Source organism: Gavia stellata, chromosome 4 (genome assembly GCF_030936135.1).
Source record: "Gavia stellata isolate bGavSte3 chromosome 4, bGavSte3.hap2, whole genome shotgun sequence".
NCBI classification, from domain to species: domain Eukaryota; kingdom Metazoa; phylum Chordata; class Aves; order Gaviiformes; family Gaviidae; genus Gavia; species Gavia stellata.
Window position 1 is genome coordinate 36217984 of NC_082597.1, and position 144179 is coordinate 36362162.

Below are 144179 nucleotides of genomic sequence, written 5' to 3' on the forward strand. Positions count from 1 at the left end.
CTATTATTGCTGAGATCTGTCACAAGTAATTTTAGAATCGCTTATTGATCTTTCATTATTAAGATTTAGAAAAGCACTCATTTGCTAATCTGGGCACTTCTGACTTCATTCACAATGAAACATTACCATAACACAACCAAAATGAAATACTCAGACAGACACCAATAAATTACCCTAAATATTACCCCATTATAGAGAGAACTTTTCCCCATCAGAACTTTTGGTGTTGTCTTTTTTTTTTTTTTTTTTTTTTGGGGGGGGAGGACTCTTTTTTTTTTTTTAATTACTTTTTTATTACTCCTTTCATTCAGGATATTGACAGGTATGTATGACAAATAACTAAACAAACACAGTTATTTAAGATGCGAAATTAATTGTATAGTCATATATGCATAACAAAACATGAGCTTTGGTTTATAAACAACAAATCAGTTTCATTGTGCTTGCTCAAAACAAACAACTATAATTTTTCCATCTTTCTCTCTAAAAATTCTCACTGAGAAATAAATGGAAATTGAATTCATTATATATACAAGCAATTTGATCCCCTTTGAAAATCATGCCTTATTTTATTTGGTAATTCTAAGTGATCAGTATCACTACAAGAAGACTGGTAGCTAGGGTTTTTTAATGAATATTCCTTGTTTTACTCTATTTTTGTACCTATGGTTAGCTAAGTATTTGATGAAGGCTGTAAGAAACAGAGAGTATAGTTTTCATATGTGGGAGAAAAAACTCAATAAACACCAATATTTCCTATCAAAGCAGAAAAAAGCTGAGCATCAAATATTTCTACCTGTGCCAAGTCTGAATAAACTTGGCACAGAGATGTTGCATGCAGGAGAAAAATATCTTCTGCATGAATATCACAGATCAGCTGCCAGCTATAGGCAGGTCTATGGTAGCTGCATTGCTGGCCTGGGTTCATTAGCCATAGCTTTGGACTTCTCAATGCATAAAACACTTTCTCCTGCTGAGCTTTATGCAGGTTCAAGCCATCTGTAAGTAGATTCTTTATACCTTACACAAAATATGAGTGCAGCAAAATTGTGTCATTTTTTCGCCTCTATTGGATATTAAATCCATACTACAGAATCTGTTCAAAGCACGCTTTTCAAGTAATAGTCCATATGGAGTACATAAAGTAGTAACCTGCAGTTAAAGGATAGTGAACTGACGAACAAAGTTTTAAGACTTTACGTTTAGGGGCATACATTGATGGGCAAGCAGAATCAGGATGAAATTTCTCTTACTACATCTAAAGTAAAATCGGGAAAGACAACACAATCCATGTCTTCTCTGTCCTTGTCATTGGTCAGTGTTGGAGACTGTAGGAGAAAGTCCATTAGTCTGATAATTCATAAGTTCTCATGCATAACTTAATGGCTTTTTGTTTTTTATTTTCTTCAGCTTAACTAATAATGTGCTTATCTAGTGCAGAACTATCAGCTAAAATTGGAAGCCTGTGATAAGTCATTGTACTATAGAGCACAAACAGGGTGGATATAATGAACTATTGAGCAGTCAAAAATCAGCTAAAGGCAGTATGATAAATCTGTTTTGAGTCCACTGATCAATTTTTCCCTGAAAAAGGATGGCAATATGCAAACAAGGGAAGAGTTAGGATGGAAGTAATTTCACTTAACTTTAGATTTTTATCCTGCAGATGTTTATACCTGTACTAACACCCTGGGTTGTCTTTGTAGTCAATAGAGCCAAATGGGCAGTCCCAGAACACAATTCCACTGACTCATTTTAGACCTTTTTGATGAACTTAACTGTGTCCTTCAGATGCCTACTTCTAACCAGTGAGAATACGGGTAGCCTAGATGCTTAGCTCCGATGTAGCTGCTACATTGCAAAAGTCCCATTTGGTCATATGAATTTCACATAAAGTAATGGAAATTCAAAATGTGCCTGGCAGAGGCTCACCCCCGCAACTGAACCCTTTAATGTGCAGTGTTTGGGACCTTGCTGACCTTTCCTATGACCTTCCTGCACCACAGAACACTACAAGCCCTTTGGAAGGGACTGCTGTATCTCACTGCATCTGTCATCACAACTGATCTCTGAAAGATAAAGGATAGGAACAGTGGCTTGCAATCATAGATGACAGGTCATTTTACCAATTCTTCTGCCCTCAGCCAAGGTAAGGTATAGTTTCTACCAGACATATCAAAATATAATTTTACATGAAAGTTGTTATATGGTTTTATGAATCATTACTGAGCAAAAAATAACCATACTAGGAAACCTGACTCTCTGATGTTCAGCTACCTCAGATTTGTGAATAGGTAGGCTCTTGAGAATAAAAATCCTGACAAAGCTGTATTCAAAGGCTTTGGCCATTCTAACTGCAGTTACTGTAAAATGTTCCTACAATCCATTTTATGGCCATGCTGATTTTATATAAAACCTATATCCATTGTTCCAGTGATTTGTATGGGACAGAAATATCTGTACATCTTTCTGGTTAATGTGCAGGCTAATGGGAGCTACAGGGTAATAGTCTGCCCTTAATTCACTGACTTCTTTCAAAGATCCAGCTCTCCGTGCAGCCTATTAATCTACTAATAAGTCAAACCATTTCTGAAGTATACAGGCACCACTTCCAGACTTGCTAAAATTTGTTTGCATCTTCCTGGTTTTCTTCAATGTCAAAGTGCTATCCACAGCATCAAGCTATTCTATTTTAAGAAGTACTTTGAGGAAGGATGCCCTTATCAGGAAAGGTTTTTGGATTTAATAGGAAAAAAAGATACATAATATACAGCAGACATAACTTAAAACTTAATGAAAAATAATTCTATTGACATTAAAAAATATGTAAAGGGGTTTTTTCATATCTGATACCACAACTCTATAGCATACTTTCACAATAGAAAATTGAAAAGACTTAAAGGACTGGTTCTGACAGTATCTGTATCCATGGCTAATGCAAACTACCTGAGTACATCCTATACAGAATAATCAGGAGGGTCACAGACAGCTACAGGTTCTCTGCAGAGATCTTTTGTATTGCATTTCTTCTGCTCCTTTTTGAGCTGTTTAATTGTCTGGTTTTCAATTGCTAGGCCTCTGTGTCAGGGTCTGCAACTACTTTGTAAAGCATTAATATGCTTTACAAATAGGATAGGAAAAGTGGCCTTTTCAGCCAGTGGAGATGTGCACAGCTTATAGATTATATCTGAAAAATGTACTTTCAGAGAGAAAAAGGGCTTTCATAAATAGTTTTTGTTTGTTCAAAGAAGAATTAAAGTACACAAGACACAGTATGGCATCATGAAGAGTTGGCTAGTTGGGATACTAAAAACAATATACCTGGGCTCACAGATCCTAATTTCTAGCCAAAGAAGGATAACTAGCATTATCTTTGCATAAACTGAAATGTGCCTGCAACATCATGCCCTTTCTTTAATTACTCAGTATATGACATTTGTGGGCAAAGACTGTTTATGATGTACCTAGTGTATACAATTTTTAGAACTAAATATGTCTCAAAAGCTAATTTTTTTTTTAATACTTTGGTTATGCACAAGAAGTTTCAAGGACTTTGCTACCAACTAGCTGTTGTAATCCTTGTCACAGTATGTAAGGTTCTTACATAGCTTGTTTGTTCTATATTAGAGCAGCTAATAGCTGAGATTTAAGTCCTTCTGCTTTTGTCCTCGTCTTCATCTGTTCAGGAACACTGGCTGGCTGCCACTGCTCTGCAGCTGTCTAGGATCTGTCTCTATAGCTGTCCTGGGTCAGTAGCCATCCTATGTAACGTTAGTCCAACCATAACTTGGATTATGTCCTTTGCTATTGCTTTCCATTTTTATTCGATGGTTGGATTCAAACCTGTTCTCTGGTATATTAGCTTCTGATCTTCAGATTACCCCAATGCTCTGAAACAAAACTGGTTGTTGGTGCTATGAGAAGTAAAAATCTTTATGCTAAGGGACAAATGACTTCCCTTCCCCTGATATATACAATCACTACAAAGGAAATGAAAAATTATGTTTACAGGGAAGTATTTTATTCACATGGAACAGGTAAGTAAGGGACTCAGACATCAAATTCAGAGCAACCTTATGCATCAACAAATGCAGTCTCCCTTTATTACAGGCTACCAACTCAAATAATCCTGTTAATATCATAAATGTATGGAATAAGCCCGAGAGATTCAAGAACTGACATCATTACATTGATACACGTTTTGAGGATAAAGGCACACAAAGATTACCCAAGATTGCTTTTACTTGGCCAAATATGTGTTACCAGTTTAGAGTATAAAGGTGTGATGTGCTCAAGTCACACACAGCAAATGACAAGAGATTTGACAATTTCATGGAGTCATAATTTATCTTTGGGAGAAACTCAAGAATGTTCTTTTTACTATTTTTTGTCAGAAACTTGCTTACAGTAGAATATTTTTCCAGTTTCTGGGAGCTGCATCCTTTAGAGAATTGTAAGACACAGAAATAGTACATTTTACAAGATGCCATACTTTTTCTCTGTGTTCAGCTGGAGACTAAAGAACAACCCAGCTCATTCTGAAACATATGCAAAGCAGTTTGTCATCTGACAAGGCACTGAGTAGGCTCCACGGATTGCATTGATTCTGTTGTCTGGAACAGGAGTTTACACATACAGCTTACACTTGAGCACTTCCATATAGATGCCTAAGGTGTCTTAATTTCCACTGAAGTCTTACCCTAGACCACAATAAACTGCTGCACAACTTAAGCCATTTGATAAGAAGTGGATATTTCAATACAAGATATCACACTTGTGTATCCAGAGATACTACTGGCAATGAGACAATGACTGACAATAAAATGGAAACATGAAGAAAGAAATTTTTATTACTGATTTTGTGGAATAACTGAAACAGAATAGTGTGATCCCAGGGCACCAGCAGAAGCTCCAGCAGGCCTAATTGTTACAGAATAAGAGAGTCACCAAAAAGAAGTAACAGCACATATGCAAACACCTGCAAACATTTAACTGTCATGCCATGAATCTGTTGGGGAAAACAGGATTTGGATTAGCAGTCTGAGGCCTTCCCCAAAAGGACAGTTGAATTTTGCTTCCTCGTATTTCCCTGTAGAACCACACACATAAGTATCACATAGTTTCATCTTCAAAAGTTTCCTAGTGTTGATTTGTGTGTTGGAAAAAGGACCTGTTGGGTATGTAGCCCCCCCAAACTTAAACATATCGCTAGCTACATCTGAAATCTTTTATAATTCCTTTATCTTGCAAAACTACGTTTTTGACCTAATCAGTAAAGAAAGTAAATACATGATATACTGAGGATTTTTACAGTTTTGAAGCATGCAAAGCACTAGTAATAAAAACACACTTCTATTTCTTAGGTTTTACCCACTTTGGGAAAATGTGACTTTCCCAGAGGAGAGCTGCAAAGGAAACCATGATTTTAACAAGAAAACACAAAGGCAAGAAGTAAAAGCTCTTCATGTATGATTTTGATCACATAGTCCAGTGTTTTCAACACAATAAATAACAAATGAAAATACTGAAGATTAATTGCACATTCAATATGCTCACGATATTCAAGATGTTCGTGTTATTCTGTAGGCCAAATTACAGTCAACTCAGGAATTGGTTTTTCACATTACCCTGAGTGAAGAATGTGATCCCATCAGAGTATGCTCATAGATGCTTAATGTTTCTGCAAACCAATTTACTCTTAAGGGCCTTATTCAGACTATTATAGCTGCAGGATGACTCAGGTTTAGTCCCTTAGGCATCCCAGGTCTCATACAATCAGTGGGTTAAGTGCCTCCATAAGGAAATTCAGAAAGCTTAAGGAGGAAGCCTTTCCCTTTCCACTGGCGGTACAGCAAGTATCTTTGGAAATGCTCAGTCATGATGTTTGTCTGAACAGTTATCTAACTCATGTACCTGCATAGAACAGACACCTTCATCCCCTGAACAGAACATTGAATTCACTTTTGAGCACAACCAGGTAATGAAGGATGCCTCCTTTTATGCACAATCAGGGAACTTGACCAGAAAGAGATGGATGCTAAGACCTCCCTCTGTTTATACCTCCTATAGGAGTACCTAAATCTCAGAGTTATGTAGCCTGAGACTGAGCTGAACTATTTATTCTCCACTTTTCCTGTTGAATCTGGATCACAGTGTAGAAAAAAATGGATCTAGACTGGCCCAGAGTCTATCACTAGGATTATACTGGCACAATGGAAAGACGAATCAGGCCTCAAAATAGCATATGGTCATTTTAAACTTCGAATGTATGTAAGCTTTGAAAATATGGTCTTTTATTATTTTACAGTCATAGAATGAGACATGAAAGGAAAAACATGCTCAGCAATCACTACTTAGAGGCAGAATTTACAGAGGCACACAATTAATTCATGTGCAGTGGCAGAGTAAAACGAATATTAAAACAATACATAAAAAAATAAAAACATGTACCTCAGTTACTTTTTAAGAACTACAGAGAGGACTGTTCAAAGGACACACATTTAAACAACCAGCAACATGGACACATCTAAAGTCTGTTAATGGTTTTTGTGAATACAATATGATGCTTTCCTGGTTAGGACTTTCTTTAATAGTGGTAACTAATACTCTAAAAAATATTTGATGCGTATTTCTTGGTTTATGCTCTGTGTAAATGCACAGAATGATTTTTATAACTCCTGTGGTACAGACAGATTTTTTTAAGGCACCTTTCAAAGCAAATTGAGCAGCAGAAGTCTTTTTTTTTTTTCTTTTTTCTTTTTTGTTCAACTCCACAGGAATTCACATTACACTGACATCAGCTGCTTCCTGTGGTCCACCTGAGTGGGTTAATGAAATAAAGACAGATGTCAGTGGAGCAACTCGAGCACTTCTTTGGTGGAAAGATGCCCCTGACAGACTTCTTTTCTGTGCCCACTCTCACAAAAATGTCTCCTGACGCTATCTCCCTACTACCAACAGTCCTACAACACCTCAGAACCCAGCAGGAAGAATTATGAGATGGTATCAGTTTCCTTGCATGTTCATGCAAGATTTCACACTTTCCATAGGCAGGAGTTTGAGAATTATAGGAGTGATTTGAAGAGAAAGATGTTTTATAAGACTGTTTCAATATACAGCTGCTAAGAATACCACATTCTTTTACTTACAGACATGGGCCTTTCTCTCTCTTCCTTGTGCTCACGTTAGGGAAAACAGAATGGTTCAGTTATTTTAAGACTAGTAGAAATCACACAAAAAAAGAAATCACGTGCCCCACAGAGGACCACGGTCAGTATGGCAGGAATATTACGTAATGGTTGCACTGGCAGTATAGACACAGCAGTATGCAGGATGAGAAGGGGGTGTAACTGGTTTTCTATTCTGGCAACTGTAATTTAATAGGGGATCATGGTGTCCCTGGGATTTTGGTCAGCTGTCTTTCAGCAGTATGATCCTTCTTCACTTTACTGCAATAGTGATTTCTATAACTGAATATGTCAAAGTGCATTTCCAACAACACCTTGAATACTACTTTAGAGCTGACAGGCATGAACTACTACAGTATTTTCAGCCGTATTAGATGCAGCACTGATCTGGGAGTTGAGTTCATCAGTGACCTACCTGAGTTGTTACCTCCCCTCTAGAAGAGAGGTTTATTATCTCTCCCAGGTTTCCAGATTGCTTTTCTATTATCTATTTATCTTCTACACTTCTACTGACTACCTGCTTTAGCTGATAACTGCCAGCTGCCTCAAATTCTCTGTGATGCCTGATAGAGATCTTTTGCAGTTGAGCCTATTGCTGTAGTTACAATGTGCTGTCTTCTGTGTTCCTGGGAGCTGTAAAAGAAAAGAATTTTACTGGGTCTGGAGTAGACACAGTTGATGCTTACAGAGAAAACTGATCTCAATAGAAAGACATGCTTTGGCTGTATTTTATCATTACAATTCTAAAGTCTAGTCATATTTATATGAACTTTATCACAGAAATTGAAGTATACATATCTCTTTCACTAACAGAACTAGGATTAAAGTTTTGTGCTAGCTATAGAGCTATCTTTGTGTATGAATGAAGGTGGAGTGAGACACAGGCTAATAATGATTAGTTGTTGATACAAAGCTTACAGAAGGTGGCCTAGGTGATTTACCAGTATAATTCTAATGATAATAGCCTGTGTATTTGCTGGAGATGAGGAGCATGCACACCACACCAGCCTGCATATGAACATCAGAGAAGTTTTTGTTATGTAGTTATGGAACAGAAATCAGTCCAGGAAAAAAAAACATAATCAGAATGTAATCTTACGTAGGCCAGAATGACCCACAATCATAAGCACGCACCCTTTAGATGCAGACTGTGCGACTAGAAGACATAACCTGTGGTGTAGCAGAGGACTCTAAGCTTAGAAGAAGACCTGTAAAATTTTGGTTTCAAATGAAACTGCGTGACAAGTGGCATGTGGGGGAATGGACTATTCCATTAGGAGACTTACCCAAACAACTAGTGGATAGGCAGAAAATAAGATCAGGTATTCAACATTTGCAGCATTTTCTTTTTCTCTGGTGAAAAAAAATACTTAAAAACTTTTTCCCTTAATATCACTAAAAAGACCTCAAGCTGTTATCAACCGGAACAGGAGAGTGTATAACATGCAGCCTCCCAGAAATGTATCTCACTATTGAATGGACACAGAATGAATAACGAGATGTGTGGCTTCTTTTCACACACATGCTAGATAGATGAGTTTGTTTAATTTCTTCTTTACAATTAGATCATTGAAAAATACAGAATGCCACCCTCCCATACACAGGCACATAAACACATGCACACGCAGCTCTGAACCTTTGCTAGCTTCTTGAAATTCACAGGTAAATTATTAATCACTATCACTAATACATTTTTAATTCTTACCCTTAGAGGGTGGATATGAACATTTTTACTTTGAATAGTGGGCTTTCTACACTGAAGGTGCTCAAAGACTGGAAGGATGTAGAATGACAACAGGTTTTTTTTAATCTGCAACAGGGAACTGAATCACTTCAGAGCCTTCATTCTGCAGCACTCGCAGAGGAGTGCATTTGCTTTCAAAACCTGATGCCACTGCAATTGAGGGCCACATAAAAAATAAAATCATACATCAACTTTTAGTTGGAGGGCTCGTGGTAATTTTTGTGACTTTAAGCAGGATGTAGACACTAAGCTGTATCTAAACTTGTGCAGGCTGTAGGCCAGAATCACACACTGTTATAACTGCAGCTAGCTTATGTTCAGTCTCTGCCTCAGACTAGAAAACGCAAATGCAATGAAGCACACAGCAACAGTAAGTCAGTTAAGATGCGTACACCTTTCCTAGAGAGGGTGTTCTGAAAAGAGGTATAGAAAGAAACTGCATGAGGTATGTATAGAAAATGTATGTCTATGTAATGGTTAACATATGTTAATATAATCTACTACAGTATTTTATATATATGTTGTACACATCTATAAATAAAAAATCTATATATCTAACTATACTCTAGTTAAGGCACATCAGTGGAGGCAAAAGAACTATGCAATTAAAAACAGGAACCATTTATATCTTCGTGTATTTATTTTTCATCTCCCTTTGAAAATGACTTTCCTAACGTTCTATAAAACAGTATGTGAACTTTAATATTTCACTGTAAAAGACAATGTAGCCATGCTCTGCATTTTACAGGAATTGTCTGAGGTCCTATACGGCCTATGATTTTCTTCAGGGCATACGAAGTGTTTGAATATGGAAGAAAGCTTAACACCGCTGTTATGCCAAGTATACAACTTTGATTTCAGCACTAGCAGCTTCTCTATGAAAGATCTTACATCAGATTTCATCCTAATCTACACATTTTTAATCTTGCAATTGGGGGTCTGGTTAGAAGTGACAGTGGGTTTGACCATGGGCATCTGTACCCATGCCTTCTTTGCTTGTATGCCCAAGAGTCACTGCTTAGTGTTTGCTCTTCCCTCTGCTTGGTTTAGTGGGCCCCTCTTGCGTGCTTGTTGGTCTTCCAAAGCCTGTAGTGCAAGCTGCTTCCAGGACAGACCCTGTGACTGTGGGGACACTGGGCACAGGCTCCCTTCACACATTTGCACAAGAGATGACTGACACCGCTACCTAAATTAATGCAACTGTGACTTCCACAAGCTGCCCTGGCAGTCACCATGCATGTTTGCTCCTAAAAATGACCCTGGACTCAGGTACGTAACTCAAGTATTACTTAGCTTATGTGATGTCACAAAAATTACTCCAAATTGTTCAGTCTGTTTCAGGAATAAAAGCATTTGCTGTCTCTACCAGCGAACTACTTACTGCTCCTTACGACTACAGTGCCAGGATCTGCCCAGAGACTGTAGCGACCTGGCGGCTTTACAAACGCGTGACAAAGTATCCTCTCCTGCATCTGAAGAACTTGCAGAGGAAGCAGATGATACACAAATTACAACAATAATATCCTAGACAAAGAAGGAACAATAAAATGTTACATTTCTGGGTCTGTGCCTTCTGGTTTAATGACTATAGTTTAAAACACAGAATAATTCCTAACACTTCTCACATAAAAGCAGACAGATTCGTAAGCAATGGAGCCAAAGAAATGTGTTTTCTATGAATTTGTCCTTCAAGATGGCAGTCCTCTGTGGACGGATTCTTTGATGTGTAATAGGTATTGCCACTCATGCTGCAGCTTTTTTTGGGGGTGCCATGTTACTTCCCATATTATTTTTCAAACTTTTTTGTTCACTGTGGCTGATGCCAGTTAAGGGATTCAAATGTTATTAATGGAAAATAAACAGACAACCCTATCAAGTCCTTCCCTCTTTCACTAGGAGCTCAGCAAACTGGAATATCCCCAACTACAATCCAAGTTCTCTCTCTTCCTATCCCTACACAGGCAGCCTAAGTTCCTAACATGTCTGTAAAGATCCTATTCATAAAGCTCTCACTAAACAAAGTACATGCAATAAAGTTTTAAAAAAAAATCACGATAACCACATTCACTTTTGTACATATTTTGCAGCATAATGTCAACAACCGTAATTACTCCAGCCTCCTCACACTACTTCAAATGTTGCACATAACGTGCAACCTTTACCCATGAGAATAGGCATTATGGTAAAAGCTTTAATTATGCAATTATATGATTATGTTCTGCCTCTTTCCCTACAGGATTTTAGCTTTAAGGACAGAATTTTTTGAGACTTTAGTGGCCACTTTCATAAACACGCTCATGATACATACAAAACAGTTCTTGTAACTTTTTTTTTTTTTTAAGGGAGAGAAAAAGGGGGCAAAGGAAGAGGCGACCAAGATTTGAATCAAAAACTCACTGCTGACTGGCCAAATTTCAGTTCCTGCTTCAGAAGACGAAGTTCCCGTGTTTAGCACAAAAAGATCTCTGTAAGTTTGTTTTTTTTTTTCCTAACACGAGCAAACTGATGAGTCTTTTTGTAACCTTTCCGTGGAACAGCGAGCGCAAACAGCCTTATAATATGAAATACTTGGCATCCTCCATCCCGAAGAGGAGGAGAACGGGGTGGGGCCGGGGGTGGACGCGTTTTGTGCTGCCAGGGTGGGGTGAAGAGCGCGACGTGAGACTGGTGGGGCTCTCCGTGCCCTTTTGTTCCCCGGGGAGTGCACGGTGCCCCGGCCGCACCTCCGAGCGAGGGGGACTCCGCGCTCGGCGGCTCCGGGACCCGCGGCGGCCCCAGGCGGGCAGGTGGGCGGGGAGGCCGCAGGCAGGGAGGGCTCACGCCTCGCCCCAGCGGGCGCAGGGGGCGGCAGCTGCCGCTGCCGCCGCCGCCTGCCTGCGTGCCCGGCCCGGCCCGGCCTGGCCCGGCTCGGCTCGGCTCGGCTCGGCCAGGCGCAGCCCGGCGCGCCGCGTCCCACCTCCCGCGCTGGCTCCGTCTCCCCAGGCCGGGCGCCGCGCCCCCGCCGGCCCCGCGCAGCCGGGTTGGGCAGCCCGGGAGGCGTCTCCTCCGCAGCCCCCGCCCCCCCGCGCCGGTGCTGAAGCGCCTCGGCCGCTCCCCGGCAGCACCCCCGGGACAGCGACGCCCCGTCGGCCCCGCAGCAGCACCCGGGCCTCCCTCCCTGCCGCCCGGCCCGGGCTCTCCCGCCGCTGCTCTGCTGCCGAGGACACCTCATGGGAAATAAATAAATTAATTACCCCACGCACCCCCGCGGCAGGGAGAGGAGCCGGCGGCGGCCGCGGGATTAGATCCAGCCCGAGCTAGAGACCAGGTAACGTAACCTAGCCGCCAGGAGGGAGGAGGAGGAGCAGCGAGGCCGCTGAGGTCGCCCCCGCCGGGGAGGGCTCCGGGGGACGGAGAAGGGGCTGCCGCAGCCGGGGTGCGCCGGCGTGGCCCCCGGCTGCCTGCGTGAGGGCGGCTGCGCCCGCACTGTGCGCGCCGCACTGTCAGTCACACACACACACGAGCCGCCGCCCACGCAGGGATGGATGGATGGACGGACGGCGCTGCCCCCCGGTACCAAAGCAGCGACTGCAGGGAGACGCCGCACGCCCCGCCGTGCCCCGCCGGCCCCGCAGCGAGCGGCGTCCCGCTGCCATGCGGGCGTCCGGCTCTGACAGCGGGGAGGGGAGGCGGGCGGCGGGGCCGGGCCGAGGCCGCAGCTTCGGGTGGGCGCGGCGCGATCCCGCCCCCGCGCCGCTGCGCACATCCCCGCGGGGCGGTGAGCCGGGGCGCCGAGGCCGCCCCCCGCCTCCTCCCCGGGCGCTGCAGCACCGCCCGCCCCGAGCGGAGCCGCGGTCCGGGGCGCCCCCGCCCCGGGGGCAGCTCCGCTGGGAAATGTGGGCGGGGAGCCGCGGCGGGGACGGCAGCGAAGCAAAACCCGTGCTGCCGCGCTTGTCGTCATCAGAAACGGGCCTGCCAGAAGCGCTGATGTCATAGCTCTGTGGTCGGGATGACCCTAGGGGAGGTGGGTCTGGATGGACGATCTGCTGCACCATGCCAGCTGCAGCACTAGTTAGCCTGCTCCGGGCTGCTCTGAGCCTGACAATGCCGGCATTATATCTCCCGGCATTGCTGGCTTTAGTTAGTGGTTGTGTACTGAGCTGCTGTTGTAACTGGTACCAGAGCGGGGAAAATACTCCTTCTCCATCGTTCTCTTTAGCTGACCTCTTCTAGCACACAGTGGACTCAAGGTCCTTGAAGGGGGTGGTCTGAAGAGTCTCCCTGGCAAGGCGCAATCATTCCGAGAGAAAAGGGGAGACCCCTGTGCCCTGGGTTTGCGGTTGGTGAAGTGGCCCTACAAGACACTGAAGCAGGGAAACAATCTTAGAAGAGACCGAGAAGTTTCCCTGTTCACATTTCAGAGACCAGAATGTCCCCTGGGAGGGGACGTTAACTTCTCAGTACTTGCAGGCTCACAGAAATGACATGGGTTCTCCACTGCTTTTCCAGTCAGGTGGATAGGAAAACAAAACAAAAAAGAATGACATTTAGAGATGGCTGTTTTCTCAGATGACAGCCTGAGGTTTCAGTGAAGAAGGAGTCTTACTGAAATTATTATTGAAAGCTGCTTTGGGAGAAAGAAAGAAACTGAAGGAAGCTGCTGCCTCATAGAGGTGTCCATTCTTGTTTCATTGGTCTCTATAATAATCACTCGTGTTTCCATAGTGACATCATCTGTGGCTCTCAAGTTACTTATCAAATAGTAATGAAATAGGTGCTTGCAGCTTCCATTGCAGGAATGGGGCCATAAACTTAACAGCACACCAATCGAGCCAACAAAACATTGCCTCAGCTCTGTCTAGATGAATCATGACACAAAAGTTAGTCTTCAAGACAGAGGGATGTAGACTGATATTTAAAGGAAGCAGAAAACTGACAAATAGTTCAATAAAAGTGGTGAATGATTTTATGTACAAGTATTAAAACTGGGAATAATGTATAAGTGATCCACTTCTTATTTTTAAAGACAGCTCTCTCCTCGCCTTCCATTATTGTCTGCTAAGTTTGAATATCATGCTTGAGAATGAGTGCTGAATATCTACTCCTTCCACACAGTGGAATAAATTCAGAGAAGAAATTGTACTCCAGGTGTTTCTATTATTTGTGCAATTTATTATAGAACTGTAACCCCATGTATCTGTAACCACCCAGCTACCTTAGTTTGCAACATAGTGTTTACAATGTAAGTGGCTTCAGAGCAAAACAGCTCATCATTTTGAATAGGCAAAGAGTGGTGGCTGGAGGTTATGGATTTTCTTTTATGGCAGCAGTAAGTGATTTTGGTTAATGAAGCCAGCCTTCTTATATTTATATGACGGAGATCTGGAATAGCCTAAATATCAACTGTGGTCTTCACGGAAGGTCTTCATGGATGGCAGAAAACTAAATTCACATGTTTTATGGATAGGAAAACTCTTGGATTATGTAGTGATACAACTGATCTGAACAGGTATTTCACATGTAAAGTGATGAAGGAACAGTAGATACAAACTTTTTGGGGAGGCTTTGAAATATTACAAAGGGAAATATCAAAGCAACAGAGTAGTTAAACATTGTGGCTCTGCAACTGCAATGAAGAGAGGTGGAATTCTGTTTCAGCAATTTTCAGTGCACCATTAATAGTATATAAAAAAAAGTCTCTTCCAGCTCTTTAACCTAATTCCATCTGTCACTTCTCTGGCGTATATGCTGGATTTAAGCTCCCTCAGCTCTTGCTATGGCAAAATCCTCATTCTAGAATCTGAGTTTTATGGAGGCAGGAGATCTTGTGGGCAGCCTTAAAGGAGATGCTATTATTTATGGACAGGCAAGTTAAAGGAGAGAAAAGAGCGCTTCTTGAATCACAAGCTAATGCTTTTTAAAATGTTTTTATTCATTACTCTTCTTTCTATATAAATAAATATGTATATTTATACATATATATAAAAATATATTTCTCATATCCATTGTTTTTCTTCATTTTAGAAAAAATACCCTCTTTATTATCCTTTGTATCTTAAGTAAATTATGTTGTTCTGTTTTTACAATGAGCAGGTAGTTGTGCTTCCAGTAACTCTGGTTATTGTTGGGGCCCTTTCAGTTCAAGAGAAGAGACTACTGCTCACCTGCTTTTTTTTCCTGTTGCAACATGACAGGATGCTTGTGAAGGGTTGAATTTTTCTTGAGTAGATGTTTGCTTTAGCAAAGATGGTGTCTGAATATAATTCTCAATTAATTGTATCCCTTACACTATTTGCCAGAGTTAAAGCCATCCATTTTCTTATGAAAGGATCAAGAAAAGGACAAGAGGAAACGGCCTCAAGTTGCACCAGGAGAGGTTTAGATTGGATATGAGGAAGAATTTCTTCACTGAAAGGGTTGTCAGGCATTGGAGCGGACTGCCCGGGGAGGTGGTTGAGTCACCATCCCTGGAGGTATTGAAAAGATGTGTGGATGAGGCGCTTAGGGACATGGTTTAGTGGTGGACTGGGCAGTGTTAGGTTAATGGTTGGACTTGATGATCTTAAAGATCTTTTCCAACCTAAACGATTCTATGACTCTATGAAAAGAAGAATGTTCTTCGGCTATGCTAATAATCTGTGCTGTTAAATTAATTTTACATTTCAAGGTTGGTATGATTATGAAAATATAATTTGCTTTTGATTTTTATTAAAAAAGGGTTAGGTCATAGCCGTTAATCATTGATAGAGAATATTACCAATGTTTCTGTGTCTCTTCATGTAATATATATGGTCTAATGTTTGCACAGCACCAAGGAGGAGGTTAGACAGGAAAATAGGACCTCATAGACCAACTGTTTTATGTGTCAAATGAAAGTGAGAAACAGGCTGCGTCCCACATATGCATCTCAGACCAAACCTGCATTCCTTGACTTGCATGTATTTGTGAACTGTTGTGCCAATTTTCATAATGTTATTGTGAATCTTGGAACATTTGAAGAAAAGTTTGCAGTATTCAGACAAAAGTAATTGGGATATATGAGTAAGAAGATAATATTTCATGACTTGAATAGAGGATGTTGGACAAACTGACTGGGAAACTCTATTTGTCTATCACATATTTCTGATAGTTCTTATAGCTCTTGGTCTTACAGTCAGGCAATCAAAATAATGTTAGGCTTTTATTGAAGCGCAGATATCTAGCTAACCAGGTCATGGTGGCTGGCAAACTAGAAAGAGTCTCAGTTTGGACTTTTTCCTTGCAATCTCAAAATTTTTAATCCATAATACTTGTGTCTGGGGGGGTGTGATTCATCATCTTTTGTTGATTATATTTTTAATTTTAGTTTATGCAGTGTCTTTAAGTAGTTCCTTTATTTGTTATCTTCAAGGTCAAGCCCCCAGTTACATACTAGTATTTTTTTATTTTTTGGGACATGGTGCGTTCCTGTCTCATGGCACTTGCAGTATGTAATCAGAGGTGTGCATTAAGAGCATTTGCTGATAAAAATTGAAGATGCATTTCCAAAAGGATATTAAAATAACTAGGGCAATTAAAAAAGTTCCCAAAAATGAAAGAGGAAAATTAATGGAATAAATGGCGCCTTAGCATGATATACTCTTTTCCTTTGCGGTTGTAAGACTTAAAATCTTAAGAAATAGAATTATTGTTAATTCACAAAATCAGGAAGCACTAGAGAACAAACTTAAGCCTGATTTTTTTTTTTTTTAATTTAGCTGTTGAAGAATTTTCTTTTACCTTGGTGTCATGATTATTGAATGTGAAGTATTGAATGTATTTCAGTTCACGCAACAAAAAAGCAGTGCTCTCAGTAATAGTGTAAATCGTATAGAATTGGCTAATAACTTTAGACTGTAGGAAACTTGTACTTTTAAGCCAGCTGTTGACAAACTGCAGAAAGCCTAAACATTGCAGAAGTTGGAATATTTCAGAGCAGGTGGATCTGACATTCTTTTCATATGGTTACTATGAAAGATGATGACAGCATCCGATTTTAATGGCCAAAGCATAAAACTCTACCGATAGGAGTTACCCACATGTGCAGGATTGTTTAAGCAGTGTTTGCTTTCTTCCAGCCTGAACATTTGTACCCCCCAAAAGAACACTTTCCAGTTGTTTTGACAGCAAGCTTGGTAGTTATTTAATTTTTATCTCTCTTCAAGGTTTTCCAATGGTGGACTCAGCTGTAAGTGATGATCAAGGTGCTGCAGGAGCATTCAGAAAGTATGTTGCACAGAAGACAGCTCAGAACACCGCCTGTATTTCCTGGCTTTTCTTATCTTTCTATTTTTTAAAAAGTTCTGGTCCTTTAGAATAGCTCATCTTCCCACACCTGCTAGCAGACTCCTGCTGCAGCTTCAGCATGACCGTTGTGTAGTGTCCTCCCATCATATGGCCTCAGTGATAGCAAACTGTTGGCAGCACTCCCAGGTTTGGCACTTAGGGATAGCACATATGACAAAGAGTTGTAATGGTGTTCAAAATGTGTTTGGCATCAAAGAACTTTAGCCATTTGCTGTCACTACAGTGGAGGTAATGACAGTGCAATGATTGTCTTTTGCATGTGTTCTGTGCAATAGAAATTAGTGAAATCAGTCACAAAATAGCACTACATCATCCCAAAAGATAGAAATTATTTTTTTTCATAGAAATAGATTAAGATTTTAGCATTCATGCTTGCCACTCATCACTTAGACACTCTTGCAGTCTATGGTACGAGCAAAAAGAAGACAAAAAAGATGAAACCTCGATTTGCCTCTTGTATTAGTGTCAAACTCACAGTCTCAACTTCAGACCTGCACTTCTCAGTGCTTGTTTTCTGAATTCAAGAAATACTGAAAACAAATATGTATTTTACAGTACTAAAAACATGTGAAGAAACAAACCAAAAAGAACTTACCATTTTTGTGCTGACAAAAATGGCAAAAGCATACATGCAAAATGCATATTTGATTTTTTAAAATAAAATCAATTCACACTGTAATGTCTTTGATTAGTATTGCAGCTGGAGAAATGTGCTCACTTTCAGCATATGCTTTTGAAATCAATTGTATTAGAGTGTGTACTTTAACATTACAAATGAAGTGCTTTGTGGCATTTTTTTCAAATGTCCGGGATAATGATGTAAATATTTGGCGGTGAAGGTTAGAATTTTTGAAGTGACAGAAGACTATGTTCAAACTATCAGCTATAACAACTGGGCTTCTGAGGGTCATAGCTGCTTTTCTCTGCTGACCTTATTGAGAGATGGAAATTGGAAACCTTAAAATTTAGGATATCTCAACAGTTTGCCATGCCATTAAAATGCCATAGGAGTTGTGATTACTAAATTGGGCTCCTATAGTTTGCATTCTTAATACGGCCCTCAGGGCAGGTTCAAAAAAAAGAAAGAAAAAAGAACAACTTCATGATGCAAATAAGCTCCCCATGGGAATGCAGGTGTCTGATTTCTTAACAATTGGAATTTTACGTGTTAAATTCCTTGACAATTCTGCCTTTGCTGAGTACACTCTCCACTGAACAAATCTTTTCTAGAAGTTAACTGCTTCTGCATGCTATGCCAGGGATGGATTTGGGTCTGAAACTGGCTACTGGACTCTGTGTCATCAGCAATGCCTTCTGCTGATGTTAGAAATGGAAATTGGTGAGCTATAAACTGCAAACTGGAACTGAAGACTCATTTCAGAGGCAGAAAAAATGTGCCTAGGACAGAGACTCAAGCTGGCTGAGCAAGGGGGTTGCATCTGGGAGCAGATGGAAAGAACAGAATAGACTGTGGAGGGAAACTGGTGATGGAAGCTGAAGAAGGCAATGGGCCTATCATCCTATTACCAAGCCCTTTTTAAGATGTACGTCTTTATAATAATTTGTACATAGTGTTAAACTAAAGCCTTCCTTTCTGCCCCAGGGAATTTATAAGATCGCTGCTCGTTGTATCACGCAGGGGTCCTAACTCGCTGTCTTCCATTAGGCAGGCTCTTTCTCTTCTTCTCACCAACACTATAAAAGGTGAATCAGGGGACTCAATAGCCCATAATTAGAAGCCACAACAACAGATTTTAGCAAGGAATGAAAAAAGCTTCTTTATTCTGAGACATCTGGGTTGTATATTTAAGGAAAATAGGTAGCAAAGAATATGCCATAATGGCCTGTATTTACAAAGCATGAAGTATGCTTTGTATTTGTGAAGAATAAGAAAAGAGGAGATCCTGTTTTCTTGTTCTTGTGCAGATATAATTATGTTGGCTAGAGGCATAAGGTAGTTTTTGTTCTCATGTTTTTCTGATGTAGTTATCCAAAAAGAGATGTTTTGATGTAGTTATGCTGCGTATGACAGTGCTTTATTTCAATTAGGTAATTTCCTCATTCATACATAACAACACTAGAGCATTATGAGCACTGTGCATGGCCTGTTTCAGTTTTAGCTGTATTAGAATAGCGAAAAGAGGTTTATAGGCAAAGCTAATGAATATAAGAGCCAAAATCACATGAGGTGGAGAAATCCAGGAAGGGCATTTAAAACTGAGACTTAAAAGCACTGGGGTGTTTTCTCTCAGTCAAAGAATATGTCAGTCTTGCTTGACTGGCATTTCCTCTGTTTCTGTGACTCCAGGTCCAAACTTGACCTCCCTTCCTCTCATGCAGTTCTACTGGGTTAAAAGGGGTTACTCGTGGTTTACACCCAGTAATGGTTGAAGAGACTCTTTTGACTGCTTCTCAAGACTCTGTTAGTCTTTTGGATCACTTGCTTTGACTTGCCCGATTAGTTTAAATGGAAATTATGTGTCATAATGATTACCAAAATGATTTGTCTGTTTCCAAACAAATACTTTCATGTATTCATCTTCTCTGTCCTTCTCTTCCCATCTTTCTTTCTGTGAGAGCATTTTTCTTCTCCCCGTTTATTAGAATAAAAAAACTCAAGGGAAAGTATCAAGTTACTATTCTGCTCTGCTCATCCTACTGTTATACTGGGTTTTCCGCACTAAAACTGGAAACTGTCAGAGACATGCTCACTTGTAGGACAGCTTTTATATGGCACAGATGGTGCTCCTCCATAGTAACCAGTATTTATGTTTTATTATGCTATTTTTATCTTTAGAGTTACAAATGTTTACATTCTTTACCCTTCTGGTTTTTAATTCTGCCTTTCAGGTGTTATGATTAGGGTAAAGAAAAAATGTACCCTTAGAAGAATGACAAACGTAGAAGGTGAACACAGAGCAGAAGGGAAAGAGACATTAACCTGAGGAAATATTATGATTTTGAGGAATTTCACAGAGGCAAATATCTTTAAGCTAGCAGAAGTGGAATAATGTGTCATATTTTCAGTCAGAGTGGGTTTTAGTTGTCTTCAGATTTTTTAATTTCTTTTTTATTTTTGAGAAAGGAGTAGCTAGAATCTTGACCTTTGCTTTTATTATTTCTGTGTGCTAATTGTAGGCCATAGCAAGGTTTATGTTGTTGATGAATGATGATGAATGTTGATGAATTGTTGGTGTTGTCTCATCACCAAATGGGTGTGTACTCTTGGCAGTCCTGTTGTGTATACCAGTATATCCGTCAAACAAGATATTAATAAAGAAGTTAATATGAAATAGGTTATGAGAAAAAATTAACAAACAATTGAGCAATACAGTTCTCAAACATTAATATTGCAGCCTTGAAAATAAAAGGCACGTGTTGAATTTTATAGTCATTGTTTAGCCCGGTGGTTGAGAATATCTTGAATTACAGAAGTACTTTTCAAATAATTTAAGACACATTCAAAGCCATTACACTTAACACTGTAAAATTAAATAAAGGCTAGAACCATCATCTTGAGTAATGATGGCCTGTCACCTCAGTGGAAGACAACTTGGACTCTGCAGTATGGATTTGTTCAGATGCTTTAGCCGTGGGTGGGCAAAAAGGGGATTGTTCCTGACTTACATCTTGTACAGCACCATGAAGCCCCATGGCAGAGTGCAGTCTGCTAACGCATCCCACTGTGCGTCTTTGTTAAGTTGATCTGCATACGCACAGGTGATTCCCTCTCATGTGTACCATGAAAAAGGAGCTCTGACATGTGAAATGCGAATATGTCATGTGTACATGGCTGTGTCCAGTAGTACCCAAATGCATATGGTAGTCTTGATCCAGATGATGGTTTCCAGCTCAGAATTATTTTTGTGATTAAAGAATTAATAGTGGCTTCCACCGTTACGCTTAATACTAAAGCTGATTGTTTTATGCAACCTGGAAAATACAGTCATATTGTGATCATAATGTAACAGGATACAAAAGTCTGTCCTTTCCATGATTAAAATAGATTCTGCTCCTGAATGTGATAGCATAGAAAGGTGTTGATGAAACAAGATGTTCTTACTTAACTAGGTAATCTGCTTGCACTTCTGGATATACTTTAGCATTGCTGAAATATTACATACCTAAAATGATGACGTAAATCGTATTGTTCTCAAGGCAAATGTATTTTAGCTATGAGGCCATGATGATTTTTTTGTCTTACATCTATTTCCTGAAAAATTAACAAAGTTCTTGTAGTTGCCATGTCCAAGGTTACTTTTAAATTATTATACTTAAATTGCTAGTCTAACAGAATAGGATTCTTACAGAATATTGAATGATATGTTTTATTGAGGATCCAGAATGTTTTTAACCTTAATAAGGTAGTTGCAATTTTTTTTCTTCTTTTTTTTTTTTTTTTTATTTTCCCCATTTACCAGTTTTATCCCAGCTGTATAAATATAACAGTTTTTGTATACGGCACAGTAGTCTTGTGAAACCTAAATTAGCCACCTAAATTAGGATCTTTAATTTCAGTGTTACTGTTACTGGATCCTGGGTAAGTAGGTTGTCATCTCTCAATAACTGAAGCTTAAATCCTACTTTTAAATCAATCCTCTCTTCTAACTAACACTCGTACAGCATGAAATCAGAAGTTATAACTGTATGCTGAACAGCCTATTTTATAAGTACTTTGAACAGCAGTTACAGCTGTTTTATAAGCAGAGAATCTTGCATTCTGGTGTAGTCTTAAGGAAGCATTTACTTGGTTCTTATTATGGCAACTGAATATACATAAGTAAGGAGACAGTTTTCTAATAGAAATAATTGTATGTATATATACAAATACACAAGGTAATACAAAAATAGGAAGAAATATGCAACATGTTGCATACTAGGAGATGAAATTGGGAAATGAAGAAAGCACTGGAAGAAGTAGTGCAGGTATATTGGTTTGATGTTTCAGGAATTTCTAGTGTTGCAGTATGGTATTTACAGCCTATATTGATCTGCCATGAGTACCATATATATGTGTGGGTGTATTTTCCGTATGATCCTTTTGGCTCCTTTGGAACACTTCTGTGATCAGGTGCATAGAAGGAGTAGTGGATACTGACAGATAAAAAAAGAAGAGTGTTTCGTACAAGAAGAACAGTGTGAAAGAAAGCATGGGTCTGAAGATGGGGAGCCTGCAGGTTGGCAGTACAGGAGTGTGAGGAGTTGTAGAATCTGGACCCAGTAAGAAAAAGGGATTGAATGCTTGGAGAAGGCATATCACTGCCATTGCTTTGACTTAGCACATGAACTGTCAGAACTGAATGGATGATTCTTTAGTCAGCATTTAGTAGTAAATTTAGCCCCCTAAAGAATAAAGGACCTCTGTAATCAAGGAAGCTTTTACTCATCCAACTAAAGCAGAGCAGGCTATGTTTTCCAGTGCCAAGTGGCTAAGGTTGTTTGCTTCATAGCTATTGCTGCTCCAAAGGGGAGTTTGAACTGTTTGGTCAATCCCTGCTGCGTTCATTAACTTTGTGTGTTTGTTTCTGTTACCCCATTGAGAAGAGAATGGTTTGTATCGGTGTTCCTAAAAGATTGGACCTGAATTCTTTAACCAAACCCCACTGAGCATGAAACTTTTGTATTTGGTTGAACTCATGCTCTCGGGGTCATTTTCATCTGCTCCTCTGACCTTGCCAGAGGGAATCCCTGTTTATTTCTTCATTTGGTAGAACTGCTTATCTGGGCCCTGCTGAGGATAGAAATGGGCTGCCTACTTTCTGCTGCAAATGAGAACCAGGAGACACTATCACTTGTCCTAAAGAGAGAAGAGCCTATGTAAGACCTGCCTAATGGATGAGGGAAAGGCTGTGGATGTTGTCTACTTGGACTTTAGTAAAGCCTTTGACACTGTTCCCCACAGTATTCTCCTGGAGAAGCTGCCGAATCGTGGCTTAGACAGGTGCACTCTTCGCTGGGTAAAAAACTGACTGGATGGCCGAGCCCAGAGAGTTGTGGTGAATGGGGTGAAGTCCAGCTGGCGGCCGGTCACAAGCGGAGTCCCCCAGGGCTCAGTTTTGTGGCTGGTCTTGTTTAATATATTTATCAATGATCTGGATGAGGGGATTGAGTGCTCCCTCAGCAAGTTTGCAGACGACACCAAGTTGGGCAGGAGTGTTGGTCTGCTCGAGGGTAGGAAGGCTCTGCAGAGGGATCTGGACAGGCTGGATCGATGGGCCCAGGCCAATTGGATGAGGTTCAACAAGGCCAAGTGCCGGGTCCTGCACTTGGGTCACAACAACCCCATGCAACGCTACAGGCTTGGGGACGAGTGGCTGGAAAGCTCCCCCGCAGAAAAGGACCTGGGGGTGTTGGTTGACAGCCGGCTGAAGATGAGCCAGCAGTGTGCCCAGGTGGTCAAGAAGGCCAACGGCATCCTGGCCTGTATCAGAAATAGTGTGGCCAGCAGGAGTAGGGAGGTGATCGTGCCCCTGTACTCGGTGCTGGTGAGGCCGCACCTCGAATACTGTGTTCAGTTTTGGGCCCCTCACTACAAGAAGGACATTGAGGTGCTGGAGCGTGTCCAGAGAAGGGTGACGAAGCTGGTGAGGGGTCTGGAGCACGAGTCTTCTGAGGAGCAGCTGAGGGAACTGGGGTTGTTCAGTCTGGAGAAGAGGAGGCTGAGGGGAGACCTCATCGCTCTCTACAATTACCTGAAAGGGGGTTGCAGAGAGGTGGGTGTTGGTCTCTTCTCCCAGGTGACAAATGACAGGACAAGAGGAAATGGCCTCAAGTTGCGCCAGGAGAGGTTCAGGCTGGATATTAGGAAAAATTTCTTTACTGAGAGAGTAGTGAGACACTGGAATAAGCTGCCCAGGGAGGTGGTGGAGTCACCATCACTGGAGGGTGTTCAAGGAACGTGTGGATAAGGCATTGTGGGACATGGTTTAATGGGCATGGTGGTGTTAGTTGATGGTTGGACTTGATGATCTTCCAGGTCTTTTCCAACCTTAGTGATTCTGTCATTCTGTGAAGACGTTTTTTGATTTCTTCCCCTCCCCCCCGAGGATTGGTAGTTTATTGTCTTGGAGGGTGTTGCAGTGATTCTTTAAGCAGGAGTAGGAAGGCTGGTGACAGCAGTGAGGAGATGCAAGGTCTTAAAGGTAGAGAAGGAAGGAAAGGTACATGATATAAACTGTCAGGCTGACATGATATAAGCTGTCAGGCTGCCGGGCTTTAATTCTCAGGCAGTCTAGCAATTCACTGACTCATTTTCTGCCCTCCTTTTTAGGAAAGCCATAGTAGCTTGAGCTACCTAAAAAACCCTCTGTGCCTCAAAGTGGGGGGAGCGCACAGTACTGTTGGAGCACTGACTTTAATTTCAATCCTAAAATGCAGCAGTATAAGGATTAGAGCAGATTGAGCAGTTCTGTTGTGGACCATGGGCTGACTTTTGAGAAGCTGTTTGTGTTACTGCTAAGGTTACCATCTGTAAAAAAAACACACACATGCACAAAGTAGGTGCTGTAGAGCTACAATGAACCGGTACATTGATCTGAATCTTTTACCTGTGGTAGCTGAGTGTTGTATTTATCTCAAATAGACATACTCAAGGTGGCTTGAAAGAAGCTAATTAGTTCAGAGAGCAAAAAAGAAAAGTGAGCTGTAAGGGAAAGGTGCTGCTGTTGCGGTATTCAGGCCAGCTGGGAGTTGCATAAAATTTACCTGCCTCCTGAGGAGCCTCAGTTGGCAGGATTTGTGTGGATTTCTGCCCATAAAAATAAACCTGCTTTACCCTCGTAGGAACTAGTGCCAAGAGTTGATCCCTCAGGGGTGAAAGCTTTCGCCAGTGCAGCTGCCCCTCTATGCAACGTAGAAAGGCATTATACCACACCCTTTAAACACTATGGGTTATATCTCCTTCTTGTCTTTAAACAAAATTACTTCATCAGTTGCTGAATATTTTTATCACTACACTTATATGTTAAAGTAATATATTCCCAAGTACAACTGTCATGTTTCCACTATAATGTACACCTACATTTATTGCTTACTTGTTTTAAACGCCTCCCTTAATCATGGTTCAAATTTGGCTGAAAAGCTGAGGGTACCTCCAACAAATATAACACATATTTAGCAATTTATGTATCTGTATGTAAATCATAAGCTTTCAAGTTGGAGACCATCTTGTGTTGTCTTACAGGCTGGAAAAATATCTTTTGCTTAACATGCAACTACAAATATCTGCTAAGTTAAAGTTAAGAGTTACAGGCTTTCACAAGGCGGGTACTATTAAAAATCAGGATGCCCGTAAAGGCAGTAGTACCGGTCCATTCAAGCTCATTTTCCTTTTTGTTTATATTTTGCAATATCCTCACAGCATCCTCTCCCCTCTGAAGAACACCCTTTATTTTCTAATACTCAGTAAGTCTCATGTACGCACTCAGTTTCACTGAATTAAGCTCACATACATTATCTGATCTGACTAGAAAAACATATTTTTCTACTCTATAAAAATACACTTGCCCACAAATAATTAATGAAAGACAAAGGAAGAGATTTGGTATAAGAATCTAAAGTGATCTGAATAAAACAGAAAAATTGCAAATATATTTTAATGATTTGAACGTATTTTGTTTTCATGAGCTACTCCAGTGTTTTAAAAAAGTAAGGAAGTCAGTGGCCCAGTTTATACTTCTTTATTTAAGGCATTAGGTGATACTCAAATAATCACGGCTTAACTCTGCCTAGATGGATTAGCCTTAAAAATTATTTTGAAGGTATTACGTTGTTTCATTTTGTGTACAATTATCTATATATTCACATACATACCTTTAAATACAAGACATTGAGGATGACTGAAAGGAAATCAAAGCACCAGGGGAAACATGAAGTATCAGTCTTGTGGTGAACAAGCCTTAAGTCAGTTATGGAGTAGTTTTTCTTTACCTTGGACTTTGTATGCTGGTAAGTTTTTGAGTTACTTGAGCTGTTAGAGCAAGGGGGGTGAAACTGCCAGCCTTTGAGGTTGGGGAATTAGGGAGGAAGGGGAGGGAGAGCAATGAGTGTTCCCGTGGAGCAGGCTGAAGCAGCGGTCGCCATTGGGGAGGGCTGGCAGACTAAGGCACTGGCGGGGGAGCACGTGTTTTCGCTGCAGTGCCATTGCAACGAGCGCTAAATTACAGGTGGTGAGTGATACTCTCTTCGGTCTGTGTGTTTGCAGCTTGTGCACAGGCACACGCAGCCTTCTGCGTGCTGCAGTTTTTAATCCACCAATGTGTCTGGCTCATTGTGAAAGGTAGTGTGCAAGAGGGGAGAGTTATTACCGTTTTGGAAACAGATGAGAAAATCTCTGTGTTTCTCATTACCGAGGTACAGCAACTTTGTCTGGTCCTGCTGTTGTGCATTCATGGTTCCTTATGGTCTTCTCCATTCCCTCCTTACTATCCTTTGATGCTAACCTCTGCAAAAGAGTGCTTAGAGGAGAATCAGGCAAGAACCAGCCCAAAAGACTGTGTGTTCACACAATGTTAGGCAATGTGATGTGCAACATACCTTTCAGATTTGTATTTTATTCTTACCTAACACACTCAAACTTGTGCACTGTCACACCCTATGGCATATCTTATTACTCAAGCTCATGCGTATCTGCAGTTATCTAAGCCAACAAAACTTCAGGCCTGAATGATAACACTTTTTAAAGAATTCACAGAATATTTTTAAATTAATAATGTCTTTTTTCTGCAAATGGAATTCTCAAGCTTATTCAAAAAGTCTTGGCAGAGTTACTGGTTTTCTGGTGACTTGTAAGCAGTCCCTGATGCATATTCAGTATCTGCATCATGAGAGACAGCCCTAGCTATTTTGTTGCCTTGAGTAAAATATATTCTGCTGTCTCTACTCCAACATTTGCAAGAAATAATCTTTAATTCCAGCCATTTGTATAGAATTTTAGAATGCAACATATTCAGCTATTATGAAATACAATCTCACAAAATTCCAGAAAAATATGAGACAAAGTATTTATACATTATTAAAATGAATGTCGTATTAGCAATTTAATCAGTGCAGTCACAAATTGGCTTTAAAAATGCTGCCTCTCCAATTCTGCAACTCTGGGCAACTGTCCAGTCTTTACTTAAGGTAAGCTGCCCTCTACATTGTTCTGTAAGGCATTGAACACTGTTTCAAGTTTTATTTGGATGGTTTATGCAGTGACTTAGTTGAGTAAATTGTGAATTAGAATTGCACATATGAAATTTGTTACTGCTTTTTGTCTAATAAGACAGTTAGAGATTTGCTTTTGCTATATAAGACTTGACTTAAGGGTTTACTTTCAAAAAAGGATAGTATTAGTTGGCTATGGTATGCACATAAAGCATGAGATATAGATAGTTTTATCTGCTTCTTCCATAAATTTTCTTCTATACAGCCATGATAGCCACAAAAATGTTCATAATCCAACATTTCTGAGTTGCACATTTTACAAACACAGCAACAAAATATGAGTATTGCAGCACATGCTTTTCAGAAACTCATTACTCAGCCAAACTGCATGTATTTTTCACAGCAATACAGAAAAGATTGCAAAATTTCAGATTTCAACACTATGCTGTTAAGCTGTGGATCAATTTCAAAGAAGATGGAAAGAACAGGACATTTTTAGAATCCAGAATGTGTATTTTTCACTTTCTTATTTTGTAAGAGTTAAATAAATAAAGAGACAAGGAACCCCTCCTCCTACCTACCCCAAAACACTTAAGATTTAAAAATGTTGAACTGGAAGAAGGAACTAGGTCATTATTTCCAGTCCCCTGGAAATACCAAGAAACTGTATTATGAGCATATAGGGGTGGGTCCATCCAAATGTAGAGTTCAGTAGCGTAGATATCTATAATTGAGCAAGTTATCTAGACTCACTTTATATAATGGAGAGATATAGTCACTTGTAGGCCACGTATAATTTCATTATAGCTTAGATGTCTGAAACAGGTGAGTGAGAGATGACCCAGAAGTTCATTTCTGCCCATTGACTATAAGTGGAACCTAGGTATCCAGATTACATGCAGATGTCAGCACTGTCAATGTCTAAATATGGCTATGATGAATCCCTCCCTTAAATCAGAAAAAGTCACAAATTGTATGTAAGCCAATATCTTGCAGAGCTTTATTACAAGCCTAAACCTCCCCTAAAATGTGAAAAGCTAAAAGTATATACTAGTAGGAGAAACAGGAGAAATGGAGATTGTCACCTAATATTTGAGGTCTTTCACCGACACCACTTCCAGTGTTTCACCACCCTCATCATAAAGGATTTCTTCCTTATATCTAGTCTGAATCAACCCTCTTAGTTTTAAACCAGTACCCCTTGTCCTATCACAACAGGCCCTGCTAAAAAGTTTGTCCCCATCTTTCCTCTAAGCCCCCTTTAAGTACTGAAAGGCCTCAATTTGGTCTCCCTGGAGCCTTTTCTTCTCCAGGCTGAACAACCCCAACTCTCTCAGCCTTTCCTCACAGGAGAGGTGTTCCACCTCTCTGGTCATTTTTGTGGCCCTCCTCTGGACCCACTCCAACAGGTCCATGTCTTTCCTGTGCTGGGGGCCCCAGAGCTGGATGCAGTACTCCAGGTGGGGTCTCACCAGAGCAGAGTAGAGGGGCAGAATCACCTCCCTCGACCTGCTGGCCACGCTTCTTTTGATGCAGCCCAGGATACAGTTGGCCTTCTGGGCTGCGAGGCTCACATCCAGTTATTCATCCACCACTACCCCCAAGTCCTTCTCTGCAGGGCTGCTCTCAATCCCTTCATCCCCCATCCTGTATTGATACCAGGGGTTGCCCCGACCCAGCTGCAGGACCTTGCATTTGGCCTTGTTGAACCTCATGAGGTTCACATGGGCCCAATTCTTGAGCTTGTCCATGTCCCTCTGGATGGCATCCCATCCCTCAGGTGTGTCAACCATACCACTCAGCTTGGTGTCATCTGCAAACTTGCTGAGGGTGCACTCGATCCCACTGTCCACATCATTGATGAAGATATTAAATAGTACTGGTCCCAATACGGACCCCTGAGGGACACCACTTGTCTCTGATCTCCATCTGGACATTGAGCTGTTGACCACTACCTTATGGATGCGACCATCCAGCCAATTCCTCATCCATCAAATCCATATCTCTCCAGTTTAGAGAGAAGGATGTTGTGTCAAAGGCCTTACAGAAGTCCAGATAGATGACATCTGTAGCTCTTCCCTTGTCCGCTGATGTAGTGCCTCCATCATAGGTTGGTCAGGCGGGACTTGCCCTTGGTGAAGCCATGCTGGCTGCCTCGAATCACCTTCCTATCCTCCATGTGCCTTAGCATAGCTTCTAGGAAGATCTGTTCCATGATCTTCCCAGGCACAGATGTGAGGCTGACAGGTCACTAGTTCCCAGGGTCCACCTTTCTACCCTTTTTAAAAATGGGTGCAATGTTTCCTTTTTTCCAGTCACTGGGGAATTCACCTGATTTCCGTGACTTTCCAAATATCATTAAGAGTGGCTGGCAACTACATCACCCAATTTCCTCAGGACTCTGGGATGCACCTCATCAGGTCCCATAGACTTAGGTATGTTCAGGTTCCTCAGGTGGTCACAAACCTGATCTCTAACAGTGGGAGGGACTTTGCTCCCTCAGTCTCTGTCTTGCAGTCCATCCACTCAAGAGGTGTGGGAAGAGAGTTTGCCAGTGAAGACTGAGGCAAAAAAGTTGTCAAGTACCTCAGCCTTCTCCTCGTCTGCTGTTACCAGATTGCCATTCATGTTCATCAGAGAGCGTATGCTTTCATTGACCTTCCTTTTCTGGCTGACGTACCTGTAGAAGCCCTTATTATTCTTTGCATCCCTGGCCAAAGTCAGCTCCAGCCATGCCTTGGCCTTCCTGACCCCATCCCTACACAACGGGCCAGCATCCCTATACTCTTCCCAGAATACCTGTCCCTGCTTCCACTACCTGTGTGTTTCCTTCTTGCCGTTTAGTTTGACCACCAGATCTCAACTCAGCCATGCCGGTCTCTTGCCTTCCTTTCTTGATTTCTTACATGTGGGGATCGAGAGCTCTTGTGCTCTATGGAAAGTGTCCTTAAAAATCTGCCAGCTCTGTTCTGCTCCCTTGTCCCTGAGGGCAGTTTCCCAGGGGGTCCTATTGACTAATTCCTTGAACAGCTGGAAGTTTGCTTTCCTAAAATTCAGGCTCCTGACTTTACTCTTCACCTGACCCATATCCCTCAGGACTGCGAACTCCACCAGTGCATGATCACTGCAGCCCAGGCTGCTTCCATTCTTGACGTCACCAATTAGCTCACTTGCTTTGGTGACCAACAGGTCCAGTATTCCATCCCCTCTGGTAGGGCTGTCTATTACCTGGCTTAAGAAGTTACCCTCAATGCATTCCAGGAGTCTCCTGGATTGCCTACAGCTTGCCATGCTATTTTTCCAGCAGATGTTGGGGTGGTTGAAGTCCCCCAGCAGGATGAGAGCCTGCGAGTGCAATGCCTCCGTAGCTGGAGTAAGAAGGCTTTGCCATTAGGCTCCCCTTAATCGGGTGGCCTGTGGTAGACACCAACCACAAGGTTCCCTTTGTTGCCTTGGTCTCTCATGATGGTGAGAGACCATCAATTTTAACAGTTTAAGCTCATGATCCTGGAAGAAAACCTCAGCCTCTTTCTGGTGTTTGGCTCTTTTCCAGGAAGGAATGGTTAAATTTAACAAGTATGTGCCTACCTGTGAGCGGGCAGCAAGGTGCGGTAAAGCAACTACATCTAGGCACCTATCTCAGAGGGGCTCTCGAGTAGCTGGATCATATTAGATTTAAAAACCCACTGCCATTATTATTCACGAAATACACTGCCAGATTAGTCTTGTATGGTGAGCTGAGTAATAGCCCTCTTGCTATCTATACGTTTTTATAGACAACGGCCCAGACAGTATTAACTTTTATTTTTGTCAAGTTCAAGGTGACAGTGAACTGCAGGCCAACTGCCTGCCACTGGCGTGCCCTGTGCCAATTAGCTCTGTCACTCACAAGCACACTTCAGCATTAGCTCTGACCTTCTACCTCATGCTCAGTTCCCTGAATTTAGAAGATCAGCCTCAGTCTAGGCACAGATTTAAGCCCTTCTGTTTCCTCTCTGAAATGGATGGACAGCTATGGTCCGCCACCGCGATGCCAAGCTGGTGCTGTGCTGTGCTCGCTCGTGTTGACCTGCTGTCAGTGTCCCTAGGGGACAGCTGCGGGCTCACCTTCTAGGGACGTGGCAGTGGTACCTGCTGTTCATCCCTCTTTCTGCGGCTGCTTTTCACAGATGCAAAAATCTTCAGGCCAGAGGTGGTTTTCTCTTCCCCTGCCGGGGGCGGGACAGGGATCCCATGGAAGGAAGGGCCTGCTACCGAAGGGCACAGTGGGGGGGAGTGGCTCTGCTGACACAAGCGAGAAGCTGTACCCGGGACTAAACACAAGTTGTCAAAATCTAACAGAGGGTGTCCAGCACGAACAATGCCTCCCTTCCTATTTCTCTCCAATAATAGGAAATGTAACATTGTTGTCACCGCAGGGTCTCCGTCAGAGTTCAGCAACACATGGTTACTTCCTTTTTGTCCTTGTCTTATGTGCTTGTGTCAGCAAATGCTCTCCCTTCCTGCCGTCGTCCTCAGTGCTGAGAGGAACACCCCTTGCAAACAGTCCTCCCCACAGTTTGGCATTAGAGGCTTACCTGTCACTGCCACCTATTATCTCCAATATAGTTCATCCTTCCTGAAGGAACCATTTCAGATTCAAATTAAAGTTTTCGATAGTACAGAGATCAATTAAATGATAATATTTTCTCATGATTAGGCTGGTCTTTTCCTTTAAGCAACTCCTACATTGGGTGGGCTTCCAGTAGTGCTAGAACTCATCTCACTTTTCATGCGAGATTGCCACAGGTCTTAGAAATGCAGATTGTCATTAGCATCATCATCAGATAAATTAAGAAATTCATTGAGAGAAGTGCTTCTTTCCCTGTGAATATTCAAAATGGTCAGCAGTGAAAGTAATAGCAGTTTTGTCATAAAATTTGTCCCAGAGATTGCTGAATATTCCCAAACAAAGCACTTCTAAGAGCTTTGAGGCTTTAATATCAGTTGCACAGTGAATATCTAGGACAAGAAGAAGTTTCAATTTTTTTAACCTGAGTCATCAGAATGTTTTTCCGTTTCATTTGGCCATGCAGTTTCATCCCTTCCAGCGTTTATTGGGTCAAGGCAAGTATGGTATGTGAGACTGGTGAAAAATAGCAATTGTAATGACACATAGACCATTTTGTTTGCTTCTCCAGCAAAATAGTTAACATCATTTTTGCAATCAAAAAGGAAGGGCTTTTGATGTGAACTTGTAAAAGCATTTTGCTCAGAATTCTTGAGTGAAGTTATAAACTGGCCTAAGGTACAACTTGCCTTTTATGTATGCATTTATTTTATCATCAGTATTGCAGATGATTTGATTTTTTTCCTATACAAAAATGGTAAGTTTTTGTAAAATTTAAGAAATAATGGAAAACATTTTTTTGAGCTCTGAAGCAAATTCTGTATTATCTCCAGAAAAATACAGCTTTTTAAATAATGTAGTGGCTAGCATTGCTTATTAATACAAGGAAGTTTCTAATTACTCTGTAAAGCCTAATGCAGTGTTTTACTGTGCCTCTAAATGGAGCAGTCTAAAAAAGTCTAAGTTAATTGCATATTTACTGTTAATTGCTGGACAATTTTTTTCAAATGAGAAAAAAATCAGACTTTTGCAACATGTTAACTGCATTGAGTGCCTGAAATTTTGCTTTTAAGCTTCTGCTGATGATCTTTAGAGCATTTTTATTACATTTTTAATTTGTTGAACAAAATCATATTAATGCTGATCTTAACTTACTATATGTTTTAAAAGGCAGGTTCACACCCAGCATATCAGTACATGCTGAATTCCTGTAGCATTAGGCACAAACTATGTTCGGGTGTCCCCAGGTATTAGCACTCATTTTAAAGGCTATAGCATCTAAATACACTTTGAATGTACACAGAGGATGATAAGGAAAAATCCTGCATGTCAGACAAAGAAACTGTGAAAGAAACCCTAAACAGATGATGTAATGTTCATAGTCCTAGGATGCCCTTCTGTGGGATTGTGTTCTGAATGTTGAGCTTCACCATAACCTCTTGCACCTCAGTAATTTGAGATGTTTGTTGGTTTGGCAATTGGCCGCACAAAATAAACCGTCCAAACATCATGTGTGTTAATCAGCCAATCAGGTCTCCAAAGAGTCTTTAAATGTTCGAACTGAACAAAGGCTCTGTATCTATCAAGTTCAGATTATTGTCTTGGACAGCGGCTCTCTGCCAGGTAATGTTCTGGTTTTCTATGTCTTTCTAGCTTTACTTAGTGGCAATAGGTAGTTTCAGGTTACTGAGGTAATCCGTGCAAAACTAATTGACTAATTAAAAGCAAGACAAGTCAATGCACCAGTGCACGTTTCACAATGATGTTTGCTATTGCCTTTTTAATGATTATCTAGCATATACTGACGAAAGAGTGTGAAGCACTTTCAAGAAGACATATTCTTACACTCTGTCTGCTCCTAAAAAGTTATAACAAGGATTAATGACTGAATGGTGAGACTTTTCAGGCTTTATAGATTTGATTGACATTTTTTGTTCATATATTTTGTCAACATTTCTGAGAAAATAAGGAGTTCAAAGATGAGTCTTCTAAAGAGAAACTTTAAAGAAAGGGAAGCGTCAGTGCAGCTCAGGTCAGATTTCAGAACTGATGGACGTGAGATGTAAATCAGAGTTAGAGTGAAGGGGGTGCTGGGAGTGGTTCTGTGGCTATGTGACTTGGATTGAATTAGAGGAATGATAGGACAGTGATAAAGAGTGCAAGCAAAGCGTTTGGCAGAAACACAGCTTTGAAGAAGCTCAAGAGGCTCACAGCTAATATGTAAAAAGATGAATGACGGCGGGAGAAGATTTGAAGACAAGTTGGGCATAGCTGAGGCAACAGGCAAGGTAGATGATTGCTGTGGCAGCATGTGTGGGAATGTAGACTAGAGCCTGGGCTGACAGGGACAATTAATCCCATATGTTCTGAAGTAACACCTAATTTATAAATGCAGTATCAATTTTACTTACAAGACAAGTCTTCATGATAAACAGCTTATTTTCATAGGATTTGGGAGGGTAGCAATAACATAATCCCCCTGCATGAAACCGAGCAACGGAATGGAGGCTATTCAGCCTCGCTGAGCACTGACAGTTGGTTCTTCTGCAGTGCCAGAGATTTTTATAATAAGGAATGAGGAGTTGCTTTAAAGCGAGCAATGTGGGTGTATATTTCACTGACACGAGTAACTCTTCTTCAGTCTTTTGCAACCTCAGAACTCAGCGTCCTATGCCTAGTTTTAGCTGTAGGCACTTAAAAATTGCTAGATTCCTTTGACTGAAGCAAGTGCAAAAGTAATTTTCAATTCTGTTTTTCATATATAACCCCTCTAAAACCTCCAACCAACCTAAACAGTTTTGCCAATAATTAATGCACTAGCAGTTTTACAATGGCTGATTATACATAATTTTGGAGAAAAGTTTACTGAGTTTATTTGATGGAGATAACCTGGTGATTTTTGGTGCTGTTTTTGTCATCCCTGTTATCAAAGTAAAGCCTCAAGGTCTAAATCCTTGCTTACTGAGCTCAAAACGTGAGTGCAAAGCTGTCTTTGATTTCACTAGAGCAGGCTGTTGGCTTAGAGGCCAGAATTTTGGCTGTCATCTTCACAACTCTTCTGACGTCAGAAGCCCTGTAAGGGCTTACCACATAGTAAGGCTGTGGACTTAAATGGGTCAAACTGCAAAACAAGATATGACAAAACTGGCCAATGGTGACAGTTTTCACACTTACTTCCGATGGGTATTTTTATACCTTTCTTTAGATTTTTTTTCACTTGTATTTGCTCATTATATGATTCTCAGTAAATCTACACGGAATGTTTTTCATAAATTATTTACAAAAAAAGAAAATATTGAGGAGATAAAAAAATAAGTAATATTTTGTTTTTCACCAGTGACTGGGACCCCAGTATATATTCGCATAGTCCCATCCTTGTGTAGAACTGATGTACTGTAACTTTCCAACAGTATAAACAGTCACTTCCCCTTAGTAAAAATAGGAGATAACAGAAAGGTTTTCCTACAGAGTAATGGCAGAGAGGTCCCCAAATCCTTACATAAAGGAGTCATGTTTGAACAAGTGATTTTCGTGATGCATGCAACCTTAATGAAGTTTCAATATGAGAAAAATTCCTTTTGCTTTAACTTACCTCCTAAAAAACTGTTTTTCAGATTGTCACACAAAATAGATTTACCCGTGCAACTCCCTATCCCCTTAAACAGTTAGAAGATGAAGAGAAATTGAGGGGAAAAAAAAAAAACAAATCAGCCTGTCTCTTCTCCCCAAGGTCACAGAGAAAGGAAGCACTGTGCTTGACCCACATAACAGAAGAAAGCAGGAGAGTGAAAAATGTGTGTGCAGTGTACAACCCCAGGCAACGCTACAGGCTTGGGGATGAGTGGCTGGAAAGTTCCCCTGCAGAAAAGGACCTGGGGGTGTTGATCGACACCCGGCTGAATATGAGCCAGCAGTGTGCCCAGGTGGCCAAGAAGGCCAACGGCATCCTGGCTTGCATCAGAAATGGTGTGGCCAGCAGGAGCAGGGAGGTGATCATGCCTCTGTACTCGGCTCTGGTGAGGCCGCACCTCGAATACTGTGTTCAGTTTTGGGCCCCTCACTACAAGAAGGACATTGAGGTGCTGGAGCGTGTCCAGAGAAGGGCGACGAAGCTGGTGAGGGGTCTGGAACACAAGTCTTATGAGGAGCGGCTGAGCGAGCTGGGGTTGTTTAGCCTGGAGAAGAGGAGGCTGAGGGGAGACCTCATCGCTCTCTACAACTACCTGAAAGGGGGTTGCAGAGAGGTGGGTGTTGGTCTCTTCTCCCAAGTGAATAGTGACAGGACTAGAGGAAATGGCCTCAAGTTGCGACAGGGGAGGTTCAGGCTAGACATTAGGAAAAAGTTCTTCACTGAGAGAGTGGTGAAACACTGGAATAGGCTGCCCAGGGAGGTGGTAGAGTCACCCTCCCTGGAGGTATTCAAGGAGCGTGTGGATGTGGCATTGTGGGATGTAGCTTGATGGACATGGTGCTGTGTGGTGTTGGGTGGGTTGTGGCTTGTTATTGTTGTTGTGTGGCGTGGGTTTTGTGGTTGTGTTGTGGTTTTTTGGTTTTTTTTTTTTTTTTTTTTGTGGGTTTTTTGATGTTGTGTGTTGTGGGTTTCCCCCCCCCCCCCCCCCCCCCCCCGCCCCCAGGTTGGACTCGATGATCTTACAGGTCTTTTCCAACCGTACTGATTCTGTGACTGATTCTGTGATTCTGTGATTCTGTAGTTACAGACATTATAAAACAATCACTGCATGATGTTTGAATATTGTTTTACGGTGTTTCCACTGAGATAGTCCATTAGCATGTCATGATAATGAATCATGATTATACTTCACTGAGAGCTCTTGTCATGACTGCATACTTTTCTAATTTTTTTTTTCTTCCTGTGGATTGCACATGGAAACAAGGGAGAGGAATTACTTGAAGAACATGACCAGAATAGAAGCAGCAAAATTATAATGGTACTTAGAAGTGGACAAACTTTTCAATACAGTTTTATTTCATTTTGTCAATATTATTTTATTCAAGTTAGAAGAGCAGCTTTAAATATAGTCTCATGGGGAACGTGAAAGAACGCCTTTAAAAAATGTCCCTGGGCAGTGCATATGTGTTGGCAAAAGTGGGGTTTTTTTAATTCTTTTTTTACACTTCTGTAGACATAGCTTGTCTACAGCAACTAATTGAGAAAGAATATTTTCAGCCAAAGAGAGAGATTGAAACAAGACAAGTGCTTCTTTACTGGTAAAGCAGTCAACATCTATACAGCATCTCAATTCAGCTGGCAATGTTTCTCCCAGATCTAACTCCTACACGCTCAGATGGTAAGTCTTTAGAGCAGGGGAAAGTGCCATCTGGTGATTCAAAACAATACAAAACTGATGGAATCAACTTCTTGTAGATGACAAATGGAACTGATCATCAACCTCAAATAAAATTGCCATATGTGATGTTTGGTCCTGAAGATCCTGAAAACTGACAAAACACTCAACTATCTCCATCATCAGATTTCCATTTAAAATTCTATTCTTTCATTATACTGCAGCAAATTAATAACATATGTTTAGCAGCAGTAAATCATAATTCATGTGTTTCTGTAACCACAAAAATGTCAGTGTATATGATATGTGCCGATACAAAAGCTATATACCATATATATGCCAATTATATAAATTATGAAATTTATAAACATATACATTAAAACATATAAACATAAACATTTGTCCTTTTACATTAGATTTTGAACTCTGATAGAGGGATTGTGATTTACGCGGATATTTTATACCATATATTGTGTGTAAAACAGTAACAATAATGTCTGATGTACAAAGAAACTAGAGAAACAATAATAGGTTAGAATAATAATTCTAACTATTTTAATAAGTTAAAAAAATACTTGATAGTTGATAAGCTGATGATGCGCCTTTAACTATAGGCTTCAAATTTAAGAACCGAAAGATCATGAAAAAGGAAAAGGGTAGGCTGTGACTTTGCAGAGAAAGAGAAGACATAACAATGGCAATATTTTATTCAGCAAGTTCAACTCCTTTTTCTGGGTAGAACTGTACCTGATATATGTTCTGTTTTGTGGTGAGGGTGAATTAGTAGCTAAGAGAGTAAAGTAAACTCAATTCTAGCTCACTGCATTTGTTTAAAGGCTCACATCTGTAAACATGTAGTCTGAATATTAATTTTATTTGTATGAGTACTCTGAGTATCCTGTTGTTTTTTATAGAGCATATTATGCAAAGTTGTGGGTTTTTTTCATCAAGACTCCCTGTAAGAGGCTCATCAGAGTGAAACATAATGCTGTAGGGTCTAGTAAGAATATGCACAAGTACTAAAATGCTGTGTGTAAGCATTCACAAGAATTGCTCCTTTAGTTCAAATACTGAAATATTTGTTGATAATGAGGAAGAAGCTGTAAAACACGCATTCCTGTTCTTACACAGATTTTCTTTGAAGTTAGTAGGCATTTCAAAATGGTCAGACTGTATATGTATTTCTGTAAACTGATGCTTCAGTTTAAAATAAAAAGGAAATACCTAATACAAAAATAGCATTTAATGAATTTTAGACCATATCAATTTTTCTAATTCATAATTTGTATGTTTAAAAAGGATTTACTACAGAGTTGTGTTTATACAAATATATCACTGTTAATACATACCTTTTTTACTCGAAAGCCATTTTAAAAGAGAAAAAAGGCATAAAGAAAAAAATGTCCTACTGAACACTTATGGCTCTGTATGGGATTGTACAGGCTTTTGCATAAAATTTCTAATAATCTGCCAAGTATGATCTCAAGGTGTCTTGTCATACCCTGTGAAGTTATAACACTTTTTGTATGCAATGCCACAGACGAAAATGCTAATGCAAAGAAGCAGTATTTCTCAGCCAAATCCTATTTTGTAATCCCCTTTAACTTGCTTGTTACATTTTGTATATTCAGGTATTGGTTCAGCTTTTCCATTAGTTTGTATTACTGCCTTGCAGTTTAAACCCTGGTGTGAACGTAGCACTACAAATGAATACTGTCCTCTGATATTCTGTGTATGACATGGTATAGATAACTTTATCCATAATAGACAATATGTCTATTTTAAGGAGATAAGATGAGGTGATAATTCTTTATGTCGACACACAATGACTAGTTGGGTCAGGGTGAGTTTGCATAGTGGAATGAGCTCCCTACAATTGCGTCCAGTCACCTTGATAATGAGAAATGGCATAAATGTTTAATTTATTAATTTCTTTCCACTCGGAAGGTCAAAATGAACTGGTATCTTCATTTCTGTTTCTATAAGTTTTCAAATGAGTTTTACTTTTTCTTTTTCAAGTAATATTTAATTTGAAATATTAAAAGAACAAAATTAAAGTCTAGGTGTCTATACAAAGTTAAGAGAATGAATAAAGGATAAATTCAGTTCATTGTAAATTTCAATAACAACAGCCTAATTTTAATGCAGCTTAACTATTTTAGAAGTCAATTAATGCTCAAAGCCAATGTTACTGTAAAGCAGAATGAGTGAAAGCAGTCATCCTTGTGGTGACTGGGACTGTGATTACCTTTTTTGCATTTATCATGTGATTAGATAAGCAAAGAATTTTCTCCTTTAAGGACAAGAAATCTTAAGCTGTCAACAGGTATATCAAGTTCTGTTCACAAAACCAGAGAAGGTTACAGCATGCTTTCACCTTATCTTAAACAAAAAAAGAATTTAAAGAACTGACTAATCAACTTCCAATGCAAACAACTGATCTGAACTATAAATGACTGGACTGTTTAAGGAGTAGATAAACAATTTAAGAAGTTCTTTGAATTCTAGCACTTGACTGTGGCTTAAAGCCAGGCCTCCTTTGGAAGACCGGTGCTGCATTAGAGTTAGAATACTTTCTGGACAGCATGTGCTGCAACAGGAGCTCTACCACCCTGCGAGATGGAACAGCGTATCCCCATCTCTTGCTGGCCAGCTGTCCTGTACATCCCCCTCCTTTTCATGAGATCAGCCTGACAGCAGTAGTTATGCTCTCGAGCCATCGTGCAGCTGAGCTGCAAACATGAATGAAAAGGGGAAGATGCACTTCTTCGCAATTGTTTGTTCATCTAGAATTCAATCCCTGGGTGTGTTGGGCTTTCTAGCTCCCATCCAGAAAAAATACTTAGCATGTGTTTGTGCCACTGAATCACTGAGTCTTTTCCTAGAGAGAAGCATACAGTCTTTGTTAGGAGAGATAATGAGATTGTTTATTCAGGTTTGTTGTAGGGAATATTGTTGGAAGAAATTAGCGCTACTGGTTTACAATGCTTAGTAGTTAACAAACTATTTTATATTTCATTAAATTTACCATTGCCTTGTGTCAAGAGACCTCTCATCACTGGCTCTAAGGACTAACTCCCACATTTGGGAATAATAATTACTCTCTGTTTTTAAAAATGGTTAATTTTGCAATATTTTCAGGAAATACTCTGACAGTGACTGCAAAATGTGGCAGTCCACACAGTGTCTGCTGAAATCCAGGCCTGTGACAGAAGGATAAAGTACCAAGAAAAGACCTCTTTAAAGTTTGTTCTGAGAGAAAGGGATGGTGACACGGCTGTTAGGATTATTTGAGGACTAGGATTTCTAAGGGAAGGGTAGTTGGGTTTTGTTTGTTTGTTTGTTTTTTTCCCCTAGGTTTCAGGCAAGGTTCAAAGTTTATTTAGGGAAGTAGAATGGAATACAATTCACTCTTTGTGGATTTGCCTTAAAAACATGCATTACTAAAGAATCTACCTGATCATGTCTTTGAGTAGCTCCTCATCCCTGTATTGTGAGAAATAGCAAGTAGTTGTTACCTACTATCCTTCTCTACATCATTAAGTTTTTACAGCGTCACAGAGATAGAGCAGCAAGGATATGTGATTGATGTCATTACATCATCTTTAGGTTGACTGGGAAGAGCCTTCTCATGTATCCCACTTTATTCTGGGTGGCTGTGGTGGCTGTATGAAGTGTTAATTCATTTTTCCATTTTCCCTCATTGCTATCAGATTCCTTAAAGCTGAAACGCTTGCCCCGGTTGACAGTAAACCTCAGGTATTTGTGAAAGAAGAGTATGATAGAAATGGATATTGCAAAAAAGGGATACTCATTAGATAACATAGTGTGAATGGTTTTGGCTTGGTCTTTGTGTTTGTTTTGCAGCCTGCACTTCCTTGGGAATGCAGATATGGAGACGTGCTGGTGCAGCCTGGATACCAGGTGGCTGGTGGAAGGGAAGCCCCTGGCAGGCTTACGCAGGAGCCAGCGCTCCCAGAACAAGTGGGGAGGTAACTTGCACACATGCCTACCCTGCTAGCTAGCCCTTGCCTGAAGACATCTGAATTTAGGGAGCCAGGAGAAGAAAAACTTAATCTATATTGTAAATGGCTCGTTGATGTAACTTCAGCCTGAGGTCATTATAACTTCAGCTGACAGCCTGATGGTGGTGTGCAACTCAAGCAATCTACACTGGTAGTGTGCTAGGTCAAGAGAAGGAAGTAGAAGAGCAAAACTGGAGCAGCTGATCTGTGGGAAAGAAAGTCTTTGTGAGCCACTTAGGTTATGTCGTTTTGCACAAAGGGAATGATGGCAGGCATGGAGTGAGGTGAGACCTTGAAACATGCAGTAGAAAGGCAAAAGGACTGAGGAGGTATATGGGATGAAGAAAATATGATGTACATGACCATACAACATGAAGAAGGCTCCATGACAGGCAGCCAAAAACCCCTTCCTTTTGGTGTTTTCTGGATTAGGACAATTGAGATGGGGGTGACAAGAAGGAGAATGAGCTCTTTTTGGGCATGGTTATCTGAGCTTAGCTATTCAAATGCAGAAATCTTTGAGCTGCAAGAGGGAAAGCCATGCCCCTTCTCCCCAGATAGTTTTATAACAACCACTCATCTTAAGAGTAGAAGTCAACATTTGTTTGAATGAGGGCAAAATTACACCTTCTGCAAATCAGAAGGCTAAGCGTAGTGTGAGGAGGAAGAAATTTTTCATTTTATGCACCTTCATCCCCAAAAAACAGGCACTTAAAATAAAGATATTGAATAGTGAAATAAAGAAAAATGGAAAAGGGAGAAGAAATCCCCCCTAATGACAAATCAGGAATCTTTGAAAAGTATTTTAACCAAATCTGGCATTACAGACACTTTAAATCACTGGTCATAAGTAGACCATCACTGTACTAAAATACTGGTATAATGAAACAATCATTTAAGTGCTTTTGGATGTCTATTTCTGTATCTTAACTGGCCTGAATTCATTCTTTCCATATTTATTTTTGGTAAGACTTTTCAGAGAGTATGAATTGAGTTTTAGTATCACTGCAATACACAAAATTACTGATATGTCCTCAATTTTAAATTCCAAGTGAGTCATTTTTACTTGGAAATAAGAAAAGAGGTGAACAGGAATGTAACTCCACAGAGTGGGCATTTTAGTAATGAACTCTCTTCACGTATTATTAGGAAACTAATTTGTATCAATCAGTATGAAATACACCATTAGAACAAACATTAACATTTTTTGCTTAGTAATTAATCTCTGACTTATGACAAAGACTTTCTATAATGCATGAAAATATTAAAGAGTTAATTACAGTCTATAAAAAAGCCTTGTGGCATGCATTGCATCCTTCACAGCAGACACATTGTTTTCTGTCCCTCAGTAAGTACTTTATTTGTTCAAAATGATCCCATGATATTAATTTCTGACTTGGCAAGAATGATACAGATCAACAGTATGTACTAACATCTGGCTGCATAGTGCGGCTGAATTACTCGTGCAATAGCAGTAAGAGAAGAAAATGGCATGCATAATTTTAGGCTCAAGGGCCCAGTATTCTTGTGCAATGCTGGTTAAACAGACTGAAAAAGCACAGACAGTTTGGGATGTGATGATATGGGAAAATGTAATTAGTTCCAAAATAGAAGTTACTGTAATTCAAGCAGTAGATATAAACTGAGGAAAATAGTGCTAGCCCTGTGTGTAGTCAAATCAGACGGTAAGACTGATTATTTGCTGCGTATTGTAGAGTTGAAATAGATGATTTGAAGAGAAATTACAGAAGCAAATCCTTCACAAATAGAAGTATTATACATATCACAATGAAATATAGCAATGATAGAAATGCAGCTTCATTAGTTCTTGCAACTGTCCTATCAGCTGAGTCACCAAATTGCTTCTAAAGACTGGGGTACTAGTTGACATCTATTCTTGAGGAGCATTTAATTTCTAACAGAAAGGTGTCTGAAGGGCCATTTAACCTTAAGTTCATAAAAAAGTAGGTATGTATTAATTTCCTTATGTCACTAGAGAAATGTAATTCTTTAGCTAAATATAAATTCCTTATCTCTCCTTCCCTGCTAACCATAATAGTGAAGAAGTTGAAACTGTTTTTCCTTGTCTGCCAATACTCAATGAAGAGCAATTAATTTTCTTCTGTCTCAGGTATCACCTTATCCATCGTTCTTTCCCTCACTCTTTCTTGCATGTTTTGTTTCTCTCTTCCCTTTCTTTCTCTTCCTTCTTTGAAATACACACATTCACGTTGTCCTTATCCAACCAAGATACTACTAAAGCTGTTTTTCTGGATGCCACAGAGCCCAGTGTGTGGGTACCTGGTAATAGAAGCCAGTGTCATGAAGAGGTGGATGTATTGGCTTTTTATGAGAGATATGAAATGTCCACATAAAGTACAGTCTATCCTGATTTCTGTATCCTGATGCCCACATGTACGGGGCGTCACACAAAAAAGCATTGCTGATGAGTCTGGGGGTAATTTTAAACTGGTGAGCTACATCTTGGCCTCCGAGGTCTCTCAATGTGGTATCTCAAAATGGCAGATAAGAGAGAGGTGTACATTCACACGAAGGCTTACTTCCACTGTTTCCTCATTTCTTATGAGGACAGTGTCTGAACTTGCTTTCAGAGCATTGCTTGTTTATTTATTCATGGTGAGTACCACAATTTCTGAAATATGTTGACTCTGTAATGAACTGGAAAGAGGATTTTTCTGAACCTGTAGCATGAGTCAGAAGTGCCTAGCTACTGACATTTAGCCACTTCTTGATCTTTTCTTTCGTTGCACAGTATGAACAGTACAAACATGATTCTGCTTACTAAGAATGAAAAGGTTTATCCAACATTAGAAGTGCTAGATTTCCAGAAGAGCCTTATATCTTCATAGGCAATATCTGGGAGGAAATGTCAGAGAAAAATCGGACAGCATTACAAGTTATAAAAATTACTTTGCATTACTTTAATATTGCCCCAAAGTTACCTGATGTTGTATCAGCACATTTCTTCTAAATTTTTTATGCTGAATTTCATGTTTTGATCCCCTGTTCTTTTTTTATTTTTATTTTTTTTATTTTCACCTTGATTTCTCTTTCTTCCATCAAATTCACACATTTGTATATTAATAACTGGAAATGCCTTACCTATTTAAACAGGTATTGGGATAAAATGCAATTTTGTTTCATGGAAATCTCAAAGACACACCCACCTTTTCCTGTTTTTGATCATGCTAACATTATGAATAGAGAACCAACTTTATTTCTTTCCTATGCCCTGTAAGTAAGGATGAAGTCCATTAAAGATAATGGATTGATGCTGTCATGATGTAATAATCAAATATCAATACATTCTTCTAACCTAAAGCCTGCTTTACAAAATTCTTATTTCAGCATCTAATATCATGTGCATACCTGTAATACTAATAAAAAATATTTTATTGCGAAATTGGTGTAATGTACAGACTAACAAACAGTCATGGAAATACTTGAAAGAATAGCAGTAGGCCCAGCTTCAGGGAAGCAATTATTTACTGCGACTTTCCTTTCAACTTTTGTCACATGTGATTTTCACAAGGTTTCTTTTATTACCCTGTGCAGTTGCCATAATAACAGCATGTCTGTTGTTGGAAACCTCAGGCTGTATTTGTCACAGGCATACCATGCAAGTAGGAAAATTGTACTTAAGCCTTGACATAGTAAGGCATGACTTGGTTCATTTATCTGGATTAAGCCAGCTGAGGGTGGTTCAGCATATTACTCTCTTAGCATAAAATTTACTTCCTTGTCATTTTTGATGGATCATTAATTACCCGTCAGGTAGTAACAAAGGGTTTTGTAGTTTAAATCCTGCAACAAGTTTTGTAAAACAAAGGGTTATTTCTGAGGTGCAGTGTGTAGAATAAAACTAAAATAAGGCTCAGTTCGGTTTGGTTTGATTTTGTTTTGTTTTGTTCCTTTCGACACCATTTCCAACGTTTGTCACTGTGCTTTAGTTGCCTTGTTGCTCACGTTTCATAAAGTACTACATATCGTATGTGACATGCTTAAAGTGGTTTTGCTACATATAAATCAATGTCTTTGGGATTGCCAAAAGCAAATTAAACCACAAATGATAATATGAAACATATAAATGTTATTCAAACTATTAGACTAGACAGAGGAAGGGTTCATCTATGTATTTCAGTGCAATTGGGTTATGGCTTGGTTCAGTACATCTAGAACATATTTGTACCCTAATGTGCAGATCCTTGTTTCTCATCTGGAAATCTTTTCAAGTCAGAATTTTAGGACTTTTGGAAATTATCCAAAAATCTCAGATTTGTCTGTTGTGGATGCACAGTGGTCTCCTGCAGCTCAGTACCTGAGACTCACTGCTTTTTTGTCATATAAAACAGATGCTTGTATTTCTGCCCAGAAAATCTCAGTCAGAAATATGCCAGGCCTAGGCAGCATTAATCTGAAATCTGGATACTCAACCCATAAAGAGTAAAAAGTCTTCTTTAAGCCTACAGCTCCTATAATGTTTGGGATCAGATGATGGTGGGAGCTCTACAGATGCAGATGTGTTTGCTTTCAAAATACATTGAATTTTCTTAGTTTCTGTATGAGAAACTTAGTCAGTGCCTTGCACACACAGAACCAGGTTCCTATTGCTTAACTATACACACTAACTCCACCGTGTTACTTTGCACGTTGTAAGTTTTCTACAGTTTCTGAAAATGAGACTTTTTTTTTTACCATGAGTTGATTACTCAGAAATTGAGATTCATGAAATAATTAAAAATCATCCTTTCTGAGTCCTCTTTTAAAGCTTAACTATTGAGAGTAATTATTTTTTCTGGAGCAGTTTTTTTTTATTTGCATGCACAGGTGAGACAGACATGCTACAAATAGAGCATGAGTCTGGAGAATTAATTCCTAGGGTTTTAGAATCATATTGATTTTGTTTGTTTACCTATTTCAAGCAATATCTTTTTCTTCAACTACTTTGGCATCAACATTAACATTTCATATGACTTTTGTCTCAGAGACATGCTGGGGGAAAAACAAACCCAAAGCCCCAGTTTCACATAGATTTAATTGTTGAAAACTGCTATTAAAGGAATCTGTGAAAAGTTTTACATAATTTTATTCCAATAACAAAGGCTGGTTGTTTTTTTCCCCTCTTTTTCCCCCTCCTGTGTGTAAGACCTCTGAAATTGAGGGAAGAAAAAAGGTTTATGGTAGATATTCCTATCCTCTGAGCCTAGCTATAAACTCCTCTGGCCTTCCTCTCTAATTTGATTCAGGATCTGATTGTTCTAATATAAAAAACAATTTTGTTGCTGTGTTTTCTTCATTGTAGCTGATCTTTGCTGTGCTCACACTGCTCTGTTGGCTGGTAGTATTTTGGAAAGGGGATCAAGCCCATGCATCTGTATTACTTGCAGGAAATAATGAATCTGATCATTGCAAAGAAACACCTGGGTGTATGCTGGATGCCAGGCAACAAGCTAAAGAGTAAGAAAATGGTTCCAGAGAATAGAAATTATTTTATATTTGCTCCTAAAACTAGTGTTTTATCAGACCACTCGATGAAGAAGGTACAAACTCTTAAATTTCCATGGTATTCTGTGTTGATAAATTCTATCAAATAAAACCCAGCAGTTTGGCCCAGATCTACATTGTTTCCTAAATCTGTTGAATGATTGCACAGTTGAAAGGTGTTTGGCACGGCAGTTCTTCTCCAGAAATGCTGTGGCATTCTGCACTGGTCAGCCGAGGCGAGAACAGCTATCAGAAAAAGTACTGCAGGGTGATAGCAAGCCACAAATAGTTTTTTAAAATACCTGTGACTGTGCTACACTGTACAAAAGAAAGATACCTTAATTATTTGAGTGAAAGCACAGAATTCTTCTCTGGCTTGACTAGAAAAGAACAGAAAGGAAGAGGCAACTGAAAGACTGCAGAGAGAGGCAAACCCTACTGAGAGGGGAGAGCCAAGTGCTTCTTTTCTAAGAGGTGCACATGGTTATGCAGGTTACTGAGCCTACCCAGATTTTCTTGCGTAATCCTTCCCACCTCCTTGCATGACTTAACTCAGAATATAGTACAGGCAGGGTCAATGAGGGTGAACCTCTAGTCATGGGGCTAAAAGGTGACCTTGTTCTGCTGTGATGCCAAATATTTCATCTGAAATCTCAGCTGAGTCCTCCTGTGATATCCTTGAGCACAAATATTAAAATATTGGAGAAATAAAAGACAGTTTAAATAAGAGAAATGTGATGATACAGAAGGCAGAATGGATGACAAATACAATCGAGGCTTCAAAAAATATTATGCATGCCATGCTAATCCCCCAGAATGTTTTCCTGTTTTGTTTATGGCAACTTTTTATGAGTAAATTCTACTTTGGCACAGAAAATATGCTAATCTGCTCCTCTGTCTGTGTCTTTTAACAAGCACTTGCTCATGCTGCAAAATACAGACAATAGCTTGGCTAGTGCTGAATGTGAGGACTTTGCATATATGATTTCAGCTAAGTGACGTATAACACCAAAGCCAGCATTGATTTTAATTTTTTCCCATAAATCCTTACATTTCGGGTTGAATAGTGGGTCTTTTATGGATTGCTTCTTTCATTTGCAACAAGTAAAAGGAAGAGGTTATTGCTACATCATGATTTCAAATTTTCAAAATAAGGTGTCATATTTTTCCAGTAGGAGAATTTGGACATTCGATTTCCACTTGGCCCACTGAAGATGGAATCTGTTGAATTCAGAATAGTCAAAAAGATGCATTTCTTTGTCTAGGAGAGAGAAATAATGTAGGGTGAACTGTAGAGAGACTGTTGCTATCATATAATCAACAAATTAACAGTGCTACTAGGCTTCATTCACACTCAATTAAAAATGTGATTGGCATTGAAATTGCCAAATTTATACTGACGACAAAGGGGAATATTTTTGCAAAGTCTGAAGCATTGGCTTTAATCATTTATGGTTTCTTATATCACTAAAAGTTCTCCTCATCTGAAATGTTGACTTTAATGCTTTTTGTCTCTTTTTCAGCTAAAAAAAGACTTGTTATTGTTTGCCCTGCAAAATATATGCATCTATAAATCTTGAATGAGTGTGCTAGACCGAATAAGAAAGTTGCATTTAAAAATCTGAGGTTTTGTGGGTTTTTTCTTTTTGAAAGAGAGAGTGAGAAAGAATGTTTCTGAAATTACCTTTTTCCCATTGAGTTCAGGTTATTTGCATAATTAAACCTTTGATGCTTTTCCATGAATATGGGAAAATAAATAAATAAATAAAAATACTCAAAAATTGTTTTGAAATTTGGGATTCTCCACTGTCATTCTGGAAAGTTTTGTGCAAAGCCTAGTTTTTTTCTGTCTCCCTTGATTGTTCCCGAGAAACTTCATGGTATCACAGCACTCAGAACACATAGATTCCACTGCCTACTTGCAGGTAGCCTGCCTGTTGTTTTTTAATCTTTGTACACCACTTTGCGGGCAGTGCCACAGTGATAAATGCTTTAAAAATGCAGATAGGTTAAATAAGTTTTGACATTGGCTTTTGCAAAAGTCAGTTTTAAAGGGCAAAAATAATACAGTGTTAAAGACCTTGCCATTGAGAAGCACACATATTCTCTCATACTGAAGACTGAAAGAGGAAAGAAGAAGCTGATAGACAATATATTCTACAACAGTCTCACTCGTCACTGAATTCCCTTAATGGACAAAAATAAAGATAATAAAAATGGTCATATATAGGCAGTTAAATGGAGAGCTTTTCATGGCTGGAGAAAATAGTCTTGATTGCTATTTGCATCGGAGACATGTATTTGGCCAGTTCTCATCATCCCTCAATTCACTACAATAAAGTTTAATACAGAAAGGAGTATAAGCTTCATATGTAAGTTTGATATATAAGCTTCATACATACATGGTAATAAATATAAGCTTGTATATAAACTTCAGTAATGAAAACCTCAAAGAGCTGCTGCATGATAGTGAAGACCCTTAAATTTCTTTTCCTATTTGATTCAGAGTGCTAATGTTCTGTTTCTTAGCATGGTCAGAAATGCCCCAGCCTTGATTGTGCTGGATGTCTTACTCCCATTGGGGTCTACTAAGTAAAAAACATGAGGTCATTTGATAGGTCCGGACTGTTCTACATTTTTAGAGGTTACCTGGTCAATAGGGTGTCACACTCTTGGTTGTGTTAGGTGACACTGGCACTTCCTTTTTAGGCACTTGCTCAATGATCAGAACATTACCTAATGTTTAAGTTTGGTTTCTATCCAAGAAGATTCTAGCCAACATCTTTTCCATTTCAGGAGAGTACTTCAGTTGTGAGACTATTCAGGAGAACACTGTCAGTCCAGCTTGATAAAATTGTTCTATTTTGGAGGCAATAACCTCATACTCCTTGGCTGCTGAAAATGCAAGTACTAACAAAATTTAGCCTGAGCAGGAGAAATTGCTGCTTTGAAGGTGGATATTTAGACTTTAGGTTTTCCTGAAGTGACTGTCTTTCCACTACAGACATGTTAGACACCTGTAACCAACAACCAGTTTGCAAAGCTCTTGAGCCTAAATGTTTTGATTGAAAAAAAAAATGGTTGTATGTGTCTTCTTAAGCTCTTTGTTGAACTGAAACATGAAAGGTTTGCCTAAAATTACAAGAAAAGTTTGATGCAGAATGGCAGAATGGGTCCAGGTCACCTGAAACCTAAGTCATTGCCTTGACTGGAAAACTATGCTTCCATGTCAGGCATGGAGTTAAAAATAGTCAGGTGTAAACTTAATATTATTGGTACACTCATACGATAAATATAGATCATGAAAAATTCATCATTAAGATGAAAGAATAAATACAGTGGAATCTACTAAAAACAAGAAATTGCAAAAAAAGAGGAATTAAATGTGTCAATCAACTTGACACATACCAATCAACTCACACTGGAGTGGAAGTATGCTCCAGGGTGAAAGAGCTAATGTACACGTTGAAAGACTTAATACATCTCTCTGCTTCAGGTTTCCTGTCCTTGGTACATCAACCTATTTGTAAAAGAAACATCATACTTCAGAAAGGCTGGGTATTTTTCACATTCAGCTACTCAGCATTGACATCCAGAAGAAACAAAAATCTACAACCAGTTATTATATTTAAATTTATCTGTATATTGCATTCTACTGTGAAATGTAATATCCTGTAATACTGTTTTGGATAGTGGTTTGTTGACAAAATACATCTTTCTTCGTAATTGATAAGGATAAAGACTCCATCTCGGATTGTATAGTAGCCATGTTACGTCAGTCCCATGATGCAAATATGCCCTAGAGCCATCTTTGCTTTGCTTAAATAAGCATTTTATTTCAAGTGCTTTATTGGCAATTAACAGTGATTTTGTAGTTACTTGGCAGCAAACGGTAGAGTAACATTACATTATTTCACATCAGAGCAGGTATGTATGATAGATTAGAGCAAATAAACCAGCACTTTGCTCTGATAACAGACAAAAGAAATAATTTTTTTAAAGGAAGGTGTAGCTATGCATATCCTCATCATAAAGACTTGTAGATATATAGTGTATGTGAAATATGTAACTGTAAGTTATTTTTTCCTTATGTAATTATGGAAGAAGCACAAGTACAACCTTATTGTCTAGCTCATGTCAACATCATTACTATTTCTAAGTAATTTTCACAATTTTGAATTATTTTTGGCATTATATAATCATTTTTCACAAAGGATATTGTTGTATTTCATTTTCTTAGGTTTTTAGAGAAGGATACAGTTTGTAAAGTTTATCTCTCAAGCCATGTTAACTTGTAAACAATTATGCCTTTATTACAATTTAACAAAAAATAATAATTCTAGAGTAGTTATATTAAAGTATTTGTCTAATGAACCTTGGAAGTGTTCCTCATGCAGAAGCCAAAATACAGTGAATTTCAGTGAATGATGTGAAAGCTTTGAAGAGGGTGAACCAAGGCTCAGGTAATGGTCAGAGTAGCCTTTTACAACACTTTCTTAGGAGCAACCCATAGCAATGAAATATGCAGATAGATATAATATATTCTCCAAGAGGGTTTTTTCTTGATCTTTTAAAAAATCAGGATAAACAGGAGCATTTATAAAAGCACAGTTTATATTAGGTGATCCATCCACTGGTCTGAAATACATGTGCTATGCATTAAGTAATAAATAATCACTCAGTCTTATCCTTGAGTCTACCAAAGTATTGCTCTAGTATCCATTTTAGATGTAATTTTATCCTACATGCCTCAAAGGAGTTGAGTGCTTTGTTTTATACTTTTTTTTCTGGATCATAGAAGGCATGCAACTTTATATGACAGAAGTGCTGGTTTGTTTGTTTATTTATTTATGTTTTCTCTTCTTACAGTGCTTCTGGTCACAACTTTGGTCAAATTCTCTTATTAAGAACTATATTGTAGCCCTATGTTTGGCTGCTCTAACAGTACAAATTCAGTATAACCGAACAAGTATTCTGAGTGCAGAGCTACAATCTGTTTATTTTATACCTAAGAACAATTCCAGAATTACAGTACCTGTTCTATTTAAAAGAGGTTTAGTCTTTTATTTTTGTGGGACTGATTTTTTGTGACAGCTTTCCAGCTCAGAATTAATTGTCAAATCCAAATGAAGCTTTGAGGGAGCTTTTTTTTTTCCCCCCACTTCAGTGAGCACTCATGCTTAAATTTGCAGGAGATGATAGATACATAAAAATACACTTGTTAGAAACCACCACTTGCATGTTCAAATGTGGGGTGTGAGAAGTGTCAAAAGTACATAAAAGTTTGCTGTCATTCAAAATCAGACTTTTGCATTCTATTCTATTGCTTTTCTGTGGTTTTATTGAATTGGCAGATTGTAATGTATGGAATCCCCACTCTGTCTCTTCCAGAAATATGACTGAAGGAGTGTACATTAGAAAATATTTTAGAATTTGTACATAATCTTTGCATTACTATGTTGTTTTTATTTAAATAATGGTAAAAAATCTATGAACTAGCATATGAAAAAATCCTACCATAGTCTTATTTAGTGATGGTGCTAGAAAAGATTAAGATTTTCATTTGATTGGTGGAAAATTAAACAGTACTTTGTGTTAATTTACCATTTAAAATATGCACAGCTATTATAGGTAATAATAATAGCTATTTTGTAATGTATAAGTACTGCAAATGTACGCATGACTTTATAGAATGCAGGTAGCCCTACAAGGCAGGTTTAGGTCTGATGCATAACAGGTAGAATCTAGAGCCAATTGAAAAACTCATAAATAGCCAGAGCTAGATGACATCTCATGCGCTCCTCCTCAAAGTCCTATTTTATTTTGCAAAGATGAGTCATAGCTTTACTCACTTTTTGGAGATGAAAACAAGACTATTTGCTTTGTCCTTTTGCACTCTGATATTTGCTTAGGAAACCTGAACAGGTACATTCTGTTACTGTCCTTTTTCACTTTCTAAAAATTCAAGGTTTGTCAAGTGCTGCATCTTTTAACAGTCAGCTTTATTCTGCAGGGGCCAATCACATATTTCTCCACAAAGGGCAAATGAAAAATTCTGTGCATTCAAATTTCATTTCATAGGTACTACCACCTACATACATTGTACCATTTTCTGAGATGAACAGGCACAAAAATGCAACTTAGGTATGTTTTTCCAACATATGCTGCTTTTAACATGTAAACTGTGCAATAAATGTATGCGGCATTTTACAGACATAGTTTTTGAATCAGTAAATTATACCAGGGAGAAGAGAAACAAACAACCCATGTTCTTTCTACACATGAAAGCCATACAGATTTATTTGGAGTTAGTTAGGGCAGAGTTTATTTTACCCAACCTTTGTCTCTTAGTATAAACATTTCGTTGACTGAAGAGATGAATCTCACCCTACATAACTTACAGGGGAAAAAAAACAAACAAACAAAACCCGAATTCCATGTTTAATATACAAAATGCAAAATAACATGAAAAGGGAATAATAATACTAAGGTTGAACAGAACACAGATTTTGTACTTGAATCAAACAGATTAAAACAAGTACAACCTCCCCTCAGGAACACCTGTCAGTATATCCAGTAATATTTTGAGAGGTAAGTGAAATATTGAAAAGTGTGTTTGGAGAAGAATCTGTAAAGAAAAAAAAAATGCTTACTTAAATTCAGTCATCCCAGAAGGTGGTTGTTTCATCTGCAGCTGTTGACTGAGAAAGGACCTAGCTAAATGACAATTAGAAATATGGACTTGTAGTTCAAATCTATCTAAGCCCCTTTGAAGTCAGTTGGGCTGTATGTGAAAGTAAAAGTCTATGCATAGGAAGTCTATGTATAGTCTATGTATACCTATGGATAGGTAGGATAATAGTTTAAGGCTTCAGTAGAAATGAGTAAAAGAGGTGTCTTCAAAGGTTTTAGAAAAACATATAAACTCCAGAGTTGGGTGTTTTGTACAGAAAGAAGAGTATTATTGTCTTGAAGACTGAAAGAGTAATCTTCAGTGGACTATAATGCTCTTAGGCTGTGAATCCCAGCATTGTATTGCTTTCTCAAGGGAAAACCTTGAGATTTACAAAACTCCACTGCCGCTTCCTTGTCTTCTTGTCAAGACAAAATGAATAGATACATGGAGTGTGCTGTACCTGTTTTTACACATTATGAACAATTTTACATCTAGAAATTTTGACTAAAATCTTGGTTTTATGTGTAAGTTGGCCTTCAGCAGAAGATAACAACCAAATATGTGTATGTGTCTGCTTTTCAGGAGGAAAACCACAACTCAATATTTTGCCTCTGAACTGATTAAACTGCTGTCCTGAACAGGACAACAAAGTCATTGCTTAGATTGATGTGCTCATTGCCCTACATTTGATATGGCTTGCACTTGATAAATTAAGCTTCCAGGTGAATATGATTTAACTAGTCTCTTCTGTGAATTTTTTTACTGTGCCCTTCTGCTAATTGGAAGCATGCAAATACCACAGAGATCTTTATACTTCTTGTCTCATTTGCTATATATTTATGTAAACTGTGCTGCTGTTTCTACTGCAGCTATTATAATGAAATATTGAGGATTTGAATTATTTTGATCTAGATTCTCAATAATGCAAATAATGAGTGTTATGTTATCTCAGTTCACAGGAGAACAATCTGAAGTGTAAAGCTTTTCATGTGATGATACAGAAATGTAAAAGCTAATGCTTGTGAGTCTGTTTACTTTGGTGTGGTTTTGGCAAAGAAGGGATATGTAGAGCAAAGCACTTTGATACATTGGAGAAATTTTACAGTTAGAGTCCAGCACATATCAACAAAAGTGCATCTTGGTGTGGACTTGTCAGGTTGCTTTTGAGTAATGAAGCAATGCTACCCTATATTCTCTGTCAAAAATGAGTAATTCAACAGCTAAACCAGATCTATTGCAATAGCAAGTTCATATCGCACAATTAGCAGGCTGTTGCACTTCAAGACTTCAGTTTTCAGGTCTGCTTTTTGGGTCTGTGACCCAGACAGTGGCCTATTTGGATCATCCATTTGTAGTAAGAAAAGAAGTTCCTCTTGTCTTAATGTTTGAAAGGAGCACTTTCATAACAGGCTAAGATAGCTGGTAAGTTCTGATCAAAAGGCTTATGTTGCAGAAGGCTTATGTTCCTCGCTGTAAGCTGGGGAAATGGATGTTATATAAGATAAATGCATAGTGCTGGGATTAAATGGAAAATCTATAATGGGAGATTCAAATATGAAAATATGAAAAAAATATGCATCCTTCAGTGGTTGGTCATCTCTTCATCTCTTTGAGTGTACTGACAAGCACTAAACAACTTTTCAGTGCCACTGTGCCAGAGCAGAACCACAAGCTTCACACATACATTCTGAATGTTCTATGGGGATTTAGTAAACGGCAGAATAAAAAAGTTGCAACTGATACATGTATAAACAATATTATTTATATTAAACTGTTGATGAATTCTGAAGCTTGTTGCAAATTAGTCGAAGATTGGTTTAGCTGTAGCATTGTAGAACTACTCTCTGAGAGGTACAGCAGATTCTTGTACTCTTTGGGTATTGTGTACTGCGTTAGGAAAAACTGTCCTCCGTAACAGACAAGAGAGGTTTTTTGATCTCCCCATGTCCAATTTCTCACAATGGGTGGAGGAGTACACATCAGAATTTGATTAAACCGTCTTGGTCTTTAAAGTTGTTTTGTATATATATCAGCAGCTCACCTCATTAACACTTGGACAAAGTACATAGTAAGTTTGTAATTAAACATCCTCTTCCTTCCCATGGAAATCAAATACAATCATAACTTCTTCCTTCCCTATATTTGTTTATGCTAAAACATTGCCATTGCCTAAATTATATTAGTTTTGGTACATACTTCAAATGAATTTTTTATCATCATGTTCCAGACTGGACAAATAATCATCATACATGTACTTATTTTATGTAGCACAATGCCATGATACCTCGATGGGATACTGAGCTAACATAGCTATTCTGCTCCTGCTACACATGTTTAGCCATCAAGAGATAGCATGAGTATCTGCATAGTACTGCACTGTCCCATGTAAATATATACCTCCCCATTTGTTTAGCTGTCTGCTCAAAGTTACAGGTTATCAAATAAGAATAGACCTTCTTCTACAATCTTTTACCAGCATAAATATCAGCATAAGAAAGGCTGAAAGTTGAGTGTGCTGGACATAGCTGTCTAGCGTAATGCTAGGTGGTTAAAGATGTTACCTTCTCCTGCACAGTCCTCAAGGTGCTATTAAAACCTGATTTCTGTACTTAAGAAATGGCAAGTGCATCTTCAAGGATGGCCCCTACATGGCACCAAACATGAGCACCTTGTTAGCATATCTGCCTGGTACTGGAGACAGTTGGAGTGAGGAGCATACCTTGCTGTCATGTTTTGCTTTTCCAGAGTCATGGGTATCACTGGTCATGAGATTACTAAAATGAAAATTAATGTCTCTGTCTTGAGAAAACTCTGAGGTAGATTATATCTGTGAGAAAAATGTTGACATTTTTAGAATTCTTCAACTTTGTTGTATGAAGCCACATTGATTCAGTTCTAAAAATGTTTTTTCTCTCTTCCTCTCTTTCTCTCTCTCTTTCTGTCTGTCTGTCTTTCTTCTGACCTAATATGTTTTAGTAATTCTGGAAGGACCTCTGGATTAATTTATCTTTTGGCTATATTGTGCTTGGAATCAGTGGCTCACACTTTAACTTTCACTGGCAAAAAGAGCTCACACATCAAGCCTGTATGGGCACAGCTGTATCGATTGGATTTTTCAGTTTGAATTATATGTATGCTTTTAATTTTATTTCATACAAATAGTTGGCTTATTTTCTCTTCTCTCACACAGCTTTTAAAATCTACATTAACCGAATAGCATCTTACTTATGACCTAAATCCTGGGGAGTTTTTTAGACTGGATACTTAAAATTGCAGAAACTATTCTGGCTTTTCCAAGATACAATGGTTCCCAAGTAATTTATTTTAAAAGCTATTTTGGTGGCTAAAAGCTAAGTTTTGGTGGTTCTGCCCATTTTCTTTTTGCCTTATTTATGTGATCTTCTATATAGTACATAAGTTAACTGTAGCTTTGCTAACAGATATTTCATAATTCATTAGATTTCCCAGTTCATACTTCTAAAAGTCTCTGTGTCATCAGAAGTGTTGCTAACCTTTTCCATTTTATTAATAATACAGAAAATATTTCTCAAACAAGTAACAATTTCCAAACTGGCAAGAATAAATGAAATGTGAAACCTGTATAAGCTTTTGCAGTCTGGAGTTATTTTCCAGCCTTGGCCTGTTATGTGTTTCCAGTCATATGCTCTTAGGAACAGAATCCAGATCAGTTTACTTCCTATTACATAATCTAAGTAGTTGTCACTGAGACCTAAGCATTAGTAACTATTTCCACCCATGGGAGTCATGTGCTGCACGAGAATAGAAGAAAAATATTTTCCCAGTATGTCTGAGATGATGCTTCCAGGCCAGGATTTAGGCAAGTGGTAGGACTTAGACAGAAAGTACACTGGGCCATAATATTGAAGTAGAGAAGACAGCCAGGGGTTGGCTTCTAATCTCAAGAGCACAAAGTAACTTTGATAAAATTTACAGAAATTAATGTCAGCAGAATTTGAGTTGGAATCTATTGCATCTTCATAACGTCAAATATTAAGCTGGTAGATGTATGTGAATATTATCTTCAGCAATAAATGAATTAAATATTGCCACTTCCAAATTATATGTTTATGTAAAAAGATATGAATTTTGATTTTGAAAACCTTAACTAATAGCACAGCCTGGGAATAGACTAGCTTTTCTAATCGTTGATTTTTTTTTCTGCAGCTTAATATTGAGAGAATGATATAAAAATGAATATCTGTTATTATTAATAATGGAAAATCTGTTGCTTTGGAAAGATTATGCTATTTATTTTTCAAGCAATGTGCAGCAGCTGTGCAGACAACTCCATTAACACTGACCTGAAATCTTAGTTCTTCCATTTATAAAATATTACAAATAAGTGAAAATATAACCCCCTCTTCCAAACATCAGAGCTCTTAAAAATGTGTCAATATACAGCTCCAGATTTACATGACTTTTGTTATTCTGGGTATTCTTCTTTTTTATAACGTTCACTCAATGTGAATTTTAAAGAAGATGAGTGTGCTGATGTAGTGAAAAGGCTTGTATTACCAAAAATGGTTCAAAATTGTTCTATATAGAGTTAAAATAATAAGCTTATACAGTAGGTTGTGAAGCTGGTAACTACCATAGTTAAATATGAGGGAGTAGTACTAGAATTTAAAGGATGGTACAAGTGGTTAGAAATGAATTAATAAGTGGATCAATATTTTTGCAGTGCGGGGAGCCAACACTTTGAGTTATGAAGGACGGGTTTAACTGAGCTTATTAAAACTAGTTCTTTAATGGCACAACAAAGTTTTGGTTTGGGTTTTTCTGAAAGGTTGATTAGTTTGATGATTTATTTTTTTCCAGGTATGCAGAATTTTTCATCAACCTCAATCAACTTATTGTTAAAACTGATTAATTCTTCAGACTGGATCACTGGCATTTTCAATTTAGCCATCAACATTTCATTTCATTGCACTTCAATTTGGGTGGAGTGCCAACCTCTTTAGGCTAGATACTCTATTGACTGCTTTCTTGAAGTAATTAAAACAGAATTGCAATCACTTTGGTTGGAATTCATTTCACTTAACTTTAGTCATCTAGGCATTTAGTCATGCAGAGTAAGGCAGTCATTTAGGTTTCCCTTAAAGTCAATGAAAAAAGGTAATAGCGGAAGACATGATGAATGGAAGTCCAACCCCTGACTGTGATTGTGAATACAGATTATGGTTTCCTAGGAGAATATGGCTGCACAACATATGAGGTTAAAAAACCGAACACTCCCCCCCCCCAAAAAAAAAACCTGCATTAGTATTACTTTTGACAAATTATGTTACGTCATCTCACTACTGACTCAGCAGTGCTCAAAATCAGATTTCAATGATATAACAATTCTAATATCGTTTCAATATAATTTTTTCAGATGAGGGTTTCAGTGCTGTAAAAACCTGACTTTAGTGACTGACTTAGTAACAGCTTTTGGCCTCTGCCTCTGTTTAAACCATGATGAAATAGGGCCTTAGTGCAAACGGGATTTTAATTACACTCTCACAGCATAATTTATACATTTTTGCTTTTTATAGGGCAGTATCTTAGAGGGCTCACTTCTGTCTCAGTAATCCTATTTTGAGTCCTCAAACAGGAAGAAAGAATTACATGACATGTGCCTTTATTCCAGTCTTCTTGGTAAAAGTGAGTTAGACCTTTCATTATTCCTACAGCCATCAGGAACTCACATCCATAATCATCCTTGTTTAACTCAGCAAACAGTGTTTGCTTTTACATCCAATTATCTGCTCAGCTGATGCTGTTACTAAGAATCAGCCCACTACAATGTCAGACCCTAAGAAGAAACAAAGTTATTGGGAGTGTTCATCCATTTTTCTCTTACATGTCTTTCCCTCCTTTCTGCTTCTCTCCACGGATCCTGCCTCTGCTAACCTCCTAGGCATTTACAAGAATGATATTAATATGCCTGCTTTGTGATGTGGACTTTCCCACACTGTCTTCAAGCACATACTTGTCTTGTTACTGCTTCAGTGGGATGACAAGTATACTACCATATTGATTCGTAACTGTAAATTATGGATGGGTTGAGTAAGTCCATGTTTATTTCACAGATGTGCATATTTATAGTTCCTTCATTTCTGCTTCAAGAAAAAAAAAAGGTTGTTTTTTCTCAGTAAGATACAGCTTTATGCTTAAAATACCTGTAGTAAGATATTTTAATATTGTTGGATATTGTGCTATTAAAGACTGAAGTTAAATAGGCTTTAAATAAGACTGGTGATTTTGTTTTTTTAAGATTTGCTTAGACTTTTAGGAAAAAATAGTAAATCCTAACAGAAGCCCCATAAATACAGTTTAATATAATATGCTATATATATAATATATTTTATTGTCACATAAGTCTGGAAAGCATTCGCAGACACGGCCTTTGATTCAAGTCTGTTGGAAAAACTTTACAAAGACCAGCAGCTTTCTAAAATGCTAGATAGCCTGGGCACATTTTAGCAGTCTTGGTCTCACACAGTGGTGTATTTATCCTGCAGGTTGGACCCTAGTGGACAAAATGCAGTAAAGTCAGATTCTGAGTGTATCTTTCATCTACCTGGGTTTCATTTATCACATACTCCTCAGTCTCTGAATACAGACATTCAGACAAAACGGAGACTATTTTCCTCTTTCAGGAGGATTAGCCAGTTCTTTAAGGCTGGTTACCAAAGCTCATTAGGTGCTACTTTGCCTCCAGAAACTGAGTAGTTAGAGCTAAAAGCAGAGAACAGGCTCGCTTGTTCCCTTCAGTCAGAGCCTTTCCGCATCGTCCCTTTCTCCACGACAAAATCCCAAGTCAGAGCAAAACCATCTTACAAAACTAACAAGGTATTTTTTTCATCAAATATGAATGAATATTGCTCACAACATGATGACAACAGCTTGTAGAAGTTGGTGAGGCAATGCCATTTGATGAGATGATACCCGCTATACTGCCATCTTGCTTGGAACTTGTTAAAGAGCTGTTCATAAAAATAAGAAAATTTGAATTTTTTGCAGCTTTTAAGCAAGGATTCTTTTAGAAGAGTATAATTCCTATATAGCTCATTATTTTACTAATGCTACCACAAAGTCATGTTTTTCAAATACAGGAGTGTAATTAACATTCGTTAGGGGTAAGTTAGAGCAGCAGACTATTCAAACCTATAAAGCAAACATTGTACTACACCTGTGCTCCTCACTCAAGTATTAAGCAGTACAATTAATCTGCATTTGCTACTTAATGAGCTTCTAAAACACACATGTACTTAAAAATCTCAGTCATAACTCACAGCTTACTTGGCATTAGTCCACATCTAAGCTCTGCCACTGATTTGGGACAAGGCTTAGGTTATTTAGCCTGTTACTGTATTTATTTCCCATGTCTGAAAGTGGATGATACTTCTCAGTGACCCCACAGGGACGTTAAAAGACTGAATTTGCTCAAGTTTGCAAAGCTTTTTGCGTTCCTTGGCTTACTGTGTGGAACGGGAATGCAGTGCACACGTGCCAAATAGTCCTACTATCCTACAGCAACTGCAGACAGATTTTTCACATACCAGCTCTTTTACTCTGGGACAAATGGCTGCTGACTCAAGTGGTGATGGGCACATTGAGGACAAGGCAGACAAAATGCAAGCAGAAAAGCAAACAGTTACTCTAATGTTGCAGAAAAACAAAACTAAAACTCCCAGTAAAATCGGAGTCTCTGTAAACAGGAGAACAATATAACCCCTTCTCAGAAGAGTCTTTGACAATCTGTTGTATTGATAGCTAATTCTGGCAGCTGGCAACTGCAGAATATTAATGAAGCATTGGTACAAGAGCAGGCTGAACAGGTTGATCATGACTGACTGAAGTCTACTGTGCATGATATCAAGACACATTATTTGTCTGTAGCATTTGCTCTTAGTTTGACCTTGTTGCTTGCTTGCTGCTTTCTCCCTTTCTTTTTTCCCCTTTTTTCTTCCTTTCTTTCCCTTCTTTCCTCCCTTCCTCCCCCCTCCTTTCCTCCCTTTCTCTCTGTTTCTTTCATTCACTAGTTCTCATTTGCCCAATGAAGTTCAAATGTGCTGAGACCTACATAGTAAAAAATTTTGCATATCAGATGTTTTAAAATTGTCCTCTTGCCCTGTTTCTCTCCCACTATTTGTTAGTAGATACATGCAGCTCTTATGACAGTAAGCTATGTTCTTCTTCACTGCTTACATAAATGGGATTTATACAGGGGAACTAGAAGGAGCTTAGGAGAAAATCCTTGTGCATGGTCTGAGTCAGAGTATGGAAAGGCTGAGCAACCTTTCTGTGTCTGACAGAGAGAAGGGAGATTGATGGCTTCACTCAGGATGCGCTTCAGTCATCGTTCCCATGCTGCTTCCCTGGGCGGAAGGCAGGCAGCGTTCCTCACCCACCGCTTGCTTATAAAAGCGCAGGTATGAGCAGTGCTCACTCGCTAGCTTTAAGCACATGATGGAATTCACATGACAAACTAAAAACACTGGTGGTGACCTTTATTTACGCAAGTGCTGCTTTTTATTTTTTTTTTTTCTGTCTGGTACCGTGTCCTTCGCATGGACATCATTGCACTTGCCTGTTTTTATGTTTTCTACCATATATCCATTTATTCTTCACAGCCCATAATAAGCTCTGAGACCTCTGAAAAGGCATTTTGCTTGTCACTGCTTCATTCCTCCCTCTTCTGCCTCTTCCCTTGTCAATATTTACATCCACTCATCTAAAATGCTGTTTTGTTTTGGTTGCTAATTGATTTTGCACTTGTCCGTATACTACCTAAACTACCCAAATCTTACTAGTTAGGCTTAGATTAGAGCTAGGTATATTAATGTGCTAGACTGCTTTAGGAGGAGTTCAGTTTTAGGGATATTAAGTGCAGATTTTACAGGAGAAAGCTGCTTTAGCTCCTGAGCAGATATGGAATGTCTGGGATGTTGGATTTAATGTTTCTGATAGAATGAATACTTTTTTCCTCTTGGTGCAAACATGTACTTACTATTTTTTTTCCTTTTCACCTTTGATTAACTGGAGCTAAAATTGGCTATCACGATCATAAAGGAACACCAGGGAAGCTATTATTAACTGTACTCTGTGGGATGAACAGGAGGTGTGAGATACAATGATCCAGGCTCTTCTTTGTGACAGTATTTAGCGTACATTAGCAGACAGCCTTTTTCTGCAGCAGCGCTGCAAGCTGGCCATGCAGTGGGCTTTGCAGCAGTTTGCCTCTAGGCTGAGGCATATGCAGTCAATGCCCCTTTGCTCGGCTCCTTAATGCCCCTTTAGTTTACTGTGAAGCTTTTGAAGGGAGGAAAGCACTGAACTGTCAGAGTCTGTTCTGCTGCCCTAAAGGGGTGGATAGAATGGGATCTTTCCAAAGCGCAGATGCCTTAGTGACATTCAGAAACCTTCAATGTTCTGACAAATGTGGTGGCAGTGATTATTCGAAGTGGTTGTGTATTATTTTTAGGAAAAGGAGTGCTTCCTCAGTAAATTGATAATCCCTTTCCATTTTTATGGAGAGCAATGCCTTGATGTTGTGTGGCATTAATAAAATTTATAATAGAGATAGAAGTGTTATCATATTAATATGAAATACGAAAACAAATATGCCTAAACTTTTGAAGTGTAAGAAAACAATAGTTAACCTTTTTTTTAGGAAATAACCAAAAGTTTTCTCAGATGAGCGGGAACAACAGCTTTCTGGGACAGATAGCAAACTCTGTTGTTTACTGTCGCTCAGTTCACAGAAATGAAGTTCTGCTTTCCATGCCAATTTGAGGTTTTGTGCTTTGGAAGGCAATTGATCATCACTATGTGTGCTATATATGGGTTTTCTGAGATACTCTTCCTTCTAATGGGTCCTGATTCAACAAAAGCAAACTGGTATTTAACTCCTTTGCTAAAGTTAAATCTCAGCAATCAGGATTGTCTCTACTTGTCCAACTTCTTCTAGCAGCAGGCCTGTGTTTTCCTCACTGATGTGTGTCAGTGGACTAATATTAAGCTGAGACTAGAATAAGCAGAAACACAGTACGTGCCAGAGGTTCTTTCTGGACATGCGTATAAAAAGATTTATATGCTCTGTGTGCAGAGCAATAGATACCTATTGCTGCCAGCAGCAAACGATACGATGCAGAAGCCAAACTACCTGGGCTTTTGCAATGTTGCATAGAAGCCAGATGTTTTAGTGGTTGATTTAGCTTCCCCCCTGGAGCTCTGCCGATATCAGGGTGATGTCTACAATCAGCTTCAGTAAAGTGGAGAATCAGAAGTACACAGGGTTTTTATCACAGGGCTAGCCTAGTGATAGGTAATCTTAAAAGCAACACTTTGCTAGTTTTGTGGCATATATTGCATGTAATGCTACATGGCATTTACCCTGAAAGTACTCTAGGCACTATCCCGAGAGATTAATATAAGCTGACACAGTTAGTTTTTTATTTTTTGTTAAGGTAATCATAGCACTCCCGCTGCAGTTTGCTGTGAGAATTGGAATATGCCATAAGTGGCACAGTAGAAGTCACATAGAGACTTGCTGGTCATCGTAAGTGTAACAGCAACCTACCCACTGTCATCATCCACAGCTTTCGATACTGGTATGGCAGGAGACCAGTCAAGAGTAATAAGTTGCCTAAATGCCCAAGAAAGAAACAGGGAGGAAGGAGGAATTTTCAGTTCATGCTGTCTGTGTAGGCTGGCTTACACAGAGGAAAACATGGTGGACTCCAGCTCTGTGTTTAATAATAAAAATCTCAGAATTACAAAATGGATTCTTGCTACTACATGTTTTCTAAACAGGTTATGCAGAATGTAGGAAGCTTAAGATTTTAGATATCAGGACAATAATAACAGTATGAAATTTATTTCAGACCTTAGGAGTTTTATGGGGATTACCTATGATTTCTTGAGCTGCCTGAATGTGTTGGTTGCACCTCTCAGAACCTCTGTAAAATATCACTCTGGTGGCATCTATTATGGTATATTCTAAATTAGATAAAAGCTGGGGAAAGTTTGTGAGGTTATTAGTGAAAGACTTCTTGATGTCTTCTGACATGTGGAAACAGAGCAAAAATAGTACCGTCAAGCTCCACCTTGTTCTTGCAAGTAATAGCAACATCAACTAATATGAAGATGAAAATTTTAAAAATAAGAGTACAGTGTGGAATTGTAATATTTTGTATTTATTTTATGGGTACACAGGGAATCTTAAATCTCTGCTTAGAACCCGCTTTTTAGATGTTCTGATGAGATATGCAAGAGATATCAACAGTGGCCAAAAATTTGGTAATGACAGCATATGATAAAAAGCTGTGTAATTAATTTATTCCTTGCTATCGTTGCTGATGATTTTGCTGAGGTACCGGTAAATCTTGCTAACACAATGGCATTTAATGATAATTTACTGTAACTTTTTTCCATTGTTTCCTATCAGTTCAATTTCCAGTTTTTTTTTCTGTTTCATTCCTGCGCTAATTCCACAGTGTAGACAGTAGAGCTACATAAATTAACCCACACAAACACGACATTTTCCAATAAATGACTAACTGCAAATACAACTTCAGTGACTGAGGTCAGTGATTTGTAACAGTTGCCACATACTGAATAGGATATTGCAAATATTCTTCCCACAACTGTTTTTGCAAAACAGATTTTGCTTCTAAAAACAGGTACTCGCATTCCATGGTCCCATGAAAGCTGGAAATTGGTCTCTGCTCTGAGGATTCTTTATAATCCCTGCAGATGATGATTGAATACTGCAATCTGATAAAGAAAAAAGGAAAACTGTTTGAAGCCTTGTTTTTTCTCTTCTTTTTCAGCCTAGTTGGAGAAGAGGCAGAGACCCAAAATGCCGCCAGCAACAGCAGCGCCACAGTACCCACCTCCAGATGGAGGCTGGGGATGGGTTGTGGTCTTTGGGGCTTTTATCTCCATTGGATTTTCCTATGCATTCCCCAAAGCCATCACGGTATTCTTCAAAGAAATACAAGAAATCTTCCACACATCATATAGTGAGATAGCTTGGATATCATCGATAATGTTGGCTGTCATGTATGCAGGAGGTAAGAAAGACATTTGTGAAATTTGCAGATATCATAGTTTGTTGGTTTTTTGTATGGTCTTAAAACATTTAAAATTAATTACTACCTGATTTTTTCATTATTACCTAAAGAATTTACCGAAATACATGCTTCTTTTTGTATCATACTTTATCAGAGAGTACTAGTAGCCACATCATCATTAAAGCACTGTTTACTTTCTCTTTTAAAACATTTTCTATTCTCTTCCTTTTTGTTTTCCCTTTAGGGCCTTTTCTTTGTTCCTCTACCTAATTCTATTTTGTAATTAGACCCTAAATTCACAGTTTCTGAGAGTCACATTTTCCAACAAAGCAATGCCCAAGTAACTTCTCCTGGGACTGGGGGTACTTTGCTCAGTTTCCACTGCCTCAGTGAGATCTCTCAGTAGATCAGATGATGGAGCTTAAACACAGAAAATTATTATGGCCATGAGGATTCATTAGTCAGGCACAGGTACTCCTCTGTAGGCAGGGGTTTTATATCTTGTCCCTGTTTGTCCTAAAATAAAATCCTACTCTCCATTTAGTCCAAGAGCCATGTTTCATACATGCCATCTGTATGACAGCTAAGATACAGACAATCTTATTCTTGGGACTGAAATGAGCAGTGAACATAAATTCGCTGGTACCTGTTTTCTTGTGAGCAAGCAAGTAAAGAACAAGACAGATGAAAAAGGATTTTAAAGTATAAAGCCATGTTTAAGTACTAAGTGTCAAACCTGCTTTGGCAGGTTTTGTATCTATCAGCCTCAAAGACTAACTGTTAATTTCTGCTTGATTTCTTCGTTCTTTCAGAATATTTTTTTTTAAGTATTGGTGGGAGCTAGCTGCTACTTAGGCAAAACACCTTTTCAGGCAGTCCAGAGGTCTGAATAAGGGTTATTTCAGGCAATAGATCTGTCATTGCCCTTTCTTTGGATATTATGAGGTAACCGCTTGGAACATGTCAGACTGTTTGCAATGATGGAGCAATTAAATGCATACATTTATACGTAAGTGTGTGTGTGTATGTATATGTGCATACATATAAATGTATATACATAGAAACTGAAAGCATTGTGCCAATAGCACATTGAGATTCAATATCTTCAATCACTGGAGAGCATCACTCCAATGATTTTCAGAAGTGGTATCTGTGTAATAGTAAAATATGGTATTATCAGGTCCAGTAAACAACCCATTGAAGGAAGTGTGCAGTCTCATTTTTAACATGGTAATTTTTTACCTCTGATTTCAACCTTTTGACACCTAAATGACCCTGGCTCCTTTGCCAGTCAGGGAAGAGGGGTAGGTGCCTACAGAGAGGAATTCAGGTTACCTGAGTTGCTCTCTCTAAGTACCTGTTTTTTCCCTCAGACTACAAAAATGAACCTGCAGCCAGCATAGCATTAGCTTAAGCACCTCAGGTAAATATTTTTCAGTTAATGGGATGGAAAAATGGATCCTTATTTCAAATGCTAGCAGAGGCAGAGACCTTATAAAGATGTCTTGACAAGTGGTGTCAATATCAACAAAAGCTTGCTGTTCAGATATTTTGATCCCTCTTTTATTCATATACTAGTAGAGAATCATAAATTATTCATATACTAGTAGAGAATCTTCAAGGATTTATAGGACCAGCAACAGTAACCAAGTGATTCACCAAAATTCACCAGGTGAAAAAGTCACTTAAACTAATGCAATCAAGAGTGAAGTAAAAGAGCAGGTATGTCCCATCACATTTAGGTCCCCTCTAAAGTAGTCGCTTCTTAAGGATGCATCAGGACTTGCACTGTGGAGCCTACGTGTGTAACTGTGGAGGTCCCTGAACAAGTGCTGGACTCATCCAGAACAAGGGAAGAGCACAGGTGTTGAAAAGCTGGAGTTTGTTTCTGCTTTGCCTATGCCGTGACTTTTGACCTGGACTCTTTTTCACCACGTTTTCTAATCAGAGCTGAATTTTCTAACGGCAGATTTGCTTTATAGCACAGGTGTTGTTCTTTTGTTTTAATCTTTGAAAAACATTTAATTTATGCCGTTTCTGTCATCTCAAAGTTAATCCAAGTTTTATTAACAGTACAGATGCAAATCACAGGTTGTTTAGCTGTGGTCATTTTTATCTGTGAGGTTCAATGTGCACAACTTTTCATGTAAAATACAAAGCATTCTGTACTTCTGCTTTTTCTCTAATACTTCTTTTACTGTTCTGACTACCAGCATGCTAACTTCACTGGTACATTGACATTAAAAATTACAAAATGGTTTACTACTCATTCTGCTAACACCTACCCCAGTCACTATGAAGATTATCAGCACAGGAACAGTAGGCAAAGTTGTTTGGATATCTTGTTACAGACTTGTGGTTTTAAAATGCTGAGAATGACGACCCTGCCTTATATAAACACTCTTTGAAGCCATAGCTTCTCTGGAACCACTTCCTAAAAAATAGGCCATTTAGACAATCACTGGCAGACTATGAAATAGCAATCAGAAAAAACATTTCTGAAGGAAGTCACTCCATTGTTTTTACTGTCTGAAGGTGGTTTGAGTCCTTAGCATTTGATGTGCTGTAATGCGAAATACACGTTCAGACCATGAGTACAAGGTGTATAGTTTACTATGAAGTGTGATACGTACGTCTGCGATGAACACTGTTCATCATACTACTAATTAAGGTAACCTGAAAACATTTAAGATCTGTCATCCTCATTAGAGCTTAGCATTGAACCTATTAATCATCACAGTGGGGTCAGTGAATAAGGTAGAGTCTGTGCAGACACTCTTCACTTTGGAGGCTGCAGCCTCTTGCAGTAATTAGCTGGCATCTGTGTTTCAGTAACAAGGTATTAACTTACCTTTCAATACCTGAGGAAAAAAACCCCAAACTAATAAAAGGCATCCAGTAAGGAGCTAAAAGAATGTTAATTAGGTTTATCACTTACTTCATACTTAGAATAAATGGCATTAAATTATAGCAGACCATCTGGCAATCCATATGGTCTCCTGCAGTCCTGGTTAATTCCAGCAAATAGGTCAAGCACAGCATTCACCCTGTTAGGAAAGCACTAAGCAGAGGTGACAAATCTGATAAATCGAATCAATAAGAAACTCTTTTTCTCTCTCAATCTGGCATAATATGCACTTTCATACTGGCTTTTGTTGGTTTTGTTTAATGGTTTTTGTTTGTTTTCTTAAGTTCTCCCTTTTTCCCCCCCTTCTCTCCTGGATGTTTGTTAGAGTTTCCTAAAAAGCCATCCCAAAAAGAAAGATTCTGTGATATGATCAAGGTTACAGGTATTGCACAGCCGCTACGGTTCAGCCTGAGCTTGAAAAAAGCATCCTCTGGAGAAGAGCAATAGTTCAGTCTCCATGGCAACTCCTTCTTCTGCCACTCTTGAGCAGAGACTGTCAATTGTATTAAATTAAGGTTGATGGTTTTGTGATGGACTCCTACACCCAAGGGACTGTGACTGAGACCACCAAACTTTTATTACTGGAGGACAGAAGCTGGCATAAAATGTAATTAGTTGAGTTATCCTGACAGGGCAACCTATGTTTCTGTGTGTGTATGAACACATATGTATATAAAATGTATGTGCATGTATGTATTCTTATATATGTATATGTATTCATATACTTATAGAGCCATATTTATGCTCTAACACACACAAGCATTAAGGAATTCAAGAAAAAGATCAAATACATTTGACCTCAAGTTCTCTCAGTTCATTCTTCTCTTTTTCAAAATTGCACCTCTCACTTTGCACAGCATTAACAGCCAAAGGTGATTAGGAGCTTCTTACTGGAGCTCGATCTGTTTCCAGTAAAAATGTTTTCATTGCTTTCAGTGTAGGTTTAATAGGAGCCTTAGTGGCAGCTATGAAAGCCATGTGACAGGTCCGGTGATTTCAGACACAGCTGACCTTGAGTTTTAGATTTCCTTAGGGAAAAAGCAATTGGTTTACTCACTTGTCTTTAACTCTTTTTCTGTCATTTTTCCAAGGACAATTTCAGTTGGGGTTTTTTGTTTCTTTGCTTTGTTTTGTTTTGTTTTGTTTTCCAAAATAACTTTTTGGGTATGACACTGCGTTACAGAGATTAGCTTGAGGGCTGATAAATCCTTCAAGCCATATGCAGCTGTGAAATGTGGGGTAGTCTTGCTGTTCTGAAGTTCCAAAAAGAAACGTCCATTTAAATTCTAGATTATATTTCTAAGTAAATAATTTAAAATGCACCTTTGGAACCCTTTTGAAGAAAGATGTGTGTTTGAAGAAAGATAAGGGTAAGTAGTGGCCATTACCATTTTTCGAAACACACTTATAATTAAAAAATGCAACATTTAATAGCTTCCTCTTTCTTCTTCTGTATTTCTTAAGTTATTCAAGTTTGAGGTTAAGTATTTCCAAACAGTAGCAAACCCTTAAAGGATTTTTCAGGTGACGACACAAAAGTAACTTATAGACAAGTTCTCATTTTGACTTTGTCAAATATTAATTTGGAAAATAACATATCATATGGCATGTTCAAAATATTTGTGAATTTATCTCAGTGGGTGTTTTGGTGATATTGCTGTGAAGATGAAATGACTTGCACAGTGGAGATGACAGTTTCAAAATCCATGTAACACAAACAACAGATGGTTATGGATTTTCACTTTTGGACAGGACCTGGGCTCCTAGACTTTTCTTCCTCCCTGGTAACATTTTCTTATTTTGGTTTTACAAATACTGGCACAAGGAATTCAGTGGCCATGGATAAGGAGATTGAGAAACTTTCTTAAATTGACCTATGTCCTTTGTTGCCAGGGACAAGCATTTTTCTCCATCAGAATATGCAAAATGTTGAATTTTAATAACCTCATTTAGAGTGTCCTTGAAAGCAGAACTTATCAACTTCCTGAATGCCTCATGGGCATGAGGGAATGCTTCACATTTAGCCTAAAATATATGTAAAACATCTATGTCAAGTTAATTTCAGACTCGCAGATAAAGGAAAAGAAGTCATAATGAGGTGACACAAGAACAGAGCATTTTGAATCTTACTATCAAATGGAGATAAGTACAAAAAAGAGGTATCAAGAGTAACAAAAATATTGTAAATTTACAGTAGTTCAGTTTCTAAAAAAGAAGACCTGAATGCTAAGAAAGTCTGATAAAGCCTCTGAAGGGTAATACAGCCACTTCTTACATTTCTTGGAAGGCTTTGAGTTTTAGTAAAACCGTACCTTGTAGGGCAGAGTTCTGCAGTAGCAATAGCTGTTTTAAACAGAGACCTTCCCTAATGTTTAGAAAACACTCTTTAAAATGGTCATGGGAAGAAAGATGAAAAAAAGCAGATCTGTTGTAGATGGTTTTATACATTTTTTATAAACAGGTTTGTTGTCCTAGCTACAGGAGCAAGCTGTTTTTTTATTCTGCAACTTGTTATGTTTGGCTGAACAGATAAGATCTAACTGTGAAACATTCAGTGCCTTTTGGGGATCCAATTTTGTCAAGTTTTCATGAAACATAGTGTTTAGTGGGATCTACTGAGCCACACTCAGGAAGCCACTCTCAAAGTTCAGGACATGGTGCCACTGAGAGAAGTAAGGCTTTTTTGTCTTTTATTGTACGCTTATGTTAATTTTGGATAATTGTCAGAAAGACATTACGTGACAAAGGATTCCCACTGTGCTTCACCAAAGCTCTCTCAGTATCCAAACCATAGGTTATTAGTAATGATTTGATGCATATTATAGAAATATTTGTGGTAACCTAAATTTAATTAACTCAAGCCCTTTACTAAGTTCTCATTTACATACAAGTAGGCAACATGGATTACATAATGAACATCAGTTAAGTACTCTTTTCCTATTTAAGGCTTTGTATTTGTCGTGGTCTTCATTTGGTTTTATAGCCAGGGATTTCTATAAGTAATCAATATTGACAGCTTTTTTACCTGCAAAGAAGATTCTTTTTTCTCTCCCACTTAGTTTCAAGTAATGGGTCAAAGTCAAACAATAATAAATAATACGCATCACAAAATACATTTTCTAAGGGGCTAAAACTTTGGGTTTGTTTAAGAAAGATATCAAGGGATAAACTCAGGCCTTTGATATATTCGTTGAGCTTGTAAATCTTTGACAAAAGAGTGCTTATTTTATGTGTACTAATAACGTTGGATTAGTTCCCATATAGTTTTTCATATCACTGGATCATACAATGGTTGTGTTTGTGATGTGTGTCGCATAATTCAAAGGTAATGAAACAATGGTCTAGCACAACTGGGAATCATGAGATATTTAAGCAGATACCAGAGAAGTACTGCGGGGAAGGAAAAGTCTGTGTATACCATTGTAGTCACACCAGCACTTCAAATGAAATAATAAACCCAGCACTTTACAAAGAACTTATTATAGAATTTTACTGGTCCATTGTTTTGGAATGTCTAAGAACTATTCCCTTGTTTATTTTGAAGGGTATATTCAAGGGAAACAGAGTAGTACTATGTTTAGAAGATATTCTAAGCCAGTATCAAATGGCAACATCTTAGATTTTTGCTGTGATTCATAAAGATATGTAGATCTATAGTCGCTAACAGAGGTAAGTGGACCAGGGACTTAGTGACAGGTTTATGCTGATGCCAGGGGAACTACGGAAATCAAAGAATGAGGTGGTTTTAAATTGTCTTTTACGATTACTTGAAATACACTTTTAATTGACTAACTGGTTTTGAAGATTTTTGCAGAGATCACATATGACATATGTAGGTAAACATATATACCATACGAAGAGTTTTTGATCAGTCAGAACCTTACCTTTTCATCTAACAGTGATATTCTATTAAGATTACATATGTCAAAGAGCTCAAACAACTGCAGCTTTAGTAGGTAATATATGTTTCATTGGTGCATACAAACAAAAAAAAAGCTTACGTTTCTTTTCCACAAATTTTGGCAGGGTTTTTTTAATTGTCAAGAAACAGTTAAGCATTTTCCCTGCAGTTTTACCTGACTTTTGTTCAGGTGAATATGTACTATGACTAGACTACCAAATGAAAGATTGTGATTAAAATAGGAGACTGTATTGTGAAATAAGATGTTGATTTCCTCATGTAGTTCAAACACTTCTTGCAATATTTTCCCACTGACGATGGCAACATGTGCCCTGTTTGTTTTTCTATGTGTACTGCTTTGAAACTTATCATTAAGTGCTTTGACTTTTAGAAAAGTTTGAAGGAAGTAGTGATACCCTTACAGCTTTTTAACAATAATAACTAGTGATTATATGGACAGGATTCATGTGTTTAGTCTTCCTCAGCATAGGCACCTACATCTGATCCAGTTGTCTAGACATCTTCTGTTGTTAGTCAATAAAAACAGAAATTTCTGATTCATCCCTTCCTAAGTTAAATGCCCAAAACACGTCATATGAATCATGTTTGAGAAAGACTTCTCTGTCTTTTGAGTGCTAAAGGAATCTAGAGGAAGAGTTCAGATGTCCATTTTGCACAAATCTGAGGTGATGCCACCCTACATGATTGTTGCCCTGTACTAAATGCATTATATTTTGCTCCCTAGAGACCCTGAAATCTAAGAACGTTCCTGTTAGAGATGCACACCCATAGTTAGTGATTTTGAGTTTGTTCTGGTTAAGGTTTGATTTTCTTCTTTAATCTTCCCTTTGTGTGTTGCATGGGTAGTAATTCTCGTAAATCTTCTCTAATCTTGCAATGACTTTCCTCATACCCATAATTCCCTTTCTTCCATCACCAGCTAAGAAAAAAATATAACTGGGAGAATAGCTGGTTTGTCTAATAATTGACCAAGTTTACATTCTTTTGTAGCTGATTATAAGCTGATAGAAATCTATGGATCTGGTATATTTTCTTCTGTTCTGTGAATGATTTGAAAGTTGAATACACTTCAGCCTCTTTGTAACAAGATCCTCAAACACTTCCCTATCAGTATCAGCTGGTGGTACTAATTTTGTCATGGTACAAACCTTACTCATAGTGCTCTCCTATGGAGGACTCCTTTGCTTTTCCAGGAATAGAACTTAACTTGACTGAAATTTTTTCTTCTTTTACAAGAACGAGCTTCACAGTCTGGCACATGCTGCTTCCAGATTTGCAGATGTGTCCTAGCTTTTATCTTCTTGTTATTTTCTACATTGTAGGTTATGACTTAATGTCAGGACTCCCCAAAGACTCTGCAATGGCTTTCAGTGTAGGACTGTCACAAGAGAAGGTGGTGGCTGTCCTGTTTGGCTTTCCCTAGAAAGGGGAGTAGTCTTGTGTCGTTGGAAGTCAAATTTCACTCAGAAAAGCTGTTCTAAATTGTTTGAATTATGGGTATATACCCAAATGGAAGAATTAATCCCCCCTTATTGTGATGTTCCTAAGCTTTGAGTGTGTGTAATTAAGTAGCTGAATCTGTTGCTATTTCTCTAATCAGAATAGTTGTAATTTCCAGAGCAGCAAGAAAATAAACAAAGTGCAGGAGGTTTTACTTCTGGATATTCTACTTAAAGACTGTCTTTGCAGGAACTATTCAATCCATAAGAAACCAAGACTTTATCTGTTACCATGAAACATTTAATTAAGGAACATAAGGTTTTAAAGCTGGTGAGAAGCAGCATGACATTACTTATGGTGAAATAAGATTTTCTATTTGTAAAATAAATAAGATTTTTTATTTAGTTAGGTAGTTAGTTATTTAGTTAGTTTACCTAGACATCTGCCCAGCAAATTGCAATAAAATAAAAGAATTAAAATAAAATAGCTACGTTATTGATAAGAATCTTTAGGTCATGTGCTACATATAGTGAATCTGCAGGTCTTCCTTGAATTTCTAGCCAAATGTTCTAGAGTGACAGTTTGGCTAGTGACACTGGCAAAAATAAAAAATGACAGTAGGAAAACTTACAACAGATCCATTGATATACATAGTGAGGAATGACAGGAATAACTGACGATGTTAGGCTCTTAGACATGTAAAATACCTGACTGGGACTCCATTCCAAGTATGGGCACTGTGGTGCTAATCCTGCAATATGTGCTTAATTTTAAATACCTTAGTGATCTCATAAATTTCAAAGTTAAAATATTTTTTTCACCTGCTTAAAGTCAACATATAAACATGTTTTTGTATTTATGAAAATATGTTTATCCATAGGTGTTTGTAACATCAAGATCTCTTGACAGTGTACCTTCAATGACTTAAGTGTTCCGAGGCATTCATTAAAATCTCATTTTTATTTATATCAACCTCAGAAAGCTATTATCCATAAGTGATTCATGCCTTTTTCCCAAAATAAAATATAAATAAAATATAGAAGATTAGCTTTGAGGATTTACAGTATTTGAGCAAAACTGGCGGTATTCACTTTATTAAAGTAATCATTTGATTAAACTCTTGACATATTTGTCAGTAAGCTTATCTCTGCTTCATAAATAAAAAACAAAAATTGAAGGACACAGTACAATTTGACCTTAAGTATGAGTCTCCTAACTTCAATTTTAATTTATTGTATTCCATAGAGTTCCAGTGCTGCAAAGTGCACTGAGGAGTGGAAAATCAGGCACCGTGACTGTAAGGATTGTTCTGATATTATTCATTGAAGCAATAAACTATGCAACAATTTCAGGTAGTGACCTGAAATTGCATGATTCTCAGTGAGAAGAGAATGTAGTCAGCATTACAGATGATTGTAAGGGGCTGATGGCCTGAATAATCTTTTTTGATTAATACATTTTTATTATCATAGAAAGTTACAGAAAATCTAAAAAAAAAAAAAGTTTGACCAAAAAAACCCATAAACCCCTCTCTCCTATGGGCTGGACTTGCAGAGGGACTACACCTCCCAGAATGTGATGGGGCAATTAATCTCAGAGTGAGGTCCAATGTGTTATGTGATTGCATATACAATAATGAGCAACACAGTCCAGCAGTCGGGCTTGTACTAAATTAACAAACTGTAGAGCTGCAATTTTTTTAAGATGGTTTGGTAATGAAATGCAATATAGTACTGAATGACCTGAAACAGAATGTCTGCAATTATTTTGAAAGGCTGAGAGGAAGAATTAGATCATGGGAGTGCCAGATAGTTATATTTCTAATTTATTTTTTTGTATGACAGAAGACATTTGAGATATTTCAGAGTGACTTATTTGAAGAGTTTTAATTCAACTGAAAATTCTGAGACTTGAAATTTTTATTTCAGCTTGGGAATAAAATGGATGTTGAAGCATAAGAGTGTTTCATTCAATGATAGTTCTAATTTTATGTATCGTTCCTTAAAAATCAAATAGTATGTCACAAAGATAGCACATGAGGGAGTGATTCTCTTGTCTTTCACACAGTGCCATAGTTTATACCTGTGCAAAGAGTGTGCAAGGTTATATAAACCATTGCCATTGCGATTTAGAAGCTTTTCATATTTACTTACTCAAATGTAAACAGTAACCTGAGTGCAAAGCACTTGACCCTATGCTCAGAGAAACAGAGCTGAAGTGGCATATGGGATTAAGACAAGAACAAATTTGTGTCATAGGATTTCTTCTGGATCATTTCTCCTGATGTTATAAAAAATTTACCTGACAAGGTGTTCAGATACACATATTGCCTAGATCAGTCAACTTTCTAACCAACTGCTTTTCAGTAAGATGTATTAAAACTTACTAAAGAAAAATAGTTCCTCCTGTGGAAAGAAAATAAACCTTTCATTAGTAAACCTAAGTAATATTCTCCTCACAGGCACACAGGTTAAATCCTTGCAGAAGTGGGTATATTTCACTGGATTATTTTAATATGTTCTGGCTGAAGAATATCAACATAACTCCTGAGATGAAAGGTGGCTCCAGGAATGCATGATGTTTAGGCAGCATCTGTAATACAAATCATGAGAAGCCTATATTTTAATGGGCACTAATTTATTTTGAATTTATGATGCATCACTATTATTAGAAGTAAGCCACTTGACATTACTCGGTGGAGAATAAGGTTTCTGCCAGTGGTGGGTTGTTTTATTTCTTCACACTAGGTAAGAAAATATGCCTGCTTCAAAAGCCACACAAATATTATCTCCAAGTGCAATAAGATAGCACTAGGTCACCAAGCCACTTCATGTTCCTTTTAGCAGCAAGCTCAAATACTTGCTTCTCCTGTAAGCACACCCTATTGCCCCATTCCTCCACCTCCCCATTTTCAGAAGACCTTGTCTATGGAGATGTATCCTCTGCTGCTACAAGGGAAAGGACTGTGTAGAGAACATTATACATCTTGTTTCCTCTCTAGTCCAGGCAAAACACAAATGCCATAAAGACCTTTGCCCAACTCCCTCATAATATATTCCTTTTCCACTGCTTAAGTTCTAGGCTTTCTCTACTAATTTTTCATGATTCTTTCACTCCTTACTTGGTTATATTTTATGAAATATTGTTTTTATAGGGGAAGTCATGCTTTCCCCCTCATTAAAGGAAGTCATCATGTTTTGGTTGATTACAGTCCATGGAAAGTGTATTTGTTGATCCAGTCCACAAAAGAAATGCCATGTGACTATATATAGGAAACATCTTAAAATTTGAAAGACCCATCAGGTAAAGCCATTGTGGATGGAAATCTAAAAATGTCAACTTGATAACAAATTCAACTCCAATGATAAAAAGTATGTGAGATGGGTATGGGAATATGCAAAGATAAACTGACATTCGCTCAGATAATGTATAGATTAAAAAAATGTATCTGATTTCTCTTTCAGTTCTGTTGGATCGAGTGTTATTCTCAGGCATGTGTATTTTGCTGTAAAAGGCTAGGGAGAAGCAAGAAAAAAAGAACGAGAGAAGAGATTAGAACTCATTCTTAAATTATTGATTAATCAGTAAATATTTTCCTGAAGTTTATTATTTTTAAAAAGCAGTTAAATGTGGGTTATGTAAAGTTTAAGTAAATTGGTTCTGATCTGAACCTGTGTGACACTTTCAGAATTCTGGACCTGTTCACTAAGTGGTCTCCAAGGGTTCCACTTCCTCTAGGATGTAATAAAGGCTACTGATTCAGGCACAGCTGAAATCAAGAAATGCGTTGAAAGATGGAAAACATCACATAATTTTGTTACTATTGTTGATCAAGAGGATAATCTTTTGATAACTTTTGGCTTTTCATTATTCTAGTTTTGATTTTTTTCCTTCATGTTTCTAGCCATTGAACAGTTTGTATTGCTTGTAGTCTTTTTGACCTGGAAGACAAAATATTCAGTGTTACTTTGCATCTCATTCTATAATTAAACAGATTTTCTCAATATACATACATGCTATTTTTTCACTTGTCTGAACACAGGAAAAACCCCCACAAACGAACCCCCCAAAGATTCTCACTCTTAATTTGCAACTGAATGTAGTTGTGTCTCCCCCCAACCCCAGTTTCTCAGTCTCCCCTTTTGCAAAATACTGGGAAAAATGCAAATTCTGTACCTGGTATGATCCCATTAATGTACTACCGTTGTCTGCACTTACACTCTAAATACCTTAGATGCCAAAACCTAATGAGAATGCTCAGTTCCCTTTTTGTATGATATCTTCGAAACACAAATAAATTCACTTCCCCTCCAGTTGCCCCGGTACTCAGCACTGGTGAGGCCGCACCTCGAATACTGTGTTCAGTTTTGGGCCCCTCACTACAAGAAGGACATTGAGGTGCTGGAGCGTGTCCAGAGAAGGGCGATGAAGCTGGTGAGGGGTCTGGAGCACAAGTCTTCTGAGGAGCAGCTGAGGGAGCTGGGGTTGTTCAGTCTGGAGAAGAGGAGGCTGAGGGGAGACCTCATCGCTCTCTACAATTACCTGAAAGGGGGTTGCAGAGAGGTGGGTGTTGGTCTCTTCTCCTGAGTGACGAGTGACAGGACAAGAGGAAATGGCCTCAAGTTGCACCAGGGGAGGTTTAGACTGGGTATTAGGAAAAATTTCATCACTGAATGGGCTGTCAGACATTGGAACAGGCTGCCCAGGGTAGTGGTGGAGTCATCCTCACTGGAGGGTGTTCAAGGAACGTGTGGATAAGGCATTGTGGGACATGGCTTAATGGGCATGGTGGTGGTTTTTTGTGGTTGATGGTTGGACTTGATGGTCTTACAGGTCTTTTCCAGCCTTAGTAATTCTGTGATTCTGTGATCTTCCCTCTTCCCCCCTCCCACCCTCTTCCTGTTCCCCTAGTATGTTGTCAACTAAATATCATTCACATATATTTATTTACCTTATGCAGCTCTTCAGACATGATCTAATTTATAGGCTGTAAAGGAATTGGGGAAATTCCCACTCTGAAGCTTCTAATTGTTACCACTGAAAGTCACCATATGCATTTGATTGGATATTATTAAAAATACATTTATAACGAAAATAATGTTTTAGAAAGATTTTTCTATAAAATACATTTGAAGCTTAATGATACATATGTATTAAATAGCAAATGCATTTGGAAATAATCTTACAGTGATATTGATGATGACCTAAGTATGATGAATTCTCAGGACACTTCCAAGTTATAAATACATCCAGATTTATACTTCTCATTACATATATTCTGAATATTTAGATGAGATTTAATGATCTACTCATGATCCATAATTCAAAGTAAGTGGTCCACGGAAACATCATAGGTAGTAGATTGAGTATTTTCAATTTGAAGTTTAATTATACAGTGCAAAATTGAGACAAGAAAGGAATATGATAAAAGAGCAACTAGGAAGAAGCATGTATCTTGTGCTTTCTCTGAAATTTCAGAGAAATATATAGGCAATATATATTGCCTATAACAATATATAAGGAATCATTACCAAGTTGAGTTAGTTATAATATTATTCTGGAAGAAAACAAATAAACTGTAGGATGATGTGCAGGGTTAAAATGGGATATTGTATGAACATTAATATGATGGGCAATTTGTAGAAGACAGAGAAATCCAAATGACAATATTAATCTTAACTAAAGTTGGCTGAATTTTTCACAGTGAATGCATTATATGAAAAATGTAATGATTTGAGTTGGAGAGAACATACCTTGCATTCATAAGAACTACTAAATAACCTGTGCAAGGTCTTCTGAAAGTGTTTGCTATGACTTTTTGCTCTCTGTGATGTCTGCTAGGCTTTCAAATGACAAAGTATTGTTCTGCTTCCAGGAAAAGTAGCCAGAGATTTTTAAATACATGTATAAAAATAATGAATGATAATAGGGAATAATAAATAGGAAGTGATGAGTAATGAACATTTGCATACACAGATTTGTAGGAAAGACAGTCATTCCTCAAAGAGGACGAAAGAAAAAAGGGAAATATTTGTAACTAGCTAATAACATGGTTTAGGAAAATGTCTATGAAGAATTAAAATAAATATTTGCAAGGACTCTTTGGTTTTTTGTTGCTTTTTTTTTCTCCCCATGAATTAGTTCTGAGATTAACAACATATCTCTTATTTTCAAGTTGCTATAATTGTAGTTGTGACAATGGTATACTGTAACCTCTGTCTTTCTTTTCAGTTTTATGATCTGCAACAATACAGAAAATCATCCTCCTTTGTAACAGCAGAATATACAGAACTTCTTTGGCAATCTGGTTCACACAGTTAGCAAGCTGTAAAGAGAAGTCTTATAGCTATATATTGTAATCTGCTTTCGTAAGGCACAGAGTACTAAACACTAAGTCTTCCTCAGTTACAAATTTTCAAGGTCTTTGAACTTGAAAGAGCGAGTTCAGAAGTTTCCAGGTGAAAAATGCTTATAATGGGATGAGTACTTTCTATTATCCCAGGAAAAAACAACTCATTTATATCATTAGAAATCCAGATGAGAAAAAGTGGTGGGTTTTTTTGGTTTTTGTGTGTGTTTGTGTGAATATGTAGTCTCTATGGGCATAGAAGTGTTTTAGTAAGCTTATCTTTGAGATAGAAAAACTTGTAGAAATACTAGTAGAAATACTGGATAGCCGTAAATGAACCTCTGCTTTCAGATTAGTATTATTTTTCCTTTTTTCCCTGAAAGCATACATATTAGATATGATTTATTTTAATATTTTCAGAAGTGTGATGCTTCTTTCAGTACAAGTGCCCAAACACAGATATTACCAAATTGAACTAAGTCTTTCACTTGCAACCATCCACAGAGAAAGAAGGAGCAGCCACTGGGATGAATAGATAATACTTCAAGGATGAGACCTCTGGAAGAAAACCACTAAATATTTTTATTGGAGCTTTTCTGTACTTAGAGCTATGCCTCCTGAAATTCCTGGTGAAACCCTGAAAAGGATATAAATTTAGTGAAGTTTATTATTAATACCTTCATATTAACTACTGCTATAGAGAATTATATTTACTAATATTTATATATTAGTATTCTTATCTTTGCCGCATTTGCAGAGAGGAAAAATGAGTAAGTCCATATTTGGTTTTTCATTTGAAGGAGAGGTGACCTTTAATGGCACAGGTTCATTGTATGTGTCAACAGTAATACTATTTAAGTGAAAACCCCAACACATTTTTTGAGTCTGAAAAGCTGTTTTAAATTTAGATTCATGCAAGCCTATGAAGTCCTGAGGAGTTAAGTGTGGTTAAATACTAAGCTTTAAAATTCATTGTCTTTTCTTCCTCAGGAAACTTTCATTAATTTTTCCAAGTACCTCATATTTGCACCTGAATTTTCTAATGTTCACGTTGATACACCACATGACATTTACTGCTTAAGTTACAAGCAGATTGCATTGGTTTTCTGAGAAGAAAAGAACATTTTTCTGAGAAGACCATTTGCGATGCACATATCATGTGACGATGCTATTTCCATCTATCCCCATTACAGAGGCATGCAGGCCACTTTGTGAAAAATATGTGCCTGGTATTACAATGTCTCTATTTATATGCATCTCTCTTACAGGTGCTTTGGTTCCACCTTGTCATTAGCTTGTTCCCTCCTTTCTTCTCTCTTGTTTCTTGCCTTTTTCCAAGTTGAAAGACTAGTTTTTGCAAATATGTATGTATGGGCTTCACTTTACTCAGTGATATTGAAGGTAACTGGAATACAAATATAAGGAAAGTTTAAAAAAATGCTGAAATATGTTGCTGCATCTGACTTCATTTCACAATAAGTGTGTCAACGTGAAATTTGGGCAATTAATTTTGGGACAAAATGTTTTTTGTAGTCAATGACCATAAATGTTTCTGAAAACTGCTAAGTGTTCAGCAGCTCATAGAATTACACTAATTTCCTATTAAATATTATGAAGTTTCATATTGCTAATTTCAAAAGAAATGTCATAAATCATCTTAAAGTCTTCTGCTTTGTGATCAAGTGCTTTAGCCTTTCATGAAAAAAATTCTGTAGCAGATCATGCAAAAGGTAATTAATATAAAGCGTTGATATGTATCCATGTAAATAATAATCAGCATGGCTACTCCTTGATTAAAAACTGGGCAATTTTCCAACTTTTTAAAATTCATAGATATAGAGTAATTTGCTAACTTGAAGATGTTTTCTAAATTACATGGTCCATAACTCCATACACATTTGCACCCTAGCAAACAAGAAAAAAACCTGTAAGCCAAACAACAGCTTTAATCAAAATATGTAATGCCCTTGGTTCACTTCTCTGATGTATCACTGGGAAAAAAACCCCAAAATACCAAAACAGATCAAGGATCTGTAATATCTGCATAAAACCAATACATTTAGAGCAAGCACCAGCACCACTGATCACTTGTTTTGTTTCTTCTGAACATTGCAGGAAAAAGACAGCTCATATTTGGAGGCAGACATATGTGTTCCTGACTTGAGCACATCAGTTCAAAATTAGCAGATGTAACCTTTTGGGAGGAGGAACCATGAAGAAGCAGCCAGTGTGTTGAGGCGCTCTGCCATCAGCCTATGGGTTACCACACGATTACTGTATTTCTTATAAAAGTCCTAAGGAATGTCTGAAGGTCAAATTAATCCTCATTAGTAATCAAAAGATAGAAACTTAATAGAATTTAAGGATTCTTCAGGACACAAGTGAGAATTCAGGGTAATGACACTGAAGAAATGTAGTTAGAGGGGAAGTGGTGAGCAATGTGTGATGGATGGTTGAACGACTGACTGCTTGCTCCCCGGCATGCTGTACTTTCAGCTGCTGAGCTATCTTAACTCATAGTTTGGCGACCCTAACTCAATGTTAGCCATTTCTTTTTGGTGATATTTATTGCAAAAGCATGTTCTTCTCTCTGCTTTCTGTCAAGGTTACTACAGGTTTATGGAATCAGTGCAGGCAGTTGTAAATGTTGTATGAAATGAAAAAAAAATACTGCCAAACATTTTCAAATTCCTCAATACTTTTTTGGATTTTGTTCTAAATGCCTATCCAAGAGTACTAAAAGTATTTAGCCAAAGGTTTTTTAACTAGAGATAAGACTGTCACAGAATGCTCGGTATTTTGATTTATTCCTGCTTGAGAAAAGCAGCATATTTTTAAAGCATTTTCTGACTTAATGAACAGGTTTTAAACATGATCAGAATCAATTTTGAATTGCTTTTCTGCTGGATGCCAGAGACGACATTCCAACAGCAGTACTAAGTACTTGCTTAAAGCATTTGTCATTGAAGGAGTTATTTTAAAGCGAAAAATAAGGCTCTACTTTAGCCAAATATTGGGGATTCTTTTCCAAACAAAGCAGATCAGCTGCTGCAAGTGGATTTTATATTTTGTTTAAAAAAATAAAAAAAAAAAGGAAAAGAAAAATAAGAAGGAAAAGAAAAAAAGAAAAAAAGGAAAAGGAAAAAGGAAAAGGAAAAGAAAAAGAAAAAGAGAAAGAGAAAGAGAAAGAGAAAAAGAAAAAGAAAAAAGAAAAAAGAAAAAGAAAAAAAGAAAAAAAGAAAAAGAAAAAAAGAAAAAAAGAAAAAGAAGTCTGACTGATACTAGCAAGTAGTTTATTCTAATATTAATTATTGGAGCTCCTCAGGCTTTTCCAGCCTTGTAGGAAACAGAAATAAAAAATAAAGCTGTACTGGAAAGATACCTGCATTGACTCTGCAGAGCAGATGGCTGAAAATGTACTTGTGTTTAAATCACTTGATTTGACAGGATGCAATCTACAATATTGCATTAGTGCAACTTGAAATATTATTATTGCATTTATTTTCAACTCCTTTCAGCAATTCACTTTATTTAAAAAAATGTCACTATGAAAATATTGTCAATATATGTTTAAAAAATTACCTTTATATCAAGAAGTTTCATCTCTAATTCCATACTAAAAATAATGCAGGTAGCAAAATAAAAAGCATAAATACACTGGCTGTATATGAAACAAATTACAGATGTGAATGATCTTTAATTACATCACTGTATTATAGCAGTGAGAAATCAAACCAGGACAAATAAACAAAATACTAAACCCTAGATTATACAATTTTAAAGAAACTTTCATTCCTAGAGTGAATATAAATACAGAATAGACCCAAAGATTACCTCATTATAGACATAAAAGACAATTATGGCACCTTCGTGCCGCTACAAACCAATCCCTAGTATTGTAACCATTCTGACCATTTATTATACATTTAAGTTGCAGAACATTTTTTCATTCCTCACAGAAAGTGGTGTCAATTTATGGGAAAACTGTCTAATGTAAATATATTTTTTTTTCATTTTGGTAAGAAAAAAATTGATGAAAAGAGAAAAGGCAGCAAGAATTCTAGTGTCCTAGATTCTCTTCCTCTTATAAATTAATGGAGTGTACCTAATACATTTGGACTTATAAATGTTATTCTACCTCAGAGCTGAGCAAGATATGGATTTTATGCCAAATAAATCTTCCTTTATTCTATTTCATGGCCTTAAAACTGATCTGCCTGTACTATTACATCAAGGTATTATGAAATGGAAATATTGTTATCTGGTTTGCATCCTTTAAGCTTTTAGAGATACTAGATATAAAGTTGTTGCATTGTCTCCAGAGCCAGATCATTTTTTGAAGAGTATATTTTCTTAGGGCTGAAAAAAGCAAATAAATGGATAGATGTGTGTATATGAGTGTGTGTGTATCTCTGAGAATGTAGCTATGTGAGAAGGAATATTAAATTTATAGTGCATAGTTTCAGCCCTCTATTCATTTCCACAAAAATAGCAAGCAGCACATTTCTTTAAAAAGAAACTTTAATGTTTGAGTTATGTTTAAACCATATTAGCACATTGTGCATCTTTTAAGGGGAAAAAAGTAATTATTTCTTCAAACATCTGCTTTTTAAATCTACTTGTTATTCAGTTATGTAGTCTTTTTTATTGCTTTTCATTTACGACAGTATGGCTTAGCAGAAGAAGGAAGATTTAAATGCTGGTTGAAAAGTTAAACATGGTAGTGAGAGGAAAATATGGATTATTGCTACCTTTGTTATTGTAAGAAATAATTAATCTCATTTGTAAGCAGTGTATTTCTTCTGAGAAGTCTTGGCATTCACTGAAGACCAGCGAAAGCAGCTTTGTCCTCATGTTTTGCACAATACAGACGAGCAAGTGAAATGTTCTGCTGAGCCATCAAAACAGAACGTAGATGTCACATTATTATAGGCTTTGTATAAAACATCATTAACAGCTCCCAAATGCATGAGCCAGTCTTTGCTCACATAGCTGAAATGACTTTTACCATCTTTCCCTTGACATATGACGAAGAATGTGAAAAGCTGCTGTTTTTTCTTGTCGTCTTCTAAAGCATTTGTGTCCTGCTGCGCAGCCCTTCCTGAAACTGTTCTTCAGTGGCACCAGTTACAGTTGCTGTCTTATTCCTTCTCACAGTCTGGTCATTTGCCTCAAACAGAAAGATATAAAACAAAAATACAGCCAGGAGACTGTTAGCATATTATGATAATGGTCTTAAATTTGGATTAGGGAGTGCGTAGTCTTTTGTGGCTGATGGTTTGTAGGTGCTAAGGGAGAGATCAGAGTAAATATTCTTGTGGGCTTCCTGTGTTAACATCTGTTATGTAGTTACTTCAGGCTTTGGGAAAGTAGACTCAGGGCTCCAGCAGTCCTTTAGTGCATTAATGTGCATTAATGTATAGCATAATTTTGGCAGTGTTACAGTACTTAAACAGCTTAATCTTCCTTCTGCTAAAAAGAAAAAATATGCAAGAAATATAGATAAATGCTGGCATGTGAGCATTGCTTAAATAATTGTAGAAGCTGTTAGATGAAATTTGTGCATGGCTATAAAACATATGATGGCAGGCAAACAGCTGGAATTTAGATTCATATACGTTAAGGTATGAATATGCATCATTTTATGAGACTCCAAAACCAAGTATATACACAGATGTCAGAAGAAATGTTTAATCTATTCATCAGATTGGAAGGGTTCCTAGATAACTTAGGGAGTAAGCTTAAACTAACTTTATGGCTTATAGAACAATTAGTATTTCCCACATGCACAAATTTTAAATCAAAATACTGGAATATACTAAAAGAAAACCCCAAATTAAATGGAGCTGTGGTGGTAAATACACATCATTAACTTAAGGAAAAAATCCCAAAGAGAATATTACGTTTAAAGGAATTTTAAGTTCATAATACATTCCAGATTTAGGTCATTTGAAAGTACAGAGCTCACACCCATCAGTCAGCTTTGTCTTTCCCCTGGTGTCTTCATCCACTGCCTACCTAAATTAATACATCCATATTTGACCTCTAGCTAACAGGTCTTGTAGGTGAGGCTGTCACTGCATGCTTTGATCTGAAAAGCTCTAACTTACCGTCCTGGCCTAACTGCCACAGTTAACATCCACAGAGGTCCGGTTTTCTTGTTCCTAATAAGGAACTGTTTGCAAAATGATCTCCCTTAAAGGACTGTACAACTAAACTTGCCATTTCTGGACACCCCCCAAAAAACCCACCCAACCAAACACTAAAAACAAACCTCTTCCCCAAGCCCCTAAACAAACAAGAATCTGGCTTATTTTCCTGTTCTACAGGAGAAGGAAGGAAGGATTGATGGCACAGTATTAACAAATATGGTTATTACAGTCAGTACTCTTCTAGGGTGAATATTACAGCAGAGCTCATCTTTCTCCTTGATTATGGTTGGAAAACTTTGTCAGTGCTGTGCAATGCTGTCTTTTTGATCCATAGTTTTATCTGAAATGCTAACAATATAGCAATATTGCACAACAATCTTTTTTAATGCCATTCCTCTCTTTCGAACACTTGATAGTCTGCTATGTGTGGATTTACCTCATCTTTTTCATTTGGTCTCACACCTATCATTCTGGCTTTTCACGCTGTCATTTTTAATGAGAAAAGAAGCAGATTGCTAATAGGTCTATGTACATCATAACTGAAGCATTTATGTAAGGGTGCAATTCAAGGTGCTGCCTGTAGTGAATAAATCTGTAAATAGTATGGTCAAATATTTACCTGCTATGATGCCTCTTTCCTACATATTTTACAAGGATCAGCAAAGGAACATTTTAAGTAAGACTACAGCAAGGCAACATTTATTACAGCAATAATTTGGGGGGAGGTCAGAATATTAACAGATACTACACAAATTTTTCATTTACAATTTTGTTACTTCCATGTCATCACAGGAAAAAGAACTTAAAAATAATTTTAGAAAATCATTATTTTGGTATCTTTGAAGTGAAACACTGTTACTGTGTTTAGCAATTATAACAATTAAAACTTTCTTTTTTCAGAAAATTGCCTTTAATTTAATTTAATTTATTTTCAAAAATATAAATATTAACTGATGTAGGGATGAAACTTTTTACTTTGAGTTAAACAAAGAGTTCAAGTTAAAAGGGGTTTTTTTGACCCAGAGGAAATATTTGCATTGTTCACATATTTCAAAAGGGCTTTCTTTCTAATTCAAACATGAGCCAAACTACTGATTGTCCAAACATAGCTCTATAAATAAAAAAATTGTGATTGAAGTTATGCTTCAGCATAGTTACGAGAGCACAAGTTAATTAAGACAGGAGAGGTAAGTGTGATATATTTAGGAAGTGTTTGGAGTGTAATTTGTCCGTCCTTCATGTTTCACTGCTTTCTCCATATGGCCTCAAAGGAGAAACCCCACCTCATCACTGTTGTGCTCAATGGTTCCCCCCAAATGGAAATAAAGAAGTGTTATGTATCTCATAATATAAGCTGTCAGCAAAATGTTTTAGTGTTTCATATGTGAATTAAAGTCTTTTAATAAATCTGGTCTATTGTATATTTGGTGAGCCATTCCATGCTGTGGATTTTTGAGTCTGTTGGTTTCAATATATGGTTATGCTTGAACTTCAGTTCAATGAGAAGCAGAGCCTGGTCTCCTATGTTTGTGTGTCTATAAGGTAAAGCCCTAATGCCTTCAGTCTGAGCAACCTTTACCTTCCCAGTAAAATAGCCACCCTGTTTATCCTCTGTGCACCCACCTACCTTGAACGATACGGCTGCCTGGGCTAGAAGATAGATTACTTTTACTGGTGGAAAGCTGAGTGTATTGGCCAATGTCTGTGCTGTCTGGACAGGGACCTTCCTTTTTAAATGGATGCTGCCCTAGACTCCTTGTGACCCAAGAGATTTAATGAATGCACAAACTGAAAGATCTAAACATTATTCAAATCTTTGCTTTTCAGTCAAGTTAATTTCAAACTGACCTCTGGATTCACAAGCTATTAGAAAAGATGGGCAGGCACAGGGCAACGCTATTGTAGAAGCTTATTTCCATAAGGAAGTAAGCTAAAAACTGATCATTTGGCATATGCTTAAGACTTTTGTTGTTGATATGCAAGTAGTAATCAACATTCACAGTACATCCATAATAATACTTTAATACCTTTAAGGAAATTCAAACAGTGGAGTCTAAAATAACACTGTACCTATGAAAATACACTTAAATTTGGTTGGATTGGGCTTTTTCACATTGTGGAGTTTCTGGCATTTATTCCTTTAGATATTTATAAAGAGAGGACTTAAAACTGTTACCAGTACAGTGAATTATTTGCAGTGAAATCAGATGCAGATCTTGGCATTCCACTTTATGCCAGGTGCCTGCTTTATCTTGAGTTTGAAATGTATTACTTTTTATTATGGTTTTTTTTTTTAACTTTTGAATTGCGTAAGTTTAGTTATTGCAAAAACAAGACTATTCGTAATGGTTTGGGCCAAATATAGTACAGTCAGATGGTATGCAGGTTTACCTAAAGAGCTTTGACAACCTCTTAATCTTGATATGTAATACACCATCTATTCTCGTCACGGTCGTTTAAAAAACATATAATGCATGTCATGCTAAATTGCACACTAACTGTTTGTTTAGCATGGACATAATTACACCATAAACTGAATTGCAGTTGAAACTGAAAAATGGACCTATAGCAGTATTTTCAAAGTTTATAGGTCTTTATGCTAAACCACATCTTAGATTTTCCCAGACAACCTATAGTCATCTTACTGCCCATTAACACTTCTTTCTGGATGAGGTAAGGGAAAATGAGCCTCAGGGGCTAGAGATTTACATTTTGATTTGACAATATTTTTAAGTCTATGTGTAGTTTTAAGTAGGGGTCCAGGACATGCTACAATATTAAGATCAATTATTAGTTTGTTTGCCTGGAGATTCCTACTGCTCTGTAGGTAGAGTTTTGATATCTGCCTCATACTTGAAATTCTTCAGTCCTTGCACTTTCAAAACTTCCATTGACCGATCTCAGTATTGATTGCTTGTGAACTGTAACAATCCCTCTTGCTTGTCTGATGTCTTTAATCTTTTGATCCATCTCCATGACTAATCAATATTTATATTGTCATGGAGGCAATTTATCCACATCCAGGCTCATGTGCCTGCAAACTCACAAAGCGTATTTATAAGACAAATCAGTATAAAAACAGCTAAACCTTTTCTGGGATGGAAGAGTAAGGCATTCCAACATATCCTAAACACAAAGACATGTATGATGGAGTTACCTGTTACCTGTTAATGTATTTTCTTTCCACCGACAGGTCCCATAAGCAGCATTTTGGTGAATAAGTACGGTAGCCGGCCTGTGATGATAGCAGGAGGTATCCTGTGTTCATTTGGTATGATTGCTTCCTCTTTCTGCAATAGTGTCCTGGAACTTTATGTATGTATTGGTGTCGTTGGAGGTAAGAGTCCTGTTTAAAAGGGATTATCATATCATATCATATCATATCATATCATATCATATCATATCATATCACATCACATCACATCACATCACATCATAATCATATCATATCATATTGTATCGTATCATATTGTATCGTATCGTATCATATCATATCTTATTATATTGTATTATTTCTAATACTGTTCTACCAATGAGCCTTACTGATCAAGAACCCACTGTGCAAGGCGTTGTACAAATGCAAACCAAGAAGGTAGCAAGATCAGTTCATTTCAGCTGAACTATCTAATCCTTTAAATTAGCTGGTATGATGTTAAATTATTTCTTAGTATATTTCAGGAACAACTGATGATTTTATTCAATAAATGCTGTATGTATGTACTGTTCCACACTGCAGTGTAATTATGGTATAAAAATTGATTGGCTCGTGACAGCACTTATTACAGTCATTTGTGTAGAATTTCACATTCATTCTTTTAGCTTTCAATCATGTTGCATTTCAAACGGCATGGCAGAGGCTAGCAAAATTCTAGTAAAAATACAAAAGCTAGTACCAGCTTTCTGTAGGTTTGTACATACATATACTCTCACAGATAAGTATAACAACTTTCAGTTCAACAGTTTTCTGTTTAAAATCCCCCAGTGTCAATCCCCAAATAAAATTATTCATATATCATCAAAGGCCTGGATATTGCCTAAGGCAATGCACCAAAGTGATCATAAAGCCAGCAAATTAAATAACTTCCTTATCAAAAGTTGTGGGGTTTTTTTTAAAACTACCTCCTCAGAATAAGGCAGGCAAGCAAGGTGAACTATTGGCAGGTAATAAATGAATGAGATAGTGCTTGTTCCTATATTCAAGCTCATCTTTCTTTATGATGGGACTAAAGGAGTCCTTCTTTGTTCAGTGACTATTTCTTAAAGCTCTTAAAGCTCCTAAACTTGGGGCTCACTGAAAGAATAAAGTCAGGATGCAGGAATGGGCCTATCAGAGAAGAAAACTTCTCTCCTGTGCCATTCAGCAAATGCATAGCTACTTTGACTTTATTGCCTAGATATCTTAATACAGAGAGAAGGCCTAGAGGTTCAGCTTATACAGTCAGCTGATGTGGATGGGTCGTCTGCTCCCATGCATGTCCTTTACAACTCTTCCACCTTTAATAGTGACTTCCATACCTGGGGAAGTGGAGATAAAAGTGCTTCAGAATGATTAGCCATTTTAAGCTCCACTTTTGTACACAAGTTTGATCTTAAATAGGGCTGGAAATAAGAAATGAGGAGATTTATGCATTTAAATAAACCCTGCATTCATTGTAGCCGAGGTGACATTTAATAACTTTTGTGAAATGAGCCAAGAGAGAATTGCATTATAGCTTAGTAAATATAAAAATGGTGAGTCAAGGCACTGATACTATCATTCCTCTGTGATTCCCCTGTCTCTGTCATTGCTGAAACACAACGAGGAGTTTTAGCTTTTATTGCAGTGCTACAGGGGGAAATGGCAGAATGCCACCATGACACAGTCTTGGCATTAACACACATGGACAGCAATGAAGCTGTATTTTGTTCTCTGATGCTAGTTGGTTTCTGTCTTCATTGGGAATCACTGGATTAGATACTGGTCATTTTAAAAATAACTTGAAAGAGGTGTGATATGTTTTTTAGTGCATGACCTTCAATAATACTGCCTTTTATGTGTTTTTTAGGTCTGGGTTTAGCATTCAACTTACAGCCTGCCTTGACCATGATTGGCAAGTATTTCTATAAGAAGCGTCCCATTGCTAATGGATTGGCCATGGCTGGAAGTCCAGTGTTTCTGAGCACGTTGGCACCTCTCAATCAATTCCTCTTTAATGCATTTGGCTGGAAAGGAAGCTTTCTCATTCTGGGAGGACTTCTTTTGAACTGCTGTGTGGCTGGGTCACTCATGAGACCTGTTGGACCGAAAACAGTCCCTCCTGTGAAAAAAGATGTTGAAAAAGGCACAGGAGATTCTACCTTGCACAAAAACAACAAGAAGTCTTTTTGGCAAACTATGAATAAGTACCTAGATCTGTCCCTCTTCAAACACAGAGGGTTTCTGATCTATTTGTCAGGAAATGTCATTATGTTTATCGGTTTCTTCGCTCCAATAGTATTCCTGGCTCCTTATGCCAAGCACAAGGGAATTGATGAATATTCTGCTGCTTTTTTGCTATCTATCTTAGCCTTTGTAGACATGTTTGCTAGGCCTTCGATGGGACTCGTAGCAAACTCCAAGTTTATCCGGCCAAAGATTCAGTACTTTTTTAGTTTTGCTGTCTTGTACAATGGCATCTGTCATATCTTGTGCCCTCTGGCAACAAATTACACTGGCTTGGTGATATATGCTGTATTTTTTGGGTTTGCATTTGGAATGGTTAGCAGCGTTCTTTTTGAGACATTGATGGACCTCGTTGGGGCTGCCAGATTTTCCAGTGCGGTTGGACTTGTCACCATCGTGGAATGTTGCCCTGTGCTCATAGGCCCTCCTCTAGGAGGTAAGAATCTCTTTTATTCCATTTTTTCAGACATTACAGCATAAATTTGCAATTTAGTATTGAATTAATATAAACATTATTCTTAATGTTATTTAATGTTTTCTGTGTGACTAGGAATGTACTGTAGCAGCAGTGCACTGCATCAATTATCTTTGCACTTTATAGCTGCAGATCCACATGAGACTCTAAAGGCATACATTGCATTCATGTGCAGTAGATAGATTAAGAGCGTATGTCTACTGGCCCATAAATCCATGCCATAAATGTATGTTTTCCTGACAGCCCATAGCGCTAACTTTGCAGCCTTGATTTACATGTATTCAACTCCAATTTGCTCTTTGCCAACACAGTTCTTGCTCTCTTGAATTAGTCAAACCTACTGGTCAGTTTTTGTGAAGATCTGACAGTGACTTACAGTTTCTCTAACCTAATGGCGTCTAGAGGAGCACCTGCATAAATTTAAAATAGCAACTTCAGTTTGCCCAAATAGAGAGGATTTCTAGAGAGAAGAAAACAGTAGGGGGGTGCCAGAAAGGACAGGGGCATGCTCAGCAGCCTAGGCAGGGTGCGTGCCTGGTGGGATTCCAGCGCAGTGTTGTGGAGCGTTGCACCCTGGTATGATTTCACACCACAGCCTCACTCTCAGCCAGTCCTTTAGCCTGTTTCTATAGTCAACAGATATGTGTAAGGCAATTCCGAGTGTGAACCATCCTACATTGATTAAAAGATAGCAATGTTGCCACCTTCTCTCTTTTGAGTGTAAGGGGAGCTTAAAGGGAGCCTAGGTGTATACCTTGGACTATATTCGTAACTTTGGGGCTTCAAGCACCAAAAAAGATGAAGAGTCCTACCTAAAGTATTTTCTGTTTGCTAGCTTTTTAGTCAGTATCTAGTAATGCTGTTTGTTAGTAACTTTTATAATCTTAAGGTTTCTGATCATATAAGAGACTAAAGAAATAGATGCTCAAATCTTATTGAAAAGTATCTGTGAAATATGTGTGTGTGTGTTGCAGTGTAAGCCCAACAATATGAAAATATAAAGATACTGAGATTACCAGCCTTGTGGACATACACAATACCCACATAAGCAGAGCCACAAAAGTCAGCAAGATTATGTGTGCCTAAAACCACTTACAATTATCAAAGTATTTTGAGGATTACTCTCACTATTTTTATGAAAATAGCATTGTTGAGTGAAATTTTAAATATGACAAAATAATTCCACTCACTTCAGTACAATAATTTTTGTACAAGTAAATGTTTAATAGTCCTCAAGATACTCCATATTTCCCTCATCTTTTAACATACAAATCCATTTTGGTAATGGTAGAACAAAATATATTCTTCTCACACAGACTCTTCCTATGCCACCTAGTGGGGGGACTGAGCATGTGACCGCTGGAGTCTGGCCTTTTCAGTCAGGTTCTGAAATCAATATTAATATTAACTCTAAAGATATTAAATCTACTATTTATGGAGCAATAGCATATGCAATTACTTATTTTTCATTATATTAGCTTTGCAGAAGTTTTGAAAAGCATGTGTTTATGCTATAACTGTATGAATAATTGATTTATCTTGGTAAACAGACACACCAAAGGGGATGAGCACACGGGAAAGCTAAATTCCAGTTTTGACTAGTTCATATCCTTTAAAATATTATGCTGAAGTAATGTTAATGCAGAATCAGTTTTATGAGACTGCTCATCGGTAAAAAACAGTCTATGGTACTATTTACTCTAATAGGTGAATTACACAGTTGCAGTGCTATTTGAGTTTTTCCTAATACTAGGCTTGTAAAATGAAGAAAATACTAAAATAATTTGATTGTTTGTAAATGGGTATCAGGCGACTAAGCTGGCATTATGGCTTCAACCCAGTAAAAGCATCTAAATACATACTAAATCGAAGTGCGCAGGTTATCCTGTGAATTTCAATGACAGTGTAGCAGAGTTCAGAGCTAAATAGTTGGATACATGCAAATGTTGATCTGGCAGTTTGGAAAATTTAGAAAGAATGGCTCATTAAGTGGAAGAACAGTTATATTTTATTTTCCTTGTCATGATCAAATTAATCGTAGAGGTGTGGGTGTAATTTTTAGGTACAGGCTTCAGAGTTCAAAACTCAGCAGCTGAGCATGATAGCTGAAAGGACAAGCCTTTCTATCTCTTTCACCAATCACAGGAAAGTAAAAACGAAAAGCAAGCAGTTGATGCACAGTGACAGCAGCCTAAAAAGGCACATACCTCTTCATCCTATTGTCTGTATGCAGCCTCTGTGAGTGTCAGACACTCACTCCAAAACAATAGGAAACAAAATTAGGAGGTGAATAAAATAATAAGACAATGAAAGAATGAAAATGAAAGAACTAAAAACCTGTCTGTCATTATTCGTTAAGCTTTACTTACTTTGTTCTTCAATATTTTATCATTGTCAGTGATTCCAATGACATCTGCTAGCAATACGGGTTTTGTTCGAGTTCCACTATATATGTTAGACCATTTGAACATGTTGAAAATGCTTTTCTGCTCCAACTTCAAAACCAGGCAATACATAGATATTTCTCCTAGGGAAAGATCTGGATTGTATTGGGTATTCTATTCTAAAGATTCTTTCTCTCTTCATGTCTTTGTATTTCAGGTTGGTTAGTGGATGTTACTGGTGAATATCAGTACATGTATTTTGTCTGCGGAGTGATTGTGATTGTGGCCAGTATCTGGTTGTTCATTGGCAATGCCATTAACTACAGGCTTTTGGCAAAAGAAAAGAAGTTAGAAGATGAGAAGCAGAAAGCACAGAAGAACGCTGACTCGAAGGAAGCAGAACCATTAACAAACAATGAGAATGAAGATGCTGCCAGCAGAGCTGATAAAGCTCTTGAAGATCCTTCAGAAAGAGAAACCAATATTTAATCTGCATCATAGCTCAGAAGGCAACATTTATGACTTCCATTAGAAATATGTCTTCAAGACACAGGCCAGGTTTTGTGGTAATAATGATCAGACACAATATTGGATGGGAACAGATTTTTGCCCTGTGGCAATACTCTGAGTTAAATTACTATCTACAGTTTATTTATTTCAGTGATACAAAATTGAGATTACAGAGGTAGTGACTCCATGCAAATGAGTCCATCAAACTATGACTCTGGACAATCAAGAGTCAGGTAATATAAAGCCTTCCAATGACAAACAGTTTTGTTTTAAAAGTGTATCTAATGCAAAAGTATCTCTTACTCTTATTTGGGAAGGCACTTTGTGTTCATCTTTAGAGTATTGTTAAAGTCTGTTGAAATAATCTGCCCAAACTGTACTTACCACTAATATTAAAAAGAATATAAGCTCAAAGATTTGTTTCAAAAGAGACAGAGTACCTGAGTGAAGGACACTGAAACTTTTTTCTCTTTTGTATGCCCACTAGATCATAAAAGATACATTATGTCTGTATAAACAGTTATAATATGGATGTAAAAGTTAAGGCTAGAAGATGAACAATTGGTGGGCACCATCTCTAAAATACAATAAACAGCTGACTTACAATATATTCCAGAAGTTTTTTCCTCCTGTGGTAGCTGACTACATTGTACTTCAACATACACATTTGAGCACAAAGTACGTTCAGGCCTCACTAATTCAAACTATACTAAAATCTGCCTGTATATAAAAGGATTTAAAACCAAGATTTACATTGCTAGCAAGAGTGGCAATTAGTTTGTTCGGTTATGCATTCCCGTATGGCTGAAGGAACTGTATTGGACTGTGAAGCCTTCTTCCTAAAGGGACTAGATTCAGAACCTGCTGATGTTAAAAGGATACTTAACCTTGGCTTTTTTGGCCTGAATCAGTTTCATGGCAACGACTTCAAAGTAGATGCTTAGGCATATTGGCAAGTCATTAGTTGTTAGTCTACTGTGAGGAGATTTAAGGTCTAACTTGAGGTCTTTGCAGACAGGTAACTTTACACCAGTTCTCACCTCCCTTTCCCATGTATTTAGTGAAAAGCTACTTCTTTTTTGTAATGCCAGTTCGAGCAAAAGTGCTGCAAGGCACATTGACAGTGCTAGTCTGGAAGCTTTGTATTGATGTATCATTTTTGTGCAGGGTATTTGGTCCTCTGTCTACAGTTTCACACAGACACTCATATCAATTAAAATGTACACAATTGTTCCTCTGCCTTTAGGTGAAAGAAAGCATAAGTCTACAATTTTACTTTACAGAAATTAGCATTGCATTTGAAAGCTAAAAGTGCAAGCTTCTGAAGGTGAAAATATTTCTGTTCTATTTGGAGGTGAGGAAAGGTACTATTCATTTTGGAGAGATGCATATAAATGCCTCAGAAATTGTTAAAATTAAGGGTCTGATTCCTAAAACATTTATGCACTGTTTATGCAGAATACACATACATTCAATTCAGGGAAAAGAATATAATTCATTTTAACCCTCTTTTAAATCTCAAAAAGTTGCAAATCTATTGGACAAACAGCTGTGTTAAACATGCTTTGAAGTGCCAATAACAAAAGAAAAAAATGGATAGTAAAATCCAGCAACTATGTGAGTGCTTTTAAGAAAGAGTAGTGTTCAGTATTATTGTTTTCATTCCTCTAAAAATTTTGGTAGTGCTTGCTTCTGTTTTGCTGGGTTATCATCTTATATACTATGAACTTCCACAGTAATGCTGAACTTTTTCATTATCTCAGCACCGTTTTGGGGGAGAAGCATCATGGATCTACTCACAGCATGGTACAGAAATTAATACCTACTTTTTACCTAATTATATGCAGGAAAACCGAACACCTTCTACAAGTCCTGTAATTTTATAGGTCCATCAGCAACAAAATATGTGCATTTCAGAGTTTTGGGAGAGAATATGGGTTACATGCTCAGATTTGAGCAGTGAACTGTGTAAAGGAGAATGATTTAGTCCCAGTAAAATTACAGTTCCTCTCCCAGCCCCCAGCTTGTGAGAAGAAATAAATGCATTGTACCTCCTTCCGAACCATAGCCCTGCCAGCACCCCATGAGGTAAAAGCGTTGCTCTGGTTTTGGCTATACAAACATACAGGGTGAATTCCAAGATCTGTGAAGGCCCTATGTGCCCAGAGCCAGAAAGTGATGAGGAGTTTCATAGACCCTAAGCTTTCATACAGTGAGGAATATCAGTTATAAATACTGGATTGTAAAAGATGAGCTGAAATTTTAGCTAAAGAGTAGTCATCAGGAACATCACTCTGCTCTTGACAGCACGTGGTAGAAAGGCAGAGATTATTTGAAAAGACATGAATACAGAGGCTGAACCAAAATGACTGAGGCAAAATTCTAGGTGCTTATTATCTCTTTGCAAAAAACAGCGTGATTAAGAATATAGGGTAGAAGACAAGAAGTGTCGAGTTTTGACTTAAGTCTGTTAAAAGTTGCTGTTGAGTAAATTATGGACTCAGAATAAAGATGATAATAAAAGGCTCTCAGGAAACATGCAGGCAACTAACCAGTTCTATGCAGGATCACAGAATACGATGCAACATGGCATAGGAAATAAGGGAAAAACAAGGTTCCTCGAGCCATAGACACATGACCACCAGTACAAAAATTATGTTACTATCTCAGAGGAAATAAAAATTTATATAAACACAACCTCTGCAGAGCTAGTACTATTTCATCTCTGGTCAATTATGTTAAAAAATAATAGGAATGAAAGAGCTGCTTTACCACCACTCGCCAACGTGCAATTTTTAATCCCGTAGGGTAAAATGACGTAGCAGGCAACTGGAGCAATATAAAGTATGAACTGAGTCAAGTGAAACATTTCCTTACACCTCTTTCATTACGTTTCCTAATAATATTAGCAACAAATTAAGAAACATCAGAATACTCTTGATATTACTGAATATTAAGGAAGTTAAAATCCAGAGATGAATGAAGAAAATTGGAACCATATCTATGCAAAAACTGCCTGGAATTAAAAAACTGTGTCTTCCAAATAACAGGTCCTAAAGGGGCAATTGCCTTTTATATGTAGCTCCTATTGCTGAAAGTAATAATAATAATAATAAATTGCCTTGAATCAATTCTATACTGAGCAGCAAAGTAGCAAAATGAGTATAACCTGCCTTCAAACCCCTGAATATCACTCTTACTTGCACTGAGCTACAATTTGTACTGCAAATCATTTCATCATTACATTTCTGCTTTCAGGATAAGACCTGGGTATATACTATCTCTCTAAATCCCCCTGGTTTCTTTTAATTACCTCAGCCCCAGTCTGGACCACTGCAGGGTCATGACTAAGAGATGCCCCCGCCCTACAATCAAGAAATGTACTCTCAAACTTCAAGACATACCAGATGCATCTGTTATGCACTATGGAGGCTGTAGTCTCTGTCAGTCAGTGCAAGCAAATCCTTAATTGCTCTTAATCTCATTTATACTCATGTACACTTCATCCTCTTCATTTCTCTGCCACAATATCACTGAGCCTAATTATCATCTTGATCTTATTTGATCAATCAAGAAAAATAATGCCAATTTTAAAATTAGTAGGAAAGGGGATAACATCAATAATGTTTTTCCTGTTTAACATCAAGGTTAAATTTCAAGTAGTTTTGGAGTAGATATCCCAGTATTTTTATCTCTCTAGGGTTTTTTTCACATCGTACTCTAGTAGCTGGAGGGTTCTTCTGTATTGCCCTTTCCAAATCCAGAGAAAGACTTCTCACCAATAATTCTCTGTAATTTTTCAAGAACATATCAAAAGTTCACGCCTCCCACCTCTCACCATTGAACTGGTTGCAAATGTTGTCAGTTCTGTATTTCCATTAAGTTCACAAAAGTATCTTTTTGTATGAAATTCTGTAGCATAAGTAGTCAGATTACAATCCTTTTATTTCAGGAGTGTGATTTGTGAACTGTTTTGACAAGAGTTAGGGAAAGTCTTATTTTATCTTCAAATAGATTTTTTTTAATGATGCTGTCCCTATGAGAGGAAGTTCAACTTTACTTACTGCTGAAGCGAATGGCAGCAATTTCTCTGACATCATGATTCAAAATTCACATGAATTTTAATGGTCTTTTTGCATATCAGCATCCAGTGTGCTTAAAAAACATTTGGCAGCGTGTACATAATTGTTCCTCCTAGGGAACTCTCGTTCCTCTTGACGGTTCCCCACCCCCGCCCCCCACCCTGTTCTCCATTTTGATGTAACAAAGAATTTTGGCCTGGCATTTCTTAAGTGCTTTCTTGTCATTCTGTGACCTCGAATGCCTAAGCAACATTTTCGCTTGCTACTTTTAGGTCTGGATGGTTGTGAGTATTAGTGGGGAGGTATTATTCAGATAGATGATACATAATAAGCTACAGATACCACATAGAGCCAGATTTGGGGCAGCCATTGGGATTTCACTGAACAAAGCCAGTGACCACTTTTATAGACAAACATGCTGTAACTGATACTGACAATTTTGCATACAACAAAATTGAATCCAAGCAACTTTTGTTAGTTTCTGTATAGATGACTATTTTTATACTCACAGAGAGGAATATAAAGGGAATTTTTAAATAATTATTTTCTGAGATGACATATCAATTTTAACAAGGCTATCCGGATTTTTTTGGGGGTGGGTGCTTTTCTGATATTTGTGCATATATATATATTGAAAAGGTTTGTGTGTAGTATCGCCTTTTTGATCACAATTTGCATAAGCGTTGCTATGTAATTTTGACATAATTTGCATGTTGTTGTTTTGCAGTTCAAATTTTTCTCATCGTCTACCTCTCATTTGAAGTTTGGAGACTTGCACAACCCTGGAAGAATACAGTTAACAAAAAGCATAATGATAAAACCTGCACAGACTATTAGAAAGTCTCCCAAATATTTGAATCTACTTACAGTTCTGGTTTTAAGACAGTGCATATTTATGACCAAATTCTTGTATCAATTGGCATAGCTTTATTAAATCTGAAGATTTAACCCATACTGGTGTAGTTTTTACATCACTGAATTGGTCTAAAAACTCAATGTGTCATTTAGATAACCAAAGTCTACTGCCCTTTCTGTGAGATGCTGGCCATCCTCTTTTTTTGGTTCTCTTTCCATTTCTGAGTTAGCAGAAGTAATTGAATGGAAACATTACATAGATAATACATCCAAACAGTTTTAATAAGTAATACAGAATACTTTACATTTTGCCTCCCTGAAAAAAAGAACCTTCTTTGGTTTAGAAATAATACAGAACTTTAGCTTGCCCCCCCACCTTTTGTGGGGCAGGTGAGGGAGATGGTCACAAAACGTTCGGCTGAGGCCAAGGAATAATGTTTATTCTTCATAGGCTCTTTGCAAAACCAGAGATGATTATTTCTTCAAAGATATTCTTCTTTTTAGTCTGCAAACCATTTTTGCCTTCTAGGACCTAGTACAAATTCCACTGAAGCCAACATAAAAAAACTGCTTTCAAAGTCAAAGAGCTTTATCAGACATTGGAGGCGAGGTGGCTTCAGTGGAGGCTTCAGCCTTATTTTCTCCATATCACATCTCAGGAGTATCAGATATAACACAGCAAATGCAGGACTTGTTGCAACTGGCAAATTTAGCTATGCCTGCATAATATTCCTAATGAAACAGTCACTAAATTAACGCACAATATGTATTTTTTTAATAGCCTATGTAAATAAAAAAAGTCAAACATAAACTCTGAATGTAGAATATAAAATATAGAGGTTGTATTTAAATAAATATCTGAAGAAATCTGTTTAACCCCAAAGGAAATTATCTATTTCCTTTCAAGCCTTCCTTCAGCAGTTTATAATTCTCATTTTTGTTATTTCCAGAGAAAATGGTTTATGTCTTTTGGGAATGTATATATGGATTTATATATAAGGGAATATATGCACATATGTGTGTGTATATGTATTCCCCTGTATATAAAACTCTAGTTTATATATATTATATATATTTGTGTATATATAAAATATATATAATGTCTTGGAGTAAGTTGCATACTGTGCCTGATAAATGAAGCTTATTTGTAAGCAGATAAAAGATTTCAGCAAATGACAGAAAAATTTAAAGGCTTCCTACAAGAGTATATGTTATTATTTTTCAGTTTCTGCTGGTTTTATTTATATTAGAAATTCACTCAGAAAACAGCAGTATTACAAAACACTGGTATTTCAGTTCTGACTCAATTCAAAGTGGCCAAAGATCACTGAGAATGTTCATTGTTGTTAGACTGTAAAACCTACCCTGTTGGTGGAAGGGTTGGTTGGTTGGTTGTTTTTGCTGTGGAAGTATCAACTAGATGATTTCCGAACAGACTGCAACATGTAGGCTGAGTTTTCATCTGTTGTAGTATCTATCTATGAGAAGATCATATGAGGTATTGAGGGACATGATATTCTTTTAAAAAGTATGGAGAATGAGGATACTCAAGGCCCTGCAAACAATATTCCTGTCAAATTATTATGGGAAACTCTCCAGAACACTAAGCTCTAAACACTGTCAATTTTTCGTACCTTTTCCAGGGTTAGTTTTTTCATTTTGTCTGCAAGTAGGCAAGCTGGTGAAAAGTCTACATTTGTCTCTGACTGTTTAAAAGTTCTACCTTAAAGTTACTGAGAGATTTTTTCAGAGTGGTACATAAAGCACTTACATAAATACCTTTCCTGATGTGTGATATAGGTGCATTTTCTACTTATAGCCTACTTGGAAAATTCACCATATCTGCAGTCTACCAACAGAACTTGGTATTGCTATGCAATAATTAAACATGCAGTAGCCATTGTTGTTGACTAACAAATTTTTTTCTTCCTTTTTGTATTTTGAAATACTGTACGGTTTTTACTTGAATATATTGGCTAGATTTTTTCTTTTTTTTTGACAATCATTTGTTAGCGAGAGGTGCTATTTATGTTCCAAAGAGATCTGGGTGAATGATAACATTCTCTTTCTAGATGCCAAATCTGTTTTTTGACCTGATAAAATTCATTGTTCATAATGTATAGTAACCCTGTAAAATGCTTATGCACTGCATTACATTGTATTTAAATACATACTTGCTCATTAACTTCTATTCCAGGCTTGTACTAGTGTCTAATATGTCAAGTTTGTCCATATATATTTATGGAAAATTACAATGAAAAATGTGTATGATAAACAATTGGGAAAAAAAAAAAAAGAAAAATGAAAATAAAATCTCCATGTAAATTTTCTGAAAGGATGTAAATGCTGTTTTTTTAGCGTTTTTGATATTAATTTATTTACACTTTTGTAGTGTGCAAATATTCATAGATATATTAATTGATTCGCTATTCAAATGTAGCTAAGATCTCAAAATCATTTCTCCTTGCATACAGAAGCAGAACTGGGAGATTTCCTGTGCAGGAAAGATACTACGAGCAGCAGAACATGCTACCAGACTCTCGCTGTTCCTAATTCCACCATAATTATGATTTAATCTCATACATTACTCAAATGCCACCTTGACACCCTGGATTCTTCCCCATTACTCTGATTGGGATGTTTTTCTATATTCCATGTACGTGCAATATCATTCATTTATCACTAATACTCATTTTCATACAGAAGAAGAATTTATCAATATGAGTTGGAATAGTGGATGTAGATAACTCTATTTCTTCTCATCTTTCTAAGCATTCCCAGATGCTATGTATTTGTCAATTGACTTAAGGTTATGATTGCTTGCCCCAGTTAAATTAGTGTTTATTTATAGAATGTGATTGGATATCTAAAATTAGAGATATTAAGGAGATATTAGAGATATTAATATTAGAGATACTAACATCCTTTGCATGCTGTCAACACACCTTTTACACAGAAGCACAATAAGCTACTAGGAAACAAAGGTGTAAAAGATGAACTATTGAATAAGAAAGAAATCACTTTGTCTATGAAAGTAAATGGTCTTTATTTTTAGATTTCTAATAACTGTAAAATCTATTTTCAAATAATTTTATCTATAATCTTCTTGATATGGAAGTGTTGATTCAGCTACCAGAGTATATTTAGATTTTGTTTAGATTCTAGGCCCTTGTAATATTTGCATATTTGAGTATTTGTAGTATTCATAAATAATCCATTTTTGGGGATTGACCAAGCAAAATATAAAGTTAAAAATACATAGTGGTAAAATTGTCCCTTTGGCATAATGAACCAGGTATGATATTTAACCCTGCTCAAGGACATTGTTGATATCACTTGCATGCCTAAAGATATGTTGCCTCACTGAATCTGGTTGTATGACTACGACACATCATTGCTGATTAATAGACACTGAATTCAGAAATATCATACCTATTGCTGAGAGTTTGTATTTTGATAGTTCTGTGGCAAGATAGATGGAGACCTCACTCTGTAGTTTGTCTCTAAGGTCAGCTGTTACTATGTTTTCCCACAAATGGTATTTTATTCTAGTAATGAGCCCTTTTAACTCTACTGGTTATCCCAAATTGAGTTAATAGGTTACATTTACCACTGCAGCTCAGCAGTAATCACCTGCACATTTTTATTCCTCTGATCAAGACTTAAAAACATTGCAATTCAGTAAAGTTCCTAATACATAATATGCATATACTATAATACATATAATATATCCCTAACAGTATGTATGTGAACATTTATTTTCCCTCATGCTTTGTCTTCATACTACCTGGTATGCATGCATTTGCCATAGCACATTATGCTTCATTTCACCTTAAACTGAGATAAGACAATCCCTTAGAGATCAGAGATACCAAGTTTATTGTTTAAATATGAAATTAGAATCATAAGCCAAAGAAAAAAAATGGTATATATAGTGCATTAACAATCACCACATAATTGGTGATTGATGTTCACTGGTTGAATAAGTAGTTCAATTTTCATTAAGTGACTTCTAATTTCCAGTGCCTGGTGACACCAAACTGTAAGTATATTCCATGAGGCAACAAATAGGTTAGAATATATCCACCCCTTCGAACAACTGTTTTTCTCATAGAAACTTCCTACAGGATCCTATTGTATAATGTAATGATGTTTTCACCTCAAAAATGAGATGTAAAAACATGATTCTGCTGTTTCTTTGACTAGCATGAGACCTGAGTCTTGCAGTCTTTTCTGTACAAAGGAACTCCTGAGCTAATCCACAGTTCCACTGTTTTTCTCAGAAGATATAAAAAAAGATGATTTACCTGGAGAAAATCCAGAAACACTCAGGCAGAATGATTTTTTAAGGACACTTAACCCCCTTTTTGTCCATTAGCACAGATGGATCTTAAAACATGTGGAACTGTATTTCCTTCAATTCAGTTTAAAATTTTAGAATTGCAGATTCCAGGTATTATTTGCAAATTACCTCAAATCAATATTTCAAATTAGTATATCTGAAAGAAAAGTAAGTTGCAAAAATTAATACTAATCTTAAATGATTTTCTTTTTAGCATTTTGTCAAAATTTAGAGTAAATGGGCCTGGAAGGTAATTAAGTTACTTTCCCTCTTTCATGTGCTCTTCTCCAACCTAACTTTTTCACTTATACTGACCATGCTGAAAAAATTTATTAAGTAATGGATTTTAGCTGCTAGACATGGTTCTTTTTTAAAAAAAAATTACACATAAACAACAACAGTCAGTAAAAAAAAATTGGGGGAAAAAAAAAGTTATTTTCCAAGCATTTGGAGAAGCAAAAACTCTCAGATCTTATGTGATAAAAAGCATCTCTGAGAAATTTCCTGGAAATGGCCAAGTCCCTGTAAACAAAAAACTGAATCAAAATGCATGACTGGAGGAGATACTGTTCAGCATTTGTAGATACCATCCTAAAATCTTGCACGTATTATTTCAATTAAAGATAGAATTAGATGCTAACATCTGGAACTTGTCAATTTTAATTTGAGTGCTTTTAAGCAGTAGTATCTATGCAAGGGTTTCTTTTGTTCCATTACAAAAGCTATGAATTTTCTTTCTTTTGGTATGGCTATTCTTTTCTGAATTTAATTATAATTTTTCCCCCTGGAAATTGTGTAACTGTAGTTAATCAAGCAATATATATTTTCTGTATAAAGCTGTTGCAGATTTATTCTGACAGCAGAGGAGTTTTGGTGCCTTCTATACCAACTACATACGGTCCCAGTCAAGTCTTATGGCTGTTCCCCTTCCTACTTCCCCTTCATATCATTTTTCATAAGCTGGAAAAGTGCACAATCTATTTGAACACTTTAATGTCTATGAAATTGGAAAGGGAAATTTGCTAATGCCACTTTCCTTGTTTCTTAAATTAAGACAGGCAGAAGTTTATCAGCACAATCTATTTTGGGTTTGTTTTCCTCATCAGAGTTCATCTACAAAACCCATAAGCATTTAATAAAACTCTTTATATGGTATTTGAATTCTGAACAAAAGACCCATGTGGAATATTTAGGAAAATGTGTTATTCAAACATCTTAAAACTCTCAAAAGTTTCTGTTAAAATATGTTTAAACTGAATACTAATAGAAAAGGGTTGTCTTACATAATCTGCTTCAGATATCCATAGCTTGTATGTACTTGTATTTTCCACAAAATAAATATTTTCAGAAATGGTCCTGTAGAAACCTAAAGCTGTAGCTAGGTACCAAAATAAATGGCAAATTTTTCTGAAATGTTACACATGTATCTGTTTTCACTGACAAAGAGTTTATTTTGGAGGAACAGTGATTCATTTTGCCAACCATCATAATATACTCTGATTAATAACTGCAATTCCAGTTTGGCCTGAATGATAGATGAGTAGCAGTTAGGCGGTGTAATTATTCAGTTCAATCACTGAACTGAATAATTGAGGAAAAATGGTTGAGGTTGAACTAAAGGGGGTTTTTTCCCCTCATAGAAAAAGTGTTTCTTTGCCTTAATTACAAAACAAAGCTTTTTGATTCCATTTTGGACCTTCTGAATGGAAATAAAGGTAGAGTTGAATACCATTTATGAAACAACAGGATTCAGCAGTGATCACATTATTCATCAGACATACAGAGATACAGGTTTGGTTCTTTCATCTACCTGACATGAATGAACCCATGATTCCCTCTTCTAAAGCTGCTGGGGATTCAGGAATGAGTTGCTGTCCTGCTGATAATTTTTGCTGCTGCAGAGACTGGCAATCTTTTGTTCCATTTCACATGGCAGCACTGTAGCACCTGGACTATATGTCTTCCAAGAGCAAGTATTTTATGCAAAGTGAAGGAGTACCAATAAAAGAAATTTCTAATACCTGCACGCCAGAAAAATCCTATGGAATTGTGTTTAGGGAATATCATAGGAAATGCATTAGCTTGAAAAGATACAGCATCCGTAGCTTTTGAAAGACTGAAATAGAGCAGATTGGCATTGATAATCTCTTTCTTTTTACTCAGCTGATGTCCAATGCAAATAAAAAGATTTATTGTTGGGTACTAGTAAAATCCACAGTCAGCTGTTTTGTGTTTACATGGACACTGAATTTGTTGTATCAGAGGTACAGTCTGAATTGATCAAAAATCACTGCCTCATAGAACTAAATATTTATCTTCCCATCCTCAAACCAAGAGGCGTGGAAATTCGGTCTGGATACAAGAAGTAACTGAAAATGGGAAATAATGCCCCAAAGTAGCAATTATTTTCCAAGAGAGTTAATCTTTCTAGCAATATTTTCGCACAAGTAACACTGTCACTAAATGGTCTTAATTCTGGGTTCCACTCAGGTTTATTAAAGCAAGATTTTGTCTTAAAATTAATCAAGTGAAAAGACATTAAAAACCCATTCTTAAACCCTGTCTTAACAACAGCAGCAGCAGCAACCTGGAGATTCAGTGCAGCTGGCAGAGTGGTAAGTGGGCTGTTAACAGAAGTCTATGGTCCCCGGGGCTCAAAAGTCTGACATACTTAATTGCCTTCAAGCATTTGAGATTAACAGGAGTTTGCAGCCAGAGGACTGCTTTAAGTTCTGCAGTTGGTGCAGGACATCAACAACAAGCATGAAACACCCTGCAACCGTTTACAACTGCATGTTGTGTATCAGTTAATAACATTCCCACATCTGTGTCATCAGACTCAGCAATGTGTTTTCTGTTTACTGAAGCAACAGTCACTGAGAGGCCTCCACGATAACCTTTCTCGCACCTTCCTCCGAGTGCCTGCCAGACAGCTGACTGTAAAGCCTGGGGTAGAAATTGCTTTCCTCACACTTTTTGCACATTCTCCAGCTTACAGCTAAGCATCCACAATACAGAACAACTAAGCAACACCTTACTTCAGCGCTGCAAGTTTCAGGGGCTCATCTCACTGGGTTAGGTCAATAAATATCTGTTTTGAACACAGTCCAGATTCTTCCTCACTCTGCCCCAAATGATATCAAGGGATGACCACAAAACTTTTAGGCTGAACAGATTGTGTGGTTCTTTCTGTGGTAGTTGTAAGCGTTAGTGTGCATGTATATAATCCACAGAAAAAATGTAAAGTTTTTAATTTAGGGCCTTCTCTTTCTGATGGATTTTGCCAAAAACCTTAAGAACCTCCCATGGAACCAATCAAAAAGCTTTATGAATAGATTTTTCCACTTCAGGATGCCTGTCCTTAGGAGGGATTCTCTGTCAAGAAATTTTCAGTCACTGTATGGAAAAATACATTCTGGAATAATTTTTTTGACCAAATACATGTAACTGTGAAAATTATAAGCAATCCCATGCTGAAAGTATCTTTGGATGGGTGGAAGGAACACAAAAAAACTTCCAATATAAGAAGGCTCAGAAATACCATATTCAGGACTCTTTCTTCCACTCCTGAAAAGCTTTTCTCTTTTGATACAGACTTCATGGAAAATCTGTTAATTTTGAAAGTTTTCCCTCTAAAAAAGGATCACAGTATAAATAAAAAGAAATAAAAATGCAAGATAACTGAAAATTTCCAAGCAACTTTCTGGACTTGATTTGTCTCTATTTTCCTACATTTCTAAGCATACAAAAAATTATGCCTAGATACCTTAGCAAAGAAAGGTGAAACCTATGAATTCAAGGTGTAATATCAGTGAAGACTAACTTTTTTATGTTCTCAGAACACATACTCTTTTGCTTGTCACCTTTGTTGCATCTGAAGAACCACTTCCCCTGTTACAGAATTCCAGGCAATAAGTTCTCAGCATGAGGTTGCTAGCATCCCTGAAGAAAGAGTACCACACAGCTACTCACTTTCTAACACCTCTGGCCTAGAAATAACTTCACAGTTCAGCAAAACTCAAAGCCGCATATTAAATTAAAGGCAACTGTTTCTCTACTCATCTGCTTACTACTAAGTGGGTTTTATTAGCATAGGAAATAATAGATATGGACATTTGTAACAGTGCTAATGGATGCTAACGGATGCTAAAGAACACATAAAGCCCTGTGAAGCTAAAAATATAAATGAAGCACCAGAGTTTCAGGAACAGTATCTAATTTGTATGAAAAGTCATCTTGCTCACAGTCACCATATCTCCTTTTCTACTATGAAAACAAGCATCTGTAAGTCCAGCTGGTGACCCCTACATTGTATTAATTGGTTAACCAGCTTTGTGGACCTGCAGAGGATGTGGAGCAAAGGGAAGGTCCATACAGTCTCCTACTCCCTTGAGCATTCCTAGGTGCTGTGTTGAAACACAGACATCTTTTTAACACCAGTGGTTGAAGAGAAGGCCATATGCTGCTAAGCTGGTACAATGTGTTCTTTTCCCACTACATCTTTTCCTCCATTTCACAAGATAATGCATGCTCTCTCATAGTTCCCAGTCTGGAGACAGGATGCAATGAAGGGGAAAGGCTCTGTTTTCCGAGTAACATGTGAGTAGTGCCTTCCCTAAAATCTACTAAGTGGAGTCTAGGAGCTGGTCCTTATCTGCCTAGCTCTTCTCTCACTTTTTCCTTTCACAGGGGCTTTCCAAATACACTGTTGTGTCTCTCAAAATGCTCTCTAACTGAAAACATGATTTCTACTGAATAGGAGTATTCTTACTGCAATATGGTTCTGCTGCTGCATGACAGGTCGTGACATATTATGTTGTAGCAATTCAGTGAAACATCTATGTCACAGCAGCCACTTGCTTCAAGATGGAGAAGTAGATCACTTACATCTCTGCTAAGGTATCATCCACATCATGTCTGTTGTATCTGCTATCCTTAAGCCTGGCTGATCCACATCACCAAACAAACAGCTCTCTAAAGCACATCATATTTCGCTGTTTCCATCCACCTGAAAGCAACAACTTCCTGTACAAAGGTGAGCAACTTTGAAGAGGGTGTGTGTAAGGAGTCCTCACAGGCAGCATATGGACTGATGAGCAGCACTTCAAATTAGCTTCGGACTCTTTATTAGTAAGGCTACAAGGTGAGAGGAGAGAATGGGGAGGTCTTCTAGCACCACATGCTGTGATTGCTTCAGCTTTACCAACCCACATATGCCTGTACATGTGGCTGTGAGACAGTCATAAATGAGTTGCCTGTTGGGACTCTACAAGGAAGAAGACACTGAAGTCTCAGGATTAGGAAACAAGCTGTTCTCCAAAGCCTTCATTTCAACAGTGCAAAGACAAGGAGAAGGGAGGAAGGAAACAATGAGTGCAATCCACAAAGGACATGGTCAGCTCTGTTTGTTTCTTAGTTACTGTCTGATTTATAAAGTTCAAAGTGTAGCAGTCTTTTCACTTCAGTTAATAATAGTGTTTCTGAAACTCTTCGTGAACTGATGAAAATGACAATCAGCCTCCTGCCTTCACTTGCATTACGTGACAGTGACTCACAGGTGCAATGCACAGTTTCTACCTGCTGTGATGTAATCCTGAATGGCGCTTTTTATTTAAAAAAATATTTCCATTACATTATAGAAGAGTTGGAACAAACAAACATCTAAGAAGCTAGTTTATGGCCTTCTACAGTTAACTTTTAATACAGAGCAAGAATGAACATGCCCATTCTGAGGGAATGGACCTAGCATTGGATTTACAATTGGATTTCTGAATATGTATGAAGACCTAGGGTCTTCATGGAGCTCTGCAAACTTCGGTCTTGTCCAACAGTTTTATTGCTTGATTGCAACCTGTTTTAAATGAGTTGGTGATTCTCAGCTGGAGATGTCAGGAGCAGCTTTGAAAATACCAGCCATATGTTTCATTGGGCAAATCGTACAGTTAAAATCTACCAGTTGGATAAGCAGTTAACAGCTCTGCAAACTGACTGTAGCTGCAGTGAATTGTAATTTAAAATTAATCCCCAGGAACTTATCTATATATAGAGACACATATATATATATTTATATTATAAGTAGAAAAAATATGCATACATTTGTAAAAGTTATTTTATCACATTTGTATACACATGTTATTTAATTTTCAGTATCTTGTAAATGTCCATAAAGACAAAAGAAAGAAAACAATTTGCTTCAGAAAGCAAACACTTCTCAGAGCTATTTACTTGGTCTCTTTTACATTTAATGAAAATAGAGTTATAAAAAATGTCAGACAAGTTTTCACTCAGCACTAAAAAATTTTCTCATCCCAACCAAATAATTTAAAATCCCAGCACCGAATACAGTTTTTATATCTCTTCACTTTCATTTTCCCTGACATGTATGTGTGAAGGTCCATAGGAATCTGCTGTACTGAGTATACACTTCCTGTGGAGCTCTCCAGGTAACTTTCAGCTGAATTTCCATTTGATTAATTTCAATTTTAAAATATTAATTATTTAAAAAATGTTTCATATTTCAACTTTTAAAGCTTTCCTGCTCATAGGGAACAATCCTCATTTAATTCAGGCAGTTTCTTTATATTCATAATTAACTGTCTATTTTATATTTCATCTCCTTAAGCTCTTCTATTAGGAAGATTATTAAAAAAAAAAAGAGTATATATATGAAAGTGTCAGAAACTTAGTCTGCTTGCACTGATCAGTAAATGAGATCTATCCTTATAATCTGAGTCATCAAGAGAATCTTCTCAGAAGATTAAAGGAATGGCCCTGAAATGTTCTGGTAATTGAAGTCGCGTAAAGTCAAAAAGCATACTTGCTGCTCTGTTCATGAAATCCATACTTTAACAAAAGAAATGAAAGACATCCTTGGCCTTCTCAAACTTCAAGACTGCAGCTTAGAATTGAGCTGAGGAGAATAAAAATTTAGGTTTAAGCCTTTGAAGAGTGATTCAAGTCTTCCTGTAAGAAATCCAGTTGGGGCTCTACATCTTTTAAAATAGTTTGGGAAGGCACACTCAAGTACAACAGATTGTGCCCACTACAAAAAAAAAAGTCATATTTAAAGCTCATCAAAGGCCAGGTTAATGTACTGAAACAACTTTTATACAATCATCTGAGAATTTTCAATTTTATGGCCATCTACGTCTTTCTGACCTTCAGGATGTCTCTGTTAACCTGATCTTCCAGTGTGCTGCCCTTGCATTGTAGTCAATAACTGTGCAAAGTCAGTAATCCTCCAGTTCTGATTCTTTTATTTCCATGGCATTATGGAAAATGTCCATCATGACTCTCATCTAGCAATAGCTTCCTTGCACCCCAGTGGCATATGCTTTTCCATGAAATTTCTTGGCTTATTTCTGCTAGATATTTGTATTCAACACTGTGAGGGAAAAATAAACTGCTGACAGAATGCAAGAAATAGTTTAAAAAATAAGATTACCCTCCCAGAATTAAATGAGATTTGACTGGTATATAAAAGAGATATGTCACCTGATATTGGATCATTTGAGGAGCTCACCGTGTAAGTCATCATACATCATCTAGAGCTTTCCAAGCCTGGGACTAAGAGCTGTGAATTTGTCACAAATAATTTTGGGGAAAATGAGAAGATTTGATGTGTCACATGTCTAAACTGTGAAACTGATTAAATATATACAGAAAAGTGAAAGCATGTGTTAAGCAAAAATAGATCCAAGTAAAACTGTACCCATAACACTTGATTAAATAACGCTCTTTGAGAATGCAGATCCTCGTCTGATGTAAATCAGCACTATTACTATAATTTTGCATAGCACAAGCATAGTATATTTCTTTTTTCAAATGAGTTTTTTCCTCCATAATAATTGCACTCAACTAATAAGAAAAAAACCCCAAAGGTTACACCACCAGTTTTATCTAGAACCAATGAAGTTTAATGAAGGAATATTTTTCAATCATAGTAGAAAGCATTCCAAGAAAATAAATGGAGCTCTTAGTCTCCATGACCTCAATAACTAAATCCAACATTTTCACTAGAAATGCATTAGCTACATGACAGATCTGATTTTGTACCCCTACTCACAATAAACCTAATGGCTGTTTATGCATTTATTGTGCTATTGAACTAGTTTTACACTATTTGAAAATAACTCCCTACTAGTATATTGCTAGTATTTGATACCTCAGTCATTTGACAAATTGTCACTTTTCTCCTTCTTTTCATTAATTCTAGAGGGGGATTTCTGCTGTCCTCAGATCTCTAAGTAAGGTGAGATTAATTACTTTTTAGAGATGCCTGTCGCTTTCTCCACACTGCAACAACTGTGGAATATCTCTCCCTCTCCCCCTCCCTCTCCCTCACTCCTTTTGTCCCGGTAAAATTTAATTTTTCTTCACACTTCAGGTTTCACTGAAAAAATATAAAACATTGTTTTCATTCATCATCAACCAAAAAAGTCAACAAAAGCCTTATCAAAGTGAAAAATCCTGTAAGAACTATTTTTTTAGTAAGCACTAAAACTCAGTATTATACCTGGTTCACCCCTGGGATGTGACTAGGTCAGGCTGAGGTTCATAAATTTATTTTTTACAGAATCCTGATGGTGTTTTGCACAGACAGTCTTCCTGTACTGTTTTTACTCTCATCAGGAATGGTCTAATGGATTTCAGAGTACAGTGATCACCAGCACCAATGTGACAGCAGAAGTCTGGTCGAGGGGTCTTTTTCCCTGTAACATTAGTCGCAAGCGGAGGAAATGATGTAATAACCTTCACACTGCTTCTGTATCTTTTGAAGATCATCATGTTTTAACTCTTAGTTTTCTCTTGGCCTTAACTAGATTCAATATTAATATTCAGCAGGTTGAGAGGAAGTTATGGTATGATATGCTGACTTACTCCTGTTGAAATATTAAACTGAAGCCCCACTATTTGTTAGCAAGTTTACTATTCCCCAAAACTTTAGCAGGGAAAGGGATGGCTGTAGATTCCTTACATTATTACAAATAATTCTAAAAATTCAAGACAAGATATAAATATGACTACTGAAGAGTAATGACTACTGCATTTGCTTCTGTATTTTCACACTAATTAAAGTACATATCTTTATACATAACACAATATTGAAAGTAAAAATGTAGAAATTAAAAACATTCTAAATAATAAATCAAGCTAGAATTAATTCATCACTTACTTATATAGTAAAAGAAAAATGCGTACATTTTCTGAAAGTGTTGCTGGCCGTATCTTAAATAAACAATACACTGTTTACAGAGAAGATTTCTGTTGATAAAGGTAATTAAAGCAATCACAATTAGGAACATTTAGACCTGGACTTTGAGCTGACACTACACTTCACTGACTATGTCTTTGTCCTCTTTATGTTTTTTAAACTCAGCAACAGAAGATACAGCTGGACAGTCACCCCACATATTCCAGCTAGGCTGGGAACAGTAATCAGGTTCCTAATATTTTTAAAAACTAAAGTAGCTGTAATTGAGCTAATACATTGATAATCTAGAGACAAAGCCATTAGCACAGCTGTCGAAGGGTCAACAAATGAGAACTGCTGCATCTTGTGTGTTTTGAAACTAATCTGCCTAATTGGCTCATGGAGTCTCACTTCAAAGATGTACTTTTTTGTGATAAAAGACACATAATTACTAAGTGTGAGATTGGGTCAGCCTTGATGAGGAACAGGAAGAAAACCAAAACTGCTTGGCACCATATCTAGTCTCTTTGCTGCTAAAGAAATTACTGAAATCTGTATGACTATTTCAATCTTTTCCAATTTGTAAATATTCTTCCTTCTCTCGCAGTCATGTTGCTATGCTTGCCTATCTCCTTTTTTTTTCCTTTATTTTTGGACTTCATTTTCCCAACTCTACAAGCGTGTTGCTGTTCTTTTCCATAATATCTCAGAGATGAAAGGAAAATAATGGTAATTATTGCCTCCTCAGATCATCGGTAAGAATAAGATTCTGCTGAAACAAGTATAACTCAGTAATCAAAAAAATCTAAAATAATCCAGGAATCAACTCATATAGATGTCTTCAAACCAGAAGCAGACTTAAGAACTTTAATTTTCTAGTTGCAAGTTTTTTTCTAGTAACTAAATTTCTTCTCAGTTTATTCTTATGCATCTTCTACTACAGAGTTCTTTCCAGATCTTCCTGCCCACTCAGCAGTGATGTTTTATAGGGTGTGGAGATACTGAGGTTATCTTTTGTTTGTTTGTTTGTTTGGTCTTCTTTTCCTTGAGCGAGGAAAATAAAATGGATAAAGGGTAACTGTATCAGAATTTTGGAGGAAACAAAGTATCCTATCATGAAGCAAAATGGCATATTTATCTCCCTCAGAGATATAGGCTATGCCTTGTGGAAGCACCATTCTTGGGCAGTAGAGCATGGATACAGGATGAGCTAATGTTGACAGCAGGAAGACTGAAGTGCTGGTTGATTTGTTGAACTTACATTCGATAAGAGGTGCTTAAATATGTCCATTATTCTGTTTGAGAAGAATAACATAGCTAGACCAGATGAAAACATCGCTTTGAATGGGACATCATAAGAGCCAAATCACAGAATTGACTTAAATCATTTTTATGTATTCAAAGGGAATAAAAAAGCTTTTGTTTTCACTTGTTCCTAATTCTTTCTCACTTGTCACTCACACATGTAAATGACTCAGAATGGGCAAGGATTGAGGGGTTCGAGAAGATAGAGCAAGGATAAATCCTGTCTGTGTACTGCGTTCGAATCCCTACATTAATAGTTGAAAATTTCTTTCCCATCACTGGCCTTTGAGCCACCCCTCATAATTTATCCAATTCAAAACCAAAAATAAGTCACAAATTAATCCTTACATCTCTTAAGGGAATATATGATTACAAAATACAATTTACTGTCCTTTTGTATTAATCAGAAAGAAGTAAATCTGGAATTGTTACAGAATAGCATGGGAATGTACTATACTGCTTATTTAAAAAGATGTTAAGTCTTCCTAAATAACCTCTTTGGAGCTGACCTTTGTTTTTGATTACTATGAATAATAGAACACTCTCTTGGATGTGGTTCTCAACAAAATCCTAAGGAACATGCCCTACACAAAAATACTTTTAGTAGAAAATCCCTTTCATTAGCTAATTAATGAATAAGAGATCAACCAACTCAGATGTGATGAGGTTACTTCTTTAATTTTAGTGACCTGTGTACAAAAATGGCTATTCCTTTAAGCTTCATTTTCTCTCACCTATTTGCTTAATTTTAAGTCTATAATTTTATTTGAAGATATTTTTTCTTTTTACTTCTTTTGTGGGGTTTTCCACTTTCTTTTTAATTTTAGTTATTATTATTGACTCTAATCAGCCTCTGAAACTCTTGATATAATGGAATCTGAAAGCTTTTGTCTTTAATTGTTAGTAAGAAAGAAGGGAATGTACTTACAGGATAAATCATGGTATACAGGTAATTATATAAGCCAGAAGTGAAAAGATTATTATCAAAATTTCTACAAACTAAGAAAAAAGCAAATACTGAAAAAAAAATTACTAACTAGAAAAGCTATAGAGAATATCTGTTCTTATCTGACACTTCAAGAAATGGGCAAATGTAAATAGAGGAAAAAAGAATGTTAATATTTCTAGGAGCATTCTTTTATGTCCCAGGGGTGTTCTGTGTAGACTATCAAATATAAGATCTTGATTTACTTTGGGAAATGCAGTCTCACCAGTTGCATTTGATGGGGTTTAGAAAATCACTTTCAAGACAGGACAAGAATATTGCATTTGCAAACTGTATTTCTTCTTTTAACAAGTCTAAGAAAACCGTGCGTAAAGGGTAAAGATATTTCTGTACTTGTTAGCCGACTTAATTTGTGGAACGATAAAGAGATCTCAAATCTGTTAAAAAAGAGAGTCTTATATGAGACCTTTACAGATTCACATATACTTGGAATTCTCTTAATCTGGAAAAGTGGAATTAAAATGCAGGTTTCATGCCACCATTCTTCAGGTGCTTCTTCAGACCCTGCCTGTGTTAACCACAGTCTGAACTCACGGGTTGCTGAAAGGCTCATCCTCACAGCCAAGAAGGAGCACAGAGGTGCAATGGCAGGGGGGACCCCAATGCCCCAGTCAGAGTCAGGAGGCCTGCCTTGGCCCCAGGGCTGTCCCAGGGCAGCCCCAGCCCCACAGGCCAGGGGACACCCAGCACCAGGAGTCAGCGAGGAGGCTCTCTGGGTCACACCACAGAACGAGGGCTTGCTGTGGGGTGCAGGGAAGAGCATTTCTGGACTGCACAGGACTTACTATAGGATGTTTAGGGGAAGTAACGAAGGTTGGGGAAAGGGAAGGATCGCAGTGGTTTGTGGAGGAACAAGTGTGGGAAAACAGAGGGAGAAGGGGAGTAGAGGAGCCAGTCCTGTGCAAACAGGTATCCAAACATGGACACCTGTCTGTCCATGCCTGCACCTGACCAGCGCAGTCTGTCCCGGCTTCTCACTAAACTCCATGTCTAGTGATTTTCCTGGGGGTGGGGATCTCTGGGGTGTGTGCCTCTTTTGTGGGAGGACCTGAGTGCTAGTGCCAGGGGTGGACTACCAACTGGGGGCCCACGTGCCTGTGGTGCCAGCACCTGGAGAGACTGGTGTGTGTGTGCGTGTTGTGTGAGGGTGCATATGTTGGTGTGTGTATGGCAGCTGGAAATCAGAGTGACCACTAGTCTGGGCTGGGTACCGGAAACACAAGGGGTCTGTGCCATGGCTACTGGACCAACCGTGAGGTCCAAACCAGCTCCTGGAGAAGCCATGGGGTCTGGAGTTTGACTGAGAGACCCCTTTGCCTCTGTGTGTCTGTGTGCACACGTGCTGGAGGCAGTGCAGGAGGCAACTGGGGAGAGTGAGGACGCAGGCCCAGCTACCCGACAGACTGAGCGTCTGAGCCCATTGCTGGAGGATCCACAGTGCGTGTGTGCATGTGTCTGTACCAGCAGCTGTAGTAAGACTATGGCCCTGGGAGCTCACCTGTCCCCAGGTGCCAGCAGCTGGGCCCGTTATTGGGCAGATTGGGTGTCTGAGCCCAGCTGCTGGAGGCGTCCATTTTGTATAACATCAATGTATTTCACAGTGATGGACTTCATCCTGATCAGCCAGAGAGGGGAACAGGATGAGGCCGTTGGTGCTGTCTGTGTTCACATGAGTGCTGAGTGTGTCTGTCTGTGCTGATCTATGTGGTTGGCCGTTTGTGTATGTATGCATCTTGTATATGTGTGTTTATGTACATGTGCCTATTGGGAGCACACGCTTATCTTTGCTACCGGTTGGATCTTCAGGCATGGGGCTATGGCAGCCTCTTCTCTATCAGGTTGCTGGATTTGGCAACCCTCTAACATTGCACACTCCCAGTCTAATCCAACACTGCTTCCAGTCTGACTGATCAGTGATCTGACTTGCACATTCTTGGCTTCAGCAAAATGTCTTTTAATCTGTGATGGAAATTAGGAGCCTCTTTTAAAGGACGTATTCTTAGATATGTCTTCTGTTTCTGAGGATCTTTTATAACAATTTTTCATTTACTCCTTAGGAATGAATTCACCATTAATAAGAACAATAGCTGTGTACAAGTTTTCCCTGTATAAAGCACATGCCTCCCACCTTCTTCTCGCTAGATGCTCCATGTAGATGAAAATGAGATTTCAGTAAACTTCACAGAAGGAAAGTCGACAACATATCCTCTTACATCCCTCACATATAGAGGAAAGAGGCTACTGATAATGTAAAAATAAATGAAACTGGTTATAAGCAGGCTATTAATCCAGAAATAATAAGTTATGTAGACATACTGGGTACCTGTAGTTTTGTGATGTACATGAATTCATTATCTCTCCACGGTCTTTATTTAGGAAGAATACAGAAGAGTATAAATTGTTCTGATCATGCAGTACTGAGACTCTCAGAGGCATTTCAGAGTACAGGTGCAGTGTATCCTGACAGTAGTAAGAGCTATTAGCACAGGGGATGGTGTGACTCAGCCACCTTCTCAAGATCATGTTTGCTTGGTTTTCCACTTGGAGAGAATATTAGTAAGTTCCATCATGTGAATGGAACCTCATTTAGTGCTACGGAACATCTGCAGACTCTTCTAACTTGCATTTGTAAAATTCAGTGTTATTACGAAAGAAATATCTTTTCTTTAGTAGATGTTAAATATTTATTTAGGTGCCCTGCAGCCATATTACTCTGGACTGTGATTCTGTCAGATTTTATAAATGATGTGTGGAAGGAAGTTAAGGTGGAGGAATTGTATTGGAGACCCTCAAAGAAAATATGCATGATGCAGGAATTAGTAGTGGTAGTTATTAAATAAGAATTTTCCTTTGAATCAGAACATGAAATAAGCTCCACTTGGTGCTAGATTAAATGGAAACAAAAAATCTTTTTCTTGAAATAGTAACGGATAATAACTTGACCAGCCTATCAGTTAAGGTAGTACCAATTTTTTTGTTCTGCATTGTTTGTCCCTTACATTTAACAGAGCTGGTTACATATTAGAAGATAGTCCTGAAAATATCTTCTTAGACTAGATTCCGTTAAATGCTTAGATGCCTTTAAGTTAAACAGGGCAGATATTATTCCTTTAAACTACTCCTCCTTTTCAGAGTTTATCATCAGACTCAGGCTACTGAGCACTGCTCAGTACTGTACCTCAAGTATAAAAACTACTGCTTAGAAACTGGAGCATGAAATTCATTCAGAGGATTGTTAGTCAGAATTTAGCTGAATTAATTGTTTTTCTGATGGCAGTGGTACAAGAAGCTTGCCTTTTTTTATACTGTTATCTAAAGGATCATTAAGGAGAGCAATACCTTGGTTCAGTGTTCCAGGGGAATCTGGGATTCAAAGCTATGTTTCCTAGGAAAGCTCCTTAACTTCAAGCAGAAGGACTATCTGGGGACTGAGAATGTTTTATCTCTCTCCTGTGTAATTCTTGTGATGCTGAATCCTTGTGCTATAGACAGAAGATCAGAAAAAAAAGAATATGATTCTGTAGTTTTATATGATGCATTCCCTACCAAAGGGAGTCTTGGATTTTGGTCAGCCAGTATTTTTTTTTTGTTTGTTTCATTCAATAGAAATGTAATGCAAATTACGGAAGTGCTTGAGGGGCTTGTGGCTAGTAACACTGAAGACAGTCAGTAGCCTAACCATTAAACTGCAGTTTTTCATACCATTTCCAGAGGAGGCGGCTATCCAGCCTACTAAAGATTTTGTAGGAAATGAGAGGGGGAAATATAAATTTAGAACTTTCCATTTCAAGTAGGGAATTAAATACATACTTACTACTTTGAGGCTCTTATCACTAGGATGTGTAGGGTAAGTAGTGAGAACCGGTGCCTTCCATTCTTGAATGCTGCATTCCTGTTAGTGTCATTAGCCATGTGGAAAAGCTGCCTATAGATCAACTCAAGTGACCTTTGGGTTATTCCTATAGTGTTTAGAATTCAGTGATGCTTAGGCAACAGTCAGGTCCAAACCTGTAGGTGCATGCACCATAGCCAGATAAGCAGAAATCAGGAGAAATCTCAGATCAAAGAGCATCCACAAAAACACCTTTACATGTAAGCAGCTACTGTATACAGTTTCATTTCAATGGTAATTTTGGATTTTGGTAAATCATCTAACTAATCTTTTTGTTCCTTTTCTATAGAGATTAATATTATGCACATGTCAAGGAGACACCCTGCTATAACCACACTATCAACCTTTCTTTTTTCTTTTCTTTTTTTTTTTTTTGATAATGACCTAGGATTGGATGCATAAATTGCAATTCACCTCCTTGAAAGTTAAATTTTAAAGCTGAAGGCAAAACAAAACAAATCCTGGAATTTTCATCTTAGTAACTATGGTTTTCAGTAATTCAGAAAATTGTGGTAAATATTGCTTTACTACTGTTTGTAGATGGCAGGTTATTGTTAATCCCATATAACAGTAGTTTTCTTTTTATTTCAAAAGATTTATACAGAATTCATCCTGCATTTTTTCATGAACTTAATTTGACATCACAAATTGTAGAGTGTAAATAGTGCTGAAAATTAAATCAGTCCTTTTTTGTTAATTCGACAGGCTTCTGAAACAGTGTGGGTATTCAGTATTATTATTAGGCCAAAGCATATAAGTTCTTTTTATGAGCAGATTTATTTTCATTGGACTTTAGACCCTAGTGCTTTTAATCAGAATATGTTACAAGATACAGCTTTGTAGATTACTAAGCAGCAAAAGAGTTTCTAACTGGCAAAAAATAGCTCCTCACAAAGGCAACAGCAGCACAATAGTTCTTAAAACAAGATCAATTATTAAGCAGTTACCTTCTCAAGATTTTTATTGCTGACTGATAGAAATCTAATCTGATTTTTTTATCAAACTAATCCATAGTTTGAATAAACCATGGAAAAGGTTGTTTTTACTAACTACATAAATTTTAAATATTAAATATTCATCTACATATTCAAATACTATAAATTGATGTAGAATATACAATTGGAGTGAGTGGAAATCAATATATCATGCAGATAAATTCAGGAAAGAACTGATAACTACCATACATGCTATGCTGATAAAACCAGTTAATTAACTGTAAAATGATATGCAATTATTGCAGAAATTGAATGTAATAGGAAAAGAAACACACAAGTCTATGGGACCAGATGGGATCCACCCAAGGGTGCTGAGGGAGTTGGCAGAAGTGCTCACCAAGTCACTTTCCATCATCTACCAGCAGTCCTGGCTAACCGGGGAGGTCCCAGCGGACTGGAGGTTAACAAATGTGATGCCCATCTTCAGGAAGGGCTGGGAGGAGGATCCAGGGAACTACAGGCCTGTCAGCCTGACCTCGATGCCGGGGAAGCTTATGGAGCAGATCATCTTGAATGCCATCACACGGCATGTACAGGACAAGCAGGTGATCAGGCCCAGTCAGCACGGGTTCATGAAAGGTAGGTCCTGCCTGACTAACCTGATCTCCTTCTATGACAAAGTGACCCACTGAGTGGATGAGGGAAAGGCTGTGGATGCAGTCTATCTGGACTTTAGTAAAGCCTTCGACACCGTTTCCCACAGCATTCTTCTGGAGAAACTGGCTGCTCATGGCTTGGATGGGTGCAGTCTTTGCTGGGTAAAAACTGGCTGGATGGCCGAGCCCAGAGAGTTGTGGTGAATGGAGTTAAATCCAGTTGGCGGCCGGTCACCAGTGGAGTCCCCCAGGGCTCAGTTTTGGGGCCGGTCTTGTTTAATATATTTATCGATGATCTGGATGAGGGAATTGAGTGCTCCCTCAGCAAGTTTGCAGATGACACCAAGTTGGGCAGGAGTGTTGGTCTGCTTGAGGGTAGGAAGGCTCTGCAGAGGGATCTGGACAGGCTGGATCGATGGGCCCAGGCCAATTGTGTGAGGTTCAACGAGGCCAAGTGCCGGGTCCTGCACTTGGGTCACAACAACCCCATGCAACGCTACAGGCTTGGGGAAGAGTGGCTGGAAAGCTGCCCCACAGAAAAGGACCTGGGGGTGTTGATTGACAGCCGGCTGAATATGAGCCAGCAGTGTGCCCAGGTGGCCAAGAAGGCCAACAGCATCCTGGCCTATATCAGAAACAGTGTGGCCAGCAGGACTAGGGAAGTGATTGTCCCCATGTACTCGGTGCTGGTGAGGCCGCACCTCGAATACTGTGTTCAGTTTTGGGCCCCTCACTACAAGAAGGACATTGAGGTGCTGGAGCGTGTCCAGAGAAGGGCGACAAAGCTGGTGAGGGGTCTGGAGCACAAGCCTTATGAGGGGCGGTTGAGAGAGCTGGGGTTGTTTAGCTCTTCCTTTAGAAGAGGAGGCTGAGGGGAGACCTTATTGCTCTCTACAACTACCTGAAAGGTCATTGTAGTGAGGTGGGTGCTGGTCTCTTCTCCCACGTGACAAGTGATAGGTCAAGAGGAAATGGCCTCAAGTTTCACCAGGGGAGGTTTAGATTGGATATGAAGAAAAACTCCTTCACTGAAAGGTTGTGAGACATTGGAATGGGCTGCCCAGGGAGATGGTTGAGTCACCATCCCTGAAGGTATTGAAAAGACGTGTGGATGAGTCGCTTAGGGACATGGTTTAGTGGTGGACTCAGCAGGGTTCGGTTTACAGTTGGACTTGATCTTACAGGTCTTTTCCTACCTAAATGATTCTATGATTCTATGAAAAAAATCACCCCTATGTTTTTGCAATCATATAGAGAAATGCAAGACCTGACCACCTATGTCCCTCCCTGTCCAGTAGACTATGTAGCGATGCCTAAATATTTGTAGGGCCAGCATGACCAACATCTTTTGAAAGAAGCTTTGTTTAACGGAAGACTGAAAAATATATAAAAGGTTTATGTACACTTCTTACATATAGAGTCAAAAAGTAATTCTTAAGAAAAGTGGATGTTAGTCACAAACATTCCCTGCTGGTAGGCACCTGAAGGAAAATCAGAAATACTTTGAGCAAGCAAAAACTGTTAAAGAAAGTAAAAACATCTCCTGTCAGTTAGACTCAAGTCTTCCTTGTAAAGTTTATTGTAAGTGTACAACATGTAAATCAACAACTTGGTAACGCAGTTAACAGCCATTCAGCCTCTAGCAAGTTACTCTGCAGTCACCACTGATTTCCCACTTCTTCCTGAAAAAGCTTCCATTTTCACACCTGCCACCGCCATGTTCTTCCCTGGAAAATGAAATAATAATGTGCTTTCAAAGTATCCCCGTGCTCCTGACTGAAATCACGGGAGCACCTAAAATATTCTGCTGAAACAAGAGATGGTTTTTGCATGTAATCTTGCCAAACATTTTTTGTGAACATATCCAAACTTTATTCAAGTACCTTAAGACACAGATTACACAAAAAAAGAGAAAAATAAAACATTAGCAAATAACAGAGACTTAATTTCCTCTCCTCTAGCGACACATGAGGACATCACACTGACTAAACCATATATCTAAGGCCTACAGTTGATAGAAAAAAATGAAGGAAATGGTTGCTTTTTTTTTTTTACAAAAGGTTTTTATTCTGACTTTCCTCTCATTATAGCATCAGGCAGATAATGCAATACAAATTTATACTGTATTTATATTTATATTGTATTTATAGTGGCACAGAGTCTAGTTGGAGGTCTGTAACAAGTGGTGTTCCCCAGGGGTCAGTACTGTGTCCAGTCCTGTTCAATATATTCACCAATGACCTGGATGAAGGGGTAGAGTGTGCCTTCAGCAAGTTTGCTGATGACACAAAACTGGGAGGAGAGGCAGACACACCGAAAGGCTGCGCTGTCATTCAGCATGACCTGGACAGGCTGGAGAGTTGAGCAGAAAGAAACCTTATGAAATTCAACAAAGGCAAGTGTAGGGTACTGCACCTGGGGCAGAATAACCCCATGCATCAGTACAGGCTGGGGGCAGACCTGCTGGAGAGCAGCTCTGTGGAAAGGGACCTGGGAGTCCTGGGGGACAACAGGATGACCATGAGCCAGCAATGTGCCCTTCTGGCCAAGAAGGCCAGTGGCATCCTGGGGTGCATCAAGAAGAGTGTGGCAAGCAGGTCGAGGGAGGTTATCCTCCCCCTCTACTCTGCCCTGGTGAGGCCACGTCTGGAGTACTGTGTCCAGTTCTGGGCTCCCTGGTTCAAGAAGGAGAGGGAACTGCTGGAAAGGGTACAGCAAAGGGCTACGAAGATGATTAGGGGACTGGAACATCTTTCTTATGGGGAAAGGCTGAGGGACTTGGGTCTTTTTAGTCTGGAGAAGAGAAGACTGAGGGGGGATCTTATCAATGCTTATAAATACTTAAGGGGTGGGTGCCAGGAGGATGGGGCCAGTCTTTTTTCAGTGGTGCCCAGTGACAGGGGGAGAGGTAATGGGCACAAACTTGATCATAGGAAGTTCCATCTAAACATGAGGAGGAACGTCTTTACTTTGAGGGTGGCAAAGCACTGGAACAAGCTGCCCAGAGAGGCTTTGGAGTCTCCTTCTCTGGAGATATTCAAAACTTGCCTGGATGTATTCCTGTGCAATCTGCTCTAGGTGAACCTGCTCTGGCGGTGGGATTGGACTAGATGATCTCCAAAGGTCCCTTCCAACCCCTATCATCCTGTGATTCTGCAATTCTGTGGTATGCAAAATGATCCAATCACTTTCCCAATCAAGTTACTCTAGCTGCCAGTGTAAATCTAAGGTACATTAAATGACTGAAGTTTCTCTGTGTTTCAACCAGTGAAAAGGGATCGGTTACAATAGGTTGGGTGGTTTTTAATGATTTGGAATGCATTAATGTATTTTATAGTGCTGATTTTCTTATGTTTTTCTGTGAAACTGAATGGTATTATGGATACTTTCACATGAGAAACATACAGAAACACAGGAACAGCTGCCGTACTCAAACCACATGTCCATGTTTCCCAATATTCTTTCTGGACGTTGTCAAATGTATATTTTCAGCTAGCTTTTCCAGTATATGAGTCAGATTTATTGAGCTATAATTTCTGAGAAGCCCCCTGAATGCTTTTATAATTAGCATCACTTTTTATTGACTGCCATTTTTTCATACTGAAGCCAGCTTAATGAACTGAGTATACACACTACTAACTACAAAATGACTGTTAGTAGTTTGACAATGAATTCTTTTAGCTTTTTGTGGAAAAAAAATCTGGTTGTAGTGATTGCTACTATTAATGCTGCTGATTTCTTTTAAAATTATACATATTACAATTTGAAACAGAACCTCCACCTACCAAATAAAAATATATTCCATGAAGGAAAATTTTTGAATGTCTTCATAAAAAACACTGGTGCAAAATATATTATATACCTTTCTGTTTTATCCTTATTTTCCCTCAGCAGTCATTGTTTTCCTGTGTACTGTATCCTGATGATCTATTAGCTCTTCAGGCTCTGTTGTGAGACTCTTCTGACTTATTTCAAAAAATTTTTACTTGCTTTTCATGTCGTTACTAAATTGTTCCTAAATAGTCTTTTAGATTCATGTATTATGTTTTTTCATTTAACTTTTTATAATCTGTGTACTTCTATAGTTCTAGACAGAAATTCCAGTCTTTGTAGGCAGTCATTTTAGTTTTAGGATCCTCATTTACACTTCTTTTTACACATGCTGCCTTTATTTGTGGTCTTGTTAAAGATAGTTCAGATTATTTTGGGGGGCGGGGGGGGGGTGTTGGTGTCATTAAACATTCTCAGTGTTGCATGCACTTTACTCGTTTTGATGTTGCTTTAAAACTGTTCCTCATTTTCCCATAATTTGTTTCTTAAAAATTAATTAATAATATAGTGGATATTTTTGTTTGCTTTTCAATTTTATGCAACTAACTGAATTTTGTAAATTGTGCTCACTAATTAGTTATAAACCAGTTTTCAAACAGTTTCAGTGTATAGATTCAGGCTTTGTGATTAATTGCTTAAAGCAACAGTCTAAAATTTTATTGCTGAACTAAATTTTTTGTTATTTATCCATAAGAATAACTAGATCTTCTGATTATTATTAGGAATTTCGTACTTTAAGCTCGACAGATACATAATTACTTGGCTAAGACTTAGTATTACATTTCCTACTTATCTTGGGAGGTCTACTTAAGGTGGGAGACCTCACAGCCTGCTTGGACCAGTGGCTCTATTGCCTGCTTGTCCTCATGGTGAAAAATCTTTTCCTGTATCCAGTCCCAAGCTCTCCTGTTTCAACTTGTGCTCATTGTTCCTCATTCTCCTGCCATGCACCACTGTGTAGGCCTCAGCTCCATCTTCTTCAACATCTCCTTATAGGCTCTAAGGGGGTGATGCTAGGTCCCTTCAAAGCCTCCTCTTCTCTAGGCTGAACAGGTCTGGTTCCCTCAGCAGTAAGGTGACATACCATATTGATTTGTCACTTCTGTACTGCACTTTACTTTCCAGTTCCCTATGAACTTTTAAGTTTAAACATCGGAAGGTGTACTCTGTTTCAGTTTATCTGAATCCAGTCCTTCCTAGAGAGGCTCAATCTACTTCGTTTCCCCATTATCTAATAAACCTTCATAAACAGTTGGAAAACACTTTATAAAAGAAAATATAGCAATACAGCATTAATCAACATTTATAATTTTGTCACATATATTCAAATCTGAAATGTAAAATTCCCTATTTTAGTAATTTCTATTTCATTGAGTAATATTACCATAGATGAGTCAAGGGTGTATACCAAAAATGTGAGTCACATACACAGTGCCAAGGGGGCTTGGTGAGCTGTTTCTTGTCTAGTGCATGTCCCAGTCATGGGCTCAGACATTCAGCCTGTCCAGTAGCTTGGCCTGGAACCTTGCCTTCTCCAGGTGCCTCCTGCACTGCCTCCAGCACATGGTCCCCTAGCAGCTTACACATCCATGTGCCCAACTCCCAGAGACACCCCCCAGCCCCCAGGCCAGATGTCCCACTTGCTGGCTGGTCAAGTTTGCTGCTGGCCAGGGTCACGCACTGACAGCACACCATGCTGGCATCATGGGCACATGGGACTCCCACCCTTGATCCACCCCTGGCACTAGCACTCAGGTTCTCCCACAAAAGAGGCACACACCCCAGAGATCCCCACCCCCAGGAAAATCACTAGACATGGAGTTTAGTGAGAAGCCGGGACAGACTGCGCTGGTCAGGTGCAGGCATGGTCAGACAGGTGTCCATGTTTGGATACCTGTTTGCACAGGACTGGCTCCTCTACTCCCCCTCTCCCTCTGTTTTCCCACACTTGTTCCTCCACAAACCACTGCGATCCTTCCCTTTCCCCAACCTTCGTTACTTCCCCTAAACATCCTATAGTAAGTCCTGTGCAGTCCAGAAATGCTCTTCCCTGCACCCCACAGCAAGCCCTCGTTCTGTGGTGTGACCCAGAGAGCCTCCTCGCTGACTCCTGGTGCTGGGTGTCCCCTGGCCTGTGGGGCTGGGGCTGCCCTGGGACAGCCCTGGGGCCAGGGCAGGCCTCCTGTCTCTGACTGGGGCATTGGGGTCGCCCCCACCATCGCGTCTCTGTGCTCCTTTGAGGCCATAGGGATGAGCTTTTCATGGGCTGATGGATCCTGTGGGGCACTCAGAGGAACCGGGCAAGGTGGTACTGGGATTCCCCCAACTGTGGTGTTCCTCTGCACTCCTTTGTGTTTGGGGGCAGCTTTTGTCACGTTACCTAATAGGGGACACTTTGTGATAAGGATGGACAGCATTAGATGCATGCACTTCTCAGTACACAACTGTGTGTGTGATAACATTGTCACAAATACGTGACAGGAAAAATCCCAAAGAGGTCAAAAGTACTTTTTCATTGCCACATAGAGCTATGAAAGTCAAACTTCCTTGAGTCAGTTTGCCAGCAGTTGAATGATGCAACAGTGCTCTAACTCCATTGATTTACATATTTTTACTATAAAACTCTGCTTTTTTCTCAGCAGAAATATATTGTCCAAATCCAGACATGTGCAATGCTAGGTATTATTGACACTGTCAGTCAATACATCTATGTCCGAGAGCCTTTGTTCACATGATGTCCTGGTTTACAAATGAAAAGGAGAGAGATAAGTCTTTCCAAGTTAATTGTTCCTCATAACTACAGCAAAAGACCCTGAGAAGACATTTGCGACTGTTAGCCTTTTACTGTGTGCCCAAGGGCAAATCACACCTCAGTTCCCATGGAAGAGTCCTGTGGTTACCTTCAGCAGTGCTTGCACTGTGTGGTGACGTGCATTGCCAAACTTATTGAAATTCAATTTTATTTCCAGGAGTACTAAATCCACTGACATTATAAGTTATAATAGTAAAATGGTACAACTTTTTTTTTTATGCAGCCTTACTTCATTAAAAACTAATAGTTTCTTGATTAAATGTGATTAAATGTGGCTTAATGCCTTGTTGTGGAATTTTAAGAGATACAGACTATGCCAAAGATAAAAGTTCCTGAGAGTTATGTCACTGAAGTCAAATAAGCAAAGTTATTTTATTGAGAAATGGTAACTTGACATGCCTGTAAAATTTATAGGAATGGAATCATCTTCAAAACCTCCTAGGAGTTGGAGAAGGAAATTGCATTTGATATAATGGGAAACATTTGCGATTTTTTAATGCAAGGCAATGTATTCTACATGCTTGCTATCAAGAAACTTTTTCAATCTTCTCCTGCCTTTGGGATGACACTTCTGATGACTTTTAAAATGAGAGAAGGCGGCTTACTCTATATTGGGGACATTGGAAATACTTGTATGCTTGTGATGGAAATCTGCTGTCTGTTACAAAGTTTTACTGGGAAGTTCATTAGAAAGTTTCCTTACATATGATCTGCTTTACACAGTTACAGAAAACAGTTTGATTTTGATCAAATCACATTTATATGTGATTGTGTCACCAATAGGTAAGCATGAAAAAATAAATATGAAGATTACGTATTTGTAACAGATTTTTTTTTCTCCCAAGGATTTTGTGGGTTTATTTATTTATTTAATATGTTGTACCTTAGAGTGGAGTGAAATGAGTACATTTTGCTATGGAGTTCTCTTGCATGTAGATCAAATGTTTTGTGGGCCCATAGAGATATAACCTTTGACTGACATATTTATCACTTCAAATTGCTCCTGAAAATGAGTTATGAATGCAAAACTCAGATTTACCTTTGGGTGTTGATAATTTTTTTTTAAAAAAAGATGTGCATGTTTGCATAATAAATGCATTTTATTTTTTTCTCTATATTTAAAATGTTTCTTTACCATGAAATAATAAAACCCATATATGATTCTGCTAACCTTTGTAAGAGACTCACTGAATCTGAACAAAAAAATGCAGACAATATTCTGTTTAGATTAGCCAATAATATATCTGAATGTCCATAGTTATAGTCATTTTTTCTAAGCACTTCCAGGTGAAAATGTAGAAGGGAAAAAGAAAGATAAAAGAAGATGGGGTCATAAAGTTTCCTTGTTCATTTCCATAGGAAGTTGTAATACTGATATCTATCCATGAATTGAGGTAAGAGTAAGGTTAAAACTCATCACTAATCACACATTCAATTGCTAAAGAATCTCTCTGGAGGCTTGGCATCCAGACAACATCTACTACACCAAAGAATCGTTTTCGAAGGTAAGAATGACGGGTCCTGTTCATGCAATATACTGTACCGAAGTTGGTTTCTCTTTTTAAATGTTACCCACGGACAGAGCTAGTGCAAGTACTAAGAGAGCTGTCCTGAAAATTGTGTTAACAAGAATAAAGCACAAACTCTGTTGTACGTATTAACTTTTTGTTGTTTTGTTTGTGGACTCCCTCACAATTTTCACACCATGGAAATAATTAAGTTATCATTATGTATTAATATTTTACTGTTAATTTTTTGCTTCCCTCCTCCTTTTGCTTCTGAAATGTCATAGCTATTAATTTCATTGGTGTTTCATTCCATAGCAAAACTTAAATTAAAGACCTAGAAAAAAATTAGGGTACTCTTTTCCATTTAACACCAAAGGGGGGGAAAGAATCACCTTCTGAGCTCATCTCACAGATTTAAACATCTGAAAACAACCACCTTCATTTCTTGAATTTTGAATGCCTACAGATCCAAACCTGACTAATATTTGGAGACAGAGTTACGAGAGAAGTTCCCATCATTAACATTTAATAAAAATAAAATAAATCATACTAAATGCAAATAATACCACAATAAACTGGTGGATGAGGGAGCTTACCCTACCATATCCAGGTACTAAAAGGGCCATAAATAAAAAGCAATTTATTTTTATGACCTTCTCTATTAATTCACCATTAAATTCTTTTTCTCTGATAAAATTAAGTCTGTCCTAAATTACTAGGTATGGTTTTTGTTAACTTAACTTAAAAAGAAAAAAAGATAAAAATCTGTGAAAAGGATATTGGAATAAGACTGTATTTTCTCTCATGAAATTAATCAGGGCCAGGGCTAAAAGCCAGGTCTGCTCATGGCAGGCTCCGAGACTTTTCTTTTAGAGAGAGAGAGAGATGCTCCCTGTATCATGTAGGGATGAAAATAAAAGGTTCAGAACTTTGGTTGACACCATCTGAGCAATTCATGAGGATTGTTTCTGGTGAACTACTAGGATATGGAGTCAACTACTAGTGTATGAAAATATTCAGATTCATGCCCTTCTCCATGGCACAGACAGCATGGGAAAGGCCTTTGCTGACTGCTTGCCAAATTCTGTGTGGGCTTGCCCTTTGAGGGGCAGAGTTTAGACTTTCTTCTCCCCAACTCTTCTTGGCATTTGCTGCTTATTTGGCTGATGCTTCTGATTTTTCCGTTTTGACTCCTTTGAGCACTGCAGACAGGGGACCAGTTGCATGTGGGCCAGTGAGTAACAGAAAAACAGGTGTTAAAAATTCTTGGAAATACTACATTTAATTTTCCATTGGGTCATTGCACTATCAGTCAACTTCCAGCTGTGAGCAACTTAATATACCTGCACAGACTTCTGGAATGTTCCATTTCTTTCCACTCTTGGGTTATTTAATTACCTCAGTTGCTAAAAGAACACCATCTGCAGCTTTTTGGTTCATTTCTTCATCCCAATGCCAAGGCTGCTCAGTTCTGATATTAAGGCAGGAATGCCAGCTGAGTCGCAGATACGGCATCAGCACGAACTCCTCGCACATTTGCGGTTTGCCTTGGACTGCCCTCATCCAGCCACTGAGCCTTGATGGAGATCATGGCTCCAACTACAGTCTACAGTCACTTGGCTACTAGCTGCTCTTTTAGAAGAGTGAGTAATGACAGTAATATCTGATATATATTTTTCTTTGCCTTTATACAGAGGATCAGCCATGGTAAATTTTACACAGTAAGGAGGTTTGACTGGTGTACTTCAGCACAAAATTGCACCCAAAGGAAGAAATGAATAGAATGAAATAATATAGTAAATTATGTCCGGGTTTGTTGGAGCTTTTTTCGTTTTTTCCTTTTTTAGGTTTTTTTGTTTGTGTGTGCTAATGCTGCTACAGATCCAACAAGGGTTCTGAGTACAAATGCCTGAACTCCTACTGATTTTATTTCATTTGATAATGGGAGGCTTTTGAAGCTTTCTTTACCTAAAAGTGGCATCTTTCAAAGAGAGAATTGAGACACCAGACAGAAGCACTCGTTAATGTTTACTATTCATTTTTTCATAGCAAGAAAAAAGAGCACAGAGGAGTTTTAACACTATTATCTATACTAGAAGATACATTATTGTAAAATGCAACTTGCTGTTATTGCTGGTATTATCATGAACAATGTATCCATTATCACTTTCTAGAGGGCTTCTTATCCTGTTATCTTGCTTTGAGTCTTGCAAAGTGTACTTATTGTGGAGGGCTTGATTATTACTCAACTTGTAGTATACTCTTGCTTTTTTTCAGTCTTTCATCTGAAGAAAACAACAACAATGCTTTTTTTGGTTGAGGGGCAGAGGGGGTGAGTTATTTTTTATTCATTTATTTATTTTCTCAAGTGCTTTATTATTGCAATGACTTCAAAGATGAAAAAATAAATCTGATGTGAGGTAAAAAAAGGGAGTTTTGAGGGGATCTTATCTCATGCCCACCTTGCTGCAGAATACAGTTATTTCTTTGTGTCATGAAATGGATCAGAAGTTTGTTTTAGCTGTCAGCACTGCTCTAACTATTTTACCCTGTTGCCCTGCTCTCCAAATGTATTTTTCTCACAGGGAAGTCATTATCTCTATTTCACAGCTGACCAGCTAAGGAACAGCATACTTTGGGACAAACTTAGGCAAGTGAGTAAGTGGTAGAGTAAATGATTTTATGCAGGTATCCTAATGATCAAGTCCTTTATCATAGAATCATGGAATTGTTTGGGTTGGAAGGGACCTTTAAAGATTATCTAGTCCAACCCTCCTGCCATCAGCAGGGACATCTTTCACTAGATAGGGTTGCTCAAAGCCCCATCCAAACTCACCTTGAATACTTCCAAATTTGCCCATTTGCATTGCATAGACTGATGATGAAGTCCTCCTTATCAGTGTATACCCCGTCTTCTACACATACAGAACAATCCTCTGCTCAAATTGTTACTCACTCCTGTTTACCTTATTATTCATGGAAAGAGAACAAATGTTGTTGGGAAAGAATGTACAGCTGAAGCGAAACAGGGGTCAAGTTTTCATATGTCTTGCTGTCAATAAGCTTCTGCTTCTACAAAGCATGTTTGGTTTATTTTGTTTAGTTAATTACATGAGTTACCAGAGGTGGAGCTCAGATACTGTTACCAGCAAACCTATTACATTTGGACATCATACTAATTGCTGAAGTATGCCAGATATAAGGGTTCAGTGTATCAGGTTGCTAGAAAGTAAGCTGGAATCATCATGCTCATTTTACTTGTAAAAATCCAAGCTGGCAAGAATCTGAAGCAGCACAGTAATGAAAGGCAGTTGCCTAATTAGCTTAGCAACAAAATTTCACTAATTTATTTAAAATTAAAAAAAAATACAATGTCCTTAGTTGTGAGCCATGAGCATTAAACACTTTCCAATTAGCAATTCATTTAAGGGAAGTGGTTTTATAGGACTTTGTATGTGTCTAAGGCCATTTATTTCTGTGAAGAATATTTTAAAATTCTGTCAGCATCCTTTGTGACAAAGTATTCAGAGCAATGTTATTTATATGCAGCAGCATGGTGTGGGCCAGATTTGTGACTCAGGCCTTCTGCAACATTGAGGAATCATAGGGGGGTCATAGGACAGCAAGGAAGGTCCAAGAGAAATTTCCGCTGGCATTGAAATTCTCAAGTGTTATTGGAAATGTGTGTCTGTTACTTACCCTTCTCAGTTACAATGTAGGGACAATGCTTTGTTTATGTTCAGCCAGAGGAAGATCTAGACTGCTCTGAACAGCACAGGGGGCTCAGGTCTGTCCCAGGAATCAGGAGGCAAAGCACGAGCTCAGTGTCATGGCAGCTCTGCAACTACACCCCCCAGGCACCTTCCGTCTCCGGTGCCTTGAGGTGGGTTGGTGTGCTTCCCCTTTACTAGGCACATCACTCCACACTACTGTCACTTCTGAGGGGGTGGTGAGGCAGCTTCCTCAGCTTTGCTATGGACAATGTACATTGCGGACCTTGTAGTGGGGAATGCTGTGTAGGCACATTGTTTCCTCTCCTCCAAGGAGTGGGGGCTGTGACCCACGCCAGCCAGGACGACCAGCTGAGGGAACAATCACCTCTCAGCAGTCAGACTAACTGACTGACTTTTAGTCTGCTCACTAATAGGTATTTAAAGGACATGGGCAAAGGAAGAAGAGTGAAAAACTATTCTAATTTACTCTGTGACTGACTCAAAAGTGCAAACAGGGTGACACACCATGTGTAACTTCAATACCAAAGACTACAGGACACAGTATTTCCTAAGCTTCTATACTGAAAGTAAGTAAAACTGTGGTTGAGAATGAGCTGATGTTATCTCTTGCCAGAGAACAGTCTAGATTCTGCATTATTTCTCAGGTTCTTTTTCTGTTTTTTTTGTTTGTTCATTTGGTTTTTCTTCTTTTAGGTCAGAACTTTTTTTTCCATCCCCCCATTCTCTTTTCATCAGCCTCTTAGTTATGCAAAATCAGCTTTCTATGCCCAGCTGAAGCTTTGCAACACCCACCACAGGATCCACTTCATCCTTCTTGTGGCTGTGACTACTGCAGCACCTGCTCTTTCTTCCTACCTTTGCATGGTTTTGTATGTGTGTGCACACACACACGCTATTTTGGTCTATGTCAGTAGTAGTATAGATTGAATAAAAGCCACAGGTTATACATTCTTTATTACAGAATCAGCTTTTCTTTTTAGTTCCTTTTCTGACAGCTGTCTGGACAGGTTATTTTTGGACATACATAGCATCTCAAATTCATGGCTTCATCTAACTTTGATTTAGCAGATAGAAAAGATGTTTGCCTAAAGACACCTAAAGGGACAATAGAAAGGACAGTAGTTCTTTGCCATTCTGTGCTTGCAATGCTGGGTATTCACAGCTTTCTGAAAACACGTTGTAAGGCTTGTCATTCTAACTTAAAAACTTTGTTAAAAAGTTAGAAACATTGTTTTCTAAATTACTGTATGGGAATTAAGTGACCTGCAGTTCAGAAGATGAGATGCTAGTGAGAACACAGTAAGACAGTATGATAAAGTATTCAGCAGCCTTTATATTGTTCGAAGGGTGTTACACAAGTCAGAAGAAGTAGTTATTCTATTTCTGTGACTCCCTTTCCTCCTTTCTTCCCAGTTCTGCACTTCTCCCTGAACAAAGAACTGTGTGTGCTATCTCCTTCCCATAAGCTCTTTGACTAGTCAGAAGGCCACAGCCCATTACCTTGTGTCCACACAAGTGCAGTTATACAGAATGCATGTTGTTCAGTGTCTAATCTTTCAACTTGTCTTATTATCCAGCTACACGGTGGACTCTTTGTTTGAAGAAGAACAAGTGCTCTCCAGCAAAGGGCCCTTGTGTGCAAAGGGTACTCCTCATAGTCCTCCTCCTTCTTACTCATTTTAATTGATTGTTCGGTGGCTTGGAAAAGTAACTTCCTCCTCTTGCATATCTGACCACCTGAGGCAGTGACAAAACCAGTGTTTGTATTGTGACATGTACAAATTGCAGGTAAAATCTCTTACTTCGATATTCTTGCAAACAAACAAAATAACCACAAAAACACATGACATAAATGCCAGTGGGATAACTATCAATCTCACAAACATTAAAATAAGAAGGTACTCATCAATAATTTATGGAAATCTCACAATGTCCTTACAGTTTATTACATTTCACTAACCTTAAAAAGAGAAGCATTGGGTACTTGGTTCATCAAAAGATATTAGGACAAATTTGGTTTATTTTCAATTTTTTTTCCTTCTCAATTTATAAGAGTTTGTGCTACCAGAAAATTAAATGCCTGTTTTCCTGTTCCCCACATCAAGACAGCACCAAAATTTGCTTGTCCTTAATTGGCTGAATAATGATGTCTATAAAATAAGTAAACTTCCCTTGACTCAGCAGGTTTCTCAATTTGCTTGCTGCGTGAGTGAATAAGACTTTAATGATTCCAGCCAAATTATTCCATTCAACAATTGAGTGGAACATTTTACATTGCTTCATCTCTTGCTACAACAGTTTTCTCTGTGGGGAAAGTAATGAATCCCTTTCAGGTCAGTTTCACAGAGACCATTTTTTTTTCTTTAATTCTTTTCAAAATTTTTTATTAGGGGAACTTTAAGAATTGGGAGGTGTGGGGTCACATTTCTTTTCAACCTGAAATAGAGGGGCTATGCAAGAATTCCAATAGCTCCACTCTTCAGAGTTAAATTACTAGACCAGAAGTTTTGAGCCTTTTAATATCTTGAGACAATGAAAATGAAAAATAGGAATGGACTGAGATTCAAAATGAATTCCTCAGTCAAGCATTAGAACTTTGTGAAATAAAGTATAGCATTTCTAACAAACCCATCTCATCCTCTAAAACCTCCAAAACACATATGGACATCAAGTCTTCAGCATCATGTGATTCATTCTTGATACACTTCTGTTATTCCTGTGACTTGCTAATGTAGACAGAGCCGGAGATGGTTAAGGTTCCCCAGGAGGATCTTAAGTAAAAACTGGCCCGCAGTATTAATCTGAGTGCAGATTTTTTTAGCAGTAAAGTTTCATTCTTGGATTTTGACTATTCTGCAAGTGTTTAAATTGAAAACAGGGACTCTTCTGGTTAAAAAAAAGAGGGGTGTGTGTAGAATTGGGGAAGGCAACATAAACTGCACACTGCAAATCACTACTTCTGTGGAAGGCTGCCTGTTGCCTACTAGCACTATGAATTAAAAGTCTAATGCATTTTTGTGCTCATCATAAGCTGGTCTGTCACATTAAATACAGTAAATTTCTTTAATTATTTTTTTTTAATGCTTCATTTTCAAGGTGGTTGTGTGCCACCAAGAGAAAGGAAAATAGAATCTGTATCCCTATATACTGATTAAGCCAGATGGACGCTTATCCTAGAACAGATATGATCAAGTATTAGTCATTGGGGAAGCTACAACTGCCTGGAGTCTCTTTCTTGGAGTAAGTCCACACACATCGTGTTGAGTATACCAAAAATCAACAGGACAGAGATGAAATAGAAAAAAACCCTCTAACTGCAAAAATAAATATTTTGTTATGCTATTTGAACTAATTACATACCTGTAATGCATGATCTCAGGAGATCTAGATGCTGTCTCTGGATCTGACTTCATTTCATGACCTTGCGCTAAGAGACGGCATGGCCTCAATTATGTGAGTCTCAGTCCTCTAACAGACAGCACGATCTTCAAAGAGTGATTCAGTGCTCTTGCAGGGTGGCAGGGAGCATCTACAACCAGCCAATGAGAAAGAGTAGGCAAAGAACATGTCTAAGGTGATTTCTGATGCCTTGACACTTAAGGGCTGCTTATTAGGAATCTCTTAGCTGGGTTTTAGAACAGGCATAGGAAACTTGAAGAGAAAAATATCCTGGTTTTGAGTACTTGAAAAACAGCGAAACTGGCATTAGATAAGGGTGATGACGACTCCTTTGGTCAGAGAGAATTCACACCCTCGCTTACAGTATTATTCTCCAGTTATGGGTGAGACAGTGACAAGCTGGCTTTTCCCTGCCAAAGGCACTTCTGCAAGCTCTGCAAGATTTATGGGGAAAAAATAACAATAAGCAAAACCAAGTTTGACTGTATCCCAGTGGCCTGAGGACTCTGAGTTCTGATCTCTTGGAAATCCTTACACATTCTGCACTGAAGAAAAATATGTGTACGCTAACCTGGACACAGGGACAAGAAGTTACTCTTGAAACTATTCAGTGAAACTGTTAGTTACCCTGTCTCCTCTGATTATTACACACTTGAATGAAACCACCATGACTGTGAAACCCTGGACAAGTGTGCTTTAGAATGAACTCAGCCCGTTTCAGTGCTCTTTGCCTAAGTGGAGACATAATGAGTGCTTGTATACCTCTCCCGACCTACCTTTGAATTTTGATGTTTACAAAGAGAATAAGTGGTTAGATGGTGATATGCAGTAGTGTTTGGGAGCCAGTGGGTACGAAAGTTTGGGATCCAAAATTGGAGTCTTCTTTTACTTCGAGTCTTAGCAGAGTTGGAGAGTATACTGTCTGAAATTGTCTCAATTTAAGCAGATTTTGGACTGTCTAAATTTTATCCTTTGCTTGTTCCAACTCCAATATGGAAAATTCTGTAGCCATATATATTGGCTGTTTATAATGTTGATTACTGAAAGCTGTAGTAACCTTAGCTTGAGCTTCTGGGTTTTATTATAATATAAATAATAAAAAATCATAACTGGAGTATTTGAACTGCATAGTATTTCCTGCTTTCTCCTGTCCTTGGCCTGAAAACATTAGGAAGGTTCACAGGAGAACAGTTCAACGCTACAATGGCTCCAACTCGGAGAGGCACTCCTAATTTCTGTTAGTTAAACTGAGTGACTGAGCTGGACTTTGGACTTAATCTATCTCAAATAGGTAAATGCTAACACATCATTCATAGAAAACAACTGTCCATGGGTCAGAGAGGTAGGGGCGAACCTGAAAGCTTTTATGTGTATGAGTAGCCCCACCACCGGCCTTACTCTGAAGAAGCTTTTTCTCGCATTAACTTGAGTTTTACACCTTGAGCTTTACAGGTACTGGTAATATGCACTTGCAAACATAAGTTGTTTCAAATGAGCAAAATTGGAGTTTCTTGCTGCATGACTAATTAGCATAAGCAGTCTCTTGTCTCATAGCAACCTAGATCTGATGATGAACACCTGCCAGCCCAGATGGTTTGGGGAGGAATTTTCTAGTTTAATAGAATAAAGTACTGTTGCTGAGCTGCCTCAAACTATTATTTAACAGGAATTTTGCAAGAAGTCTGAAAAGTGATTATTGTGAAATCTTAACAAATAAGAATCTCCAAAATTGCCATGTTCAACTGTCATCACTTGTCAAGGCATGGCTTTTAAATAATGCATGGCTGTTACACCTTATTCTATATGTGCTAACAATAGTATTGAATAGGCATAAACTCAGGAATACTGCAAAACCAATAGGACCTGCAAAGTTACAAAACCTGTTCTCTCATTATAAAATTTTCTTGTATTAATTGCAGTCTATAGTTCTAAAAAGCTGTACAAACAAACTTAATGAGTTTTAGTAGAAGATTTTTGTAAAATTTCAGATAAATATTCAAATATGTTAACTCTTAAATATTTATTAAATTGAGTCTTGTAACTTACGGCAATACTTCAGTACAGATATGTGGAGAACTTACAGCAATCGTTTAGTACAGTTATGTGGAGAACTCCAAAATATATCTGTGTGCTAGAGATGATACTGCTGCAGCAACCTCATAACTTACTGCTGAAATTCTGATCTCACTGATGTCAAAAATACCAAGATTTCAGCCACCAAACATGGGGAACCTTAAAAATCCCAGAAATTTTTTGTTATCTACAAGTTTTTAGAGAAGATGTATTTCTCTTAAGCCCTTCCCTTAATCTTATTTCTTAAACTTTGAAGAGAAATCTCTCTGAAGAGAGCAATATTATTAGTTTCAGTGAAAACTCCGTAGCATGGTCCCTTCTGCATTTTAAAATACAACACCAAATTTGACTCAAATTAACAGATTGACTTTTCCGTGGCTACATACTTTGCTTCAGTTTTAACACTATACTAGTGTTACAGGGCGCCGGCGCCGCAATAAACATGCCTGCTTTATAACTGTGTGTGAGTTGTGAAGTTCGTTTCCGCGCGTCACTAGAAAACTGAATATTTAATAACATAGTGAGGGAGCAAATTCCTTTCGGAAATTTTGTGTGTTCTGTGTTTTGTCTTAGGCTTCTGTATATGATATTAAGTAATCAACTGATGATAAAAATGCTTAGGGTTAAAAAAAATTCTTAATGATTGTCCCACTTGCCCGTGTATCTCCCCTTCTTTTTATAAAACTATTCAATATGAAATATGAAGAGCTTATTTAAAAAGACTAGTTTAGTCTGAAGCTCCCAAAACAACTTTGGCAGGCACTACATATGCTAATATATTCCCAAACTGGAATTTGGCAATTCTAGTGATCCCTGAGTCAGAAAAAAAATCTGTTTCAGTTTGTGATTCAAGTATTGACTTAGCAGCATTAACAATAAAGCCTTGGTTTTTCTCAGTAGTCTAAACAGAGATCCCTGAGAAAATATGTAAGGTGCATAAAGGCTTATGCATCAATTTACATTCCCTTCCCTGACAGAACCAACACTTTAAATTACATGTAAGATTTGAAATGAGGGTATTTCACCATTCACTTACTTACCATTCATTGCAGATCTAGTGTACAATTTAGTCTCCTAACACATTCCAGAGATGTACTTGCTAAGAATCTTTAACTGGGAAAGAAAAATAGACTATATCATTGGCCACTTAGGACTGGAAGAACAATATCTTCATAATATCAGAGAGGAATATTCTCCCCAAAACACCAGCAAATCACAAAACAAAAGAAAGACCTACACTGACAAAAAAGTTACAGGGGAAGTTGGGATGTGTCAGGCTGCAAGAATAGCTCAAAACTTTCCTATTGTAACATAAAATACATATTTTCATTAAATTGCAGCAAAACTAGCCAACTTTCACTCATCAGCTCATTAAACTACCACAGTTTACATTGCAGGATTTTGCTTAGGGTATTTCATCCTTTTTTCTTTTCTCTGTTTTGTTCTTATTTTTCTTTACAGGAGAGAGAAGGAACAGAACTGTATTATTTTAAAGGATTCTCTTTTCTTCTCTCAATTTGTTTTTACAAAAACAGCAGGTGTGATCCTATGATCCAGAAGTGGTAAGTATGGAATTCAAGCCTCTGAGATACAACATCTGAGGCACTGCTTTGCTCATTAATGAATAAATCAAGAACACTGACTGTTCTGTAACGCACATCCTACTTCTTTCTTAAAATAAGCATGGGGAATTTAGAAAAAACTGCATGTAACTGCTTACTGATAATGTTTAGAACAAACTCACAATAGTGTGCAAATTACAAAAATGCCATTAACTCAATTCCCCCAGATTAGTTATTTAAAAAAAAAAATTAAAATGTATCGAGGTTTCAGGACTAAAGGCTAGATTAAAGCAGAGATAGCATTATGCTTGTAAAGATTCTGAACAGGAGCTGACTGGGAGGTCTTTTGTTTCCCACTTTCATGTTGGATGTCCTGCTGCATACTACTTATCTCATTCTTAGGCTATTTGATGACAAAGTTTTCTCAGGTTTCATTTAAATTGTGGCCTGAATCACACAGGACAAAATAGTTGATGTCATCAAAATCAAGCCTGACAGATGTTTCAGAAGGGATGTGATGAAAAACGTATAACTGTCACCCAAGTATTTATTCAAACCAAAGTCCTGGGAAATGGCAGAAGCCTTCAGATATGCATGTATGTGCATGGGGGGTGTATACACATATACACACATGTATGTATGTATGTATTTAACACACAAAAAAGGAAGGTTAAGGGGAGAATATTCAGAACAGGATGAGGCAGTTTATTTTGGCTGGCAGAGGGCATTGTTTAGGCAGATAATGTGACCAATTGCTGAGATTTTTGAGCAGAGCAGACCTCCATACCTGATCTATTTTCAAGTTCTGTGTCAGGTTAGACATTGAACTAGAACATGAATTTACATTAGAAGATGAATGTATTGGCATAATATCTAGCAAGAAATCCATTATAATAGTGTATGGGAATTCTTGTATAAATGAATAAATATATATAGATGCACACACATGTTGTGAAACTGTAATGTGTATATGAGTCAGGACTGCCAACATCATCACCTTTTCAGTACAGTAGAGCTTAGAAATATATTTCTCCATGATAGTACAGAGAGGCCACTGTATTCCTAGTAGCAACATATGAACCAGGAATGAATCTTTTAGGAAGTTAGGCTGTCATGGATGCATTTGGGTAAATCAGAAGTTTTTTCTTCTACTGTAATTTTTAAATTATGTTTTTCCTTCCTTCTTGATTCTTTATCACATGTGAACATTTTTTTGCGTGCTATTCATCTCAGCAGTTGCTCAGTGCTTCTGATTGCTCCCTGTTCCAAGAACCAACAGTTGCCTCTGCTGATCATCAGCTCTGCTTACAAGTTCTCTTCAGAAATTGTTCCTCTTTTCTGCAGTACCATGATATTTTCAAATGTCTACTCTCTGAGATAAAGGGGGAAACCAAAGCAAAATAAAAAACACCTGAATGCTTTCAGAGCTACATTTAATTTATACATTCCTGTCTGGTCTGCTTGGGACTTGTTAATATTATAAATAGAGGCAGAGAGGCAATTTGAAGTAAGAGATGAATTGCACTCTGTCAAGCTGCATGAGACATAAGGGTATGCATCTAGTGTCCTTGTGGAGAAATTATGAACCATTGATTTGAATTCTTTAGCTAATGGTCAAACCCCCAGAACAGCATGATTTGTAACAGCAGTAAGAATTCATACTCATGAGTCATTCTAAAAAACACTGAAGCCATTTTATTCTGTATCCAGTTCCTTGCTATTTTCATAACAGTAATCTTTCTGTAAACATGGAGTGTCAGTTCTAAAACATTATATCAGAAATTGCATTTAATGCTTCCTCTGTCATATGTTCCATCCTTCAATTAATCAGCAATACAATCAAAATGCAAAATAAGGCCTATCTATGATTCATTCAACATACTCTATATTCTGTCTTTCACATGTGATCACAGAATCAAATTCTGAGTGAACGCTGTCGAAGTAAAGCACAATCTACCTAGGACCTTTCAAAAAGAAGTTGCAACAACCTAACATAATTTATTTCACATTATTTGAAAGAAGTTTATTAGAACAGAAGGAAAAAACCCTAAAAAATACACCTGTAAAGAAATTCAGTGTTCAGTAGTAGAACAAGGGTGTTATGCCATACCTGTACAACCACATTATTAAGTCCAAAAAACTATGCAACTGTTGTCTGTTTGTTCTACAGCTTCAGAATGACTTACCAGGGCCATTTGTAGGAACAATTTCCTTCAAGTTTATTTAAAGTTGTTACTGTGCAATGCAAGCTGAAAGGTGTGGCCACAAGATGCAAGATAATGACTTCTTTCTAGCTTGGTCTCCTTCCCCACTGTAGGATTAGGTTCTCTCCAGGATCAACATTGGTTCTTAATATTAAAAAGAATATATTGAACAATACAAAATATCATAGGAAGATTCTTTGGAATTATAAATTAATCCATTTGGCCAAGTTCCAGGTTTTTTTATATTTGCCTTCCACAAACATTGGAGAAATGCAGTTTACTGGCATGAATGCTATGGAAAGCAGTGTTAAATTACCTTTAATATTTGTGCTGAAGAGGTTTGATCTCTCATCCAGTCAGGGAACAGAAATAATTCATCAAATCATAGAATCATAGAATACCAGGTTGGAAGGGACCTCAAGGATCATCTGATCCAACCTTTCTTTATAAAAGCACAGTCTAGACAAGATGGCCCAGCAGCCTGTCCAGCCAGACTTTAAAAGTGTCCAGTGTTGGGGAAACCACCACTTCCCTGGGTAGATTATTCCAATAGTTGATTGTTCTCATTGTGAAAAATTCTTTGCAATTGAGACTGTTTAAATGCAATATGAATATTATAATAGTGTAATTGAATTTAGAATCTTCTTAATTGATCCAGTGAGCACAAAACATTATTGGTCAGATACACTCAACCACAAGACAAGGAGGAAACATTATAAATTCATTCAGTGAGATGTGTTACCTAAATTATCCATTCTACTATCAAGATATGAAAGTCTGCTTTCTGAAGCTTTCTTAACATGTTACCAGAGCAATAACTTAGCTGAGGAATAGAGAATGAAATTTTATGGATATGTTGTCTGACTCTGTAAATGAGGCCAACAAATCAAATAGAACAAAAGAAAAATGACAGAAATTCAAATTCACTAGTTTTTCCAATTATTGTTTGTCTCAGCATTTCCTGTGCTTTGCTGTCATGGTTTAACCCCAGCTGGCAACTAAGCACCACACAGCCACTCGCTCACTCCCCCCAGGTGGGATGGGGGAGAGAACCAGAAGAGTAAAAGTGAGAAAACTCGTGGCTTGAGATAAAGACAGTTTAAGAGGTAAAGCAAAAGCCGTGCAAGGAAGCAAAGCACAAGGAATTAATTCACTACTTCCCATTGGCAGGCAGGTGTTCAGCCATCTCCAGGAAAGCAGGGCTCCATCACGCGTAACGGTTACTTGGGAAGACAAACGCCTTCACTCCGAATGTCCCCCCCTTCCTTCTTCTTCCCCCAGATTTATATGCTGAGCATGACATCATATGGTACGGAATATCCCTTAGGTCAGTTGGGGTCAGCTGTTCCGGCTGTGTCCCCTCCCAACTTCTTGTGCACCCCCAGCCCACTCGCTGGTGGGGTGGTGTGAGGAGCAGAAAAGGCCTTGACTCTGTGTTAAGCCCTGCTCAGCACTAACTAAACCATCCCTGCTTTATCAACACTGTTTCCAGCACAAATCCAAAACACAGCCACATACTAGCTACTATGAAGAAAATTAACAGTATCCCAGCCAAAAACAGCACATTTGCCTAACATGCCAGTCCCTTCTGAGAGCCAGCATAAGAGTTACCTTTCAAAAGAATAAAATTAAAATATACATTA

The 144179-nt window shown here is 37.9% G+C and overlaps 1 protein-coding gene across 2 annotated transcripts; it reads left to right on the top strand.

The window, feature by feature from the left end:
- The first annotated feature begins 12072 nt into the window (after positions 1-12072).
- SLC16A7 (solute carrier family 16 member 7) lies at positions 12073-102408 on the top strand. Of its 2 annotated transcripts, XR_009483950.1 has the most exons (6): positions 12073-12238; positions 65343-65585; positions 89550-89693; positions 91402-92214; positions 94855-95380; positions 99957-102408. XR_009483950.1 is itself a non-coding variant. In XM_059815919.1 (5 exons), exons 2-5 carry the CDS (start codon positions 65372-65374, stop codon positions 95124-95126), a joined length of 1443 nt encoding a protein of 480 aa, XP_059671902.1. In that variant the 5' UTR covers positions 12073-12238; positions 65343-65371; the 3' UTR covers positions 95127-102408. The 2 variants fall into 2 exon arrangements, 1 of the variants encoding a protein (XP_059671902.1); XM_059815919.1 differs by having other exon boundaries at positions 94855-102408.
- The last annotated feature ends 41771 nt before the right edge of the window (positions 102409-144179 follow it).

Coding starts and splice junctions, on each gene's coding strand:
- SLC16A7 (XM_059815919.1), top strand. CDS start 65,372: ATGCCGCCAGCAACAGCAGCGCCACAGTACCCACCTCCAGATGGAGGC. Junction 89,694..91,401: donor ATGTATTGGTGTCGTTGGAG/GTAAGAGTCCTG, acceptor TGTGTTTTTTAG/GTCTGGGTTTAGCATTCAAC. Junction 92,215..94,854: donor CATAGGCCCTCCTCTAGGAG/GTAAGAATCTCT, acceptor TTTGTATTTCAG/GTTGGTTAGTGGATGTTACT.